This window comes from Oncorhynchus keta, chromosome 1, assembly GCF_023373465.1.
Source record: "Oncorhynchus keta strain PuntledgeMale-10-30-2019 chromosome 1, Oket_V2, whole genome shotgun sequence".
Lineage (NCBI taxonomy): Eukaryota > Metazoa > Chordata > Actinopteri > Salmoniformes > Salmonidae > Oncorhynchus > Oncorhynchus keta.
Window position 1 is genome coordinate 89,434,672 of NC_068421.1, and position 107,621 is coordinate 89,542,292.

A 107,621-nucleotide genomic window follows, 5' to 3' on the forward strand; every position below is an offset into this window, starting at 1 on the left:
GTAAGAGAGAGTGTGTGTGTCGGCCGTTTAGCTCAGATATGGCCATGGTGAGCGGGGGATGGGGCAATCCTAACCGGGAGACCAACGGACTGGGTGGGGAGAAGGCTTACCTGCGTGGAGATGAGGAGGGCTCGCCCCAGGCCGGGAGCGATGTGGAGGTGGGAGACGAAGACAAGGCGTGCGTGGTGGACTGCGTGGTGTGTGGGGACAAGTCCAGTGGGAAACACTATGGGGTGTTCACCTGCGAGGGCTGCAAGAGCTTCTTCAAGAGGAGCATCAGAAGGAACCTCAACTACTCCTGCAGGTAGGCAGAGGTGGCACCACTGGATCAAAAGTGCTGTGGCTAAATTTGTGCACGTCTTTTCTGGGGCCTGGAGTTTTTCTTGATCTCATGACCTTTTTGTGTAAAACTCAGGGTCCTATTCGTAGGCTATGTTCAAACTTAACCCAACCGGGCCATCTGGATAAAAATCTGCTAGCCCGAACAGAATTTCTACTGGTGGGTACATGGTGTATTTTTTAAACGGATTGGGGTCATGCAGAGCCTATAGATTGGCATGCGTCCTCTCTATATTCAGATATTAATAGGCTACATTGTGATTAAAACGCTGATTCATATAATTTAGCAATGCAAGTCATTATTCTACATCTTTAGAATGTCATGGTATTAATTAATCACATTCATGTTTGTTTCTAAAGTATGTCTTTTTGAGACGTTTTTTGTTTTGTTTTACATTTTAAAATAGGATGCTGCCCCTTTAAGACAATGGCGTACCAAAAGAGATACTGACCTGTCAACAGTAGGCTTGTCAAGATCAACGCTACAGTGATTTTTATTTTGCTTTCAACAGTAGCCTCCACATTGTTGGTATGTTCACTATTGAATGTTTACTTTTGTAAATCACTTTGCCTAAATGAAATAAATTCGGCGAGTAGATTGACGGGCACTTCTTTTTGCTAAGGACAGCTCACCTTTGCTGTGTAAACGTAGCTATAAACGTAGCTATCAATTTACGTAGCGTATTGCTCAGTGCTCGAGAAATTGTGATACGCAAGAGCGAAGTGGTGCTTGAATGAATAGCCAATCATATTGCTCAGCAGTGGCTGCTCGTCAGAGAAGGAAGAGGTGGACCATGCTACTCAGTGAATTTCAATATAATAAAAATAATGAAACGTAAAAAAAAAGGTTTCCTTTTTAGATACAACTATACTAAATATATTCACGTCACCAAATAACTGATTAAAATACACTGTTTTTCAATGAAGGTCTACAGTAGTCTCAACAGCATTCTGTAGGGCAGCACCATGGGTGGAAAAAGTACCCAATTGTGATACTTGAGTAAAAGTATAGATACCTTAAAGAAAGTGACTCCAGCTAAAGTTGAATTAATCAAGTAAAATACTACTTGAGTAAAAGTCTAAACGTATTTGGTTCTAAGTATACTTCAATATCAAAAGTAAATAAATTGCAAAAATATACTTAAGTATTAAAAGTAAAAGTATAAATCACTTACTGATGGCACCATTTTATTGTTTTTAAAATGTATGGATAGCCAGGGACACACTCAGACATCATTTACAAATGAAGCATTTGTGTTTAGTGAGTCCGCCATATCAGAGGCAGTAGGGATAACCACGTGTTCTCTTGATAAGTGTGTGAATTGGACCATTTTCCTGTCCTGCTTAACATTCCAAATGTAAAGAGTACTTATGGGTGTCAGGGAAAATGTATGGAGTAAAAAGTACATTCTGTTCTTTAGGAATGTAGTGAAGTAAAAGTAAAAGTTTTCCAAAAAATAAATAGTAAAGTAGAGGACAGATACCCCAAAAAACGACTTAAGTAGTACTTTGAAGTATCAATGATGTAGCCAGAGAACAGCAATTTTCCATCCTCCTCTGGGCACATTGACTTCAATACAAAACCTAGGAGGCTCATGGTTCTCACCCCCTACCATAGACTTATTGAGTAATTATGACATTTTCCAGAGGACGTCCTCCAACCTATCAGAAATCTTGCAGCATGAACTGACATGTGGTCCTTCTGTAGCACAGTTGGTAGAGCATGGCGCTTGTAACGCCAGGGTAGTGGGTTCGATTCCCGGGACCACCCATACGTAGAATGTATGCACACATGACTGTAAGTCGCTTTGGATAAAAGCGTCTGCTAAATGGCATATATGTTGTCCATCCAATCAGAGCATCAGAAAATGAATCTAATACTGAAAGCATAAGCTACAGCTAGCTAGCACTGCATTGTATAAAATGTGGTGAGTAAATGGCTCAAAGAGAGAGAAAAACAATAGTTGAACAGCTTTGAACAAAAACATTTATTTACAAATAAAGGAGAAGTAGCAGAGAGAGAGAGAGAGAGATACACTACATGACCAAAAGTATGTGGACACCTGCTCGTGAAACATTTCATTCCAAAATCATGGACATTATTATGGAGTTGGTCCCCCCCCGCCCCTTTGCTGCTATAACAGCCTCCACTCTTCTGGGAAGGCTTTCCACTAGATGTTGGAACTTTGCTGCGAGAACTTGCTTCCATTCAGCCACAAGAGCATTAGTGAGGTCGGGTACTGGCGTTGGGCGATTAGGCCTGGCTCGCAGTCGGCGTTCCAATTCATCCCACAGGTGTTCGATGGGGTTGAGGTCAGGGTTCTGTGCAGGCCAGTCAAGTTCTTGCACACCGATCTCGACAAAACATTTCTGTATGGATCTTGCTTTGTGCATGGGGGCATTATCATGCTGAAACAGGAAAGGGCAAAGTTGGAAGCATAGAATTGTCTAGAATGTCATTGTATGCTGTAGCGTTAAGACTTCCCTTCACTGGAACTAAGGGTCATAGGCCGAACCATGAAAACAGCCCCAGACCATTATTCTTCCTCCACCAAATTTAACAATTGGCACTGTGCATTTGGTCAGGTAGCATTCTCCTGGCATCCGCCAAACCCAGATTCGTCCGTCGGACTGCCAGATTGTAAAGAATGACTCATCACTCCAGAGAACGGATTTCCACTGCTCCAGAGTCCAGTGGCGGCGAGCTTTACACCACTCCAGCTGACGCTTGGCATTGCGCATGGTGATCTTAGGCTTGTGTGCGGCTGCTTGGCCATGGAAACCCATTTCATGAAGCTCCCGACGAACAGTTCAATGTGTTGACGTTGCTTCCAGAGGCAGTTTGGAACATGTTGTATCCGAGAAACAGACAACTCTTACGCTTCAGCACTCGGCGGGTCCGATCTATGAGCTTGTGTGACACATCCAAGTATATATGACCAAATTTTTAATAGACAAAAATTGTACGTTTGAATTCCGTAAAGTGAGTCCGGAAGAGGTGAAAAAAAATATTGTTGTCTATCAACAATGACAAGCCAACAGGATCTGACAACTTGGATGGAAGATTACTGAGGATAATAGAGGACGATATTGCCTCTCCTATTTGCCATATCTTCAATTTAAGCATACTAGAAAGTGTGTGCCCTCAGGCCTGGAGGGAAGCAGAAGTAATTCCGATACCTTAGAGTAGTAAAGCCTTCTTTACTGACTCAAATAGCCGACCAATAAGCCTGTTACCAACCCGTAGTAAAGTTTTGGAAGAAATAGTGTTTGACCAGATACCAATGCTAATTTACAGTAAACAAATTGACAACAGACTTTCAGCATGCTTATAGATAAGGACATTCAACAAGCACAGCACTTACACAAATGACTGATGATTGGCTGAGAGAAATTTATGATAAAAAGATTGTTGGAACTGTTTTGTTAGACTTCAGTGCCGCTTTAGACATTATCAATCGTAGTCTGCTGCTGGAAAAACCTATGTATTATGGCTTTACATCCCCTGCTATATTGTGGAAAAATAGTTATCTGTCTAACAGAACACAGAAGGTGTTCTTTAATGGAGGCCTCTCCAACAGAATCCAGGTAGAATCAGGAATTCCACAAGGCATCTGTCTAGGCCCCTTACATTCTTCAGTGTTTACTAACGACATGCCACTGGCTTTGAGTAAATCCAGTGTGTCTGTGTATGCGGATAACTCAACACTAAACACATCAGCTACTACAGCAACTGAAATGACTGAAACACTTAACAAAGAGCTGCAGTTAGTTTCCGAATGGGTGGCAAGGAATAAGTTAGTCCTAAATATTTCCAAAACTAAAAGCATTGTATTTAAGACAAATTATTCACTAAACCCTAAACCTCAACTAAATCTTGTAATAAATCATGTGGAAATTGAGCAAGTTGAGGTGACTAAACTGCTTGGAGTAACCCTGGATTGTAAACTGTCATGGTCAAAACATATTGATACAAAAGTAGTAAGATGGGGAGAAGTCTGTTCGTAATAAAGAGCTACTCTACCTTCTTAACAGCACTATCAACAAGGCAGGTCTTACAGACTCTAGTTTTGTCGCACCTGGACTACTGTTCAGTCGTGTGGTCAGGTGCTACAAAGAGGGACTTACGAAAATTGCAATTGGCTCAGAACAGGGCTGCACGGCTGGCCCTTGGATGTACACAGAGAGCAAACATTAATAATATGCATGTCAATCTCTCCTGGCTCAAAGTGGAGGAGAGATTGACTTCATCACTACTTGTATTTGTGAGAGGTATTGACATGTTGAAAGCACTGAGCTGTCTGTTTAAACGACTAGCACACAGCTCGGACACCCATGCATACCCTACAAGACATGTCCCCAGAGGTCTCTTCAAAGTCCAGAACAGACTATGACTACATGGAACTCTATCCCACATCTGGTAACTGATGCAAACAGTAGAATGTGTTATTGGAGTAGGGGCCTGAGGGCACACAGTGTGTTGTGAAATATATTATGAATGTGTTGTAATGTTTTTAAAGTTGTATAACTATTTTAATGTTGCTGAACCCCAGGAAGAGTAGCTGCTGCCTTGGCAGGAACTAATGGGGATCCATAATAAACCCCAGGAAGCGTAGCTGCTGCCTTGGCAGGAACTAATGGGGATCCATAATAAACCCCAGGAAGAGTAGCTGCTGCCTTGGCAGGAACTAATGGGGATCCATAATAAACCCCAGGAGAGTAGCTGCTGCCTTGACAGGAACTAATGGGGATCCATGATAAATACAAATACAAGTAAGGCCATGCTCATATATTTTTTTAAATGGTGCCTAGTGCCACAATTTTTCTGCATTTTAGTCTTCAATTGTTTCAATGGTAGACTGTGACATGGCAGGTACATGTAGAACTGTGAAAATGCGCTGAAAAGTGCTGCTGCTTTGAAAGTGGTGTGGTCAGATTGAAAAGTACTGGTGCAAATTCTGTCTCGCCACACGTTTTCCTGGCGTCTCTGCAGGTAGGTGCAGCCACTCTGTATAATCACAAGAAAATATGTTCACGTGCAAAACAATAACATAATAATATAAAACATAATGTTTAGAAAAAGTACAAGAAACAAGCAAGTTAATGTCAAAAGTTACTGTGTACTTGGATCTCAAAAATTCATATTTTGTTCATGGTGTTCATTTAAGTGAAAATGCCCTTGAAGCCGGTGTTTTGGAGGACATATTGGCACGGGTGCTGCAAACCGTATCAATATATCCTCCAAACCCCCAGCTATGAGGGCATTATCACCTTTATACAACGGGTTACCAACATATTCAAATAATGATAAAAAATATATATATTTTTAGGATTTATTCATACTATTTCATCCTTCCACAAGATATAGTCCCGACACAAATCTAGGGTTGCTACCCAAGCCGGCTGGTCGTTGGTTAGAGATGTGACACTATGTTGACACTATGTTTACACTATGTTGACAGTGTTGACACTATGTTGACAGTGTTTACACTATGTTGACAGTGTTGACACTATGTTGACACTATGTTGACAGTGTTGACAGTGTTGACACTATGTTGACAGTGTTGACACTATGTTGACAGTGTTGACACTATGTTGACATTGTTTACACTATGTTGACAGTGTTGACAGTGTTGACACTATGTTGACAGTGTTGACACTATGTTGACAGTGTTGACACTGTGTTGACAGTGTTGACACTATGTTGACACTATGTTGACAGTGTTGACACTATGTTGACAGTGTTGACACTATGTTGACGGTGTTGACACTATGTTGACACTATGTTGACAGTGTTGACAGTGTTGACACTATGTTGACAGTGTTGACACTATGTTGACAGTGTTGACACTATGTTGACGGTGTTGACACTATGTTGACGGTGTTGACACTATGTTGACACTATGTTGACACTATGTTGACATTGTTTACACTATGTTGACAGTGTTGACAGTGTTGACACTATGTTGACAGTGTTGACACTATGTTGACGGTGTTGACACTATGTTGACACTATGTTGACACTATGTTGACATTGTTTACACTATGTTGACAGTGTTGACAGTGTTGACACTGTGTTGACAGTGTTGACACTATGTTGACACTATGTTGACAGTGTTGACACTATGTTGACACTATGTTGACAGTGTTGACAGTGTTGACACTATGTTGACAGTGTTGACACTATGTTGACAGTGTTGACACTATGTTGACGGTGTTGACACTATGTTGACACTGTTGACACTATGTTGACATTGTTTACACTATGTTGACAGTGTTGACAGTGTTGACACTGTGTTGACAGTGTTGACACTATGTTGACAGTGTTGACACTATGTTGACAGTGTTGACACTATGTTGACAGTGTTTACACTATGTTGACAGTGTGGATACTATGTTGACGGTGTTGACACTATGTTGACACTATGTTGACACTATGTTGACATTGTTTACACTATGTTGACAGTGTTGACAGTGTTGACACTGTGTTGACAGTGTTGACACTATGTTGACAGTGTTGACACTATGTTGACAGTGTTGACACTATGTTGACAGTGTTTACACTATGTTGACAGTGTTGACACTATGTTGACAGTGTTGACACTATGTTGACAGTGTTTACACTATGTTGACAGTGTGGATACTATGTTGACAGTGTTTGCTCTATGTTGACAGTGTTTGCTCTATGTTGACAGTGTTTGCTCTATGTTTCCAGTGTTTACACTTTGTTTTCTCTGTTTCCAGTGTTTATGCTATGTTTACAGTGTTTACACAATGTTCACAGTGTTTTCACTATGTTTACTCTGTTTACAATATGTTTACTCTATGTTTACACTATGTTTACTCTATGTTTACAGTGTTTACTCTATGTTTACAGTGTTTAGAGTGTTTACTCTATGTTTACAGTGTTTACGCTATGTTTACTCTATGTTTTCTCTGTTTACAGTGTTTAGGCCATGTTTACAGTGTTTACACAATGTTTACTCTATGTTTATTCTGTTTCCAGTGTTTACACAATGTTGAAATCGGGCAGTTGAAATCGGCGAGGGGGCACCATTTATTTAGGTTCTTGCGTTGGAATGATATTGAATTCTGCTTATATCACGCTATATGACAGTAAACCAAGAGACTTTTGAGGATACAGGTTGGCGCGAAACCTCCAGCCCATCTCCACTGCACTGTTTCAGCACAATGGTACAATGGTTTTACACGGCAAAAAGCAAGGCCGTTTTGCCAATGAATATCGGCTATAATTCACCTATTACAAACAGCATATGTGAATGCAGCCATACACACAGCTGTCTTACCTAAATAATGCTAACTAAACAATGCTAACTAAACAATGCTAACTAAATAATGCTAACTAAACAATGCTAACTAAATAATGCTAACTAAACAATGCTAACTAAACAATGCTAACTAAACAATGCTAACTAAATAATGCTAACTAAACAATGCTAACTAAATAATGCTAACTTAATAATGCTACCTAATATTGCTAACTAAATAATGCTAACTAAATGCTGAAAGTAGTAACCTTGTTATTCAAGCATTCAAACAGTTTGGCTAACAATGCCGACACAACTGCAAATGCCAACGAATGAAAGCGAATGGAACAAACCAGTGGTACCAAGTAGTAAGTAAAGTAAATATCAGATCGATAGTGACAATCTGTATTTAGGCTAGTTACAATAACAGTAGTCCAACTCAGTAAACAAAAGGTGAATGGAGATCAAAATAACCAGAACACAGCCTACAGTCTACTACAGTGAGATGCAGTCTACTACAGTGAGATAAAGCCACTACATTGAGATAAAGCCTACTACAGTGAGATAAAGCCTACAGTCTACTACAGTGAGATAAAGCCTACAGTCTACTACAGTGAGATGCAGTCTACAACAGTGAGATAAAGCCTACTACAGTGAGATAAAGCCGACAGTCTACTACAGTGAGATAAAGCCTACTACAGTGAGATGCAGTCTACTACAGTGAGATAAAGCCTACAGTCTACTACAGTGAGATAAAGCCTACTACAGTGAGATGCAGTCTACTACAGTGAGATAAAGCCTACAGTCTACTACAGTGAGATAAAGCCTACAGTCTACTACAGTGAAATAAAGCCTACAGTCTACTACAGTGAGATGCAGCCTACTACAGTGAGATGCAGTCTACTACAGTGATATAAAGCCTACAGTCTACTACAGTGAGATAAAGCCTGCTACAGTGAGATAAAGCCACTACAGTGAGATAAAGCCTACTACAGTGAGATAAAGCCACTACAGTGAGATAAAGCCTACTAAAGTGAGATAAAGCCTACAGTCTACTACAGTGAGATAAAGCCACTACAGTGAGATAAAGCCTACTACAGTGAGATAAAGCCTACAGTCTACTACAGTGAGATAAAGCCTACTACAGTGAGATAAAGCCACTACAGTGAGATAAAGCCTACTACAGTGAGATAAAGCCTACAGTCTACTACAGTGAGATAAAGCCTACTACAGTGAGATAAAGCCTACAGTCTACTACAGTGAGATGCAGTCTACAGCCTACTACAGTGAGATAAAGCCTACAGTCTACTACAGTGAAATAAAGCCTACAGTCTACTACAGTGAGATGCAGCCTACTACAGTGAGATGCAGTCTACTACAGTGAGATGCAGTCTACAGTCTACTACAGTGAGATGCAGCCTCCAGCCTACATTTACATTTACATTTAAGTCATTTAGCAGACGCTCTTATCCAGAGCGACTTACAAATTGGTGCTTTCACCTTATGACATCCTACTACAGTGAGATGCAGTCTACAGCCTCCAGCCTACTACAGTGAGATGCAGTCTACAGCCTCCAGCCTACTACAGTGAGATGCAGCCATACACAGCGGTCTTGCCAAGTAAATAGGCCTATAGGCTTCAGCAACATGTTGGGATATGGCACACAGTTCCATTTACAACCATGAAAACAAATAGTGTACCAAGAATACCATAGTAGAATGAATATTTTTTTTATTTTACTCCCTTTTTCTCCCCAATTACGATCTTGTCTCATCTCTGCAACTCCCTAACGGGCTCTGGAGAGGCAAGTCCCCCAAAACATGACTCGCCTAACCGCACCTGCCAGCTTAACCCGGAAGCCAGCTGTACAACACAAGTCAGCGTGCACTGCGCCTGGCCCGCCACAAGGAGTCGCTAGAGCACAATGGGACAAGGACATCCCAGCCAGCCAAACCCTCCCCTAACCTGGATGATACTGGGCCAATTGTACACCGCCTCATGGGTCTCCCGGTCGCGACACATCCTGGGATGGAACCCGGGTCTGTAGTGACGCCTCTAGCACTATGATGAAACATAACGATGTGTAGCTACTGCCCAGGAGCGTCATTTAGGTAGTTGCATTTGAATTCTATTGAATTCTGCTTATATCACGCTATAACACAATAAACATAAACGTTCAAATGCTATTAACCAAGAAGTTACAGGTTCAATGGCGTGAAATCTCCCTGCGGTCTATCATACACGCTAAAAGCAAGATTTTGATCAAAAACCAACCAGCTAGATTGTTTCATACTTTTTTTCAGAAGATGTGCAGTGTCCTTGACGTCCTGCAACTTCTTGTAAGATCAGGCTATGCAGGCAGAGCTAGCTGGAGCTCGGCAGCATTAGCGCTGCTAGGCTTGGCAGCGGCCTCGATGGTTGGACGTTCTCCTTTTGGCTTTGTTTGGGTACTTTGGCAAAGCCAATTTCTGATATCCATTGTGGCAGTTTAGCTGGTTCGAGCTAGCTAGATAGGCTAAGGCTAATAACACTAACGTATTTTACAGCTAACTAAGAAGCTAACTAAACTCTGGAGTGGTGGGGCGTGAGGCAGAGTTGAGAGAAGCAGCTTCAACAGTAAACTTGACCCCCGCAGTTATAAATCAAAATCATAATATTACAGGCAGAGTCATACCTCGTTATTCACATAGCCTACCACAGATGAGAGGGGTTTCCCCCCCGCTTTTTGTGGAAACCCAAAGGAATCATACCTACCTGCCCCAGTTGCTTTCCATAGTCCCCTACACACACCGTGTCCATTGTGTTGACACAGCGCAGTGGAGATACAGATTTTGTGCCAACCTATCACTCAAATCATTTGAACTTTTTAGTAATTTTTATAGAGCGACATACAACTAAAACGGAGGAGGCACAAGTTTCAACTGAGCGGGCTAAGCACCCTTTTGCCTCCCTCATGGAGTAATTTCATTGAAATGATGTGGAAACAATATTGATCCAACCAGTGTATGCCCAGTTGAATACAGCTATACTGGCCTACACAGCTATACAGAGAGAGAGAGAGAGAGAGAGAGAGAGAGAGAGAGAGAGAGAGAGAGAGAGAGAGAGAGAGAGAGAGAGAGAGAGAGAGAGAGAGAGAGAGAGAGAGAGAGAGAGAGAGAGAGAGAGAGAGAGAGAGAGAGAGAGAGAGAGAGAGAGAGAGAGAGAGAGAGAGAGAGAGAGAGAGAGAGAGAGAGAGAGAGAGAGAGAGAGAGAGAGAGAGAGAGAGAGAGAGAGAGAGAGAGAGAGAGAGAGAGAGAGAGAGAGAGAGAGAGAGAGAGAGAGAGAGAGAGAGAGAGAGAGAGAGAGAGAGAGAGAGAGAGAGAGAGAGAGAGAGAGAGAGAGAGAGAGAGAGAAATTGTAGAGAGAATGATAACACGTTCTATGTTCTAAATTCGTTATGATAACACGTTCTATGTTCTAAATTCGTTATGATAACACGTTCTATGTTCTAAATTCGTTATGATACCACGTTCTATGGTCTAAATTTGTTATGATAACACGTTCTATGTTCTAAATTCGTTATGATACCACGTTCTATGGTCTAAATTTGTTATGATAACACGTTCTATGTTCTAAATTCGTTATGATACCACGTTCTATGGTCTAAATTTGTTATGATAACACGTTCTATGTTCTAAATTCGTTATGATACCACGTTCTATGGTCTAAATTTGTTATGATAACACGTTCTATGTTCTAAATTTGTTATGATAACACGTTCTATGTTCTAAATTCGTTATGATACCACGTTCTATGGTCTAAATTTGTTATGATAACACGTTCTATGTTCTAAATTCGTTATGATACCACGTTCTATGGTCTAAATTTGTTATGATAACACGTTCTATGTTCTAAATTCGTTATGATACCACGTTCTATGTTCTAAATTCGTTATGATACCACGTTCTATGGTCTAAATTTGTTATGATAACACGTTCTATGTTCTAAATTCGTTATGATAACACGTTCTATGTTCTAAATTCATTATGATAACACGTTCTATGTTCTAAATTCGTTATGATAACACGTTCTATGGTCTAAATTCGTTATGATAACACGTTCTATGGTCTACATTTGTTATGATAACACGTTCTAAGTTCGTTATGATAACACGTTCTAAGTTCTATGTTTAATGCTCTGTTGTGCAGGTCGAATCGAGAATGCCAGATAGACCAGCATCACCGCAACCAGTGCCAATACTGCCGGCTGAAGAAATGCTTCCGTGTTGGCATGCGCAAAGAAGGTAACTAACTATCCCATCTTACCTATTGCACAACATCTCCGCCAGTCAGACCATGCCTAAAGCAGAGGCCAAGCCAAATGTTCCATAAATCCTAACTGACTGCATCAAGATAGTTTGCCCCTGCCGTTATAAACAGAGCCGACATTTCACAACTCTTGTCATGTGGCCAAAATATTTGCATATTTACACTGTAAACTACATCAAGCTCAATTTTAAAAGCCCCGACGCTATTTTAAGGTGTTAATGGGTGAGGAAAACTGTCTCACGGTTTCATATAAACGCTAACATGTTTTATACTTATTTCATGTGGCATAGTATTTGTAAACCAGTTTAGCTCTATCCTCTAACCAACACACTCTTGACCCCTAGACTCTAAGTACCACTACGTAGTGCGTATCATTCAGGGCTAGGTGCCAGAGGCATTTCCCAGGCAGTGTGAAGGTTGAATAACCCAGCCTGTATTCTGCTTTGAGCTGACACCAGCCCAGAGCTATATTCAGCAGGGATATTCATTCAGGGGTCAGAGTCACCCAACGACAGCACTGACGAAGCCTGGCCACAGTGTTTCCACATTACCTGGAACCGCTTGGATCACCTTCGCCAGTTGGTGGGTCCAACTTGAGGTGTCATTAAAAAAAAAGACTTCCCCACCCCTCCCCAACGTAAAACATATTTTGACATGACCCTCCCCTTGTACTGAAAAAAAAATTGGACACCCTCCCTCACAATAGTGTTTACGGCCACAAATACACTACATGACCAAAAGTATGTGGACACCTGCTCGTCGAACATCTTATTCCAAAATCATGGGCATTAATAGGGAGTTGGTCCCCCCCTTTCCTGCTATAACAGCCTTCACTCTTCTGGGAATGCTTTCCACTAGCTGTTGGAACATTGCTGTGGGGACTTGCATTCAGCCACAAGAGCATTAGTGAGGTCGGGCACTGATGTTGGGCAATTAGGCCTGGCTCGCAGTCGGCGTTCCAATTCATCCCAAAGGTGTTCGATGGGGTTGAGGTCAGGGCCTAACCCGAACCATGAAAAACAGGCCCCAGACCATTATTCCTCCTCCACCAAACTTTACAGTTGCCACTATGTATTTGGGCAGGTAGCGTTTACCTGGCATCCGCCAAACCCAGATTTGTCCATCAGACGGTGAAACGTGACTCATCACTCCTGAAATAGCCAATTCACTCATTTGAAGGAGTGTCTACATACTGTACTTTTGTATATATATAGTGTAACTGTAGCTACCCTGTGTTTATAAATGTGGATATCAACTTCGACACTTCAGCATGCGCCCCGCAGGCTGCGGGCCAGGAGGTTGAGGGTCCGCCGACCACCATGAACAAGCTAACTCTCCTTGCATGTTTCATTAGACACTACATGTATCTTTATTTAACTCGGCAAGTCAGTTAAGAACAGATTCTTATTTTCAATGACGGCCTAGGAACAGTGGGTTAACTGCCTTGTTCAGAATGACAGATTTTTACCTTGTCAGCTCGGGATTCAATCTTGCAACCTTTCGGTTACTGTTCCAACGCTCTAACCACTAGGCTACCTGCCACACCCACTACGATCAGAGCTGCAGACAATAATCAGCTGGGTCAGCATTTCCCAAACTGTGTCCTGGGGACCCCAAGTGGTGCACATGTTGGTTTTTGCCCTAAAACTACACAGCGGATTTAAATGATCAAAGCTTGATGATTCGTTTATTATTTGAATCAGCTGTGTAGTGTTAGGGCAGAAGAAAACTAAACGTGCACGAGGGGGCCCCAAGGACCCAGTTTGGGAAACCCTTGGGCTAGGCATCTACAGCTCTGTCAGCATATCTTTCGTCTTGCAAGAAAATCCTAAGGTGGAAATCCGATTTTCAAAATGTTGATACTATATTTATAGAAAATATATGCAACAATTTTTCCACCAATGCACCACAACCAATAAGCAAAGCATACCGACTTGGAGGAGCTTCAACTTCATAGTTTGCGTTTTCAACACCACAATCTGAACAGTTTTGGATGCTGGAATTTTATTTTGGACGATTCCTACAGGATCATTTTTAAATAGCCTAATCAGATTAAAACATTGAGACTGGTTGTGTTTATGCCACACCTAAAAGGAAATAAATTTTGAAAGTGAAAGGACAAATATTTTGGCTATATTGGAGGCAGAGTGAGCATGACTTTCCTGGGAACATTATGACAGCGCATCTCATTATGTCTCTCTAGACCCAGAACTGATCCAAATTAAATTAATGGAATGAAATATTCAAATTATAGGGCTTTCGCTCCATTATTCAAATTACATTTTCAATGCAGTTTACAGCCTAGAGTGGAATGTTGTTCTCACTTGAAAACCATCATGCAGTTATTTGTTGCAAGGCTAGTCTAGGGAGGATATGTGAATTGTCCCTAAACATGATCATGAAGGTCCTTCTGTGGCTCAGTTGGTAGAGCATGGCGCTTGTAATGCCAGGGTAGTGGGTTCGATTCCCGGCCACCCGCATACGTAGAATGTATGCACACATGACTGTAAGTCGCTTTGGCTATAAAAGCGTCAGCTAAATGGCATATATTATTATTATTATTATTATATTAAGGAAGCGTTTTGAGCTGAGTGTCTCATGTCTTCATTGTTCTTTCATGCTCAATGACGTACCTGGCCTCTCCGCTTACATAAAACATTGGTGCAGCTTTGAATGATTGTATGTGTGGTTTGATGCTAGTTAGCATATTATAGATCTGGGCAAACAATCCACCTATCACTATTGTCACTATGAATGGTGGATAGAGGACAGGTTAGACTGTTAGACTAGACTATACTTACCTGTGATCTAGTAAACGTTTTGGAAGCACCAAAACACCTTAATATAGGGGAGACTCATGCAAGCAGATGAGAAAATGTGTCTAGGGTGGAAGAGATGTTATAGTAAAACCTGTAATGATTTAGTAAAACCTGTAATGATTTAGTAAAACCTGTAATGATTTAGTAAAACCTGGTAATGATTTAGTAAAACCTGGTAATGATTTAGTAAAACCTGGTAATGATTTAGTAAAACCTGGTAATGATTTAGTAAAACCTGGTAATGATTTAGTGAAACCTGGTAATGATTTAGTAAAACCTGGTAATGATTTAGTGAAACCTGGTAATGATTTAGTGAAACCTGGTAATGATTAATGATTTAGTAAAACCTGGTAATGATTAATTATTTAGTAAAACCTGGTAATGATTTAGTAAAACCTGGTAATGATTAATGATTTAGTAAAACCTGGTAATGATTAATGATTTAGTAAAACCTGGTAATGATTTAGTGAAACCTGTAATGATTTAGTGAAACCTGTAATGATTTAGTGAAACTTGTAATGATTTAGTAAAACCTGGTAATGATTTAGTAAAACCTGGTAATGATTTAGTAAAACCTGGTAATGATTTAGTAAAACCTGTAATGATTTAGTAAAACCTGGTAATGATTTAGTAAAACCTGTAATGATTTACTGAAACCTGGTAATGATTTAGTAAAACCTGTAATGATTTAGTAAAACCTGTAATGATTTAGTAAAACCTGGTAATGATTTAGTAAAACCTGGTAATTATTTAGTAAAACCTGCAGAAGTGTCAATGTAAACCAGGGAAAAAAACACCATGCTCCTCTGTGCACAATAAAAAAACACACTACCCTTCCCAATTCAAAAGAAAAATTTAACAACCCTTCCCAACTCAAAAGAAAAAGTTTAACATCCCTTCCCAAATAAAAAAAAAAGTTTAAAAAGTCCCCTATTTTACATCAGCCTCTATAACCTCTACAAAGCCCTTTCTCTCCCCCTCTTCCCCTCTCCTCCCTCTCTCTCTTCCCTCCAGCAGTCCAGCGTGGACGTATCCCTCCATCCCACTCAGGCATCAGTCCCACTTCTTTGGTCGGCGGAGGTGGTGGTACTGGGGCCGGGCCAGTAGGGGGCGAATTCTTCAACGGCCAGCCTGTGTCTGAGCTCATCTCCCAGCTGCTCCGTGCTGAACCGTACCCCAGCAGCCGCTATGGTCCCCAGTATGGCCAGCAGCAGCAGATGCAAGGTGCTGGAGGAGGATCCGTCATGGGCATCGACAACATCTGTGAGCTGGCGGCACGCCTCCTTTTCAGCACCATCGAGTGGGCCAGAAACATCCCCTACTTCCCTGAGCTGCCCGTCTCTGAGCAGGTGGCTCTGCTGAGACTGAGCTGGAGCGAGCTGTTCATCCTGAACGCAGCCCAGTCCGCCCTGCCTCTACACATGGCCCCACTGCTGGCCGCCGCCGGCTTCCACTCCTCGCCCATGTCAGCAGAGAGGGTGGTGTCCTTCATGGACCAGGTGAGGGTGTTCCAGGACCAGGTGGACAAGCTGACCCGACTTCAGGTGGACTCGGCAGAGTACAGCTGCCTCAAGGCCATCGCCCTCTTGTCTCCAGGTCAGTGTATTGGTTGGTCGTCTCTCTAAGGCCACCACTCTCCTGTCTCCAGGTCAGTGTACTGGTTGGTCGTCTCTCTAAGGCCCAAACCAAAACCCCTATACAGACACTGGGAGATTAATTCACCTTTTAGCAGGACAATAAGGCCAAATCTGCTTACCAAGAAGACAGTGAAGAAGACATTGAAGTTGAGTTACAGTTTTGACTTTAATCTGCTTGAAAATCTCACAGCTCTTAAAGACTTACCCAGAAACCCTCACAGCTGTAATCTCTTCCAAAGGTGATTCTAACATGTATTGACGCAGGGGGTTGAATACTTATCTCATCAATATATATTAGTATTTTAGTATTTTTAGTAAGAAATGACAATTAAATCAATTTTAATCCCACTTTGTAACAACTGTAACGGCATTCATCCTCCTCTGACGAGGAGAGATCGGAACAATATGCAGCGTGGTAAGTGTTCATGATATTTAATAGAACAGAACACTTAAATACAAAAACAACAAGAGAACAAAAAATGAAACCACCGAAACAGCTCCGTCAGGTGCAAAACACACTAAACAGAAAATAACTACCCACAAACACCTAAGTATCGTTCTCAATCAGAGACAACGATTGACAGCTGCCTCTGATTGGGAACCATACCAGGCCAAACACAGAAATACAAAACATAGAACAAAAATATAGAATGCCCACCCAAACTCACGCCCTGACCAAACTAAAATAGAGTCATAAAAAAGGTACAGGACGTGACAACAACACATTTTTGAAAAGGTCAAGGGGTGTGAATACTTTCTGAGGTCACTGTAACTCTTCCCTGCTCTCAGATTAGAAAGAGAGAATATGGGAGGAAGTGGGATACAAGCCCAGGCTCATAACTTTGGAATGAGTGTTCATTTTTACTCCCACTAGTATTTCAATCTAGACTAAATGAGTCATGCAGATTCTAAAGTCAGTCTGTAGGTCAGCATTTCTCATATGAACAGCCTTTTAAAGCATTATATCTCTGTCCAAATGAGAAATATGGACCTACAACTCTGCAATAGTACATCTGCTCTTTCAGTCAGCATGTCTCATTGATCTCAGGCTGTGTGAGACATAATTTTCTCCTCCACTGTAGCTCTTGCCTGTGTTCTCCATTGTAGCACTAACCATTTCTGAACTTCTGATTGACTTTAAATCCATGCTTACGTCTGTCTGTGTGTCCTCTGTTGTCCTCTTCAGATGCGTGTGGTCTGACAGACCCCATCCACGTAGAGTCTCTGCAGGAGAAGGCCCAGGTGGCTCTGATGGAGTACGAGAGGATGCAGTACCCGGGTCAACCACAGCGCTTCGGCCGTCTGCTCCTCCGCCTGCCTGCCCTCAGGGCCGTGCCCGCCAACCTCATCTCCCAGCTGTTCTTTATGCGCCTGGTGGGCAAGACGCCCATCGAGACCCTCATCAGGGACATGCAACTCTCTGGGAGCTCCATTAGCTGGCCTTACGTCCCTGGGCAGTGAGGACAGGAGCCTGGGACCCACAGGACCCTGGAGGAACCTGGAAATTGGAACCCAGAATGGGATGGAGAGGGATTAGCCACTGATGTCATTAATGTCTAAATTCTTGAGGATTTAGTAGAGGAGGACTATATTGCTACTCACTCACACAGAGTCAAACACTGAGCTTCCAGTGAATGGAGCTGGAATCACACCATTGGTAGTTTAGCTGTCCGTGTATTCCAAGGAAATTATTCATTTGTCTTGGAGTATATTTCCTGATCTGTATCATGACCTCTCTGAATGACCTGTCTGAAACACAGAACAGGGTTCTAGAACACAGAACAGGGCTCTGTAACAGAGAACAGGGCTCTGAAACACAGAACAGGGCTCTGGAACACAGAACAGGGCTCTGAAACACAGAACAGGGTTCTAGAATACAGAACAGGGCTCTGAAACACAGAACAGGGCTCTGGACCACAGAACAGGACTCTGTAACACAGAACAGGACTCTGGAACACAGAACAGGGCTCTGGAACACAGAACAGGGCTCTGAAACACAGAACAGGGCTCCGGAACACAGAACAGGGCTACAAAACACGGAACAGGGCTCTGAAACAGAGAACAGGGTTCTGGAACACAGAACAGGGTTCTAGAATACAGAACAGGGCTCTGAAACACAGAACAGGGCTCTGGAACACAGAACAGGGTTCTGGAACACAGAACATGGTTCTAGAATACAGAACAGGGCTCTGAAACACAGAACAGGACTCTGGAACACAGAACAGGGCTCCGGAACACAGAACAGGGCTCCGAAAATACAGAACGGGGCTCTGAAACACAGAACATGACTCTGGAATACAGAACAGGGCTCTGAAACACAGAATGTGGCTCTGGAACACAGAACAGGCCTCTGAAACACAGAACAGGGCTCTGAAACACAGAACAGGGCTCTGAAACACAGAACAGGGCTCTGAAACACAGAACAGGGCTCTGAAACACAGAACAGGGCTCTGGAACACAGAACACGGTTCGAGAATACAGAACAGGGCTCTGAAACACAGAACAGGGCTCTGGAATACAGAACAGGGCTCTGGAACACAGAACAGGCCTCTGGAACACAGAACAGGGCTCTGGAACACAGAACAGGCCTCTGGAACACAGAACAGGCCTCTGAAAAACAGAACAGGGCTCTGAAACACAGAACAGGCCTCTGAAACACAGAACAGGGCTCTGGAACACAGAACACGGTTCGAGAATACAGAACAGGGGGCTCTGGAATACAGAACAGGGCTCTGGAACACAGAACAGGCCTCTGGAACACAGAACAGGGCTCTGGAACACAGAACAGGCCTCTGGAACACAGAACAGGCCTCTGAAAAACAGAACAGGGCTCTGAAACACAGAACAGGGCTCTGAAACACAGAACAGGCCTCTGAAACACAGACTCAAGGCCCAGTGCCACTACTACCTCTGTCCCCATGGCGCCCCACGCGACTCTGACCCCAGGCTCTGTGTGGCTCTCTGGCTGCTGTGTTAGGCCCCTGGGTTTCATGTGGGACCCTATTCCCCTTAGCTACAGTGCATAGGGCTCTGGTACTCAAACGTAGTGCACTGTGAAAGGAATAGGGTGCCATTTGAGATTCAGACACAGGGATTATGAAGCCACAGCCACATACTGCCATTGTATTGTGTTTTGTCCTGAGCTGTCTATTCATGTAAATCGTTGAGTTTGATTTACTCTCATGTTGAGCTTATAGTGTAAAATGTCATGTGTACATTATGCAAATGTGGTCATGTTAAATCTCTGAATGTTATGCAAATAGCGGGCTCTCTCCATAGTATAAGCAATAGCATACATGCTACAGTACATGCTATGGTGCCCGAAAACTTGCACAAGCTAGCAGAGGTGAATGTATAGGGGGCTAGAGGAAGGCTAGGTGGAGCCGTGACCGTACTGCTTAGACCTGAAGGGTAGGGGGCTAGGGGAAGGCTAGGTGGAGCCGTGACCGTACTGCTTAGACCTGAAGGGTAGGGGGCTAGGGGAAGGCTAGGTGGAGCCGTGACCGTACTGCTTAGACCTGAAGGGTAGGGGGCTAGGGGAAGGCTAGGTGGAGTACTGCTTAGACCAGAAGGGTAGGGGGTTAGGGGAAGGCTAGGTGGAGCCATGACCGTACTGCTTAGACCTGAAGGGTAGGGGGCTAGGGGAAGGCTAGGTGGAGCCGTGACCGTACTGCTTAGACCTGAAGGGTAGGGGGTTAGGGGAAGGCTAGGTGGAGCCGTGACCGGCTAGACCTGAAGGGTGGGGGCTAGGTGGAGCCGTGACCGTACTGCTTAGACCTGAAGGGTAGGGGGCTAGGGGAAGGCTAGGTGGAGCCGTGACCGTACTGCTTAGACCTGAAGGGTAGGGGGCTAGGGGAAGGCTAGGTGGAGCCGTGACCGTACTGCTTAGACCTGAAGGGTAGGGGGCTAGGGGAAGGCTAGGTGGAGCCGTGACCGTACTGCTTAGACCTGAAGGGTAGGGGGCTAGGGGAAGGCTAGGTGGAGCCGTGACCGTACTGCTTAGACCAGAAGGGTAGGGGGTTAGGGGAAGGCTATGTGGAGCCATGACCGTACTGCTTAGACCAGAAGGGTCGGGGGCTAGGGGAAGGCTAGGTGGAGCCGTGACCGTACTGCTTAGACCTGAAGGGTAGGGGGTTAGGGGAAGGCTAGGTGGAGCCGTGACCGTACTGCTTAGACCAGAAGGGTCGGGGGCTAGGGGAAGCGGTTGCTTTCAGGTCAGACATTTCATGTGATCGTCATACAATGTAACTAAAGGTACAGACCCCTTTAAGGACTAAAGGGTATGCTGTGTATTAACAGTAAAACTACGGTACAGTGCACAAGGCTATGTGCATACTCTTAGTGATATTGGCCTGGACTGCAATTTCATGTGACCATGCTTCTTTTTTTTTCTTTTTTTTGCCAAATGACTTACTCAGAGTGGACGTATGAATACTGAAATCAAAGAATCTGTTTTACTCTGATGGGATTTTGACTAACGACTTCATTGTGTAGTTCTACATAAGAATAAGAAGTTTTTATTGCGATGTCAAACCAAAATGTAAAGAAAATTGCTACTGCTGACCATGGCTATTTTTGCATTACTAAAAATAAAGTATAAGTACTCTTACTGTGGTTGATTTGAGAATGCTTTCGGTTAGCGACTGATAGACAGACTATCCACAAAGCAGGACAACGGGCATCATTAAAAAGGCATTACAGTATAGACATGGCTGTGTTAATAGTGGCATAAACTGCTTTAACACAAGGGGTTGGAACAGGTTCAGGGAACAGAATCAGAACATGGAATGGAAGTGTTTTCTTGAACAGAACTGTTATTTTAAAAGCATGGGAACCGGTTAACTTTTTACTGCAGTGGGCTAAATGAGGGTCACGCAGAGTGTTTCTGGGTAGTCTTAAACAAATGTACTTGGAAACAAAAGTATACACCTCACACACATGGTTAGGGCCTTAATAAAAAGAAGACGCCTGTACCATGTCAGATACAGAGTTGAAATGTTTTACATTTTGAGTTTGCATCCCAATATTGCACTTTACATACATCACAGAAAACTGAAATATAATAAAACCGTTTGACATAGAAACACCGGTTTTTAGGCCGTAAAAAAAAATGTGTATTAATTATGAAGTTATTACATTTCACCCATTAGGCCACCAGGAAAAGGCTATTAATGTTATTTTATGTTCCGGTCATTTTTTTCCAGACCCACAAAAACGCCTATGCAAAGCCCTCACTATGCCTGCCAGCTGGACATCCTTGCCAGTGTGTGTGCATGTAATGTAGGCTACCTGCCCCTCCGAAGTGTTTCTGTAGCCCCTCCCATCCAAAGCATAGTCTACTGTAGCTCCTCCCCTCCAAAGTGTTTCTGTAGCCCCTCCCCTCCGAAGAATAGCTGTAATAATATAATATAATAATATAATAATAATATATGCCATTTAGCAGACGCTTTTATCCAAAGCGACTTACAGTCATGTGTGCATACATTCTACGTATGGGTGGTCCCGGGAATCGAACCCACTACCCTGGCGTTACAAGCGCCATGCTCTACCAACTGAGCTACAGAAGGACCACTGTAGCCCCTCCCTTCCGAAGCATAGCTGTAGCCCCTCCCCCCCGAAGCATAGCTGTAGCCCCTCCCCTCCGAAGCATAGCTGTAGCCCCTCCCATCCAAAGCTACTGTAGCCCCTCCCCTCCGAAGCATAGCTGTAGCCCCTCCCTTCCGAAGCATAGCTGTAGCCCCTCCCCTCCGAAGCATAGCTGTAGCCCCTCCCATCCAAAGCGTAGTCTACTGTAGCCCCTCCCATCCAAAGCATAGTCTACTGTAGCCCCTCCCCTCCGAAGCATAGCTGTAGCCCCTCCCTTCCGAAGCATAGTTGTAGCCCCTCCCCTCCGAAGCATAGTCTACTGTAGCCCCCAGGTAGCCCCCAGGTTACAAATGTGATTCAGAAATTAGGAAGAGAGTTTTTATTTGAGAAGAATGGTTTGACTTTTTCGATGCTAGTTAAGGATACTATAGTTATTACGCTTCACATAGGATTTCTTAACTACAAAAAGGCAAGGCTTGTTTTATTTTAATTCTGGTGCCGCTATGCACACACAAGCTTGTTAGATAGCTATCTCTGGTCCAACGTTAAACTCTCTGAAGTTCAAAGACATTCAAAGTTTCTTCATAGAAGCCGCTCCTCCGTAGGTATAATTGTGTGCAAACAGAAGTATTTGAATAATTTACTTTTAGGTTACTGTCACATCCTGGCCTTAGTTATCTGTGTTTTCTTTATTATTTTGGTTAGGCCAGGGTGTGACATGGGTGATTTATTGTGTTTCGTCTTGTCTAGGGATTTATTAGATGAATGAGGTTGTGTTCAGTTTAGTTGTCTAGGTAAGTCTATGGTTGCCTGGAGTGGTTCTCAATCAGAGCCAGGTGGTTATTTGAAGTCTCTGAAAATATATTTTGAAACACTTTTTGGTTACCATGATTCCATTGGGTATTTTGTTTTGGGTGATTGTTTTCTGTGTCAGTGTTTGTGCCAAACTTTTGACTGTTTCGGGTTTTCACGTTTCTTGTTTTGTAGTTGTGTTCATGTTGAGATTTTCTTGTTAAAAGAACCATGGACACTTACCACTGGGTTGTGGACATTGGTCCTCCGATCCTTCTCGCCTAACTCCAGATGAAGAGGAGGAAAACTGTGACAGTTACTTTAAGTATAAAGGGTTTCTCTCGCTCTGTATCAGGCTACTTTCCGTTCATTAGCTCTACATTGACTATTTTCATGTAAACTGTTACCAAATATTCTGTCAATGTATTAGGCCATTTTTACTTTTAGGGCTGGATTGTCTGACCCAGATTAAACCTACTCCTGGACTGAATAACAGGGTCAATGGGAAATATTTATTGAAAGTGATTCTTAGTCCAGATTTAGGGTTAATCTGGGTCTGTTAAGCACCTTTAAATGTTCTAAACTTTTGTTTCTTGCATTCAGTAGCATAAAAGGTTTTGATGTTGGAAGTTACGGGAACCATATTTGGCAGCCATATTCTTTGGGTATTTTGTGGGTGATTGTTTTCTGTGTCAGTGTTTGTGCCACACGGGACTGTTTCGGGTTTTCACGTTTCTTGTTTTGTAGTTGTGTTCATGTTGAGATTTTCTTGTTAAAAGAACCATGGACACTTACCACGCCGCGTATTGGTCCTCCGATCCTTCTCGCCTCTCTTCAGATGAAGAGGAGGAAAACTGTGACAGTTACTTTAAGTATAAAGGGTTTATGTATCAGGCTACTTTCCGTTCATTAGCTCTACATTGACTATTTTCATGTAAACTGTTACCAAATATTCTGTCAATGTATTAGGCCATTTTTACTTTTAGGGCTGGATTGTCTGACCCAGATTAAACCTACTCCTGGACTGAATAACAGGGTCAATGGGAAATATTTATTGAAAGTGATTCTTAGTCCAGATTTAGGCTTAATCTGGGTCTGTGAAAACCACCTTTAAATGTTCTAAACTTTTGTTTCTTGCATTCAGTAGCATAAAAGGTTTTTGATGTTACGTTCCCCATAAAAGGTTTTTGATGTTGTTACGTTCCCCATAAAAGGTTTTTGATGTTGTTACGTTCCCCATAAAAGGTTTTTGATGTTGTTACGTTCCCCATAAAAGGTTTTTGATGTTGTTACGTTCCCCATAAAAGGTTTTTGATGTTGTTACGTTCCCCATAAAAGGTTTTTGATGTTGTTCGTTCCCCATAAAAGGTTTTTGATGTTGTTATTGTTCCCCATAAAGGTTTTTGATGTTGTTACGTTCCCCATAAAAGGTTTTTGATGTTGTTAAAAGTTCCCCATAAAAGGTTTTTGATGTTGTTACGTTCCCCATAAAAGGTTTTTGATGTTGTTACGTTCCCCATAAAAGGTTTTTGATGTTGTTACGTTCCCCATAAAAGGTTTTTGATGTTGTTACGTTCCCCCATAAAAGGTTTTTGATGTTTTAGGCTGTTCCCCATAAAAGGTTTTTGATGTTGTTACGTTCCCCATAAAAGGTTTTTGATGTTGTTACGTTCCCCATAAAGGTTTTTGATGTTGTTCGTTCCCCATAAAATGTTTTTGATGTTGTTACGTTCCCCATAAAAGGTTTTTGATGTTGTTACGTTCCCCATAAAAGGTTTTGATGTTGTTACGTTCCCCATAAAAGGTTTTTGATGTTGTTACGTTCCCCATAAAAGGTTTTTGATGTTGTTACGTTCCCCATAAAAGGTTTTTGATGTTGTTACGTTCCCCATAAAAGGTTTTTGATGTTGTTACGTTCCCCATAAAAGGTTTTTGATGTTGTTACGTTCCCCATAAAAGGTTTTTGATGTTGTTACGTTCCCCATAAAAGGTTTTTGATGTTGTTACGTTCCCCATAAAAGGTTTTTGATGTTGTTACGTTCCCCATAAAAGGTTTTTGATGTTGTTACGTTCCCCATAAAAGGTTTTTGATGTTGTTACGTTCCCCATAAAAGGTTTTTGATGTTGTTACGTTCCCCATAAAAGGTTTTTGATGTTGTTACGTTCCCCATAAAAGGTTTTTGATGTTGTTACGTTCCCCATAAAAGGTTTTTGATGTTGTTACGTTCCCCATAAAAGGTTTTTGATGTTGTTACGTTCCCCATAAAAGGTTTTTGATGTTGTTACGTTCCCCATAAAAGGTTTTTGATGTTGTTACGTTCCCCATAAAAGGTTTTTGATGTTGTTACGTTCCCCATAAAAGGTTTTTGATGTTGTTACGTTCCCCATAAAAGGTTTTTGATGTTGTTACGTTCCCCATAAAAGGTTTTTGATGTTGTTACGTTCCCCATAAAAGGTTTTTGATGTTGTTACGTTCCCCATAAAAGGTTTTTGATGTTGTTATGTTCCCCAGCAAGAAAAACAAATAATGTGACTCCAACGGAAGGGGAGGACTAACACAGAGTCACTGACCATCAACCAAAACTAAACAGGTGGGGTTTTAGGAGGGGTTCTGAAAGACACTCATGGGGGATGTCCACTGAACTTTGCCTAGCAACAACAACTGGAACCTAACAGACACCCACTGTGAGAGCCCACTAGATTCACCCTAGAAGAGGCCAAACATCAGAAAAACCCACACCAAACTTAAAGACAGGAAGCAAACCAAAAAGTTTAGCATAAACAAAATCAGGGAAGATCAGATAGGGAGTGCCGACTGAAGGTGATGACTGTGCTGACTAACGAGGTGACGCACTACACGCTAAAGTCCAACCTCAAAACATACATGGAAAAAACAAAAAAGATGAAGATCTTTATTGACAGTAAATAAAGATGACAAATGTTAAGGTCCTGAGTCCCAAATCATGAGATATTCTGTTAAATGTTCTTTACAACAGGTTTTCAGATGACCAACAGGCTGTGTACGGTCATCAATGTGCCAGCGTGATTGAGAATAAATAGCTCCTGATTAGTATTTTATGCATGTAGCCGTGTTATATCTCTGAAAATGTTGAATATTACAAACCCCAAACAAGTCCTGAGAAGACTTGAGGACTGGCTTGATGTTAGATCACTGACTGAACATGTACTGTCTACATGGCCCCCTCTATTGGCCAATTATATGAGGTACATTGTATTGTGATTAAGAACTGCTTTAGTCAGAGACGAGATAAGTAGGGGGGTGCTGAGTCTGCTGCAGCACAACCCAGTCTCTCAATCATTATGTACTATATGTACAAATTAGCACAATGTTTTTGTGTACTATTAGCACAATGTTTGTATGTACTATTAGCACAATGTTTTTATGTACAAATTAGCGCAATGTTTTTGTGTACTATTAGCACAATGTTTGTATGTACTATTAGCACAATGTTTGTATGTACTATTAGCACAATGTTTGTATGTACTATTAGCACAATGTTTTTATGTACTATTAGCACAATGTTTTATGTACTATTAGCACAATGTTTTTATGTACTATTAGCACAATGTTTTTATGTACTATTAGCACAATGTTTTTATGTACTATTAGCACAATGTTTTTATGTACTAATTAGCACAATGTTTTTATGTACTATTAGCACAATGTTTTTATGTACTATTAGCACAATGTTTTTATGTTTTATGTACTATTAGCACAATGTTTTTACAATGTTTTTATGTACTATTAGCACAATGTTTTTATGTACTATTAGCACAATGTTTTTATGTACTATTAGCACAATGTTTGTATGTACTATTAGCACAATGTTTGCACAATATGTACTATTAGCACAATGCACAATGTTTTTATGTACTATTAGCACAATGTTTTTATGTACTATTAGCACAATGTTTTTATGTACTATTAGCACAATGTTTTTATGTACTATTAGCACAATGTTTTTATGTACTATTAGCACAATGTTTTTATGTACTATTAGTTTTATGTACTATTAGCAATGTTTTTATGTACTATTAGCACAATGTTTTTATGTACTATTAGCACAATGTTTTATGTACTATTAGCACAATGTTTTATGTACTATTAGCACAATGTTTTATGTACTATTAGCACAATGTTTTATGTACTATTAGCACAATGTTTTATGTACTATTAGCACAATGTTTTTATGTACTATTAGCACAATGTTTTTATGTACTATTAGCACAATGTTTTTATGTACTATTAGCACAATGTTTTTATGTACTATTAGCACAATGTTTTTATGTACTATTAGCACAATGTTTTTATGTACTATTAGCACAATGTTTGTATGTACTATTAGCACAATGTTTTTATGTACTATTAGCACAATGTTTTTATGTACTATTAGCACAATGTTTTTATGTACTATTAGCACAATGTTTTTATGTACTATTAGCACAATGTTTTTATGTACTATTAGCACAATGTTTATATGTACAAATTAGCACAATGTTTTTGTGTACTATTAGCACAATGTTTGTATGTACTATTAGCACAATGTTTTTATGTACTATTAGCACAATGTTTATATGTACTATTAGCACAATGTTTTTATGTACTATTAGCACAATGTTTTTATGTACTATTAGCACAATGTTTTTATGTACTATTAGCACAATGTTTTTATGTACTATTAGCACAATGTTTTTATGTACTATTAGCACAATGTTTATATGTACTATTAGCACAATGTTTTTATGTACTATTAGCACAATGTTTTTATGTACTATTAGCACAATGTTTTTATGTACTATTAGCACAATGTTTTTATGTACTATTAGCACAATGTTTGTATGTACTATTAGCACAATGTTTTTATGTACTATTAGCACAATGTTTATATGTACTAATTAGCACAATGTTTTTATGTACTATTAGCACAATGTTTTATGTACTATTAGCACAATGTTTTATGTACTATTAGCACAATGTTTTTATGTACTATTAGCACAATGTTTTTATGTACTATTAGCACAATGTTTTATGTACAAACAATTAGCACAATGTTTTTATGTACTATTAGCACAATGTTTTTATGTACTTAGCATTAGTACTATTAATGTTTTTATGTACTATTAGCACAATGTTTTTATGTACTATTAGCACAATGTTTGTATGTACTATTAGCACAATGTTTATATGTACAAATTAGCACAATGTTTTTATGTACTATTAGCACAATGTTTGTATGTACTATTAGCACAATGTTTTTATGTACTATTAGCACAATGTTTTTATGTACTATTAGCACAATGTTTATATGTACTATTAGCACAATGTTTATATGTACTATTAGCACAATGTTTTTATGTACTATTAGCACAATGTTTTTATGTACTATTAGCACAATGTTTTATGTACTATTAGCACAATGTTTTATGTACTATTAGCACAATGTTTTTATGTACTATTAGCACAATGTTTTTATGTACTATTAGCACATTGTTTTTATGTACTATTAGCACAATGTTTGTATGTACTATTAGCAGAATGTTTTTATGTACTATTAGCACAATGTTTTTATGTACTATTAGCACAATGTTTGTATGTACTATTAGCACAATGTTTTTATGTACTATTAGCACAATGTTTTTATGTACTATTAGCACAATGTTTTTATGTACTATTAGCACAATGTTTTTATGTACTATTAGCACAATGTTTTATGTACTATTAGCACAATGTTTTTATGTACTATTAGCACAATGTTTTATGTACTATTAGCACAATGTTTTTATGTACTATTAGCACAATGTTTTTATGTACTATTAGCACAATGTTTTTATGTACTATTAGCACAATGTTTTTATGTACTATTAGCACAATGTTTTTATGTACTATTAGCACAATGTTTTTATGTACTATTAGCACAATGTTTTTATGTACTATTAGCACAATGTTTTTATGTACTATTAGCACAATGTTTTTATGTACTATTAGCACAATGTTTTTATGTACTATTAGCACAAACTCGTGGTGCATTGAACTACACCAATGCCAAGCCCCTTCTGAATCCCTTAACTCAATGCTCTCTGAGTTCGGGCTATTAGTACAGATAAACATGACTGCTTATTTTGGAGGTAGCTAGCTAGCTATTTTAAAGTGAAAGCGAGGTAAATTATTGAGTAAGAAATTACCAATAATCTAGTAGTTTCTGTATTTCGGTCTACATAATTCTAGACTATTATTTTATTTTAATGAGCTATGTGCAATTTCATAGTTTTGATATCTTCACTTTTATTCTACAATGTAGAAAATAGTAAAAATGAATAAAAACCCTGGAATGAGTACAGTAGGTGTGTCCAACGATTTGGCTGGTACTGTACATTACAAATAAAACAGACTATATTAAAACACAAAATACACATTCAAAAAAGTCTCCAATTTAATTTTACCTTTATTTAACCAGGCAAGTCAGTTAAGAACAAATTCTTATTTTCAATGACGGCCTAGGAACAGTGGGTTAACTGCCTGTTCAGGGGCAGAACGACAGATTTGTACCTTGTCAGCTCGGGGATTTGAACTTGCAACCTTTCAGTTACTACGCTCTAACCACTAGGCTACCCTGCCGCCCCAATCAATAATTTAAGGTACTAGAATATCTAAATGCAAGGAGTTCTGTGTATTGTTCCACACATAACAGCCCAGAAAATAAACAACTCTGTGGCGACCAAAGAGATCTTCAGAGTTAAAATAAGATATTAAGCTTTAGTTTAGTAACATGAACAATTATCAGGTCAATGAACTGAACAAATATGTATAGGGCATACATTCATTAGATTACAATAAAAGTCATACTTAATCGGTATGTTCCTGGTCAATTTTGACGTTTTGTTATAGTTTGTACCGCGGACACAATTTTATTTATACCTCTACACAAAACATTTGCAAATGACCGTTCTGTAACGTCGACCTCTGATGAACTGGTCCCATATTTTTGGGCAACAGCGATGTTTGCTAGTAATGTTCGCAATTGCTTGTATTATTATTATTACAATTAAAGGTAATAAATAGTACATTTTACAGGTTATGATCATAACAACAACTAAGTATCTGACATATAAAGAGGGAGAATGGTAAACATGCACTTCGAACAGACATCTCTATGTACTGTTTGTGTTTTGAGTCACTGCTTGGTTTTTATGTTACGGTTACGTTGCGTGACATCACGTCACGTGACATTGATAGTTATTTGTAGGAAGGGTATCATGTGATCCTGTCAGATTTGTTATATTACTTTTTGATAGTATTCATCAATTATTGTAACGGCATCTGTCTTAAGTTTGAATCACGTTTTATTAAATCGTGTATGCAAAAATAACGACATTTTCTTCCCTAAACCAGATAAATTGTGAACTACAAATATGGAAACATTTTGTAGTTTATTATTCTAACCCTATCCCTAATCGGATTCTTATCAATATATTCGGTAATATCATTATAATATGCCTGTAAATTGATATGGACCTTCATTAAAACCTACATAACGCTGTGCTGCATCAGCACATGCCAACTCAATGTTTCAATTGGTGCAGTTTTTAAAACGTGTTTTTCAGTCCTTAATATTTCGATTTGAAATGTGGGAGCCTCATGACTTAACTAGAGCCCCTTAGTTAACTTGGGGTGGCAGGTAGCCTAGTAGTTAGAGCGTTGGGACAGTAACCGAAAGGTTGCTAGTTCGGATCCTCGAGCTGACGAGTTAAAAATCTGTCTTTCTGCCCCTGAACAAGGCAGTTAACCCACTGTTCCTAGACTGTCATTGTAAATAAGAATTTGTTCTTAACTGACTTGCTTAGTTAAATTAAGGTAAAATAAAATAAAAACTTAATGTCAAATAATGTTGGGATGCAGTGACTCAAAACACAATCTGTTCTTGACCTACAAATCATTAAAGTTTGGAGAAATTGCACGTTTGGGTGGCCACCAGGGGTATGGGATCGTAAAAATATGTCTGATTCACCCCAAATATATTTTGTGCCAAGCCACAAGTCTGAGCTCCAAAAAACAAAAACAAATGAAAATGTGGATTCCATGACCAGACATGGCTTGTTAAAATATAAGATTGTCTAGGGTTGTATAGAGCTTCATGGCAAAAAAAACAAGTTTATGAATGTAAATGTTTATACTGTTTTATATTGATATTGGAGCCTTGAGACCCTTGAAAATATACTATTTAAACATTATACACCCTTTATATGGCATTCAACCCCTATAACCATTATTTGCATAATGGCCATAACAGCACCTCTATTACCATGGTCTTCAGCACAGCATATTTCTGATAAACAAGACAATTATGCACTGAATTCTCTCTGTCTATCCAGATAGAGCAGCTGTACCATGATTTGGCTTTCACCTATAATCAATACATCCCTCTGTAACCCAAGCAGATAAACACACCTGTCACAAAACATCCCGCATGTCAATATGATGCAGTGGTAGCCTTCAGAAAGAATGCCCGTAAGGTAATAAACATAATAGCATGGTAGGCTATATAAACAGCATATAAACTAAGACTATGTGTATTTTAATCTATAGATCCACCTAGCCTACTATAGGTGTAACGGATGTGAAACGGCTAGCTTAGTTAGCGGTGCGCGCTAAATAGCGTTTCAATCGGTGATGTCACTTGCTCTGAGACCTTGAAGTAGTAGTTCCCCTTGCTCTGTAAGAGCCTCGGCTTTTGTGGAGCGATGGTGGGTGTCAGTTGTTGATGTGTGCAGAGGGTCCCTGGAAGATGCGCTTATTAACGCATATAGCCCTATATTGCGTAGCCTATTTGAAGTTCAGACGGGAAATATAATAAGCTATAGCCTAATAATTAGTTTACTGTTACCAATGGTAAAAGGAGCCCTGCGTAACCTACATAGTGCAAACCTGTATCCGCCCTTTCAAAACACCCTAATTCTTCATGACACCCCTCACGCAAAGGTCCACTGATGACGGAATATGCCTACATATTCAATCTAAGTATTTGCTTTTCAAAATGCAATATTCCCATCACTTTTGCTGATTGTTTTCTCATTACTCACAGTAAAATCACGAGGCCTACTAAAGTTGCTCAGACCAATCCACTGCTCATAACCTATGTCAATCAGCATTGTGCCAGATGCCTGTCTTAGTAGACTATAGTTTGTGAACTGTATACTGTAAAATTATACAGTATATATTTTTTTATACCATGAGTATATTAATTGATATTAATGAATTTTGGTAAAACAACTATCAAATCGTATGCTGCTGTACATTTATTTATTTATTTAACTAGGCAAGTCAGTTAACAACAAATTCTTATATACAATGACGGCCTACACAGGCCAAACCTGGACGACGCTGGGCCAATTGTGCACCACCCTATGTGACGCCCAATCACGGCTGTTTGTGACACAGCCTGGATTCTAACCAGGGTTGTAGTGTAGTGTAGTGACGGCTCTAGCGTTGAGATGCAGTGCCTTAGACCGCTGAGCCACTCGGGAGATTCAATAGGACACATGGAAAGAGCCCCTATGTTCCACCATTTGAAACTGTGGTGTAAGGTGAGATGCACTGCTGAAGGTTACGGGTAAGGAAACAAAACATTCCATTCAATATCAGATTTTCATTGATACACCATTAACAGATTTAAAGTCAAACATAAAAACGATTGATAGGCTACTGTTAGATTTGGCAAGTGACATTTCAGAAAAGTGATGTTGTACTTACAATGTTGAAAGGGGCAGCAATATATTACACTGTTTATTACATCAAAATAATTAATTCATACTATGTAAATCGATTGAAGCACACACACAGAGCTGTTATTGATTTATTTATTAAGACTTTTACTTTATCTATTTACTTTAGCAGTCCAATTGAGACCAAGGACTATTTTGCAACTCAAAGGCACACCAAAATCACAATCCCAGCAGCATAGAAAATACAAAAAATATATAATAATAAAATAACATTAACAACAACCACATTCCTCAGTAAAGAAGTGCCAAGCCAACATTCTGAGTTGCTGCTGATGTCGCCATAGTCGTCATCTGAGCTCTCAGCAATAGGACTTCTATCTTCATCTGAGTTCTCAGCAATAGGACTTCTATCTTCATCTGAGCTCTCAGCAATAGGACTTCTATCTTCATCTGAGTTCTCAGCAATAGGACTTCTATCTTCATCTGAGCTCTCAGCGATAGGACTTCTATCTTCATCTGAGCTCTCAGCAATAGGACTTCTATCTTCATCTGAGCTCTCATCAATAGGACTTCTATCTTCATCTGAGTTCTCAGCAATAGGACTTCTATCTTCATCTGAGCTCTCAGCAATAGGACTTCTATCTTCATCTGAGCTCTCAGCAATAGGACTTCTATCTTCATCTGAGTTCTCAGCAATAGGACTTCTATCTTCATCTGAGCTCTCAGCAATAGGACTTCTATCTTCATCTGAGCTCTCAGCAATAGGACTTCTATCTTCATCTGAGTTCTCAGCAATAGGACTTCTATCTTCATCTGAGCTCTCAGCAATAGGACTTCTATCTTCATCTGAGCTCTCAGCAATAGGACTTCTATCTTCATCTGAGCTCTCAGCAATAGGACTTCTATCTTCATCTGAGTTCTCAGCAATAGGACTTCTATCTTCATCTGAGCTCTCAGCAATAGGACTTCTATCTTCATCTGAGTTCTCAGCAATAGGACTTCTATCTTCATCTGAGTTCTCAGCAATAGGACTTCTATCTTCATCTGAGTTCTCAGCAATAGGACTTCTATCTTCATCTGAGTTCTCAGCAATAGGACTTCTATCTTCATCTGAGCTCTCAGCAATATGACTTCTATCTTCATCTGAGCTCTCAGCAATAGGACTTCTATCTTCATCTGTTCTCATCTTCATCAGAGTCATCAAAAATAGCCCCTTCTCCCAGAATCAGCTTGTGGTAGGCGTTCCTGCTGTTGTCTTGGTCTTTTGTTGGTTCTGTCACGTTCTGACCTGTATTTCCTGTGTTTTGTATTTAGTTAGTATGGTCAGGGCATGAGTTGGGTGGGCAGTCTATGTTTGTTTTTCTAGGTTTTGGGAATTTCTATGTTTCGGCCTAGTATGGTTCTCAATCAGAGGCAGGTGTCATTAGTTGTCTCTGATTGAGAATCATACTTAGGTAGCCTGGGTTTCACTGTGTGTTGGTGGGTGATTGTTCCTGTCTCTGTCTTTGCACCAGATAGGACTGTTTTGAGTTTTCACATTTCTTGTTTTTTGTAGTCAGTTGTTCATGTGTACCTTAACGTATTGAGAAGAACCATGGACACTTACCACGCCGCGTATTGGTCCTCTGATCCGTTTCGCCTCTCCTCTTCGGAAGAAGAGGAGGAAATTCATTACAGAATCACCCACCAACCAAGGACCAAGCGGCGTGGTAAACAGAGGCAACAGCAGCAGCAGGAGAAGCGACAGGTGCAGCAGGAGCAGCAGCAGCAAAGGCAGCAGCAGGAGAAGCAACAGAGGCAGCAGCAACAGCAGCAGGAGCAGCAGCAGCAGCAGCAGTGGGAGAGGCTGCACTATTTGGATAAATGGACTTGGGAGGAGATCCTTGACGGGAAAGGACCCTGGGCAGAGCCAGGGGAATATTGCCGCCCAAAGCCGAGCTGGAGGCAGCGAAGGCAGAAAGGCGGCATTATGAGGAGCTAGCACGGCAGAGCGGCTGGAAGCCCGAGACGCACCCCCAAAATTTTCTTGGGGGGCACAGGAGAGTGTGGCAGAGTCAGGAGTCAGACTGAGCCAACTCCCCGCTTATCGTGAGGAGCCAAGGAGGAGCTCAGAACCAGAGCTGGTGTTGGAGGTGAGCGAAGCAGAGACTGTGAAGGAGTTAATGGGGAGATTGGAGGAGAGAGATATGAGGGAGTTGCTGTGTTGGTGCATGAGACACGGAATTCGCCCGACGGAGCGTGTCGAGGATTTGATGACACCTGGGTCAGCTCTCCATACTGGCCCTGAGGTGCGTGCTAGTCGGCTGGTGAAGATGGTGCCAGCCTCACGCACCAGGCCTCCTGTGCACCTCCCTAGCCTTGCATGTCCTGTGCCAGCTCAGCGCTACAGTGTGCCTAGCAGTGCTAACAGTGGCGGGCGTGGTACTGGTCAGGCACCGTGCTATGCGGTGGAATGCACGGTGTCCCCAGTACACGTGCTTAGCCCGGGACGCTACATCTCAGCTCCTCACATCTGCCGGGCTAGACTGAAGATCCAGCCAGGGCGGCTGGTGCCAGCCCTGCTCTCAAGATCTCCAGTACGCCTTCACGGTCCGGTCTATCCGTCACCACCTCCACACACCAGCCCTCCGGTAGCAGCCCCGCACCAGGCTTCCTGTGCGTGTCCTCGGCCTAGTACCACCAGTGCCAGCACCACGCATCAGGCCTACAGAGCCTTCCTCCTCTCCAGCGCTGCCGGAGCCTCCCGCCTGTCCGGCGCCGCTGCCGGAGCGCCCCGCCTGTCCGGCGCCGCTGCCGGAGCGTCCCGCCTGTCCGGCGCCGCTGCCTCCTGTGGCAGCTCCACACACCAGGCTGTCTCTCTGTCTCCTCCTGCAGGTGCTCCCGCCTGTCCGGCGCCGCTCCGGAGCGTCCCGCCTGTCCGGCGCCGCTGCCGGAGCCTCCCGCCTGTCCGGCGCGCTGCCAGAGCGTCCCCGCCTGTCCGGCGCCGCTGCCAGAGCGTCCCGCCTGTCCGGCGCCGCTGCCGGAGCCCTCAGCCCAGAGGCGCCAGAGCCCTCAGCCCAGAGGCGCCAGAGCCCTCAGCCCAGAGGCGCCAGAGCCCTCAGCCCAGAGGCGCCAGAGCCCTCAGCCCAGAGGCGCCAGAGCCCCTGCCCTCTGTCCCGAGCCCCTGCCCTCTGTCCCGAGCCCCTGCCCCTCTGTCCCGAGCTGCCCCTCTGTCCAGTGGGGTCATTGAGAGGGGTTGCCATGGTGAGAAAGCCACGGAGGCGGACAATAAGGCGGACTAAGACAATGGTGAAGTGGGTCCGCGTCCCGCGCCAGAACCGCCACCGCGACAGACGCCACCCAGACCCTCCCCTATAGGTCAAGGTTTTGCGGCCGGAGTCCGCACCTTTGGGGGTACTGTCACGTTCTGACCTGTATTTCCTGTGTTTTGTATTTAGTTAGTATGGTCAGGGCGTGAGTTGGGTGGGCAGTCTATGTTTGTTTTTCTAGGTTTTGGGAATTTCTATAGTTTCGCCTAGTATGGTTCTCAATCAGAGGCAGGTGTCATTAGTTGTCTCTGATTGAGAATCATACTTAGGTAGCCTGGGTTTCACTGTGTGTTGGTGGGTGATTGTTCCTGTCTCTGTCTTTGCACCAGATAGGACTGTTTTGAGTTGTCACATTTCTTGTTTTTTGTAGTCAGTTGTTCATGTGTACCTTAACGTATTGAGAAGAACCATGGACACTTACCACGCCGCGTATTGGTCCTCTGATCCGTTTCGCCTCTTCATTAATTCATTACAGGTTCACTCAATCTTCTCTTCAGGAGGCAGAGAAGGCCATTCCTCCCTCTCTCTGACAACTCCACTGCATTGCCTATAAGTTACATGTAAAGCAGTAAATGATTTACAATTCCACTACACAAAATAGTGTGGTGGATATTTGTAAAGCAAGACAAAAAGTCCAGTCCAAAAATAGTATAAACCTCAACTTACTCTGATCTTGCAGCTGCAGGGCCAATGCTTCCAGAGTTCCCACTGTTCTTTGTAGGCTTCCTCAGTGCCTCTTCATCTCCTGTACCAGGATCCTCTCTTCCTCCTGCAGTCTGTTCAGCAACGTCCATCTGTCCAAGATTGCCTTTTTGATTGCAAGATGGCTGTTGCCCGTGAGATGTAAACTCACAGAGGTATATATAACATAATTTTCTTTCACAATTCAGTTGAACTGCTAAATTCATAATGTGATCATATTGTTGTTGGGGTTTACCTGTCAAACGGTAGAGTTAGTGTTTCCTCTGTTTCACACTGAGGTAAAGCCCATCAGCCTTCTTCTGGACATTTCCTGTCTGACTATCCTGAAGTGTGGTTGTCAAACATAGGGCAGGTTACAAACATGACTTCACTGACATCAATACAATTATGAAGTTGAGAAACAGCGAAACACTCACTTTTCTACCTGTTGAATTCTGGCTTGAAATATACTCATTCCTACTAGAACATACTGACTACTTTACATGTGTAAGACATGTATATGTTAAGGGTCACTTAAGGGTGAATAGGAACTTTGTGCATGTAAAGTTACTGAGGGAGACAAGAGGAAGTGTAGAAAGTTTAAATTCTGTTCAAACATGTTTTTGCTGAATATGAATACAGGAAGGAGGCAAAGGGTGCCGTTTAGTTTCAGTTCCTGATAAGAACGGGCAGTTGCTGTGGAACCTGTACAATGAGGGATGAGGAACTCAGCTCAGGATTAGTCAACAGTGTGTGTTGAAGACAGAAGACATTGCTGGGTGGGGTGGGGGGGCATAGGGGCCCACCCCTAAGACCCTATTGACTACAGTCCTATCCCATACACACAAAACTTGGTTTGAGCTTTTTCTGGTTGTCTGACTTTTTGTTCTATTTGTTCAGATCTAACATACCTTCAGGCCACTGCTGGACCTCAGCAACCCACTCCTGAAGCACAGCATCGTCGATATCCAGCTCTGCCTACTTATCTTTAAGGAAGCTGGTCTGCTCCTTCAGTCTTTTGACACTCTGAAAAAAATACAATTAAATTAAGGAACAACGTAGGTGAAGGTTCGCATTTTTCAAGTGAATCACACTAAAAGGTTTGACTCTAACGTATACAGTCATTTTGAATGTTTTCCTACATCAAGATGACTAATAGAAATACTACAAAGCTGAGCCAGGATTGCAGACAGAAGATCTGACATGTATAAATAGATCAACAAGAATGAGAAATCTGATACAAGATGTGATCCATGTTGGTGAACTTCCTCTTATTCCAGCCCATTGCCAGTAGTGTGATAATGTCTGTTTGTACTGTAGGAAACTTCAGTACAGCTATTCTAATACATTACTACAGTGCGTCTAACCAATCAACACAAAGACTGCAATTACAGTCGTGTAAGATTTTTTTTAAAAACAATAAAATCATTAACATAGCATAACATAATATCATCATAGCATCATCAGTTAAGCTGTAAAAGTAAATGTCCTTCACTGTCAGCTTCTCCCTTCATTAGTAACATGTGTCCAATGAAATGTCCTGCTTTGTGGCAGTTTATTTGGTTTCTATTTATCAATGTCCGTAGCAAAAAGACAAATCACTATCCCACAATTTTTCTTCTTGGAAAATGACCTTCTAGTTGACAATTAATGTTCTTCTAAATACAAAACAAACTGCAACATAACATCACAAACGTATTGTCACACCCTGATCTTTTTCACCTGTATCTGTGCTTGCCGCGACTCGGTGAAACATAAGATATTACAGTTTTTAATGTCCCGTTGGTAGGATATACTTGATCGTAGTTTGTGTATTTTATTATCGATTGATTATACGTTGGCTAATAGGACCGATGGTAAAGGTACATTACCGTCTCGGTGACGTATCCTTACAAGGCAACCGTATCTTCATCCTCAATATCTCAGTCTCTTTCTCCCGTGAATGAGGGCCTTGTCGGGCGTCTGAAGTAAATCCTTCCCGTCCGACTCGGTGAAGAAATAGTCTTCCTCCAGTACAGGGTGAGTAATCGCTGTCTTGTTATCTAGAAGCTCTTTTCAGTCATAAGACACGGTGGCAGAAACATTATGTACAAAACACAAATAAAGCGAAAGAAAATCAAAAAAAGAATACAAAATTGGTTACGGGATCGTAAAACGTCAGCCATATCCTTCTGCGCCATTCTTTATTTTCTAAACATAATACCCCGTAATGACCTTACTTACATAAGTATTCAGACCCTTTGCTATAAGACTTGAAATTTAGCTGAGGTGCATCCTGTTTCCATTGATCATCCTTGAGATGTTTCTAGAAACTTGATTGGAGTGGTCCTACAGTTGACAGTGCATGTCAGAGCAAAAACCAAGCCATGAGGTCAAAGGAATTGTCTGTAGAGCTCTGAGACAGGATTGTGTCGAGGCACAGGTATGGGGAAGGGTACCAAAACATTTCTGCAGCATTGAAAGTCCCCTAGAACACAATGGCCTCCATCATTCTTAAATGGAAGAAGTTTATGGTAGAGTGGCCGGACGGATGCCACTCCTCAGTAAAAGGCACATGACAGCCCACTTGGAGTTTGCAAAAAGGCACCTAAAAAAGACTCTCAGACCATTAGAAACAAGATTATCTGGTCTAATGAAACCAAGACTGAACTGTTTGGACTGAATGCCAGGCGTCACGTCTGGAGGAAACCTGGAAACATCCCTACGGTGAAGCATGGTGGTGGCAGCATCACGCTGTGGGGATGTTTTTCAACGGCAGGGACTGGGAGACCAGTCAGGATCGAGGGAAAGATGAATGTAGCAAAGTACAGAGTGATCCTTGAAGAAAACCTGCTCTAGAGTGCTCAGGACCTCAGACTGGGGTGAAGGTTCACCTTCCAACAGGGCAATAACCATAAGCACACAGCCAAGACAATGCAGAAGTGGCTTCAGGACAAGTCTCTAGATGTCCTTGAGGTAGCCCGGCCGGAGCCGGACTTGAAACGATCTAACATCCCTGGAGAGACCTAAAAATAGCTGTGCAGCGACACTCCCCATTCTACCTGACAGACCTTTAGGGAATCTGCAGAGAAGAATGAGAGAAACTCCCTGAATACGGGTGTGGCAAGCCTGTAGCGTCATACCCATACATCCTTGTCTCATCGCACACCAGCGACTCCCGTGCAACTGGCAACCTTGGTTAGCGCACACTGTGCCCGGCCGCCACAGGAGTCACTGGTGCGCGTTGAGACAAGGATAACCCTACCGGCCAAACCCTCCCTGACCCAGCCAATTGTGCGTCGCCCCACGGACCTCCCGGTTACGGAGTCCCAGAGTCTCTGGTGGCACAGAGATATGGGATAGGCCCTAACCACTGCGCCACCCGGGAGGTCCCAATCAACTCATTTCCAAAGCATTTGTTGTCATGCGGTTATAACATTATTGCAAGGCATGCAGAGTTGTGGCTCACAAGGTAGTCTTTCATTTCTCAGTTTAATTAAATGTTTTACATTAGATCAATTACTAACATAGGTCATACCAACATTTGATCATAAACATGGTCTGATATGTATGACTAATGTATTTTTTTTTTCATAATTCATTTGAACTGCTAGATTCATAATGTGTTAGAGATCAGATTGTTGTTGGGGTTTACCTGTCAAACGGTAGAGTTAGTGTTTCCTCTGTTTCACACTGAGGTAAAGCCCATCAACCTTCTTCTGGACATTTCCTGTCTGACTATTCTGCACTATAAAGGGAATAGGATTCAATTTAAAGACAAACACTCTGCACTTCTTTCTTGTTTATTTTTACAGAGCTCAAGTCGATAATTTATAGTTTATTTTGAATGACTTTAGCTGGTCTACAGTATACAGTCTTGTAATGAATGGTAGGATGACTTTAGCTGGTCTACAGTATACAGTCTTGTAATGGTAGGATGACTTTAGCCGGTCTATAGTATACAGTCTAGCTGGTCTATAGTATACAGTCTTGTAATGGTAGAATGACTTTAGCTGGTCTACAGTATACAGTCTTGTAATGGTAGGATGACTTCAGCTGGTCTATAGTATACAGTCTTGTAATGGTAGGATGACTTTAGCTGGTCTAGAGTATACAGTCTAGCTGGTCTATAGTATACAGTCTTGTAATGGTAGGATGACTTTAGCTGGTCTATAGTATACAGTCTTGTAATGGTAGGATGACTTTAGCTGGTCTATAGTATACAGTCTTGTAATGGTAGGATGACTTTAGCTGGTCTACAGTATACAGTCTTGTAATGGTAGGATTACATTAGCTGGTCTACAGTATACAGTCTGTAATGGTAGGATGACTTTAGCTGGTCTACAGTATACAGTCTTGTAATGGTAGGATGACTTTAGCTGGTCTATGGTATACAGTCTTGTAATGGTAGGATGACTTTAGCTGGTCTATAGTACACAGTCTTGTAATGGTAGGATGATTTTAGCTGGTCTACAGTATACAGTCTGTAATGGTAGGATGACTTTAGCTGGGCTATAGTATACAATCTTTGTAATGGTAGGATGACTTTTGCTGGTCCATAGTATAAAGTCTGTAATGGTAGGAGGACTTTTGCTGGTCTATAGTATACAGTCTTGTAATGGTAGGATGACTTTAGCTGGTCTGTATAGTATACAGTCTTGTAATGGTAGGATGACTTTAGTATACAGTCTGTAATGGTAGGATGACTTTAGTCTATAGTATACAGTCTGTAATGGTAGGATGACCAGCTGGTCTATAGTATACAGTCTTGTAATTTAGCTGGTCTACAGTATACAGTCTGTAATGGTAGAGGACTTCAGCTGGTCTACAGTATACAGTCTGTAATGGTAGGAGGACTTCAGCTGGTCTACAGTATACAGTCTGTAATGGTAGGAGGACTTCAGCTGGTCTACAGTATACAGTCTGTAATGGTAGGAGGACTTCAGCTGGTCTACAGTATACAGTCTGTAATGGTAGGAAGACTTTAGCTGGTCTATAGTATACAGTCTGTAATGGTAGGAGGACTTCAGCTGGTCTAATGGTAGGAGGACAGTATACAGTCTGTAATGGTAGGATGACTTTAGCTGGTCTATAGTATACAGTCTGTAATGGTAGGAGGACTGGTCAGCTGGTCTACAGTATACAGTCTGTAATGGTAGGTTTTAGATTTGCTAACTTCAAATTAATGACTCGGGACGCCGGGTTTGATAAGAAAGCTTCTTTAGTTAAAATACTTGGTTACGTTACATTTAACAACAATGGTTGTGGTACAGAGCAATGCAGGTAAGATGCTGTCGGAAAGTCAGCCACAATTACCGCACCTGCACATAATTGGCGCGTTATCACTCATTCCTCTCGCAAGGCATTCTGGGACTTGCAGTCAAAAAGCAGAATTCAACACAACCCAATACAATTACATATGCAAATAAATCTAAAGAATTATCTCAAATATATCAGCTCAAAGAATGAACTTAAACATTAACTCAAACACATTAAAGTTACAACAGTAGGAGGACTTACATTACATTTACATTTAAGTCATTTAGCAGACGCTCTTATCCAGAGCGACTTACAAATTGGTGCATTCACCTTATGACATCCAGTGGAACAGCCACTTTACAATAGTGCATCTAAATATTTTAAGGGGGGGTGAGAAGGATTACTTTATCCTATCCTAGGTATTCCTTAAAGAGGTGGGGTTTCAGGTGTCTCCGGAAGGTGGTGATTGACTCCGCTGTCCTGGCGTCGTGAGAGAGTTTGTTCCACCATTGGGGGTCCAGAGCAGCGAACAGTTTTGACTGGGCTGAGCGGGAACTGTACTTCCTCAGTGGTAGGGAGGCGAGCAGGCCAGAGGTGGATGAACGCAGTGCCCTTGTTTGTGTGTAGGGCCTGATCAGAGCCTGGAGGTACTGAGGTGCCGTTCCCCTCACAGCTCCGTAGGCAAGCACCATGGTCTTGTAGCGGATGCAAGCTTCAACTGGAAGCCAGTGGAGAGAGCGGAGGAGCGGGGTGACGTGAGAGAACTTGGGAAGGTTGAACACCAGACGGGCTGCGGCGTTCTGGATGAGTTGTAGGGGTTTAATGGCACAGGCAGGGAGCCCAGCCAACAGCGAGTTGCAGTAATCCAGATGGGAGATGACAAGTGCCTGGATTAGGACCTGCGCCGCTTCCTGTGTGAGGCAGGGTCGTACTCTGCGGATGTTGTAGAGCATGAACCTACAGGAACGGGCCACCGCCTTGATGTTAGTTGAGAACGACAGGGTGTTGTCCAGGATCACGCCAAGGTTCTTAGCGCTCTGGGAGGAGGACACAATGGAGTTGTCAACCGTGATGGCGAGATCATGGAACGGGCAGTCCTTACCCGGGAGGAAGAGCAGCTCCGTCTTGCCGAGGTTCAGCTTGAGGTGGTGATCCGTCATCCACACTGATATGTCTGCCAGACATGCAGAGATGCGATTCGCCACCTGGTCATCAGAAGGGGGAAAGGAGAAGATTAATTGTGTGTCGTCTGCATAGCAATGATAGGAGAGACCATGTGAGGTTATGACAGAGCCAAGTGACTTGGTGTATAGCGAGAATAGGAGAGGGCCTAGAACAGAGCCCTGGGGGACACCAGTGGTGAGAGCGCGTGGTGAGGAGACAGATTCTCGCCACGCCACCTGGTAGGAGCGACCTGTCAGGTAGGACGCAATCCAAGCGTGGGCCACGCCGGAGATGCCCAACTCGGAGAGGGTGGAGAGGAGGATCTGATGGTTCACAGTATCGAAGGCAGCCGATAGGTCTAGAAGGATGAGAGCAGAGGAGAGAGAGTTAGCTTTAGCAGTGCGGAGCGCCTCCGTGATACAGAGAAGAGCAGTCTCAGTTGAATGACTAGTCTTGAAACCTGACTGATTTGGATCAAGAAGGTCATTCTGAGAGAGATAGTGGGAGAGCTGGACAAGGACGGCACGTTCAAGAGTTTTGGAGAGAAAAGAAAGAAGGGATACTGGTCTGTAGTTGTTGACATCGGAGGGATCGAGTGTAGGTTTTTTCAGAAGGGGTGCAACTCTCGCTCTCTTGAAGACGGAAGGGACGTAGCCAGCGGTCAGGGATGAGTTGATGAGCGAGGTGAGGTAAGGGAGAAGGTCTCCGGAAATGGTCTGGAGAAGAGAGGAGGGGATAGGGTCAAGCGGGCAGGTTGTTGGGCGGCCGGCCGTCACAAGACGCGAGATTTCATCTGGAGAGAGAGGGGAGAAAGAGGTCAGAGCACAGGGTAGGGCAGTGTGAGCAGAACCAGCGGTGTCGTTTGACTTAGCAAACGAGGATCGGATGTCGTCGACCTTCTTTTCAAAATGGTTGACGAAGTCATCTGCAGAGAGGGAGGAGGGGGATTCAGGAGGGAGGAGAAGGTGGCAAAGAGCTTCCTAGGGTTAGAGGCAGATGCTTGGAATTTAGAGTGGTAGAAAGTGGCTTTAGCAGCAGAGACAGAGGAGGAAAATGTAGAGAGGAGGGAGTGAAAGGATGCCAGGTCCGCAGGGAGGCGAGTTTTCCTCCATTTCCGCTCGGCTGCCCGGAGCCCTGTTCTGACTTCAGCTGGTCTACAGTATACAGTCTGTAATGGTAGGAGTCTGTAATGGTAGGATGACTTTAGCTGGTCTATAGTATACAGTCTGTAATGGTAGGATGACTTCAGCTGGTCTACAGTATACAGTCTGTAATGGTAGGAGGACTTCAGCTGGTCTATAGTATACAGTCTGTAATGGTAGGATGACTTTAGCTGGTCTATAGTATACAGTCTGTAATGGTAGGATGACTTCAGCTAGTCTATGTATACAGTCTGTAATGGTAGGAGGACTTTAGCTGGTCTACAGTATACAGTCTGTAATGGTAGGAGGACTTCAGCTGGTCTACAGTATACAGTCTGTAATGGTAGGAGGACTTCAGCTGGTCTATAGTATACAGTCTGTAATGGTAGGAGGACTTTAGCTGGTCTACAGTATACAGTCTGTAATGGTAGGAGGACTTCAGCTGGTCTACAGTATACAGTCTGTAATGGTAGGAGGACTTCAGCTAGTCTATAGTATACAGTCTGTAATGGTAGGATGACTTCAGCTGGTCTATAGTATACAGTCTGTAATGGTAGGAGGACTTCAGCTGGTCTACAGTATACAGTCTGTAATGGTAGGATGACTTTACCTGGTCTATAGTATACAGTCTGTAATGGTAGGATGACTTCAGCTGGTCCATAGTATACAGTCTGTAATGGTAGGATGACTTCAGCTGGTCTATAGTATACAGTCTGTAATGGTAGGATGACTTCAGCTGGTCTACAGTATACAGTCTGTAATGGTAGGAGGACTTCAGCTGGTCTATAGTATACAGTCTGTAATGGTAGGATGACTTTAGCTGGTCTATGTATACAGTCTGTAATGGTAGGATGACTTCAGCTGGTCTATAGTATACAGTCTGTAATGGTAGGATGACTTTAGCTGGTCCATAGTATACAGTCTGTAATGGTAGGATGACTTCAGCTGGTCTATAGTATACAGTCTGTAATGGTAGGAGGACTTCAGCTGGTCTACAGTATACAGTCTGTAATGGTAGGATGACTTCAGCTGGTCTACAGTATACAGTCTGTAATGGTAGGAGGACTTCAGCTGGTCCATAGTATACAGTCTGTAATGGTAAGATGACTTTAGCTGGTCTACAGTATACAGTCTGTAATGGTAGGAGGACTTCAGCTGGTCCATAGTATACAGTCTGTAATGGTAGGATGACTTTAGCTGGTCTACAGTATACAGTCTGTAATGGTAGGAGGACTTCAGCTGGTCCATAGTATACAGTCTGTAATGGTAGGAGGACTTCAGCTGGTCTACAGTATACAGTCTGTAATGGTAGGATGACTTCAGCTGGTCTACAGTATACAGTCTGTAATGGTAGGAGGACTTCAGCTGGTCCATAGTATACAGTCTGTAATGGTAAGATGACTTTAGCTGGTCTACAGTATACAGTCTGTAATGGTAGGAGGACTTCAGCTGGTCCATAGTATACAGTCTGTAATGGTAGGATGACTTTAGCTGGTCTACAGTATACAGTCTGTAATGGTAGGAGGACTTCAGCTGGTCCATAGTATACAGTCTGTAATGGTAGGATGACTTCAGCTGGTCTACAGTATACAGTCTGTAATGGTAGGAAGACTTCAGCTGGTCTATTTGATCATATCTAGACAAAGCGTTCTGCTGTGATCTACCCTGAAGGAGCAGAGTCAAGACTTGCCTTATTCATTCTTTAATAAATGGTTAAACATATTTGTACGAGGTGTTTCCTTTCTGAAGTAGTGATTATGTAGAAAACATTTACTTGAGAAACAAACATTCTTAGCCAGAGGTAGAGCTAGTTGCAAGAACGCTCGGGTCTCAAAGAGTTAAGTTGAATAACAGGATGTTAGTTTTGACCTTGTCATATAAGGGCGATGCTTTTTCTTCACGAGACACAACCCACAGTGAGACATTCACATGCAAACCAGAGTCCGACCACAGTAAGTACTGTTGCTGATCTTTGACTAATACTAATTTATAATAATCAACAGTGCAATCAAAGGAGTTTGTGTGTGAACATGTTTAACTATACTTGTGGGGACCAGATTTGGGGTTAGGGGTTAGAGAAAATGTGTTAGCAAAACAGGACTGTGTGTGTGTGGGGGTGTTACATAATTACATGTCTTCTTACCCACCTTATTCTTAGATGGAGATTGGTGACATGATTGAGCTCAACAGAGGTCAATTCAAACACTGGGCTCTGTACATTGGAAATGGAAAGGTCATCCAGTTGGTATCTCCAGGTATGATGTTTTTCTTGAAATGTTTTTGTTGTAGCCGATATTCCAATTCCAGAATTGGGGCAGGGTGTAAACATCATCTGAAGTCAAATGTTAACAGTACTGGCCCAATGCTCTAACCACTAGGCTACCTGCCGTCCCTAACAGCAGAGTACTGGCCCAATGCTCTAACCACTAGGCTACCTGCCGTCCCTAACAGCAGAGTACTGGCCCAATGCTCTAACCACTAGGCTACCTGCCGTCCCTAAAAGCAGAGTACTGGCCCAATGCTCTAACCACTAGGCTACCTGCCGTCCCTAACAGCAGAGTACTGGCCCAATGCTCTAACCACTAGGCTACCTGCCGTCCCTAACAGCAGAGTACTGGCCCAATGCTCTAACCACTAGGCTACCTGCCGTCCCTAACAGCAGAGTACTGTCCCAATGCTCTAACCACTAGACTACCTGCTGCCCCTAACAGCAAAGTACTGGCCCAATGCTCTAACCACTAGACTACCTGCCGCCCTAACAGCAGAGTACTGGCCCAATGCTCTATCCACTAGACTACCTGCTGCCCCTAACAGCAGAGTACTGGCCCAATGCTCTAACCACTAGACTACCTGCCGCCCCTAACAGCAGAGTACTGGCCCAATGCTCTAACCACTAGACTACCTGCCGCCCCTAACAGCAGAGTACTGGCCCAATGCTCTAACCACTAGACTACCTGCCGCCCCTAACAGCAGAGTACTGGCCCAATGCTCTAACCACTAGACTACCTGCCGCCCTAACAGCAGAATACTGGCCCAATGCTCTAACCACTAGACTACCTGCTGCCCCTAACAGCAGAGTACTGGCCCAATGCTCTAACCACTAGACTACCTGCTGCCCTCAACACCACAGTAAAACTGATATCTGAACGTGGTCGATAGTCAGTTTCTTTATTTCTCATCAGCAAAACACACCTTTTTATTTCCTCCTGTTTTGTAGATGGACCTTCAAAAGTAGCTTTCTGCAGTTTTAGCTCATCCAGCGGCAGTGTTGCCTGTAAAGGCACGATTACAATAGAGACATTACAGGATGTGACAGCAGGGAATCCTTACAAATCAACAACTACCTGGATGACGAGTACAAACCAAGGAGGACTGACGTCATTATGGGGGAAGTGGACAAAATGAGAGGCAGCACAATAAAATATAACCTCCTTGGAAACAACTGCGAGCATTTTGTTACTTTCCTCCGTTACGGCCAATCAGAGTCCCAACAGGTAGCCATGACAGTATAATGAGAGAATATTCTAATTAATGCTTTGCTTGAGGAGATGCACTCCATATTCATTTGTTTTCTGTTTGTATTTTTCCTTATAGGCAGATGACTTCCTGAATAATGTGTTAGCTGGTACTGCAGGCGTGCTTGGTGTACTGACTGCTGTTAAGGCTTTTACAGCTGCTGCAGCAAGCACACTTAGTAAATAATTTCTGGGTCATTCATGAGTCCATGGAGAATGTCAGTAATGCAAAATGTTGTGTATTGCCTAATGAACAAAGGACCATCTCAAAGACCAATGTGGTTGTGTGGTAATTTTTCATTAAAATTAAACAGAATATTAAATTAATATACCACCCTTTATATTATTTAAAAATGGTTATGGGCTAAACAAAAGAAGACACCTGTACAATGTCAGATACAGTTGAAATGTATTCCATGTTGAGGTTGCCTCCCAATATTAGACTTTCTATATACATCACAGAAAACTGAAATATAACAAACCGGTTGACATGGAAACAATGGATTTTCTGCAGTTTCAAAAATATATGTTTATTAGTTATTACATCATGAAAACATGAACATTCCACCCATGAGGCCACTAGAGGGCGATTGACTGCAGAAACAGGATCTATGTAGAATCCTCCCATACAGTTCATGTTAATCATATATTCTGTTATAAAGTATTAGCCCTGTTTTTACTTTTAGGACAGATTGCAGGAACCAGACTATTCCCAGATCGTTGCAGTAAATGAGAATGTGTTCTCAGTCAATTTACCTGGTAAAATAACGGATAAATAAAAAAATACAATTAAATAGAAAGAACATTCATAACAACCACACGGTGGCGCTGTATACGAACACATGTTTATATCTCAATCTATTTGACTCACCAAGTGATTGAATTTGACACATATGCTCATGGATATGAGTCTAGCTAACCGCGATATCTCAGACACCACCGGCCTGATTTTGATGAAACTGGGATGAATGACTTATCTTGCCATAGTGATCCGCAATTTACAAAATTCCACTGATTGGCCCAAAGGGGGGCTCAAGATCATTCGTGGGGTACGACCTGTTTACCGTTGCCCCGTATTACCGGGGCTAATACCTTACAACAGAATATATGATTAACATGAACTGTATGGGAGGATTCTCCACAGATCCTTCTCCAGAAAATCCATTGTTTCGATGTCATACGGTTTTGTTATATTTCAGTGTTCAGTGATGCATATAAAGGCTAATATTGGGATGAAACTCGAAATTGAAAACATTTCAACTCTGTATCTGACATGGTAAAGGTGTCTTCTTTTGTTAAGTCCATAACCATGTGTGTGAAGTGTATACTTTTGTTTCTAAGTAGATTTGTTTAAGAAACACTCTGTGTGGCCTGATTTAGCCCACTGCAGTAAAAGGTTAATCAAGGTTAATCAAGGCAAGATTTGTTTAAGACTACCCAGAAACACTCCTTTTGACCCTGATTTAGCCCACTGCAGTAAAAAAAGGTTAATCAAGGTCCTGTTTTTATACTATAAACCAGAGGTGGGACCGAGTCACTGTTTAACAACTCACAAGTAATTCTCAAGTCTTAGCACTCAAGTCCCAAGTCAAGTCCCAAGTCAAGACAGGCAAGTTCGAGTCAAGTCTCAAGTCAAGACCGACAAGTCTCAAGTCAAGTCTCAAGTCCAAAACTTTGAGTTTCGAGTCCTAAACAAGTCATAATGTGCTCTTCACCAAATGTAATACCATTTCATATTTTTAACAAGAGTAATAGTTAGTATATTACATTTACGCAAATCACGAATGCTTATTATTACTTTCCAAATTAACATATTTTTTTCATGGAAATACTTAGGTAGTCATGGGAAAGGCCCTGAACTGTGGAGGATCGCTATGGGGCACAATCGGGCGATTTAGGCTTGTACACAATCGTCCAACCTTAACACACACACCCTCTCTATGTATGGTTACAGTAGGCTAACGTATGTCAATGGTTTTAGGAACAGCAGTAACATCAGGCAGGATTTAGGCTACCAACTGCCTAGCCAGTTGTAGCTCAATCTTGGGTGCAATGATCAAATTCCCACACTGATTGACTGTGTGGAGGCTAATTGATTTAACGTTACATTAGCCACATGCTACACTATCACAGTTATATATAGCTGTCGGCTATATTAGCCACGACTTACCGTTCTTTGTGCAACTTCAAATGTCGAACAAAGTTGGAAGTTGTTGTGCGTCCGTCTGTCATTTTCCTTTTGTATTTTTTTTTTAGGTTACCACAAAAACATTTCCAGACAAACATCATACCTGGAGTTACCAACTGGATGACCTTTCCATTTTCAATGTACAGAGCCCAGTGTTTGTATTGAACTCTGTTGATCTCAATCATGTCACCAATCTTCATCTAAGAATAAGGTGGGTAAGACGACATGTAATTACATAACACCTCCCCCCCACCACACACTCTAACCCCTAACCCTAAATCTGGTCCCCACAAGTATAGTTTAACATGTTCACACACAAAAACTCCTTTTATGGTACTGTTGATTATTATCAATTAGTATTAGTCAAAGATCAGCAACAGTACTTACTGTGGTCGGACTCCTGGTTTGCATGTGAATGTCTCACTGTGGGTTGTGTCTCGTGAAGAAAAAGCATCGCCCTTATATGACAAGGTCCAACACTAACATCCTGTTATTCAACTTAACTCTTTGAGACCCAAGCGTTCTTGCAGCTAGCTCTACCTCTGGTTTAGAATGTTTATTTCTCTCTATATTTGTTTCTACATAATCACTACTTCAGAAAGGAAACACCACGTAGAAATATGTTTAACAACTTAATAAAGAATGAATAAGGTATGTCTTGGCGACACAAGGCATGTTCTGCTCCTTCAGGGTAGCTCACTGCCCAAGAAAAGCTGCAATATATAAAATGACCAACAAGCAGTCCGGGTGGCAATTTTATTAATTGTTCAGCAGTCTTATGGCTTGGGGCTAGAAGCTGTTAAGGAGCCTTTTGGACCTTGACTTGCCGTGCAGCAGCAGAGAGAACAGTCTATGACTTGGATGACTTGAGTTTTTGACCATTTTTCAGGCCTTCCTCTGACACTGATTTTAAATCATATTATTAAGGTCACCATATTAAGGTCATAGTCAACCTACTGTAGTTGTAGAACACAACGCAGGAAAGCAAGTACAGACCTTTGTCAAGCCTACCAGTCTGCTGGGGCACTTTGGTAAATATGCAAAAAGATTTTGTTCACATGCCTGCCTGTAGAAGAAAAAATGATATGTTGGTAATCTTGACAGATACTCTAAACGGATTGAAGCCTTCCCCACATCAAATGAGGAAGCAGAGACTTTAGCTAAGTGCCTGTTACAAGATATTGTTCCACAATAAAGTTTAGTTAACGCTAGGGGGACACATTTCACCTTGAAGATAATGAAAGAATTGTGTGACATGATGCAAGTTAACAGAAATTTGCATGTACTGTTTCATCCGGAATGTTCTGGACTTGTAGAACGCTACTATGGCGTTTTGAAAAATAAAGTGTAAAAAATATGTGCTCAAACAGGAATTACCTGGGTGGATGTGCTACCCATAGCCTTCTCTTCAATGTGTTCCACCCTGGTCCGGATAACTGGCCTCAGTCCACATGAGGTACTGATGGCCCGTCCCACGAGGACCCAAGTCCCTGATCTGCATCTGTTGGATGACACTACGATGAAGTACTAAATGTATTTGAGCTGTTCACCTAACAGGTTTCTGCTGCTCAAACTCCCCCAGACGACCATCCCCATCACGATCGCCAGCCTGGAGACTGGGTAATGGTCAGGATGCACTAAGAAACTTTAAAACCCAGGTGGAAAAGGCAACATCAGGTGACCCTCGCTACCCCAGCGGCGGTAAAGTGCCTACTTGATTCCAATGGGAATGCGGAGTCTGTTGGTAAGGAGATTGTGTGAAACAGAAGTATCTTCCTTCCACCAGATGGTCATGTGACCACAGAAGTAAACTTGAATGACCTGACAGATCTCGTCACTGTGTCACCCTCTATAGGCGATCAAAATGGCCTTATTGGAGATGATAGTAATAAACAAAGTAGCAGCAGTGTTAAAATGGGGGTGGGGGGGGACAAGGTAAATTGTCCCGGTAGCCATTTGTCACTGTGTCACCCTCTATAGGGCGATCAAAATGGCCTTATTGGAGATGATAGTAACTACTGTCATTGAAATGGCTCTGATCCCTTTTCCACAGATTGTTATTGTGTTACCTTTCAGGAGCCACATTCTGTGTAAAATGACACCTTTAAATTCTGTCTGACAACAGCTCAGAGACATCATATATGGTGATGCTTATGGTTTCTATGGCGTCAACGGGGGAATTGTGGAGGCAGAATTTGGGGTGAGCTGTTGTAACATCTCAAGGGATATGCTCTGTGTTGGACTGTGATGTCAAGCCTTTCATAGACTCCTGGTATGTCTGCACCCTGACACCAAGCCACTGTGTTCCGGAACGGTTGCTTGTACTGAAAGAACTGTTGTGTAAACATTATCATTGTATTATAACCTCACACTATATAAGGGACATGGAACCATTTATTCTTGGAGTTCTTCCCTGTGAAATCAGAAGGTAGATCTCCCCTGCAGCTGCTTGATTAAAGATTTTTCTATAACATCATTAAATAGTTTCTGCCATAATCTTTGGATCGACATTTCCACAACAGTTGTACCTGATGTGTTGTGCACCGAAGTCCACAAGCGAAGGGAAAATGTGAGAGAAGAAGAGAGCGGCGATGCAAGAAGGTAGTATATACTGAACAAAACATTTAAAAGCAACATGCAGCAATTTCAAAGATTTTACTGTTACAGTTCATATAAGGAAATCAGTCAATTGAAATAAATAAATTAAACCCTAATCTATGGATTTCAAATGACTGGAAATATAGATATTTGTCTGTTGGTCACAGAACTTTTTTTTTTAAAGGTAGAGGCGTGGATCAGAAAACCAGTCAGCATCTAGTGTGACCACCATTTGCCTCATGCAGCTCGACACATAACATTCACATAATCAGGCTGTTTATTGTGTCCTGTGGAATGTTGTCCCACTCCTCTTCAAATCGCTGTGTGAAGTTGCTGGATATTGGCAGGAACTGGAACTCGCTGTCGTACATGTCGATCCAGAGCATCCGGAGTTACACTATTTGTTATAAATGCAGCATAATCTCAGACACTCCTGCTAGCGGCTGGTCCTCCCTTTCTAATTGACTGGACAGCACCCTCACTGGTGAGTCACACTCGCTAAGTCCCGGGTATAAGGGCTTCATCTAAATTCACTTTTTACTGAAAGCAGAGGTTCAGCACTTCGTCTGGGTAGAGGACAAAAGCATAACAGGCTAGACTCCCAGTGCTCATTTAGTGTGCCTTTAACCCAGTTACCCTCAAGCTCCTCTTTGGTTTCCTCCTCAAGCCCACAATATGGTCTGGCCGCAGACCACTTAAGGCAAAGCCCCAAAGCCTAAAGTTGTTAAGTTATTTTGCACTTTTTTCAACCAATAATTTATTTTTATTTTTATTTTTTTGAGGGTGGATCAGCTTAATATTGCAGAAAGAATGTTGCTTCCAATGTAATTGTCTGCATCATTTCCAATCATCCATATTTTTGGGGTAAATATATATATCCATACACGCATGCATATATATACACATATATACATACACATACCTATATAGACATACATACTTTTTTAAAGAATATACCTTTATTATTATTCCCCGCAAACTCTACCACTGATCCCCCAATTGGAGTAAACTAATAAACACTTCTGCTTCTACCTTCAATCCATACATCTTATACACACTCTACAGACACAGTCTACTTTACAATAGTTCTCTCTTGTTTGTTCTTAGTCTTCCACATTCTACCATCCAGTCTGAGATTTCTACAGACACAGTCTAACACATTCTACAGACACATTCTACAAACAGCTCAGAACATTCTACAGACATTCTACAGATCCCTCTACAGACACAGTCTACAGACTATCTGTTATAAGACACAGTCTACAGGCACATTCTACAGACACAGTCTCAGACACATTCTCCCATCTGTCACTCAACACCATCCAGTCCCACAGACCTTCAGCTCCATTCAACACATTCTACCACAGTCTACAGACACAGTCTACAGACACATCTGTCTACAGTCCCATTCTTCAGACCATTCTACAGACCCCTCCCATCTGTCTTCTCAACACCATCTACAGTCCCAGTCTACAGACACAGCTCCACAGACACAGTCTACCCATCTGTCTTCTCAGACACAGTCTACAGTCCCAGTCTACAGACACAGTCTCAGCTCCATTCAGACCAGTCTCCCATCTGTCTTCTCAGACACAGTCTACAGTCCAGACACCCTTCAGCTTTACCTCTCTTTTTTGTTCTTAGTCCTTCCTCCCCATCTTTGTGATTTCAACACCATTTCCAGTCCACCCCTATATACATTCTACAGATCCCTCCCATCTGTTTATCTTGTTATCCAGTCCCACCCTTCAGCTCCATTCAACCCCTCCCATCTGTCTCTCAACATCATCCATTTTGGATTTCTACTTGCCATATATTTTTCAACTCTGCTGTGATGCTTCACAAAATAATTGAACCTTCCTATTCTCATTACTTCTACAGATTGTAAATTAAAAATAAACATTTTTGCTAAAATAATTATTATATTATTGATTGATTGACTATGGCTTTTCAAATCACCCGGTATTGCTATCTGCAGCGTTAGTTCTAGTCAAATGTTGCAATTCTTCAGCCATTCCTGGACCTGTGTCCAAACACGAGCTACATATGGACAATACCAAAATACATGATCTAATGACTCTGCCTCCAAGCAGCAGAATCTGCAGAGCTGAGAAGATTGTATCCCCCATATATATAACATTATATTAGTTGCAAGAATTTTGTATAGTAATTTATATTGAAAAATGTGAAGTTTTGAATCCGGCGTTGTTTTGCGTATCAATTCATAAACCATGTGCCATGAAATGGGTACATCGAACATCTCTTCACAACTATTTTGCAATTTATATGGCACAGCTGTCAGTCCTTAAATTAAATTGGTATATGTTTTTATTTATCACACTTTTCGTTAACCATTTATGTTCTTTAATACAGGGCCGACATACAAATTCCTTACTTTTTTCCCCTTCTACTTGCCTCTTCCATTATTGTGGTAATGCTGCAATTAATTGGTTGTAATTTTGGGTAAAGCAGACATTTCCATATGTCTGTGTTAGCTGCATGTGTGACATAACTCCACCAGTCCTATTTATGATATCATTCACTAAATTTATACCTTTTTTAAAAATTTCTTTGATAAATACAGTTTTTTTTAATCAATTAGTATATTAGAATTTAACCACAATATTTGTTGTACTATTTGTTCTGTCCTTTCATGTGGATTAAACTGAAATTGCAACCAACTTTCTAAGGCTTGTTTAAAAAAATAAAGATATTTTGGAGATTATTTCCTTTTCAAACAACCGAAAGTGAGCAGGTGTAATCTGAATAAAGGGGATGTCACGTTCTGACCTTTATTTCCTTTGTTTTGTATTTATTTAGTATGGTCAGGGCGTGAGTTGGGTGGGCAGTCTATGTTTGATTTTCTATGATTTGGGGATTTCTATGTTTCGGCCTAGTATGGTTCTCAATCAGAGGCAGGTGTCATTAGTTGTCTCTGATTGAGAATCATACTTAGGTAGCCTGGGTTGCACTGTTTGTTTGTGGGTGATTATCTATGTTAGTGGCTTGTGTCAGCACAGGTCTCATTTGTAGCTTCACGGTCGTTATTGGTTTATTGTTTTTGTATATTGTTGCAGTGTTCAGTGTTTTCTTTATTAAAATTCACTATGAACACATACCTCGCTGCATTTTGGTCCTCTGATCCTTCTCGCCTCTCCTCTTCAGATGAAGAGGAGGAAGACAGTGACAGGGGAAAAGGCCCTTCATGAATATAGGATGAGACATTCGTACCAATTGACTAGAGAACCAGTTTGGATTTAAGTATAACTGTTGTATGACTGATGCCTTTAGTGAGAGGTCTAATACTTTAATATTTAATCATTTCTGCCCACCGAATTCATATTCGTCATAGAAATAGGCCCTTTTAATATCTGGTTTGCCGTTCCAAATAAAATATATTTTTTGTTCATATAATTTAAAAAGCAGGTCACTAGGTTTAGGCAAAACCATAAGCAAACAGGTCAACTGTGATATAACTAAGGAGTTAATCAGGGTGATTATTCCACAAATAGACAGGTATTTTCCTTTCCATGGCAGCAAGATCTTATCTATTTTTACTAACTTTCTATAAAAATGTCTTTCCTTTGGGATTTGTATACTGAGTATGTCTACATCTCTGTCAGACTAAGAAAAAAATCCATACAATTAGTTTCAGTTAGTGGAGATGGAAGAGTCTGAAATGAAAACATATTCCCAAAGTACTTTACTTCCTCCTTCAAAATATCATCCGGTGAATCATGAATGACTCCATCATTTGTAACAAGTTTTAATAAAAATTTTTTGGTAGCATTTCTATATTGAAGATTGAAAAATAATTTGGTGCATTTTTCCCCATATTCCATCCAGTTCGCTTTATTTTTATAATCTATTACACTGGATCTTTCTGGAATAAATTCCTCCATTTCTTTTTGTATTTCCTCTAACTTATTCTGTGCCTCTATGGTACTGTTTTTATTGCTATCTAACTGTACCGTTAGTCCTTCAATTTCCTTTGTTAATATGGACTCTATGGATCTAAATTGCTTTTATAGGTGAGTAGTGAATTGCATGGTCTCTAAAGGCACATTTAAAAATGTCCCATACAATAAGGGGATCTGCTGTACCTATGTTATGTCTGAAAAAGTCAGTTATAAATTCTTCTTTCCTAGTTCTAAACAATTTATCATCTGGTAGGCTTTGATTAAATTTCTAATATCCTCGCCCACGTGGAAATTCTGTAAGAGTAATATATATGCCAATTATGTGATGATCCGACCGCATTCTGTCCCCTATCAACACTTTTTAACCTTTTGGTGCCAGAGAGAGAATGGCATAAGAAAGTAGTCAAGGCGACTAGCTTGATTATGCCTCCGCCATGTATATCTCACTAGGTCAGGGTATTAAACCTCCTCCATGTATATCTCACTAGGTCAGGATATTAAACCTCCTCCATGTATATCTCACTAGGTCAGGGTATTAAACCTCCTCCATGTATATCTCACTAGGTCAGGGTATTAAACCTCCTCCATGTATATCTCACTAGGTCAGGATATTAAACCTCCTCCATGTATATCTCACTAGGTCAGGGTATTAAACCTCCTCCATGTATATCTCACTAGGTCAGGATATTAAACCTCCTCTATGTATATCTCACTAGGTCAGGGTATTAAACCTCCTCCATGTATATCTCACTAGGTCAGGGTATTAAACCTCCGCCATGTATATCTCACTAGGTCAGGGTATTAAACCTCCTCCATGTATATCTCACTAGGTCAGGGTATTAAACCTCCTCCATGTATATCTCACTAGGTCAGGATATTAAACCTCCTCCATGTATATCTCACTAGGTCAGGGTATTAAACCTCCTCCATGTATATCTCACTAGGTCAGGGTATTTAAGCCTCCTCCATGTATATCTCACTAGGTCAGGATATTAAACCTCCTCCATGTATATCTCACTAGGTCAGGATATTAAACCTCCTCCATGTATATCTCACTAGGTCAGGATATTAAACCTCCTCCATGTATATCTCACTAGGTCAGGATATTAAACCTCCTCCATGTATATCTCACTAGGTCAGGATATTAAACCTCCTCCATGTATATCTCACTAGGTCAGGATATTAAACCTCCTCCATGTATATCTCACTAGGTCAGGATATTAAACCTCCTCCATGTATATCTCACTAGGTCAGGGTATTTAAGTCTCCTCCATGTATATCTCACTAGGTCAGGGTATTTAAGTCTCCTCCATGTATATCTCACTAGGTCAGGATATTAAACCTCCTCCATGTATATCTCACTAGGTCAGGATATTAAACCTCCTCCATGTATATCTCACTAGGTCAGGATATTAAACCTCCTCCATGTATATCTCACTAGGTCAGGATATTAAACCTCCTCCATGTATATCTCACTAGGTCAGGATATTAAACCTCCTCCATGTATATCTCACTAGGTCAGGGTATTTAAGTCTCCTCCATGTATATCTCACTAGGTCAGGGTATTTAAGTCTCCTCCATGTATATCTCACTAGGTCAGGGTATTTAAGTCTCCTCCATGTATATCTCACTAGGTCAGGTATTTAAGTCTCCTCCATGTATATCTCACTAGGTCAGGGTATTTAAGTCTCCTCCATGTATATCTCACTAGGTCAGGGTATTTAAGTCTCCTCCATGTATATCTCACTAGGTCAGGGTATTTAAGTCTCCTCCATGTATATCTCACTAGGTCAGGGTATTTAAGCCTCCGCCATGTATATCTCACTAGGTCAGGGTATTTAAGTCTCCTCCGTGTATATCTCACTAGGTCAGGGTAGTTAAGTCTCCGCCATGTATATCTCACTAGGTCAGGGTATTTAAGTCTCCTCCATGTATATCTCACTAGGTCAGGGTATTTAAGTCTCCTCCATGTATATCTCACTAGGTCAGGATATTAAACCTCCTCCATGTATATCTCACTAGGTCAGGGTATTTAAGTCTCCTCCATGTATATCTCACTAGGTCAGGGTATTTAAGTCTCCGCCATCAATATCTCACTAGGTCAGGGTATTTAAGTCTCCTCCATGTATATCTCACTAGGTCAGGATATTAAACCTCCTCCATGTATATCTCACTAGGTCAGGATATTAAACCTCCTCCATGTATATCTCACTAGGTCAGGGTATTAAACCTCCTCCATGTATATCTCACTAGGTCAGGGTATTAAACCTCCTCCATGTATATCTCACTAGGTCAGGATATTAAACCTCCTCCATGTATATCTCACTAGGTCAGGATATTAAACCTCCTCCATGTATATCTCACTAGGTCAGGATATTAAACCTCCTCCATGTATATCTCACTAGGTCAGGGTATTAAACCTCCTCCATGTATATCTCACTAGGTCAGGGTATTTAAGCCTCCTCCATGTATATCTCACTAGGTCAGGATATTAAACCTCCTCCATGTATATCTCACTAGGTCAGGATATTAAACCTCCTCCATGTATATCTCACTAGGTCAGGATATTAAACCTCCTCCATGTATATCTCACTAGGTCAGGATATTAAACCTCCTCCATGTATATCTCACTAGGTCAGGATATTAAACCTCCTCCATGTATATCTCACTAGGTCAGGATATTAAACCTCCTCCATGTATATCTCACTAGGTCAGGATATTAAACCTCCTCCATGTATATCTCACTAGGTCAGGGTATTTAAGTCTCCTCCATGTATATCTCACTAGGTCAGGGTATTTAAGTCTCCTCCATGTATATCTCACTAGGTCAGGATATTAAACCTCCTCCATGTATATCTCACTAGGTCAGGATATTAAACCTCCTCCATGTATATCTCACTAGGTCAGGATATTAAACCTCCTCCATGTATATCTCACTAGGTCAGGATATTAAACCTCCTCCATGTATATCTCACTAGGTCAGGATATTTAAGTCTCCTCCATGTATATCTCACTAGGTCAGGGTATTTAAGTCTCCTCCATGTATATCTCACTAGGTCAGGGTATTTAAGTCTCCTCCATGTATATCTCACTAGGTCAGGGTATTTAAGTCTCCTCCATGTATATCTCACTAGGTCAGGGTATTTAAGTCTCCTCCATGTATATCTCACTAGGTCAGGGTATTTAAGTCTCCTCCATGTATATCTCACTAGGTCAGGGTATTTAAGTCTCCTCCATGTATATCTCACTAGGTCAGGGTATTTAAGCCTCCGCCATGTATATCTCACTAGGTCAGGGTATTTAAGTCTCCTCCGTGTATATCTCACTAGGTCAGGGTAGTTAAGTCTCCGCCATGTATATCTCACTAGGTCAGGGTATTTAAGTCTCCTCCATGTATATCTCACTAGGTCAGGGTATTAAAACCTCCTCCATGTATATCTCACTAGGTCAGGGTATTTAAGTCTCCTCCATGTATATCTCACTAGGTCAGGGTATTTAAGTCTCCTCCATGTATATCTCACTAGGTCAGGGTATTTAAGTCTCCGCCATGTATATCTCACTAGGTCAGGGTATTTAAGTCTCCTCCATGTATATCTCACTAGGTCAGGGTATTTAAGTCTCCTCCATGTATATCTCACTAGGTCAGGGTATTTAAGTCTCCTCCATGTATATCTCACTAGGTCAGGGTATTTAAGTCTCCTCCATGTATATCTCACTAAGTCAGGGTATTTAAGTCTCCGCCATGTATATCTCACTAGGTCAGGGTATTTAAGTCTCCTCCATGTATATCTCACTAGGTCAGGGTATTTAAGTCTCCTCCATGTATATCTCACTAGGTCAGGATATTAAACCTCCTCCATGTATATCTCACTAGGTCAGGGTATTTAAGTCTCCTCCATGTATATCTCACTAGGTCAGGGTATTTAAGTCTCCTCCATGTATATCTCACTAGGTCAGGGTATTTAAGTCTCCGCCATCAATATCTCACTAGGTCAGGGTATTTAAGTCTCCTCCATGTATATCTCACTAGGTCAGGGTATTTAAGTCTCCTCCATGTATATCTCACTAGGTCAGGGTATTTAAGTCTCCTCCATGTATATCTCACTAGGTCAGGGTATTTAAGTCTCCTCCATGTATATCTCACTAGGTCAGGGTATTAAACCTCCCCCATGTATCTCTCACTAGGTCAGGATATTAAACCTCCTCCATGTATATCTCACTAGGTCAGGGTATTTAAGTCTCCTCCATGTATATCTCACTAGGTCAGGGTATTTAAGTCTCCTCCATGTATATCTCACTAGGTCAGGGTATTTAAGTCTCCTCCATGTATATCTCACTAGGTCAGGGTATTTAAGTCTCCTCCATGTATATCTCACTAGGTCAGGGTATTTCGCGGGTAAGTCTCCTCCATGTATATCTCACTAGGTCAGGGTATTTAAGTCTCCTCCATGTATATCTCACTAGGTCAGGGTATTTAAGCCTCCGCCATGTATATCTCACTAGGTCAGGGTATTAAACCTCCTTCATGTATATCTCACTAGGTCAGGATATTAAACCTCCATGTATATCTCACTAGGTCAGGGTATTTAAGTCTCCTCCGTGTATATCTCACTAGGTCAGGGTAGTTAAGTCTCCGCCATGTATATCTCACTAGGTCAGGGTATTTAAGTCTCCTCCATGTATATCTCACTAGGTCAGGGTATTAAAACCTCCTCCATGTATATCTCACTAGGTCAGGGTATTTAAGTCTCCTCCATGTATATCTCACTAGGTCAGGGTATTTAAGTCTCCTCCATGTATATCTCACTAAGTCAGGGTATTTAAGTCTCCGCCATGTATATCTCACTAGGTCAGGGTATTTAAGTCTCCTCCATGTATATCTCACTAGGTCAGGATATTAAACCTCCTCCATGTATATCTCACTAGGTCAGGATATTAAACCTCCTCCATGTATATCTCACTAGGTCAGGATATTAAACCTCCTCCATGTATATCTCACTAGGTCAGGATATTAAACCTCCTCCATGTATATCTCACTAGGTCAGGATATTAAACCTCCTCCATGTATATCTCACTAGGTCAGGATATTAAACCTCCTCCATGTATATCTCACTAGGTCAGGGTATTAAACCTCCGCCATGTATATCTCACTAGGTCAGGATATTAAACCTCCTCCGTGTATATCTCACTAGGTCAGGATATTAAACCTCCATGTATATCTCACTAGGTCAGGGTATTAAAACCTCCTCCATGTATATCTCACTAGGTCAGGGTATTTAAGTCTCCTCCATGTATATCTCACTAGGTCAGGGTATTTAAGTCTCCTCCATGTATATCTCACTAAGTCAGGGTATTTAAGTCTCCGCCATGTATATCTCACTAGGTCAGGGTATTTAAGTCTCCTCCATGTATATCTCACTAGGTCAGGGTATTTAAGTCTCCTCCATGTATATCTCACTAGGTCAGGGTATTTAAGTCTCCTCCATGTATATCTCACTAGGTCAGGGTATTTAAGTCTCCTCCATGTATATCTCACTAAGTCAGGGTATTTAAGTCTCCGCCATGTATATCTCACTAGGTCAGGGTATTTAAGTCTCCTCCATGTATATCTCACTAGGTCAGGGTATTTAAGTCTCCTCCATGTATATCTCACTAGGTCAGGGTATTTAAGTCTCCTCCATGTATATCTCACTAGGTCAGGATATTAAACCTCCTCCATGTATATCTCACTAGGTCAGGGTATTTAAGTCTCCTCCATGTATATCTCACTAGGTCAGGGTATTTAAGTCTCCTCCATGTATATCTCACTAGGTCAGGGTATTTAAGTCTCCGCCATCAATATCTCACTAGGTCAGGGTATTTAAGTCTCCTCCATGTATATCTCACTAGGTCAGGTATTTAAGTCTCCTCCATGTATATCTCACTAGGTCAGGGTATTTAAGTCTCCTCCATGTATATCTCACTAGGTCAGGGTATTTAAGTCTCCTCCATGTATATCTCACTAGGTCAGGGTATTAAACCTCCCCCATGTATCTCTCACTAGGTCAGGATATTAAACCTCCTCCATGTATATCTCACTAGGTCAGGGTATTTAAGTCTCCTCCATGTATATCTCACTAGGTCAGGGTATTTAAGTCTCCTCCATGTATATCTCACTAGGTCAGGGTATTTAAGTCTCCTCCATGTATATCTCACTAGGTCAGGGTATTTAAGTCTCCTCCATGTATATCTCACTAGGTCAGGGTATTTAAGTCTCCTCCATGTATATCTCACTAGGTCAGGGTATTTAAGTCTCCTCCATGTATATCTCACTAGGTCAGGGTATTTAAGTCTCCTCCATGTATATCTCACTAGGTCAGGGTATTTAAGCCTCCGCCATGTATATCTCACTAGGTCAGGGTATTAAACCTCCTCCATGTATATCTCACTAGGTCAGGATATTAAACCTCCATGTATATCTCACTAGGTCAGGGTATTTAAGTCTCCTCCATGTATATCTCACTAGGTCAGGGTAGTTAAGTCTCCGCCATGTATATCTCACTAGGTCAGGGTATTTAAGTCTCCTCCATGTATATCTCACTAGGTCAGGGTATTAAAACCTCCTCCATGTATATCTCACTAGGTCAGGGTATTTAAGTCTCCTCCATGTATATCTCACTAGGTCAGGGTATTTAAGTCTCCTCCATGTATATCTCACTAAGTCAGGGTATTTAAGTCTCCGCCATGTATATCTCACTAGGTCAGGGTATTTAAGTCTCCTCCATGTATATCTCACTAGGTCAGGATATTAAACCTCCTCCATGTATATCTCACTAGGTCAGGATATTAAACCTCCTCCATGTATATCTCACTAGGTCAGGATATTAAACCTCCTCCATGTATATCTCACTAGGTCAGGATATTAAACCTCCTCCATGTATATCTCACTAGGTCAGGATATTAAACCTCCTCCATGTATATCTCACTAGGTCAGGATATTAAACCTCCTCCATGTATATCTCACTAGGTCAGGGTATTAAACCTCCGCCATGTATATCTCACTAGGTCAGGATATTAAACCTCCTCCGTGTATATCTCACTAGGTCAGGATATTAAACCTCCTCCATGTATATCTCACTAGGTCAGGATATTAAACCTCCTCCATGTATATCTCACTAGGTCAGGATATTAAACCTCCTCCATGTATATCTCACTAGGTCAGGGTATTTAAGTCTCCTCCATGTATATCTTACTAGGTCAGGGTATTTAAGTCTCCTCCATGTATATCTCACTAGGTCAGGGTATTTAAGTCTCCTCCATGTATATCTCACTAGGTCAGGGTATTTAAGTCTCCTCCATGTATATCTCACTAGGTCAGGGTATTAAACCTCCTCCATGTATATCTCACTAGGTCAGGATATTAAACCTCCTCCATGTATATCTCACTAGGTCAGGGTATTAAACCTCCTCCATGTATATCTCACTAGGTCAGGGTATTTAAGCCTCCTCCATGTATATCTCACTAGGTCAGGATATTAAACCTCCTCCATGTATATCTCACTAGGTCAGGATATTAAACCTCCTCCATGTATATCTCACTAGGTCAGGATATTAAACCTCCTCCATGTATATCTCACTAGGTCAGGATATTAAACCTCCTCCATGTATATCTCACTAGGTCAGGATATTAAACCTCCTCCATGTATATCTCACTAGGTCAGGATATTAAACCTCCTCCATGTATATCTCACTAGGTCAGGATATTAAACCTCCTCCATGTATATCTCACTAGGTCAGGATATTAAACCTCCTCCATGTATATCTCACTAGGTCAGGGTATTTAAGTCTCCTCCATGTATATCTCACTAGGTCAGGGTATTTAAGTCTCCTCCATGTATATCTCACTAGGTCAGGATATTAAACCTCCTCCATGTATATCTCACTAGGTCAGGATATTAAACCTCCTCCATGTATATCTCACTAGGTCAGGATATTAAACCTCCTCCATGTATATCTCACTAGGTCAGGATATTAAACCTCCTCCATGTATATCTCACTAGGTCAGGATATTAAACCTCCTCCATGTATATCTCACTAGGTCAGGGTATTTAAGTCTCCTCCATGTATATCTCACTAGGTCAGGGTATTTAAGTCTCCTCCATGTATATCTCACTAGGTCAGGGTATTTAAGTCTCCTCCATGTATATCTCACTAGGTCAGGGTATTTAAGTCTCCTCCATGTATATCTCACTAGGTCAGGGTATTTAAGTCTCCTCCATGTATATCTCACTAGGTCAGGGTATTTAAGTCTCCTCCATGTATATCTCACTAGGTCAGGGTATTTAAGTCTCCTCCATGTATATCTCACTAGGTCAGGGTATTTAAGTCTCCTCCATGTATATCTCACTAGGTCAGGGTATTTAAGTCTCCTCCATGTATATCTCACTAGGTCAGGGTATTTAAGTCTCCTCCATGTATATCTCACTAGGTCAGGGTATTTAAGTCTCCTCCATGTATATCTCACTAGGTCAGGGTATTTAAGCCTCTCCATGTATATCTCACTAGGTCAGGGTATTAAACCTCCTCCATGTCTCACTAGGTCAGGGTATTTAAGTCTCCTCCATGTATATCTCACTAGGTCAGGGTATTAAAACCTCCTCCATGTATATCTCACTAGGTCAGGGTATTTAAGTCTCCTCCATGTATATCTCACTAGGTCAGGGTATTTAAGTCTCCTCCATGTATATCTCACTAGGTCAGGGTATTTAAGCCTCCGCCATGTATATCTCACTAGGTCAGGGTATTAAACCTCCTCCATGTATATCTCACTAGGTCAGGGTATTTAAGTCTCCTCCATGTATATCTCACTAGGTCAGGGTATTAAAACCTCCTCCATGTATATCTCACTAGGTCAGGGTATTTAAGTCTCCTCCATGTATATCTCACTAGGTCAGGGTATTTAAGTCTCCTCCATGTATATCTCACTAGGTCAGGGTATTTAAGTCTCCTCCATGTATATCTCACTAGGTCAGGATATTAAACCTCCTCCATGTATATCTCACTAGGTCAGGGTATTTAAGTCTCCTCCATGTATATCTCACTAGGTCAGGGTATTTAAGTCTCCTCCATGTATATCTCACTAGGTCAGGGTATTTAAGTCTCCTCCATGTATATCTCACTAGGTCAGGGTATTTAAGTCTCCTCCATGTATATCTCACTAGGTCAGGGTATTTAAGTCTCCTCCATGTATATCTCACTAGGTCAGGGTATTTAAGTCTCCTCCATGTATATCTCACTAGGTCAGGGTATTTAAGTCTCCTCCATGTATATCTCACTAGGTCAGGGTATTTAAGTCTCCTCCATGTATATCTCACTAGGTCAGGGTATTTAAGTCTCCTCCATGTATATCTCACTAGGTCAGGGTATTTAAGTCTCCTCCATGTATATCTCACTAGGTCAGGGTATTTAAGTCTCCTCCATGTATATCTCACTAGGTCAGGGTATTTAAGCCTCCGCCATGTATATCTCACTAGGTCAGGGTATTAAACCTCCTCCATGTATATCTCACTAGGTCAGGGTATTTAAGTCTCCTCCATGTATATCTCACTAGGTCAGGGTATTAAAACCTCCTCCATGTATATCTCACTAGGTCAGGGTATTTAAGTCTCCTCCATGTATATCTCACTAGGTCAGGGTATTTAAGTCTCCTCCATGTATATCTCACTAGGTCAGGGTATTTAAGCCTCCGCCATGTATATCTCACTAGGTCAGGGTATTAAACCTCCTCCATGTATATCTCACTAGGTCAGGGTATTTAAGTCTCCTCCATGTATATCTCACTAGGTCAGGGTATTTAAGTCTCCTCCATGTATATCTCACTAGGTCAGGGTATTTAAGTCTCCTCCATGTATATCTCACTAGGTCAGGGTATTTAAGTCTCCTCCATGTATATCTCACTAGGTCAGGGTATTTAAGTCTCCTCCATGTATATCTCACTAGGTCAGGATATTAAACCTCCTCCATGTATATCTCACTAGGTCAGGGTATTTAAGTCTCCTCCATGTATATCTCACTAGGTCAGGGTATTTAAGTCTCCTCCATGCATATCTCACTAGGTCAGGGTATTTAAGTCTCCGCCATCAATATCTCACTAGGTCAGGGTATTTAAGTCTCCTCCATGTATATCTCACTAGGTCAGGGTATTTAAGTCTCCTCCATGTATATCTCACTAGGTCAGGGTATTTAAGTCTCCTCCATGTATATCTCACTAGGTCAGGGTATTTAAGTCTCCTCCATGTATATCTCACTAGGTCAGGGTATTAAACCTCCCCCATGTATCTCTCACTAGGTCAGGATATTAAACCTCCATGTATATCTCACTAGGTCAGGTATTTAAGTCTCCTCCATGTATATCTCACTAGGTCAGGGTATTTAAGTCTCCTCCATGTATATCTCACTAGGTCAGGGTATTTAAGTCTCCTCCATGTATATCTCACTAGGTCAGGATATTAAACCTCCTCCATGTATATCTCACTAGGTCAGGATATTAAAACTCCTCCATGTATATCTCACTAGGTCAGGATATTAAACCTCCTCCATGTATATCTCACTAGGTCAGGATATTAAACCTCCTCCATGTATATCTCACTAGGTCAGGGTATTTAAGTCTCCTCCATGTATATCTCACTAGGTCAGGGTATTTAAGTCTCCTCCATGTATATCTCACTAGGTCAGGGTATTTAAGTCTCCTCCATGTATATCTCACTAGGTCAGGGTATTTAAGTCTCCTCCATGTATATCTCACTAGGTCAGGGTATTTAAGTCTCCTCCATGTATATCTCACTAGGTCAGGGTATTTAAGCCTCCGCCATGTATATCTCACTAGGTCAGGGTATTAAACCTCCTCCATGTATATCTCACTAGGTCAGGATATTAAACCTCCATGTATATCTCACTAGGTCAGGGTATTTAAGTCTCCTCTGTGTATATCTGACTAGGTCAGGGTAATTAAGTCTCCGCCATGTATATCTCACTAGGTCAGGGTATTTAAGTCTCCGCCATGTATATCTCACTAGCTCAGGGTATTTACGTCTCCTCCATGTATATCTCACTAGGTCAGGGTATTAAAACCTCCTCCATGTATATCTCACTAGGTCAGGGTATTTAAGTCTCCGACATGTATATCTCACTAGGTCAGGGTATTTACGTCTCCTCCATGTATCTCTCACTAGGTCAGGGTATTAAAACCTCCTCCATGTATATCTCACTAGGTCAGGGTATTTAAGTCTCCTCCATGTATATCTCACTAGGTCAGGGTATTTAAGTCTCCGACATGTATATCTCACTAGGTCAGGGTATTTACGTCTCCTCCATGTATATCTCACTAGGTCAGGGTATCTAAGTCTCCTCCATGTATATCTCACTAAGTCAGGGTATTTAAGTCTCCTCCATGTATATCTCACTAGGTCAGGATATTAAACCTCCTCCATGTATATCTCACTAGGTCAGGATATTAAACCTCCTCCATGTATATCTCACTAGGTCAGGATATTAAACCTCCTCCATGTATATCTCACTAGGTCAGGATATTAAACCTCCTCCATGTATATCTCACTAGGTCAGGATATTAAACCTCCTCCATGTATATCTCACTAGGTCAGGATATTAAACCTCCTCCATGTATATCTCACTAGGTCAGGATATTAAACCTCCTCCATGTATATCTCACTAGGTCAGGGTATTAAACCTCCGCCATGTATATCTCACTAGGTCAGGATATTAAACCTCCTCCATGTATATCTCACTAGGTCAGGATATTAAACCTCCTCCATGTATATCTCACTAGGTCAGGATATTAAACCTCCTCCATGTATATCTCACTAGGTCAGGATATTAAACCTCCTCCATGTATATCTCACTAGGTCAGGGTATTTAAGTCTCCTCCATGTATATCTCACTAGGTCAGGGTATTTAAGTCTCCTCCATGTATATCTCACTAAGTCAGGGTATTTAAGTCTCCGCCATGTATATCTCACTAGGTCAGGGTATTTAAGTCTCCTCCATGTATATCTCACTAAGTCAGGGTATTTAAGTCTCCGCCATGTATATCTCACTAGGTCAGGGTATTTAAGTCTCCTCCATGTATATCTCACTAGGTCAGGATATTAAACCTCCTCCATGTATATCTCACTAGGTCAGGATATTAAACCTCCTCCATGTATATCTCACTAGGTCAGGATATTAAACCTCCTCCATGTATATCTCACTAGGTCAGGATATTTAAGTCTCTCCATGTATATCTCACTAGGTCAGGATATTAAACCTCCTCCATGTATATCTCACTAGGTCAGGGTATTAAACCTCCTCCATGTATATCTCACTAGGTCAGGATATTAAACCTCCTCCATGTATATCTCACTAGGTCAGGATATTAAACCTCCTCCATGTATATCTCACTAGGTCAGGGTATTTAAGTCTCCTCCATGTATATCTCACTAGGTCAGGGTATTTAAGTCTCCTCCATGTATATCTCACTAGGTCAGGGTATTTAAGTCTCCTCCATGTATATCTCACTAGGTCAGGGTATTTAAGCCTCCTCCATGTATATCTCACTAGGTCAGGGTATTTAAGTCTCCTCCATGTATATCTCACTAGGTCAGGGTATTAAACCTCCTCCATGTATATCTCACTAGGTCAGGGTATTTAAGTCTCCTCCATGTATATCTCACTAGGTCAGGGTATTTAAGTCTCCGCCATGTATATCTCACTAGGTCAGGGTATTTAAGTCTCCTCCATGTATATCTCACTAGGTCAGGGTATTTAAGTCTCCTCCATGTATATCTCACTAGGTCAGGATATTTAAACCTCTCCTCCATGTATATCTCACTAGGTCAGGGTATTTAAGTCTCCTCCATGTATATCTCACTGGGTCAGGGTATTTAAGTCTCCTCCATGTATATCTCACTAGGTCAGGGTATTTAAGTCTCCTCCATGTATATCTCACTAGGTCAGGATATTTAAGTCTCCTCCATGTATATCTCACTAGGTCAGGATATTAAACCTCCTCCATGTATATCTCACTAGGTCAGGGTATTAAACTCCTCCATGTATATCTCACTAGGTCAGGATATTAAACCTTCCATGTATATCTCACTAGGTCAGGGTATTTAAGCCTCCATGTATATCTCACTAGGTCAGGATATTAAACCTCCTCCATGTATATCTCACTAGGTCAGGATATTAAAGTCCTCCTCCATGTATATCTCACTAGGTCAGGATATTAAACCTCCTCCATGTATATCTCACTAGGTCAGGATTTATTTGTATATCTCACTAGGTCAGGATATTAAACCTCCTCCATGTATATCTCACTAGGTCAGGATATTAAACCTCCTCCATGTATATCTCACTAGGTCAGGGTATTTAAGTCTCCTCCATGTATATCTCACTAGGTCAGGGTATTTAAGTCTCCTCCATGTATATCTCACTAGGTCAGGATATTAAACCTCCTCCATGTATATCTCACTAGGTCAGGGTATTTAAGTCTCCTCCATGTATATCTCACTAGGTCAGGGTATTTAAGTCTCCTCCATGTATATCTCACTAGGTCAGGATATTAAACCTCCTCCATGTATATCTCACTAGGTCAGGATATTTAAGTCTCCTCCATGTATATCTCACTAGGTCAGGATATTAAACCTCCTCCATGTATATCTCACTAGGTCAGGATATTAAACCTCCTCCATGTATATCTCACTAGGTCAGGATATTTAAGTCTCCTCCATGTATATCTCACTAGGTCAGGGTATTTAAGTCTCCTCCATGTATATCTCACTAGGTCAGGGTATTTAAGTCTCCTCCATGTATATCTCACTAGGTCAGGGTATTTAAGTCTCCTCCATGTATATCTCACTAGGTCAGGGTATTTAAGTCTCCTCCATGTATATCTCACTAGGTCAGGGTATTTAAGTCTCCTCCATGTATATCTCACTAGGTCAGGGTATTTAAGTCTCCTCCATGTATATCTCACTAGGTCAGGGTATTTAAGTCTCCTCCATGTATATCTCACTAGGTCAGGGTATTTAAGTCTCCTCCATGTATATCTCACTAGGTCAGGTATTTAAGTCTCCTCCATGTATATCTCACTAGGTCAGGTATTTAAGTCTCCTCCATGTATATCTCACTAGGTCAGGTATTTAAGTCTCCTCCATGTATATCTCACTAGGTCAGGGTATTTAAGTCTCCTCCATGTATATCTCACTAGGTCAGGTATTAAACCTCCTCCATGTATATCTCACTAGGTCAGGTATTTAAGTCTCCTCCATGTATATCTCACTAGGTCAGGGTATTTAAGTCTCCTCCATGTATATCTCACTAGGTCAGGGTATTTAAGTCTCCTCCATGTATATCTCACTAGGTCAGGATATTTAAGTCTCCTCCATGTATATCTCACTAGGTCAGGTATTTAAGTCTCCTCCATGTATATCTCACTAGGTCAGGTATTTAAGTCTCCTCCATGTATATCTCACTAGGTCAGGATATTTAAACCTCCTCCATGTATATCTCACTAGGTCAGGATATTAAAGTCTCCTCCATGTATATCTCACTAGGTCAGGTATTTAAGTCTCCTCCATGTATATCTCACTAGGTCAGGGTATTTAAGTCTCCTCCATGTATATCTCACTAGGTCAGGTATTTAAGTCTCCTCCATGTATATCTCACTAGGTCAGGATATTAAACCTCCTCCATGTATATCTCACTAGGTCAGGGTATTTAAGTCTCCTCCATGTATATCTCACTAGGTCAGGGTATTTAAGTCTCCTCCATGTATATCTCACTAGGTCAGGTATTTAAGTCTCCTCCATGTATATCTCACTAGGTCAGGGTATTTAAGTCTCCTCCATGTATATCTCACTAGGTCAGGGTATTTAAGTCTCCTCCATGTATATCTCACTAGGTCAGGGTATTTAAGTCTCCTCCATGTATATCTCACTAGGTCAGGGTATTTAAGTCTCCTCCATGTATATCTCACTAGGTCAGGGTATTTAAGTCTCCTCCATGTATATCTCACTAGGTCAGGGTATTTAAGTCTCCTCCATGTATATCTCACTAGGTCAGGGTATTTAAGTCTCCTCCATGTATATCTCACTAGGTCAGGATATTAAACCTCCTCCATGTATATCTCACTAGGTCAGGGTATTTAAGTCTCCTCCATGTATATCTCACTAGGTCAGGGTATTTAAGTCTCCTCCATGTATATCTCACTAGGTCAGGGTATTTAAGTCTCCTCCATGTATATCTCACTAGGTCAGGGTATTTAAGTCTCCTCCATGTATATCTCACTAGGTCAGGGTATTTAAGTCTCCTCCATGTATATCTCACTAGGTCAGGGTATTTAAGTCTCCTCCATGTATATCTCACTAGGTCAGGGTATTTAAGTCTCCTCCATGTATATCTCACTAGGTCAGGTATTTAAGTCTCCTCCATGTATATCTCACTAGGTCAGGATATTAAACCTCCTCCATGTATATCTCACTAGGTCAGGGTATTTAAGTCTCCTCCATGTATATCTCACTAGGTCAGGATATTTAAGTCTCCTCCATGTATATCTCACTAGGTCAGGGTATTTAAGTCTCCTCCATGTATATCTCACTAGGTCAGGGTATTTAAGTCTCCTCCATGTATATCTCACTAGGTCAGGGTATTTAAGTCTCCTCCATGTATATCTCACTAGGTCAGGTATTTAAGTCTCCTCCATGTATATCTCACTAGGTCAGGGTATTTAAGTCTCCTCCATGCATATCTCACTAGGTCAGGGTATTTAAGTCTCCGCCATCAATATCTCACTAGGTCAGGGTATTTAAGTCTCCTCCATGTATATCTCACTAGGTCAGGGTATTTAAGTCTCCTCCATGTATCTCTCACTAGGTCAGGATATTAAACCTCCTCCATGTATATCTCACTAGGTCAGGGTATTTAAGTCTCCTCCATGTATATCTCACTAGGTCAGGGTATTTAAGTCTCCTCCATGTATATCTCACTAGGTCAGGGTATTTAAGTCTCCTCCATGTATATCTCACTAGGTCAGGATATTAAACCTCCTCCATGTATATCTCACTAGGTCAGGATATTAAAACTCCTCCATGTATATCTCACTAGGTCAGGATATTAAACCTCCTCCATGTATATCTCACTAGGTCAGGATATTAAACCTCCTCCATGTATATCTCACTAGGTCAGGATATTAAAACTCCTCCATGTATATCTCACTAGGTCAGGGTATTTAAGTCTCCTCCATGTATATCTCACTAGGTCAGGGTATTTAAGTCTCCTCCATGTATATCTCACTAGGTCAGGGTATTTAAGTCTCCTCCATGTATATCTCACTAGGTCAGGGTATTTAAGTCTCCTCCATGTATATCTCACTAGGTCAGGGTATTTAAGTCTCCTCCATGTATATCTCACTAGGTCAGGATATTAAACCTCCTCCATGTATATCTCACTAGGTCAGGATATTAAAGTCTCCTCCATGTATATCTCACTAGGTCAGGATATTAAACCTCCTCCATGTATATCTCACTAGGTCAGGATATTAAACCTCCTCCATGTATATCTCACTAGGTCAGGATATTAAAACTCCTCCATGTATATCTCACTAGGTCAGGGTATTTAAGTCTCCTCCATGTATATCTCACTAGGTCAGGGTATTTAAGTCTCCTCCATGTATATCTCACTAGGTCAGGGTATTTAAGTCTCCTCCATGTATATCTCACTAGGTCAGGGTATTTAAGTCTCCTCCATGTATATCTCACTAGGTCAGGGTATTTAAGCCTCCGCCATGTATATCTCACTAGGTCAGGGTATTAAACCTCCTCCATGTATATCTCACTAGGTCAGGATATTAAACCTCCATGTATATCTCACTAGGTCAGGGTATTTAAGTCTCCTCCATGTATATCTCACTAGGTCAGGGTATTTAAGTCTCCTCCATGTATATCTCACTAGGTCAGGGTATTTAAGTCTCCGCCATGTATATCTCACTAGGTCAGGGTATTTAAGTCTCCTCCATGTATATCTCACTAGGTCAGGGTATTAAAACCTCCTCCATGTATATCTCACTAGGTCAGGGTATTTAAGTCTCCTCCATGTATATCTCACTAGGTCAGGGTATTTAAGTCTCCTCCATGTATATCTCACTAGGTCAGGGTATTAAAACCTCCTCCATGTATATCTCACTAGGTCAGGGTATTAAAACCTCCTCCATGTATATCTCACTAGGTCAGGGTATTTAAGTCTCCTCCATGTATATCTCACTAGGTCAGGGTATTTAAGTCTCCTCCATGTATATCTCACTAGGTCAGGGTAGTTAAGTCTCCGCCATGTATATCTCACTAGGTCAGGTATTTAAGTCTCCTCCATGTATATCTCACTAGGTCAGGGTATTAAAACCTCCTCCATGTATATCTCACTAGGTCAGGATATTAAACCTCCTCCATGTATATCTCACTAGGTCAGGGTATTTAAGTCTCCTCCATGTATATCTCACTAGGTCAGGGTATTTAAGTCTCCGACATGTATATCTCACTAGGTCAGGGTATTTAACCTCCTCCATGTATATCTCACTAGGTCAGGGTATTTAAGTCTCCTCCATGTATATCTCACTAGGTCAGGTATTTAAGTCTCCTCCATGTATATCTCACTAGGTCAGGATATTAAACCTCCTCCATGTATATCTCACTAGGTCAGGATATTAAACCTCCTCCATGTATATCTCACTAGGTCAGGATATTAAACCTCCTCCATGTATATCTCACTAGGTCAGGATATTAAACCTCCTCCATGTATATCTCACTAGGTCAGGATATTAAACCTCCTCCATGTATATCTCACTAGGTCAGGATATTAAACCTCCTCCATGTATATCTCACTAGGTCAGGGTATTAAACCTCCGCCATGTATATCTCACTAGGTCAGGATATTAAAACTCCTCCATGTATATCTCACTAGGTCAGGATATTAAACCTCCTCCATGTATATCTCACTAGGTCAGGATATTAAACCTCCTCCATGTATATCTCACTAGGTCAGGATATTAAACCTCCTCCATGTATATCTCACTAGGTCAGGGTATTTAAGTCTCCTCCATGTATATCTCACTAGGTCAGGGTATTTAAGTCTCCTCCATGTATATCTCACTAGGTCAGGGTATTTAAGTCTCCTCCATGTATATCTCACTAGGTCAGGGTATTAAACCTCCCCCATGTATCTCTCACTAGGTCAGGATATTAAACCTCCTCCATGTATATCTCACTAGGTCAGGGTATTTAAGTCTCCTCCATGTATATCTCACTAGGTCAGGATATTAAACCTCCTCCATGTATATCTCACTAGGTCAGGGTATTTAAGTCTCCTCCATGTATATCTCACTAGGTCAGGGTATTTAAGTCTCCTCCATGCATATCTCACTAGGTCAGGGTATTTAAGTCTCCGCCATCAATATCTCACTAGGTCAGGGTATTTAAGTCTCCTCCATGTATATCTCACTAGGTCAGGGTATTTAAGTCTCCTCCATGTATATCTCACTAGGTCAGGGTATTTAAGTCTCCTCCATGTATATCTCACTAGGTCAGGGTATTTAAGTCTCCTCCATGTATATCTCACTAGGTCAGGGTATTAAACCTCCCCCATGTATCTCTCACTAGGTCAGGATATTAAACCTCCTCCATGTATATCTCACTAGGTCAGGGTATTTAAGTCTCCTCCATGTATATCTCACTAGGTCAGGGTATTTAAGTCTCCTCCATGTATATCTCACTAGGTCAGGGTATTTAAGTCTCCTCCATGTATATCTCACTAGGTCAGGATATTAAACCTCCTCCATGTATATCTCACTAGGTCAGGATATTAAAACTCCTCCATGTATATCTCACTAGGTCAGGATATTAAACCTCCTCCATGTATATCTCACTAGGTCAGGATATTAAACCTCCCATGTATATCTCACTAGGTCAGGATATTTAAGTCTCCTCCATGTATATCTCACTAGGTCAGGGTATTTAAGTCTCCTCCATGTATATCTCACTAGGTCAGGGTATTTAAGTCTCCTCCATGTATATCTCACTAGGTCAGGGTATTTAAGTCTCCTCCATGTATATCTCACTAGGTCAGGTATTTAAGTCTCCTCCATGTATATCTCACTAGGTCAGGGTATTTAAGTCTCCTCCATGTATATCTCACTAGGTCAGGATATTAAACCTCCTCCATGTATATCTCACTAGGTCAGGATATTAAAACTCCTCCATGTATATCTCACTAGGTCAGGATATTAAACCTCCTCCATGTATATCTCACTAGGTCAGGATATTAAACCTCCTCCATGTATATCTCACTAGGTCAGGATATTAAAACTCCTCCATGTATATCTCACTAGGTCAGGGTATTTAAGTCTCCTCCATGTATATCTCACTAGGTCAGGGTATTTAAGTCTCCTCCATGTATATCTCACTAGGTCAGGGTATTTAAGTCTCCTCCATGTATATCTCACTAGGTCAGGGTATTTAAGTCTCCTCCATGTATATCTCACTAGGTCAGGGTATTTAAGCCTCCGCCATGTATATCTCACTAGGTCAGGGTATTAAACCTCCTCCATGTATATCTCACTAGGTCAGGATATTAAACCTCCATGTATATCTCACTAGGTCAGGGTATTTAAGTCTCCTCTGTGTATATCTCACTAGGTCAGGGTAGTTAAGTCTCCGCCATGTATATCTCACTAGGTCAGGGTATTTAAGTCTCCGCCATGTATATCTCACTAGGTCAGGGTATTTACGTCTCCTCCATGTATATCTCACTAGGTCAGGGTATTAAAACCTCCTCCATGTATATCTCACTAGGTCAGGGTATTTAAGTCTCCGACATGTATATCTCACTAGGTCAGGGTATTTACGTCTCCTCCATGTATCTCTCACTAGGTCAGGGTATTAAAACCTCCTCCATGTATATCTCACTAGGTCAGGGTATTAAAACCTCCTCCATGTATATCTCACTAGGTCAGGGTATTTAAGTCTCCGACATGTATATCTCACTAGGTCAGGGTATTTAAGTCTCCTCCATGTATATCTCACTAGGTCAGGGTAGTTAAGTCTCCGCCATGTATATCTCACTAGGTCAGGGTATTTACGTCTCCTCCATGTATCTCTCACTAGGTCAGGGTATTAAAACCTCCTCCATGTATATCTCACTAGGTCAGGATATTAAACCTCCTCCATGTATATCTCACTAGGTCAGGGTATTTAAGTCTCCTCCATGTATATCTCACTAGGTCAGGGTATTTAAGTCTCCGACATGTATATCTCACTAGGTCAGGGTATTTACGTCTCCTCCATGTATATCTCACTAGGTCAGGGTATTTAAGTCTCCTCCATGTATATCTCACTAAGTCAGGGTATTTAAGTCTCCTCCATGTATATCTCACTAGGTCAGGATATTAAACCTCCTCCATGTATATCTCACTAGGTCAGGATATTAAACCTCCTCCATGTATATCTCACTAGGTCAGGATATTAAACCTCCTCCATGTATATCTCACTAGGTCAGGATATTAAACCTCCTCCATGTATATCTCACTAGGTCAGGATATTAAACCTCCTCCATGTATATCTCACTAGGTCAGGATATTAAACCTCCTCCATGTATATCTCACTAGGTCAGGGTATTAAACCTCCGCCATGTATATCTCACTAGGTCAGGATATTAAAACTCCTCCATGTATATCTCACTAGGTCAGGATATTAAACCTCCTCCATGTATATCTCACTAGGTCAGGATATTAAACCTCCTCCATGTATATCTCACTAGGTCAGGATATTAAACCTCCTCCATGTATATCTCACTAGGTCAGGGTATTTAAGTCTCCTCCATGTATATCTCACTAGGTCAGGGTATTTAAGTCTCCTCCATGTATATCTCACTAAGTCAGGGTATTTAAGTCTCCGCCATGTATATCTCACTAGGTCAGGGTATTTAAGTCTCCTCCATGTATATCTCACTAAGTCAGGGTATTTAAGTCTCCGCCATGTATATCTCACTAGGTCAGGGTATTTAAGTCTCCTCCATGTATATCTCACTAGGTCAGGATATTAAACCTCCTCCATGTATATCTCACTAGGTCAGGATATTAAACCTCCTCCATGTATATCTCACTAGGTCAGGATATTAAACCTCCTCCATGTATATCTCACTAGGTCAGGGTATTAAACCTCCGCCATGTATATCTCACTAGGTCAGGATATTAAACCTCCTCCATGTATATCTCACTAGGTCAGGATATTAAACCTCCTCCATGAATATCTCACTAGGTCAGGGTATTTAAGTCTCCTCCATGTATATCTCACTAGGTCAGGGTATTTAAGTCTCCTCCATGTATATCTCACTAGGTCAGGGTATTTAAGTCTCCTCCATGTATATCTCACTAGGTCAGGGTATTTAAGTCTCCTCCATGTATATCTCACTAGGTCAGGGTATATAAGCCTCCGCCATGTATATCTCACTAGGTCAGGGTATTTAAGTCTCCTCCATGTATATCTCACTAGGTCAGGGTAGTTAAGTCTCCGCCATGTATATCTCACTAGGTCAGGGTATTAAAACCTCCTCCATGTATATCTCACTAGGTCAGGATATTAAACCTCCATGTATATCTCACTAGGTCAGGATATTAAACCTCCTCCATGTATATCTCACTAGGTCAGGGTATTTAAGCCTCCTCCATGTATATCTCACTAGGTCAGGATATTAAACCTCCTCCATGTATATCTCACTAGGTCAGGATATTAAACCTCCTCCATGTATATCTCACTAGGTCAGGATATTAAACCTCCTCCATGTATATCTCACTAGGTCAGGATATTAAACCTCCTCCATGTATATCTCACTAGGTCAGGATATTAAACCTCCTCCATGTATATCTCACTAGGTCAGGGTATTTAACTCTCCTCCATGTATATCTCACTAGGTCAGGATATTAAACCTCCTCCATGTATATCTCACGAGGTCAGGGTATTTAAGTCTCCTCCATGTATATCTCACTGGGTCAGGGTATTTAAGTCTCCTCCATGTATATCTCACTAAGTCAGGGTATTTAAGTCTCCGCCATGTATATCTCACTAGGTCAGGATATTAAACCTCCTCCATGTATATCTCACTAGGTCAGGATATTAAACCTCCTCCATGTATATCTCACTAGGTCAGGGTATTAAACCTCCGCCATGTATATCTCACTAGGTCAGGATATTAAACCTCCTCCATGTATATCTCACTAGGTCAGGGTATTTAAGCCTCCTCCATGTATATCTCACTAGGTCAGGATATTAAACCTCCTCCATGTATATCTCACTAGGTCAGGGTATTAAACCTCCGCCATGTATATCTCACTAGGTCAGGATATTAAAACTCCTCCATGTATATCTCACTAGGTCAGGATATTAAACCTCCTCCATGTATATCTCACTAGGTCAGGATATTAAACCTCCTCCATGTATATCTCACTAGGTCAGGATATTAAACCTCCTCCATGTATATCTCACTAGGTCAGGGTATTTAAGTCTCCTCCATGTATATCTCACTAGGTCAGGGTATTTAAGTCTCCTCCATGTATATCTCACTAGGTCAGGATATTAAACCTCCTCCATGTATATCTCACTAGGTCAGGATATTAAACCTCCTCCATGTATATCTCACTAGGTCAGGGTATTTAAGTCTCCTCCATGTATATCTCACTAGGTCAGGGTATTTAAGTCTCCTCCATGTATATCTCACTAGGTCAGGGTATTTAACCTCCTCCATGTATATCTCACTAGGTCAGGATATTAAACCTCCTCCATGTATATCTCACTAGGTCAGGATATTAAACCTCCTCCATGTATATCTCACTAGGTCAGGGTATTAAACCTCCGCCATGTATATCTCACTAGGTCAGGATATTAAACCTCCTCCATGTATATCTCACTAGGTCAGGATATTAAACCTCCTCCATGAATATCTCACTAGGTCAGGGTATTTAAGTCTCCTCCATGTATATCTCACTAGGTCAGGGTATTTAAGTCTCCTCCATGTATATCTCACTAGGTCAGGGTATTTAAGTCTCCTCCATGTATATCTCACTAGGTCAGGGTATTTAAGTCTCCTCCATGTATATCTCACTAGGTCAGGGTATATTAAGCCTCCGCCATGTATATCTCACTAGGTCAGGGTATTTAAGTCTCCTCCATGTATATCTCACTAGGTCAGGGTATTTAAGTCTCCGCCATGTATATCTCACTAGGTCAGGGTATTAAAACCTCCTCCATGTATATCTCACTAGGTCAGGATATTAAACCTCCATGTATATCTCACTAGGTCAGGATATTAAACCTCCTCCATGTATATCTCACTAGGTCAGGGTATTTAAGCCTCCTCCATGTATATCTCACTAGGTCAGGATATTAAACCTCCTCCATGTATATCTCACTAGGTCAGGATATTAAACCTCCTCCATGTATATCTCACTAGGTCAGGATATTAAACCTCCTCCATGTATATCTCACTAGGTCAGGATATTAAACCTCCTCCATGTATATCTCACTAGGTCAGGATATTAAACCTCCTCCATGTATATCTCACTAGGTCAGGATATTAAACCTCCTCCATGTATATCTCACTAGGTCAGGATATTAAACCTCCTCCATGTATATCTCACTAGGTCAGGGTATTTAAGTCTCCTCCATGTATATCTCACTAGGTCAGGGTATTTAAGTCTCCTCCATGTATATCTCACTAGGTCAGGATATTAAACCTCCTCCATGTATATCTCACTAGGTCAGGATATTAAACCTCCTCCATGTATATCTCACTAGGTCAGGATATTAAACCTCCTCCATGTATATCTCACTAGGTCAGGATATTAAACCTCCTCCATGTATATCTCACTAGGTCAGGATATTAAACCTCCTCCATGTATATCTCACTAGGTCAGGGTATTTAAGTCTCCTCCATGTATATCTCACTAGGTCAGGGTATTTAAGTCTCCTCCATGTATATCTCACTAGGTCAGGGTATTTAAGTCTCCTCCATGTATATCTCACTAGGTCAGGGTATTTAAGTCTCCTCCATGTATATCTCACTAGGTCAGGGTATTTAAGTCTCCTCCATGTATATCTCACTAGGTCAGGGTATTTAAGTCTCCTCCATGTATATCTCACTAGGTCAGGGTATTTAAGTCTCCTCCATGTATATCTCACTAGGTCAGGGTATTTAAGTCTCCTCCATGTATATCTCACTAGGTCAGGGTATTAAACCTCCTCCATGTATATCTCACTAGGTCAGGATATTAAACCTCCTCACCTCAAGCTGAACCTCAGCAAGACGGAGCTCCTCTTCCTCCCGGGGAAGGACTGCCCGTTCCATGATCTCGCCATCACGGTTGACAACTCCATTGTGTCCTCCTCCCAGAGCGCTAAGAACCTTGGCGTGATCCTGGACAACACCCTGACGTTCTCAACTAACATCAAGGCGGTGTCCCGTTCCTGTAGGTTCATGCTCTACAACATCCGCAGAGTACGACCCTGCCTCACACAGGAAGCGGCGCAGGTCCTAATCCAGGCACTTGTCATCTCCCGTCTTGATTACTGCAACTCGCTGTTGGCTGGGCTCCCTGCCTGTGCCATTAAACCCCTACAACTCATCCAGAACCCGCAGCCCGTCTGGTGTTCAACCTTCCCAAGTTCTCTCACGTCACCCCGCTCCTCCGCTCTATCCACTGGCTTCCAGTTGAAGCTCGCATCCGCTACAAGACCATGGTGCTCGCCACGGAGCTGTGAGGGAACGGCACCTCAGTACCTCCAGGCTCTGATCTGTACACCCAAACAAGGGCACTGCGTTCATCCACCTCTGGCCTGCTCGCCTCCCTACCACTGAGGAAGTACAGTTGTTAGTCAAAACTGTTCCTGCTCTGGCCCCCCAATGGTGGAACAAACTCCTCACGACGCCAGGACAGCGGAGTCAATCACCACCTTCCGGAGACACCTGAAACCCCACCTCTTCAAGGAATACCTAGGATAGGGTAAGTAAGGGTAAGTAATCCTTCTCACCCCCCTTCTCCCCCCCCAACAAGATTTAGATGCAGTGGCTGTTCCACTGGTTGTCATAAGGTGTATGCACCAAGGTTTGTAAGTCGCTCTGGATAAGAGCGTCTGCTAAATGACTTAAATGTAAATGTAAATGTATATCTCACTAGGTCAGGGTATTTAAGTCTCCTCCATGTATATCTCACTAGGTCAGGGTATTTAAGTCTCCTCCATGTATATCTCACTAGGTCAGGGTATTTAAGCCTCCGCCATGTATATCTCACTAGGTCAGGGTATTAAACCTCCTCCATGTATATCTCACTAGGTCAGGGTATTTAAGTCTCCTCCATGTATATCTCACTAGGTCAGGGTATTTAAGTCTCCTCCATGTATATCTCACTAGGTCAGGATATTAAACCTCCTCCATGTATATCTCACTAGGTCAGGGTATTTAAGTCTCCTCCATGTATATCTCACTAGGTCAGGGTATTTAAGTCTCCTCCATGTATATCTCACTAGGTCAGGATATTAAACCTCCTCCATGTATATCTCACTAGGTCAGGATATTAAACCTCCTCCATGTATATCTCACTAGGTCAGGATATTAAACCTCCTCCATGTATATCTCACTAGGTCAGGATATTAAACCTCCTCCATGTATATCTCACTAGGTCAGGGTATTTAAGTCTCCGCCATCAATATCTCACTAGGTCAGGGTATTTAAGTCTCCTCCATGTATATCTCACTAGGTCAGGGTATTTAAGTCTCCTCCATGTATATCTCACTAGGTCAGGGTATTTAAGTCTCCTCCATGTATATCTCACTAGGTCAGGGTATTTAAGTCTCCTCCATGTATATCTCACTAGGTCAGGGTATTTAAGTCTCCTCCATGTATATCTCACTAGGTCAGGGTATTTAAGTCTCCTCCATGTATATCTCACTAGGTCAGGGTATTAAACCTCCTCCATGTATCTCTCACTAGGTCAGGATATTAAACCTCCTCCATGTATATCTCACTAGGTCAGGGTATTTAAGTCTCCTCCATGTATATCTCACTAGGTCAGGGTATTTAAGTCTCCTCCATGTATATCTCACTAGGTCAGGGTATTAAACCTCCTCCATGTATCTCTCACTAGGTCAGGATATTAAACCTCCTCCATGTATATCTCACTAGGTCAGGGTATTAAACCTCCTCCATGTATATCTCACTAGGTCAGGGTATTAAACCTCCTCCATGTATATCTCACTAGGTCAGGATATTAAACCTCCTCCATGTATATCTCACTAGGTCAGGGTATTTAAGTCTCCATATATCCACTAATTCCAATATATCCATGACATTCATGATTTTCCTTAAATGCCTGAGGGTGATAGTTTGTAGTGTGATTTCCTTTCCGGTCCATAGAGGTATTTAAGACCGTATTAAAATCTCCCACCATAATAATAGTGTCTAGTGTTGCTTGTAGAGTTGATAGATTCTTAAATATATTTTCACAGAAGCCTGGATCATCATTATTCAGACCGTATAGGTTAATAAGCCATATCTGTTTATTGTCCAATAACATATTTAAAATAATCCATCTACCTTGAGGATCTGTTTGGACAATTTGCACATTTGGATCAAAATTATTGTTAATTAAAACCATCACCCCTTTTGAATTTCTTTGCCCATGGGAGAAGTATATCCCCCCCAGTTATTTTTCCACAAAACTTCCTCTAAAACTGTTGAATGGGTTTCCTGTAAACAATAAATATTATATTCCTTCTCTTTTAGCCAGGTAAATACTGATCGTCTTTTCTTATTATCTGCTAGGCCATTTCAATTGTAACTGGCTATACTTATTTCACCACTTAACATTATGAGACACAACTTTCAATTCTATTTATCAAAATATATGTTTGTAAACGTACCATTAAAAAGTAACATGATGATGGAGTGTCTATATAGCTGTACCATGATCTTTGCCTTTCTACTAAGTAAACCTCCAATTGGTCCCTACTATTCCACCCGCTAAAAGCCCTCCTCATCCCAATGCCCGGCAGACCACCCTCGACCCCCTGTATCCCATAACCGACTGGGATCCATCCTTTGGAAAGAGCACACAGTGCCATTTACCGAATTGAAGTAGATTAACTGCCAAATGCATTTCCATCGCCCTCACCTTGATTTGTATTATATATAGCTGTGGATCATCCTCTATTGTCCCTAACATCTTTTACTTCTTCGCAACAGTTGTGGGATACACACATACACCCACACACACACTCAACTCATACCCCTAGACAACCATAAGCTCACTTACTCGACAATTGCACCACCCCAGAGCCCAATTCAAGACAGGTCTTGAATTACAAATGAGTCTCTGGGTCATTCAGACCGCACAAAAAATGAGGCAAAAATTAAGAGATTTTATTTACCATTGTCAGGATGATGGAGGTCAAATGTTATGGACCCCCTACAATACAGTTACATTAGGCATCTCCATGCAGTCCTGAGTCTCTGGGTCACAATTCAGGTGGGTGTCCCCTTCCCCAGGGTTACTGCAGGTGTCCAGCACTGCCACTGCCTGGGTGGGGGCATTACATCCCCAGGACTCATCAAGGTTCTCATTAGCAGCTATCCTTGGTATTCAGGTGGGTGTCTAGGGTATAGGGTCATGGACCGTACCATTACATTAGGACTTCTCCTGAGTCTCTGGGTCATTCAGGTGGGTGTCTAGGGTATAGGGTCATGGACCGTACCATTACATTAGGACTTCTCCTGAGTCTCTGGGTCATTCAGGTGGGTGTCTAGGGTATAGGGTTATGGACCGTACCATTACATTAGGACTTCTCCTGAGTCTCTGGGTCATTCAGGTGGGTGTCTAGGGTATAGGGTCATGGACCGTACCATTACATTAGGACTTCTCCTTAGTATCTGGGTCATTCAGGTGGGTGTCTAGGGTATAGGGTCATGGACTGTACCATTACATTAGGACTTCTCCTGAGTCTCTGGGTCATTCAGGTGGGTGTCTAGGGTATAGGGTCATGGACCGTACCATTACATTAGGACTTCTCCTGAGTCTCTGGGTCATTCAGGTGGGTGTCTAGGGTATAGGGTCATGGACCGTACCATTAAAATAGGATCATAAATAAATAATTCGATATAATTTATTTTAAAAATGTAGTTCCCCATGATAGGACAATAACAAATGAAATGTATCATCTATTTTTAAACTGTTCCACCATGATAGGACAATAAATAAATAAAACGTATAATTAATTATAAAAGTATATCCATCATCTGAACAGCATTGAAAGCCCTCTCATACCCCGGACCACAGCAATACATTGGTTCTGGGATATGCAACCATTTCATTACTCACTCACTCAACATACAAACATAACAAATAAAAATAAACACACACCACACATACTGTGCTTTCTGTTTACTTAGTTTTTATCTTCACTATGTTGAATTAGTGCTTGTGTGTGCAATTAGTTATATGTGAAGATATATAGAAAAGCTATATTTTTTATTGTATTGTTACAATCCATAACCGGGCTAGAATTGTGTTTATTTACCTCATCTATGAGAATTGTGCAATTTTTTAAATAACCATGGAGTAGTCTTTGTGTCTCTGAACAACTGGTTATCAATATATAGTTTATCAACGACGAGAGCTACTCGTTTCGCTTTTAATATATTTTCTTTGAAAATTGGATACAGAACTTTGCGCCGTTCTGCAATTTCCTTCGGAAACTGATCATTCATGCCAATTTTGGTCCCAGCAAGTCTTTTACCCAGGCCTTTAACCATTATTTTATCTTTAAAAGAGGCACATTTGGGCGGTCATACCTTTGGCCTCTCTGTCCGAATCGGTGTACACGTTCAAGTTGGATTTTGTCGATAACTTCGCGTGGGATCTGAAGCGCTGTAAGGAGGAACTCTAACTACAGATTCAGTAACTTCTACTTCTTTCTCCTGGATACCTGTAAAAGTACCATATTCTCCCTCATTGATCTAGTTTGTTTGTCCAGTAAGGCTTCCCTCAGAACGGCGTTCTCCTTTTTAATTTCGGTCATTTCGGTTTCAATCTTATTGACTGTCCCTTTTAGCTTGTGTGTTTCCTTCTCCAATGTCGCAGCTTTTTCATCACTCATCTCGAGGCTTCAACTCTTTTATATCCTTACTAACTAATTCAAGTATACCCAGTTTGTCATTTATTGATTTTAACAGATCAGTCTGTGTCGTAGAAGAGTCACGTTTCCCCTGTGTTACTCTCCGTCATGTTTGGGTGTTGATTGTTTTCGTAATATTTGTCGATAAATGTCTCTAGTTTTAAGATTTGTTTTGTGTTATTATCCAGATTGAAGGTTATCACCCACCAGATTATCTAGTGCTAATATTAGTCTAATTTGCCAATATTGAATATTACGTTTTATTTAAATTTTTTACATTTGTTTATTTCACCTTTATTTAACCAGGTAGGCAAGTTGAGAACAAGTTCTCATTTACAACTGCGACCTGGCCAAGATGAAGCAAAGCAGTTCGACACATACAACGACACAGAGTCCCACATGGAGTAAAACAAACATACAGTCAATAATACAGTATAAACAAGTCTATATATGATGTGAGCATGTGAGGTGAGATAAGGGAGGTAAAGGCAAAAAAAAAGGCCATGGTGGCAAAGTAAATACAATATAGCAAGTAAAACACTGGAATGGTAGATTTGCAGTGGAAGAAAGAATGTGCAAAGTAGAAATAAAAATAATGGGGTGCAAAGGAGCAAAATAAATAAATTAATTAATTAAATACAGTAGGGAAAGAGGTAGTTGTTTGGGCTAAATTATAGGTGGGCTATGTACAGGTGCAGTAATCTGTGAGCTGCTCGGACAGTTGGTGCTTAAAGCTAGTGAGGGAGATAAGTGTTTCCAGTTTCAGAGATTTTTGTAGTTCATTCCAGCCATTGGCAGCAGAGAACTGGAAGGAGAGGCGGCCAAAGAAAGAATTGGTTTTGGGGGTGACTAGAGAGATCTACCTGCTGGAGCATGTGCTACAGGTGGGAGATGCTATGGTGACCAGCGAGCTGAGATAAGGGGGGACTTTACCTAGCAGGGTCTTGTAGATGACATGGAGCCAGTGGGTTTGGCGACGAGGGACAGCCAACGAGCACGTACAGGTCGCAATGGTGGGTAGTATATTTGTTGCGAAATAGGAAGCCAATTCTTGATTTAACTTTGGATTGGAGATGTTTGATATGGGTCTGGAAGGAGAGTTTACAGTCTAACCAGACACCTAAGTATTTGTAGTTGTCCACGTATTCTAAGTCAGAGCCGTCCAGAGTAGTGATGTTGGACAGGCGGGCAGGTGCAGGTAGCGATAAGTTGAAGTGCATGCATTTAATTTTACTTGTATTTAAAAGCAATTGGAGGCCACGGAAAGAGAGTTGTATGGCATTGAAGCTTGCCTGGAGGGTTGTTAACACAGTGTCCAAAGAAGGGCCAGAAGTATACAGAACGGTGTCGTCTGCGTAGAGGTGGATCAGAGACTCACCAGCAGCAAGAGCGACCTCATTGATGTATACAGAGAAGCGAGTCGGTCCAAGAATTGAACCCTGTGGCACCCCCATAGAGACTGCCAGAGGTCCGGACAGCAGACCCTCCGATTTGACACACTGAACTCTATCAGAGAAGTAGTTGTTGAACCAGGCGAGGCAATAATTTGAGAAACCACGGCTGTCGAGTCTGCCGATGAGGATGTGGTGATTGACAGAGTCGAAAGCCTTGGCCAGATCAATGAATACGGCTGCACAGTAATGTTTCTTATCGATGGCGGTTAAGATATCATTTAGGACCTTGAGCGTGGCTGAGGTGCACCCATGACCAGCTCTGAAACCAGATTGCATAGCAGAGAAGGTGTGGTTGGATTCGAAATGGTCGGTAATCTGTTTGTTGACTTGGCTTTCGAAGACCGTAGAAAGGCATGGTAGGATAGATATAGGTCTGTAGCAGTTTGGGTCAAGAGTGTCCCCCCCTTTGAAGAGGGGGATGACCGCAGCTGCTTTCCAATCTTTGGGTGCTCTTGAGGTGCTCCACATAACTTCGTTCAGTCCGCCATTACCTTTACGTCATCCCAACCAATAAATGAAATAGTTAATGAAAACCAGTAACACTTCTTTTTTTTTAGTTCCTGAATTTCACAATTGATGGATTAAAAAAATAAATGTAGCAATTGTGACCCGTTTCAGGAAGCTAGGTGTATGTCGCATATCACTACTTCACAGCAGAGGCATCTGAACGTCTTTTTTATTATAATAATAATAATAATATGCCATTTAGCAGACGCTTTTATCCAAAGCGACTTACAGTCATGTGTGCATACATTCTACGTATGGGTGGTCGTATGGGTGTTGCTTTTGGTCAAAATAGTTTTTAGGCAGAAATGCCTTCTGGAACATGTGAACTTTCATGTGCCTTCATAACAAACTTGTATCCAATCTGTAAGTACGAATAAAATTGTTAAATTATTGAGCCTAGTTGGTTTAGCCACGGAAAAAGAAAGGAACTTGATTGGCTGAGATAATGGATGGGCTGGACATGCTCGGAGATGAGTTTGGATTGGTCTGCCATGTAACATGCTTCTGTCTCTAACGTGAGCTACTCAATATGTGTAGATAATCTCTGCTACTTTGGCTTTTTTTGAAAGATATAACATTAGCCTTGAATAACTGCAAAAGTGTTGCTACTGCTCTCAACAACATTGCTATCCTATCTACATTTTCAGATATTATATGTCAGGAAGTCATTTTCAATGCAAGTTAAAGCGTACTGGTAGCTAGCTAGCGAAAGTTAGCTTGCTGGCTCGATGGGTAACGTTACGTGTACGATCTGAGTAGTAAACAGAAAGCCATTTGCATTGCTAGTTATAGCTAATGTTAACTAGCTAGCTAACATTGAACCGACATAGTTAGCATTCACACATAGGCATGGGAGACAACCATGTAATGTTACAATGTCATTCGCTGGTCTATTAACTCCTAAACACGATGAGGTTACCTGTCAGTATCATGCCTCATTAAGTTTGCTATGATGGCATCGGCCACGGTCAATAGCCTACATGTTGTCGTCTTTTCTGGCTACTTGATATAAAGTACATCGCATATACAGTGGGGCAAAAAAGTATTTAGTCAGCCACCAATTGTGCAAGTTCTCCAACTTAAAAAGATGAGAGAGGCCTGTACTTTTCATCATAGGTACACTTCAACTATGACGGACAAAATGAGAGAAAAAAAATCCAGAAAATCACATTGTAGGATTTTTAATGAATTTATTTGCAAATTATGGTGGAAAATAAGTATTTGTTCAATAACAAAAGTTTCTCATTACTTTTATATACCCTTTGTTGGCAATGACAGAGGTCAAATGTTTTCTGTAAGTCTTCACAAGGTTTTCACACACTGTTCCTGGTATTTTGGCCCATTCCTCATGCAGATTTCCTCTAGAGCAGTGATGTTTTGGGGCTGTTGCTGGGCAACACGGGGGGTTGAGATCTGGAGACTGGCTAGGCCACTCCAGGACCTTAAAATGCTTCTTACGAAGCCACTCCTTCGTTGCCCGGGCGGTGTGTTTGGGATCATTGTCATGCTGAAAGACCCAGCCACATTTCATCTTCAATGCCCTTGCTGATGGAAGGAGGTTTTTACTCAAAATCTCACGATACATGGCCCCATTCATTCTTTCCTTTACACGGATCAGTCGTCCTAGGCCCTTTGCAGAAAAACAGCTCCAAAGCATGATGTTTCCACCCCCATGCTTCACAGTAGGTATGGTGTTCTTTGGATGCAACTCAGCATTCTTTGTCCTCCAAACACGACGAGTTGAGTTTTTACCAAAAAGTTATATTTTGGTGTCATATGGTCAGATGAAATTCTCCCAATCTTCTTCTGGATAATCCAAATGCTCTCTAGCAAACTTCAGACGGGCCTGGACATGTACTGGCTTAAGCAGGGGGACACGTCTGGCACTGCAGGATTTGAGTCCCTGGCGGCGTAGTCATTCACTAGGTCCCCCCCGTGTGGTTCTGGGATTTTTGCGCACTGTTCTTGTGATCATTTTGACCCCACGGGGTGAGATCTTGCGTGGAGCCCCAGATCGAGGGAGATTATCAGTGGTCTTGTATGTCTTGCATTTCCTAATAATTGCTCCCACAGTTGATTTCTTCAAACCAAGCTGCTTACCTATTGCAGATTCAGTCTTCCCAGCCTGGTGCAGGTCTACAATTTTGTTTCTGGTGTCCTTTGACAGCTCTTTGGTCTTGGCCATAGTGGAGTTTGGAGTGTGACTGTTTGAGGTTGTGGACAGGTGTCTTTTATACTGATAACAAGTTCAAACAGGTGCCATTAATACAGGTAACGAGTGGAGGACAGAGGAGCCTCTTAAAGAAGAAGTTACAGGTCTGTGAGAGCCAGAAATCTTGCTTATTTGTAGGTGACCAAATACTTACTTTCCACCATAATTTGCAAAACAAAATCATTAAAAATCCTACAATGTGATTTTCTGGAGAAGAAAATTCTCATTTTATCTGTCATAGTTGAAGTGTACCTATGATGAAAATTACAGGCCTCATCTTTTTAAGAGGGAGAAATTGCACAATTGGTGGCTGACTAAATACTCCCCCCCCCCACTGTATCTACAGGTGGTTGGCTGTGTCAAAATCAAATCAAATGTATTTATATAGCCCTTTGTACATCAGCTGATATCTCAAAGTGCTGTACAGAAACCCAGCCTAAAACCCCAAACAGCAAGCAATGCAGGTGTAGAAGCACGGTGGCTAGGAAAAACTCCCTAGAAAGGCCAAAACCTAGGAAGAAACTTAGAGGAACCAGGCTATGTGGGGTGGCCAGTCCTCTTCTGGCTGTGCCGGGTGGAGATTATAACAGAACATGGCCAAGATGTTCAAATGTTCATAAATGACCATCATGGTCGTATAATAACAAGGCAGAACAGTTAAAACTGGAGCAGCAGCACAGTCAGGTGGACCGGGGACAGCATGGAGTCATCATGTCAGGTAGTCATTGCTTAAGGTTGCTTGCTAGATAAGGAGATATTTTAATGTAGACCCACCACATGATTTCAGCGAGAGAACCCGGAGGTGTGTCTCCAGTAGAATATCCCCATATGCCAAGATAACAGCTTATCTTGAGAGGGAATCCTGCAGAGCGTCATTTGAGAAATATAAGACATACAGTACGTTACAAAGTTCATACAACAGAGTATACAGTCTTTTAATCGTAGGATGACTTTAGCTGGTCTATAGTATACAGTCTAGCTGGTCTATAGTATACAGTCTTGTAATGGTAGGATGACTTTAGCTGGTCTATAGTATACAGTCTAGCTGGTCTATAGTATACAGTCTTGTAATGGTAGGATGACTTTAGCTGGTCTATAGTATACAGTCTTGTAATGGTAGGATGACTTTAGCTGGTCTATAGTATACAGTCTAGCTGGTCTATAGTATACAGTCTTGTAATGGAAGGATGACTTCAGCTGGTCTATAGTATACAGTCTTGTAATGGTAGGAGGACTTTAGCTGGTCTATAGTATACAGTCTTGTAATGGTAGGAGGACTTTAGCTGGTCAATAGTATACAGTCTTGTAATGGTAGGATGACTTTAGCTGGTATATAGTATACAGTCTAGCTGGTCTATAGTATACAGTCTTGTAATGGAAGGATGACTTTAGCTGGTCTATAGTATACAGTCTTGTAATGGTAGGATGACTTTAGTTGGTCTATAGTATACAGTCTTGTAATGGTATGAGGACTTTAGCTGGACAATAGTATACAGTCTTGTAATGGTAGGATGACTTTAGCTGGTCTATAGTACATAATTACATATATATACATAATTACATGTCTTCTTACCCACCTTATTCTTAGATGGAGATCGGTGACATGATTGAGCTCAACAGAGGTCAATTCAAACACTGGGCTCTATACATTGGAAATGGAAAGGTCATCCAGTTGGTAACTCCAGGTATGATGTTTTTCTGGAAATGTTTTTGTTGTAGCCTATATTCCAATTCCATAATTGGTGCAGGGTGTAAATATCATCTGAAGTCAAATGTTAAGTACTGGCCCAATGCTCTAACCACTAGGCTACCGGCTGCCCCTAACAGCAGAGTACTGGCCCAATGCTCTAACCACTAAGCTACCTGCTACCCCTAACAGTAGAGTACTGGCCCAATGCTCTAACCACTAGGCTACCTGCTGCCCCTAACAGTAGAGTACTGGCCCAATGCTCTAACCACTAGGCTACCTGCTGCCCCTAACAGCAGAGTACTGGCCCAATGCTCTAACCACTAGGCTACCTGCTGCCCCTAACAGCAGAGTACTGGCCCAATGCTCTAACCACTAGACTACCTGCTGCCCCTAACAGCAGAGTACTGGCCCAATGCTCTAACCACTAGACTACCTGCTGCCCCTAACAGCAGAGTACTGGCCCAATGCTCTAACCACTAGACTACCTGCTGCCCCTAACAGCAGAGTACTGGCCCAATGCTCTAACCACTAGACTACCTGCTGCCCCTAACAGCAGAGTACTGGCCCAATGCTCTAACCACTAGACTACCTGCTGCCACTAACAGCAGAGTACTGGCCCAATGCTCTAACCACTAGACTACCTGCTGCCCCTAACAGCAGAGTACTGGCCCAATGCTCTAACCACTAGACTACCTGCTGCCCCTAACAGCAGAGTACTGGCCCAATGCTCTAACCACTAGACTACCTGCTGCCCCTAACAGCAGAGTACTGGCCCAATGCTCTAACCACTAGACTACCTGCTGCCACTAACAGCAGAGTACTGGCCCAATGCTCTAACCACTAGACTACCTGCTGCCACTAACAGCAGAGTACTGGCCCAATGCTCTAACCACTAGACTACCTGCTAACCAGAGTACTGGCCCAATGCTCTAACCACTAGACTACCTGCTGCCACTAACAGCAGAGTACTGGCCCAATGCTCTAACCACTAGACTACCTGCTGCCCCTAACAGCAGAGTACTGGCCCAATGCTCTAACCACTAGACTACCTGCTACCCCTAACAGCAGAGTACTGGCCCAATGCTCTAACCACTAGACTACCTGCTGCCCCTAACAGCAGAGTACTGGCCCAATGCTCTAACCACTAGACTACCTGCTACCCCTAACAGCAGAGTACTGGCCCAATGCTCTAACCACTAGACTACCTGCTACCCCTAACAGCAGAGTACTGGCCCAATGCTCTAACCTCTAGACTACCTGCTGCCCCTAACAGCAGAGTACTGGCCCAATGCTCTAACCACTAGACTACCTGCTGCCCCTAACACCACAGTAAAACTGATATCAACATGGTCGATAGTCAGAACTTTATGAACATATTCAATCAGCTACAGCATCTGCTGTTCTCTCTGTTTCTTTATTTCTCTCATCAAAACACACCTTTTTATTTCCTCCTGTTTTGTAGATGGACCTTCAAAAGTAGCTTTCTGCAGTTTTAGCTCATCCAGCGGCAGTGTTGCCTGTAAAGGCACGATTACAATAGAGACATTACAGGATGTGACAGCAGGGAATCCTTACAAAATCAACAACTACCTGGATGACGAGTACAAACCAAGGAGGACTGACGTCATTATGGGGGAAGTGGACAAAATGAGAGGCAGCACAATAAAATATGATGTCCTTGGACGCAACTGCGAGCATTTTGTTACTTTCCTCCGTTATGGCAAATCAAAGTCCCAACAGGTAGCCATGACAGTATAATTGAGAGAATATTCTAATTAATGCTTTGCTTGAGGAGATGCACTCCATTTTAATTATTATTTTTCCTTATAGGCAGATGACTTCCTGAATAATGTGTTAGCTGGTACTGCAGGCGTGCTTGGTGTACTGACTGCTGTTGCTGCTTCTACAACTGCTGCAGCAAGCACACTTAGTAGATAATTTCCTGGGTCATTCATGAGTCCATGGAGAATGTCAGTAATGCAAAATGTTGTGTATTGTCTAATGAATAAAGGACCAGGTATCCTGTGTGTGTGTCCTGTGTTGTTTTCTCTCCTTCTCCCCTCACATGTGAAAATCATCACTCCCCAATCAGTCAACAATCAATCATCATCAATCAGAAGACACACCTCCTCCTGTTTCCTACCCAATCACAGTTCCTTTCCCTTGGTTTAAAAACCCTGTCAGTTGTTTGCTCTAGAGCTCAATCCGTCTGTAAATGCCATGTCTGTAGGCATCTGTGGTTCACTCTCTCGTTGTGTATTTACCTCTTTTGTTTGAGCACCTCCATAGCACTTTGTCATCACCTGTGAGTATTGTTTTTGGTTATGGTGTTTGTTTGTTTGCTGGTGGGAAAAGGGGGAAACCAAGACAAGTCGCCCATGGGCATACACTACCTGTAGGTAGACTTTGTTAAATACACTAGTTAGAACTGGGCGGACCACCAACTGTATTTTTGGTTAGTTAGTTAGCTGTTGTTAAAGTAGGCTAGTCTAGCTTAGGGGTGTTTTTGAATACTTATTGCTTCTTTCCTTGGGTCCAACTCAGCCCCTTTTCCTGCTCCCCCCATTACTGTTTGCTTCGAAATTCTAGGGACAATTAGGAGGCCTGCGTCTACGTGTAGGTATGTACGGCAGGACCAAATCAGATAGGTAGGAACAAGCCCATGTAATGCTTTGTAGGTTAGCAGTAAAACCTTGAAATCTGCCCTTGCCTTGACAGGAAGCCAGTTTAGGGAGGCTAGCACTGGAGTAATATGATCCTTTTTTTTTGGTTCTAGTCAGGATTCTAGCAGCCATATTTAGCACTAACTGAAGTTTATTTAGTGCATTATCAGGGTAGCTGGAAAGTAGAGCATTGCAGTAGTCTAACCTAGAAGTGACAAAAGCATGGATAATTTTTCCGCATCAGTGTTGGACAGAAAGTTTCTGATTTTTGCAATGTTACGTAGATGGAAAAAAGCTGTCCTTGAAACAGTCTTGATATGTTCTTCAAAAGTGCGATCAGGGTCCAAAGTAACGCCGAGGTCCTTCACAGTTTTATTTGAGACGACTGTACAACCATTACGATTAATTGTCAGATTCAACAGAAGATCTCTTTGTTTCTTGGGACCTAGAACAAGCATCTCTGTTTTGTCTGAGGTTAAAAGTAGAAAGTTGCAGCCATCCACTTCCTTATGTCTGAAACGCATGCTTCTAGCGAGGGCAATTTTGGGGCTTCACCATGTTTCATTGAAATGTACAGCTGTGTGTCATCTGCATTGCAGTGAAAGTTAACATGTTTTCGAATGACATCCCCAAGAGGTAAAATATATAGTGAAAACAATAGTGGTCCTAAAACGGAACCTTGAGGAACACCGACATTTACAGTTGATTTGTCAGACGACAAACCATTCAGAGACAAACTGATATCTTTCTGACAGATAAGATCTAAACCAGGCCAGAACTTGTCCGTGTAGACCAATTTGGGTTTCCAATCTCTCCAAAAGAATGTGGTGATCGATGGTATCAAAAGCAGCACTAAGGTCTAGGAGCACGAGGACAGATGCAGAGCCTCGGTCTGATGCCATTAAAAGGTAATTTACCACCTTCACAAGTGCAGTCTCAGTGCTATGATGGGGTCTAAAACCAGACTGAAGCATTTCGTATACATTGTCTTCAGGAAGGCAGTGAGTTGCTGCGCAACAGCCTTTTCTAAAAATTGAGAGGAATGGAAGATTCGATATCGGCCGACAGTGTTTTATATTTTCTGGGTCAAGGTTTGGCTTTTTCAAGAGAGGCTTTATTACTGCCACTTTTAGTGAGTTTGGTACACATCCGGTGGATAGAGAGACGTTTATTATGTTCAACATAGGAGGGCCAAACACAGGAAGCAGCTCTTTCAGTAGTTTAGTTGGAACAGGGTCCAGTATGCAGCTTGAAGTTTAAGAGGCCATGATTATTTTCATCATTGTCTCAAGAGATACAGTACTAAAACACTTGAGCGTCTCTCTTGATCCTAGGTCCTGGCAGAGTTGTGCAGACTCAGGACAACTGAGCTTTGAAGGAATATGCAGATTTAAAGAGGAGTCCGTAATTTGCTTTCTAATAATCATGATCTTTTCCTCAAAGAAGTTCATGAATTTATTACTGCAGAAGTGAAACCAATCCTCTCTTGCGGAATGCTGCTTTTTAGTTAGCTTTGCGACAGTATCAAAAAGGAATTTCAGATTGTTCTTATTTTCCTCAAATAAGTTGGAAAAATAGGATGATCGAGCAGCAGTAAGGGCTCTTCGATACTGCACGGTACTTACTGTCTTTCCAAGCTAGTCGGAAGACTTCCAGTTTGGTGTGGCGCCATTTCCGTTCCAATTTTCTGGAAGCTTGCTTCAGAGCTCGGGTGTTTTCTGTGTACCAGGGAGCTAGTTTTTTATGAGAAATGTTTTTAGGGGTGCAACTGCATCTAGGGTATTGCGCAAGGTTAAATTGTGTTCCTCAGGTGGTTAACTGATTTTTGTCCTCTGGCGTCCTTGGGTAGACAGAGGGAGTCTGGAAGGGCATCAAGGAATCTTTGTGTTGTCTGTGAATTTATAGCACGACTTTTGATGTTCTTTGGTTGGGGTCTGAGCAGATTGCAAACGCAATAAAATGGTGGTCCGATAGTCCAGGATTAGGAGGAAAAACATTAAGATCCACAACATTTATTCCATGGGACAAATCTAGGTCCAGAGTATGACTGTGACAGTGAGTGGGTCCAGAGACATGTTGGACAAAACCCACTGAGTCGATGATGGCTCCGAAAGCCATCATATCAACATAACCTGAAAGGCCGCTCGGCAAGGAAGAAGCCACTGCTCCAAAACCGCCATAAAAAAAGACAGACTACAGTTTGCATCTGCACATGGGGACAAAGATCGTACTTTTTGGAGATATGTCCTCTGGTCTAATGAAACAAAACTAGAACTGTTTGGTCATAATGACCATCGTTATGTTTGGAGGAATAAGGGATGCTTGCAAGCTGAAGAACACCATCCCAACCGTGTAGCATGGGGGTTTGACCCAAGTTAAACAATTTTAAGGCAATGCTACCAAATGCTAATTTAGTGTATGCATTGCTGCCTTTGGGCCAATTAGTGTAATTTTGTAAATGACTGATCTCTATGGCAAGACACATCATTCATCCAAGTTCTGTCAAAATCAGGCCAGTGGTGTCTGAAATATTGCTTGTGACTAACGTATGTATGTTGCAAAGATCATGCTACACATGGTTAATATTCACCCATAGTATACAGAGTACGTAGTATACAGAGTACGTAGTATACAGAGTACGTAGTGTACGTAGTATACAGTGTACGTAGTACATAGTATAGTCTTGATAGTCCCTATCACCCGGCGATAGGTCAAGATAACAGCTTATCTTGCGAGGGAATCCTGCCATATGAGAAATATAAGACATTATAAAGATCACGCCACACATGGTTTATATTCACACTGAGTACAACAATACTTATTTTCCACCATCATTTGCAAATAAATTCATTAAAAATCCTACAATGTGATATTCTGGATTTTTTTCCCTCATTTTGTTTGTAATAGTTGAAGTGTACCTATGATGAAAATTACAGGCCTCATCTTTTTAAGTGGGAGAACTTGCACAATTGGTGGCTGACTAAATACTTTTTTGCCCCACTGTATACAGAGGGTACCGGTACAGAGTCAATGTGGAGGCTATATACAAGGGGTACTGGTACAGAGTCAATGTGGAGGCTATATACAGGGGGTACTGGTACAGAGTCAATGTGGAGGCTATATACAGGGGGTACCGGTACAGAGTCAATGTGGAGGCTATATACAGGGGGTACTGGTACAGAGTCAATGTGGAGGCTATATACAGGGGGTACTGGTACAGAGTCAATGTGGAGGCTATATACAGGGGGAACCGGTACAGAGTCAATGTGGAGGCTATATACAGGGGGTACCGGTACAGAGTCAATGTGGAGGCTATATACAGGGGGTACTGGTACAGAGTCAATGTGGAGGCTATATACAGGGGGAACCGGTACAGAGTCAATGTGGAGGCTATATACAGGGGGTACCGGTACAGAGTCAATGTGGAGGCTATATACAGGGGGGTACCGGTACAGAGTCAATGTGGAGGCTATATACAGGGGGAACCGGTACAGAGTCAATGTGGAGGGGTACATTTTAGTTGAGGTAATATGTATATGTAGGTAGAGGTAAAGTGACTATGAAAGGATAATAAACAGAGAATAGCAGTGTGTTCAGGTGGATGTTGACCGCTCCATTATTACAATTCTTATTGATAAAGTTTGACAACACACAAACCTTGTCCTTTCCTCCTGTTTTGTAGATGGGTCTTCAGGTTTCTGGAGTGCTTTCTTATCCAGCTCACCCAGTGTTTCCTGTAAAGGCATGATTACAATAGATACAGTGAAGGCTGTGGCAGACGGAAATCCTGACGACATAAACAACTACTTGGATAACAAGTACAAACCAAGGAGGACTGACGTCATTATGGAGGATGTGGACATCCTGAAAGGTCACACAATATCATATGACCTCCTTGGAAACAACTGCAAGCATTTTGTTACTTTCCTCCGTTACGGCCAATCAGAGTCCCAACAGGTAGCCATGACAGTATAATTGAGAGAATATTCTAATTAATGCTTTGCTTGATGAGATGCACTCCATATTAATTATTTTTCTTTGTCTTTTTTCCCTATAGGCAGTTGATTTCATGAAGAAATTGTTAGCTAGTATTTTAGCCATGCTTGGAGTGGCTAGTTTGACTCTTGCACCAAAAACCGATAATAAATAGGTAACTTGGGTCTCATGAGTGCATGAATGCTTGTGATGCAAAATGTTGTTTAAAGACTAATGAATAAAGGACGATCTTAAAGACCAATGTGGTTGTGTGGTCATTTTTCATTCAAATCAAACAGAATATTAAATTAATATACTAGACTTTATAGTATCAAAACTTAACCTTGTACTGCCGTGGGCTAAATCAGCGTCACACAGAGTGTTTCTGGGTAGTCCTAAACAAATCTACATAGAAACAAGTATACACTTCACACGCATGGTTATTGGCTTAACAAAAGAAGACACCTCTACCATATCAGATACATTGATATATATATTCCATTTTAAGTTTGCATCCCAATATTAGACTTTATAATCATCACAGAAGACTGAAATATAACAACCATTTGACATCGAAACAATGGATTTTCTGCAGTTCATAAAAAATGTCAAGTTTTTACATCATGAAAAAAATGACTTTAGCTGGTCTATAGTATACAGTCTTGTAATGGTAGGATGACTTTAGCTGGTCTATAGTGTACAGTCTTGTAATGGTAGGATGACTTTAGCTGGTCTATAGTGTACAGTCTTGTAATGGTAGGATGACTTTAGCTGGTCTATAGCATACAGTCTTGTAATGGTAGGATGACTTTAGCTGGTCTATAGTGTACAGTCTTGTAATGGTAGGATGACTTTAGCTGGTCTATAGTGTACAGTCTTGTAATGGTAGGATGACTTTAGCTGGTCCATAGCATACAGTCTTGTAATAGTAGGATGACTAGCTGGTCTATAGTATACAGTCTTGTAATGGTAGGATGACTTTAGCTGGTCTATAGTGTAGTCTTGTAATGGTAGGATGACTTTAGCTGGTCTATAGCATACAGTCTTGTAATAGTAGGATGACTTTAGCTGGTCTATAGTATACAGTCTTGTAATGGTAGGATGACTTTAGCTGGTCTATAGTATACAGTCTGTAATGGTAGGATGACTTTAGCTGGTCTATAGCATACAGTCTTGTAATAGTAGGATGACTTTAGCTGGTCTATAGTATACAGTCTTGTAATGGTAGGATGACTTTAGCTGGTCCATAGCATACAGTCTTGTAATAGTAGGATGACTTTAGCTGGTCTATAGCATACAGTCTTGTAATGGTAGGATGACTTTAGCTGGTCTATAGTGTACAGTCTTGTAATGGTAGGATGACTTTAGCTGGTCTATAGTGTACAGTCTTGTAATGGTAGGATGACTTTAGCTGGTCTATAGCGTACAGTCTTGTAATGGTAGGATGACTTTAGCTGGTCTATAGTGTACAGTCTTGTAATGGTAGGATGACTTTAGCTGGTCTATAGTGTACAGTCTTGTAATGGTAGGATGACTTTAGCTGGTCTATAGTGTACAGTCTTGTAATGGTAGGATGACTTTAGCTGGTCCATAGCGTACCGTCTTGTAATAGTAGGATGACTTTAGCTGGTCTATAGTGTACAGTCTTGTAATGGTAGGATGACTTTAGCTGGTCTATAGCATACAGTCTTGTAATAGTAGGATGACTTTAGCTGGTCTATAGTATACAGTCTTGTAATGGTAGGATGACTTTAGCTGGTCCATAGCATACAGTCTTGTAATAGTAGGATGACTTTAGCTGGTCTCTAGTATACAGTCTTGTAATGGTAGGATGACTTTAGCTGGTCTATAGTGTACAGTCTTGTAATAGTAGGATGACTTTAGCTGGTCTATAGTATACAGTCTTGTAATGGTAGGATGACTTTAGCTGGTCTATAGTATACAGTCTGTAATGGTAGGATGACTTTAGCTGTTGTTGGGGAATCAGAATTAATTGGTAACATAGGTAAGATGTTTTATATTCATCATTGTAAGTTACTTCTCACCAGAATGTGTTTGTATAATACTGTGGCGGGGTTGCAGTATCTGTTCTCTGTCAAGACTAAGTTGTTTGGGCCGGAGAGAGGGGAGAGGTGAAGCGTGTATCTCTTGGCTCCACAATGTCTGTGTTCCAGTCAGGGTGTCTCTGTGATCTTGTCAAGATAGGATGGATTTGATATATGCCTGTTGATATGGAGGATTTGTTTATGGTTCTGAGTTTGAGAAAAGCACATAGTTTAGGAGACATAGCTGAACGATAAATTATGCCTATGCTGTCTGGCTATGTGTGTCTTTGCTATAAAGGATCTCAGTTGCAATGTGTAAGGGACTCTCAGAATTCATTTATAGACACTGAATTGATCTGAGAGTCACAGGGTTGTGAAGGAGCTCATATAATTAATGATGTAATTTGTGATAACTAGCTCTGACTTGTGTGTGGTTTTCTCTCAGGATTTGGTAAATACAGAACATTTCCACGACACTGGTCTATAGTAGACAGTCTGTAATGGTAGGATGACTTTTGCTGGTCTATAGTATACAGTCTGTAATGGTAGGATGACTTTTGCTGGTCTATAGTATACAGTCTGTAATGGTAGGATAACTTTAGCTGGTCTATAGTATACAGTCTTGTAATGGTAGGATAACATTTGCTGGTCCATAGTATACAGTCTAATGGTAGGATGACTTTTGCTGGTCTATAGTATACAGTCTGTAATGGTAGGATGACTTTAGCTGGTCTATAGTATACAGTCTGTAATGGTAGGATGACTTTTGCTGGTCTATAGTATACAGTCTGTAATGGTAGGATGACTTTAGCTGGTCTATAGTATACAGTCTAATGGTAGGATGACTTTAGCTGGTCTATAGTATACAGTCTTGTAATGGTAGGAAGACTTTAGCTGGTCTATAGTATACAGTCTTGTAATGGTAGGATGACTTTTGCTGGTCTATAGTGTACAGTATGTAATGGTAGGATGACTTTAGCTGGTCTATAGTATACAGTCTGTAATGATAGGATGACTTTAGCTGGTCTATAGTATACAGTCTGTAATGGTAGGAGGACTTTAGCTGGTCTATAGTATACAGTCTGTAATGGTAGGAGGACTTCAGCTGGTCTACAGTATACAGTCTGTAATGGTAGGATGACTTCAGCTGGTCTACAGTATACAGTCTAATGGTAGGATGACTTTAGCTGGTCTACAGTATACAGTCTAATGGTAGGAGGACTTCAGCTGGTCTACAGTATACAGTCTGTAATGGTAGGATGACTTCAGCTGGTCTACAGTATACAGTCTGTAATTGTAGGATGACTTTTGCTGGTCTATAGTATACCATCTGTAATGGTAGGATGAATTCAGCTGGTCTCCAGTATACAGTCTAATGGTAGGATGACTTTAGCTGGTCTATAGTATACAGTCTTGTAATGGTAGGAGGACTTCAGCTGGTCTACAGTATACAGTCTTGTAATGGTAGTATGACTTCAGCTGGTCTACAGTATACAGTCTGTAATGGTAGGAGGACTTCAGCTGGTCTATTTGATCATATCTAAACAAAGCGTTCTGCTATGATCTACCCTGAAGGAGCAGAGCCAAGACTTGCCTTATTCATTCTTTAATAAATGGTTAAACATATTTGTACGAGGTGTTTCCTTTCTGAAGTAGTGATTATGTAGAAAACATTTACTTGAGAAACAAACATTCTTAGCCAGAGGTAGAGCTAGTTGCAAGAACGCTCGGGTCTCAAAGAGTTAAGTTGAATAACAGGATGTTAGTTTTGGACCTTGTCATATAAGGGCGATGCTTTTTCTTCACGAGACACAACCCACAGTGAGACATTCACATGCAAACCAGGAGTCCGACCACAGTAAGTACTGTTGCTGATCTTTGACTAATACTAATTTATAATAATCAACAGTGCAATCAAAGGAGTTTGTGTGTGTGAACATGTTAAACTATACTTGTGGCGACCAGATTTGGGGTTAGGATTAGTGTGGAAGAAAATAGGTTTGTAAAACAGGACTGTGTGTGTGTGTGTGTGTGTGTGTGTGTGTGGGTGGTGTTCCATAATTACATGTCGTCTTACCCACCTTATTCTTAGATGGAGATTGGTGACATGATTGAGATCAACAGAGGTCAATACAAACACTGGGCTCTGTACATTGGACATGGAAATGTCATCCAGTTGGTAACTCCAGGTATGATGTTTTTCTGGAAATGTTTTTGTTGTAGCCTATATTACAATTCCAGAATTGGGGCAGGGTGTAAACATCATCTGAAGTCAAATGTTAACAGCAGAGTACTGGCCCAATGTTCTAACCACTAGACTACCTGCTGCCCCTAACAGCAGAGTACTGGCCCAATGCTCTAACCACTAGGCTACCTGCTACACCTAACAGCAGAGTACTGGCCCAATGCTCTAACCACTAGGCTACCTGCTGCCCCTAACAGTAGAGTACTGGCCCAATGCTCTAACCACTAGACTACCTGCTGCCCCTTAACAGCAGAGTACTGGCCCAATGCTCTAACCACTAGGCTACCTGCTGCCCCTAACAGCAGAGTACTGGCCCAATGCTCTAACCACTAGGCTACCTGCTACCCCTAACAGCAGAGTTCTGGCCCAATGCTCTAACCACTAGGCTACCTGCTGCCCCTAACAGTAGAGTACTGGCCCAATGCTCTAACCACTAGACTACCTGCTGCCCCTTAACAGCAGAGTACTGGCCCAATGCTCTAACTACTAGGCTACCTGCTGCCCCTAACAGTAGAGTACTAGCCCAATGCTCTAACCACTAGGCTACCTGCCGCCCCTAATAGCAGAATACTGGCCCAATGCTCTAACCACTAGACTACCTGCTGCCCCTAACAGCAGAGTACTGGCCCAATGCTCTAACCACTAGACTACCTGCTGCCCTCAACACCACAGTAAAACTGATATCTGAACGTGGTCGATAGTCAGTTTCTTTATTTCTCATCAGCAAAACACACCTTTTTATTTCCTCCTGTTTTGTAGATGGACCTTCAAAAGTAGCTTTCTGCAGTTTTAGCTCATCCAGCGGCAGTGTTGCCTGTAAAGGCACGATTACAATAGAGACATTACAGGATGTGACAGCAGGGAATCCTTACAAAATCAACAACTACCTGGATGACGAGTACAAACCAAGGAGGACTGACGTCATTATGGGGGATGTGGACAAAATGAGAGGCAGCACAATAAAATATGATGTCCTTGGACGCAACTGCGAGCATTTTGTTACTTTCCTCCGTTATGGCAAATCAAAGTCCCAACAGGTAGCCATGACAGTATAATGAGAGAATATTCTAATTAATGCTTTGCTTGAGGAGATGCACTCCATTTTAATTATTATTTTTCTTTGTATTTTTCCTTATAGGCAGATGACTTCCTGAATAATGTGTTAACTGCAGGTACTGCAGGCGTGCTTGGTGTACTGACTGCTGTTACGGCTTTTACAGCTGCTGCAGCAAGCACACTTAGTAAATAATTTCTTGGGTCATTCATGAGTCCATGGAGAATGTCAGTAATACAAAATGTTGTGTATTGCCTAATGAATAAAGGACCATCTCAAAGACCAATGTGGTTGTGTGGTCATTTTTCATTCAAATCAAACAGTATATTAAATTAATATACCACCCTTTATATTATTAAAAATGGTTATGGGCTTAACAAAAGAAGACACCTGTACAATGTCAGATACAGATACATGTTTAGGTTGCCTCCCAATATTAGACTTTCTATATACATCACAGAACTGAAATATAACAAACCGGTTGACATGGAAACAATGAATTTTCTGCAGTTTCAAAAAATATGTTTTAGTTATTACATCATGAAAAACATGAACATTCCACCCATGAGGCTACTAGAGGCCGATTGACTGCAGGAACAGGATCTATGGAGAATCCTCCCATACAGTTCATGTTATATTTTCTATTACAATTTATTAGCCCCGTTTTTACATTTAGGGACAGATTGCGGAACCAGATTAAACCTACTCCTGGATTTAAAAGCATTGTTAATGGATAATCTCTATTGAAAGTGATTGTTAATCCAGGACTAGACTTAATCTGGGTCTGTGAAACCTGCACTTTAATGTTCTGAGCTTGTACTTTGAATGGATACAGTAAGATACAGTTGAAGTCTAAAGTTTACATACACTTGGGTTGGAGTCAATAAAACACATTTTTCAACCACCCCACATGTTTCTTGTTAACAAACTATAGTTTTGTCAAGTCGGTGAGGACATATACTTTGCATGACACAAGTACTTTTTCCAACAATTGTTTACAGACAGATTATTTCCCTTATCATTCTCTGTATCACAATTCCAGTGGGTCAGAAGTTTATATACACTAAGTTGACTGTGCCTTTAAACAGCTTGGAAAATTCCAGAAAATTATGTCATGGCTTTAGAAGCTTCTGATAGGCTAATTTACATAATTTTAGTTAATTGGAGGTGTACCTGTGGATGTTTTTCAAGGCCTACCTTCAGACCCAGTGCCTCTTTGCTTGACCTTGTGGGAAAATCAAAATAAATCCGCCAAGACCTCAGAATTGTAGACCTCCACAAGTCTGGTTCATCCTCGGGAGCAATTTTAAAATGCCTGAAGGTACCACGTTCATCTGTACAAACAACAGTATGCAAGTATAAACACCATGGGACCACGCAGCCGTCATACTGCTAAGGAAGGAGACACGTTCTGTCTCCTAGAGATGAAAGTGCAAATCAATCCCAGAGCAACAGCAAAGGGCCCTATGAAAATGCTGGAGGAAACAGGTTCAAAAGTATCTATATCCACAGTAAAACAAGTCCTATATCAACATTACCTGAAAGGCCGCTCAGCAAGGAAGAAGCCACTGCTCCAAAACCGCCATAAAAAAGACAAGACTACAGTTTGCAACTGCACATGGGGACAAAGATCAAACTTTTTGGAGAAATGTCCTCTGGTCTGATGAAACAAAACTAGAACTGTTTGGCCATAATTACCATCGTTATGTTTGGAGGAATAAGGGGCATGATTGCAAGCTAAAGAACTCCATCCCAACCGTGAAGCATGGGGGTTTGACCCAAGTTAAACCATTTAAAGGCAATGCTACCAAATACTAATTGAGTGTATGTAATCTTCTGGCCCACTGGGAATGTGATGAAAGAAATTAAAGCTGAGATAAATCATTGTCTCTGCTTTTATTCTGACATTTTATATTCTTAAAATAAAGTGGTGATCCTTACTGAGCTAAAACAGGGAATTATTACTTGGATTAAAAATCTCAGGAATTGTGAAAAACTGAGTTTAAATGTATTTGGCTGAGGTATATGTAAACTTCCGACCTCGACTGTAGGAGAACAGGTTTTTGATGACATCGTCCCACGTGAATGATGCATTGCTGCCTTTGGGCCAATTAGCGTAATTTTGTAAATGACTGATCTCTATGGCAAGACACATCATTCATCCAAGTTCCCTCACAATCAGGCCAGTGGTGTCTGAAATATTGCGTGTGACTAACTATGTACAGTTGATTACTATGGCAACCCCCATTGACAGGGTTTGCAACATGTGTGCCAAGTGTTGTTACAATACGAATATCCTTGACTGGTTTATATGCATTTGTGCCAGACCACTCCCACGTGAATGTTTATTGGTCAATAGGTTGTTTTAAGTACACCTCTGAAAAATAGTGTGTTGAGAGAGCTTTGTCCATTGTTGCCACATACCAACTTTCATGCAGATCAGTCATTCGGCGCCAGAGGAGTAGCATTTTAACTATTTTTCCCAACATTCAAAATGGAGGAAAATTCATCACTGCAGACCTTGTAGGTATAGGTGCCTAATGTCAAATTGTTCCTTTCAAAGAGAGGGAACTATGTACCGAATTTCATGATTTTAAATCAAACGGGATTAGAGATGTAAGCTTTTAAATTGTGCTTTATCAATCGTTTGTTATAGCGCCACCATCTGGCCAATTAGTATAATTTTGTAAATACGGGATCACTATGTGGGGGAAGAAAAAAATGATACATGGTCCTGAGCACCAAATCATGAAATACTTTGTCCAATAGATCCTTTTCCAGTACGTACTGACATCACGCACAGATGCGCAAACTCCTGGAGGCAGTAAGAAAACCATCGCGGTCTGCGCCAATGAAACATAGACCATTCTTTTTTATTACTTCGAAATAAAATAACTTTTTGAGGTTATCATACACTTACAATGATGTTTTGATTCTTGCTTGAACAATCGCTAAGATTATATTTGGTTGTGATCTTTTCAAAATCACTATTTTGGATGCGACAGTTGTTAGCTAGAATGCTAACACTCATTGACATAGGCTGTAGCAAAAGCTAGCTATAAAGAGCCATTTTACTGGTTGAAGTTGAAGTGTTTTTAAAAAAAAAGTATAATGCAGTTGATTTGCAATGACACAAATATTATATTAAGCAGGACATTCATAAGAGCCTTAAAATCCAATTATAATCCAAAAGTAGTGTGAAATGCACTCATAAACAACGTGTAATTTGAGACTTTATTTGCTGGTATCTACAAGAACTCCCTTTGTTCTGACACCAACTTGTGCGCATCGTCCTCGTGCAGCAATGTTTGCAAGACAAAAAGGGGTCTATTAACATTATTTCAGACCACCACCAGAGGGCAGTAACAGTTTACCTTCTGATGTATGGGGCATGAGCATGGGACTGTTGCAAACTGTCAGACATGAGCGAGTTTTGGGACTAACACTTAAAATGTTTGAACATTCTAGATAAGGCTTTTAAAACATGAAAGCATGTTATATCTATGGAAATCCAGAAGATTTACAAGCCTTAAAGTCCTTAGAATGCTTGAAAACTGGCTTGATTAGACAAGAGCTGATATCAAATCAAAATCAAATTAAAGTGTATTGGTCACGTACACAGATTTGCAGATGTTATCTCAGGTGCAGTGAAATGCTTTTGTTTCTAGCTTCAACAGCGCAGTAAAACCGAGCAATACAAATAAACAATACACACATGGAAACGGTCTGAGAAAATAATAGAAGAATAATGTAAGAAATAACACATCAAAGTTGTCTAGAAACAGGGTGACCGTGTCTGATGAACACTGATTGTGTTAGTCCTAGTCCCCTTTATTGGGCAAACATTAGGTAGTCCTACACTGTTGATCTTTATCAAGAACTACATTACTGTAGGGGACTGGTTCCAGACCTTTTTCAGTTACTGTGCTAAGTACCCCCAGGTCCTAGTACCCCCTGTGGATAGGCCAGGTACCCCTAGGTCCTAGTACACCCTGTGGATAGGCCAGATACCTCCAGGTCCTAGTACCCCCTGTGGATAGGCCAGGTACCCCCAGGTCCTAGTACACCCTGTGGATAGGCCAGATACCTCCAGGTCCTAGTACCCCCTCTGGATAGGTCAGGTACCCCCAGGTCCTAGTACCCCCTGTGGATAGGCCAGGTACCCCCAGGTCCTAGTACACCCTGTGGATAGGCCAGATACCTCCAGGTCCTAGTACCCCCTCTGGATAGGTCAGGTACCCCCAGGTCCTAGTACCCCCTGTGGATAGGCCAGGTACCCCCAGGTCCTAGTACCC

General features: G+C 41.5%; 3 protein-coding genes, 2 long non-coding RNA genes and 1 pseudogene across 31 annotated transcripts in view; 5 read left to right on the forward strand and 1 right to left on the reverse strand.

Annotated features, from left to right (window-relative positions):
- nr2f6b (nuclear receptor subfamily 2, group F, member 6b) overlaps positions 1-20,980 on the forward strand; it is a 23,808-nt gene extending 2,828 nt beyond the window's left edge. The window contains exons 1-7 of one of the 22 annotated variants that reach the window (XM_052464489.1): positions 1-304; positions 11,796-11,890; positions 15,749-16,330; positions 17,558-19,919; positions 19,968-20,081; positions 20,293-20,349; positions 20,464-20,980. The exon at positions 1-304 is cut by the window's left edge and continues 2,824 nt beyond it. In XM_052464489.1, coding sequence (XP_052320449.1) covers positions 39-304; positions 11,796-11,890; positions 15,749-16,330; positions 17,558-17,832 — 1,218 coding nt within the window. In that variant the 5' untranslated portion in view covers positions 1-38 and the 3' untranslated portion in view covers positions 17,833-19,919; positions 19,968-20,081; positions 20,293-20,349; positions 20,464-20,980. Of the gene's footprint in view, positions 305-746; positions 5,113-11,795; positions 11,891-15,748; positions 16,331-17,557; positions 20,082-20,121 lie in introns of those variants that run through there. The other 21 variants (XM_052464404.1, XM_052464416.1, XM_052464429.1 and 18 more) reach the window with 21 other exon arrangements.
- Positions 20,981-23,389: 2,409 nt separating this feature from the next.
- LOC127907919 (uncharacterized) lies at positions 23,390-25,811 on the forward strand. Of its 2 annotated transcripts, XR_008065546.1 has the most exons (4): positions 23,390-24,087; positions 24,213-24,305; positions 24,371-24,401; positions 24,554-25,811. It is a non-coding gene; the product is annotated as an uncharacterized LOC127907919 (long non-coding RNA). The 2 variants fall into 2 exon arrangements; XR_008065542.1 differs by lacking the exon at positions 24,371-24,401 and having other exon boundaries at positions 24,554-25,807.
- Positions 25,812-45,968: 20,157 nt separating this feature from the next.
- Positions 45,969-103,608, forward strand: LOC118394126 (phospholipase A and acyltransferase 4-like). 2 transcript variants are annotated; one of them, XM_052464593.1, is made up of 4 exons: positions 45,969-45,975; positions 102,120-102,216; positions 103,032-103,309; positions 103,411-103,608. In XM_052464593.1, the coding sequence occupies exons 2-4, from the start codon at positions 102,120-102,122 to the stop codon at positions 103,519-103,521; spliced, it is 486 nt and encodes a 161-aa protein (XP_052320553.1). In that variant the 5' UTR covers positions 45,969-45,975; the 3' UTR covers positions 103,522-103,608. The 2 variants fall into 2 exon arrangements, with proteins under 2 accessions (XP_052320553.1, XP_052320551.1); XM_052464591.1 differs by lacking the exon at positions 45,969-45,975 and adding an exon at positions 101,730-101,885.
- On the forward strand, positions 46,182-47,906 carry LOC118394069 (phospholipase A and acyltransferase 4-like; annotated as a pseudogene).
- On the forward strand, positions 85,016-93,369 carry LOC118394116 (phospholipase A and acyltransferase 4-like). Its single transcript, XM_052464596.1, has 4 exons — positions 85,016-85,236; positions 91,243-91,339; positions 92,807-93,084; positions 93,175-93,369. The coding sequence occupies exons 2-4, from the start codon at positions 91,243-91,245 to the stop codon at positions 93,280-93,282; spliced, it is 483 nt and encodes a 160-aa protein (XP_052320556.1). The 5' UTR covers positions 85,016-85,236; the 3' UTR covers positions 93,283-93,369.
- LOC127907933 (uncharacterized) lies at positions 91,461-103,025 on the reverse strand. Of its 4 annotated transcripts, none has more exons than XR_008065601.1 (4): positions 102,820-103,025; positions 102,663-102,714; positions 102,411-102,558; positions 91,461-91,682 (listed from the first exon to the last, which is right to left on the reverse strand). It is a non-coding gene; the product is annotated as an uncharacterized LOC127907933 (long non-coding RNA). The 4 variants fall into 4 exon arrangements; XR_008065583.1 differs by having other exon boundaries at positions 102,411-102,610; XR_008065592.1 differs by lacking the exon at positions 102,820-103,025 and having other exon boundaries at positions 102,663-102,774.
- Positions 103,609-107,621: the final 4,013 nt, after the last annotated feature.

Bases quoted from the DNA above. Each gene is read 5' to 3' on its own strand.
- LOC118394116 (XM_052464596.1), top strand. From the start codon at position 91,243: ATGGAGATCGGTGACATGATTGAGCTCAACAGAGGTCAATTCAAACAC. The intron at 91,340-92,806 runs GTATGATGTTTT...CCTGTTTTGTAG, and splicing joins CATCCAGTTGGTAACTCCAG to ATGGACCTTCAAAAGTAGCT. The intron at 93,085-93,174 runs GTAGCCATGACA...TTTTCCTTATAG, and splicing joins GCAAATCAAAGTCCCAACAG to GCAGATGACTTCCTGAATAA.
- LOC118394126 (XM_052464591.1), top strand. From the start codon at position 101,862: ATGCAAACCAGGAGTCCGACCACA. The intron at 101,886-102,119 runs GTAAGTACTGTT...CCTTATTCTTAG, and splicing joins AAACCAGGAGTCCGACCACA to ATGGAGATTGGTGACATGAT. The intron at 102,217-103,031 runs GTATGATGTTTT...CCTGTTTTGTAG, and splicing joins CATCCAGTTGGTAACTCCAG to ATGGACCTTCAAAAGTAGCT.